The 117,452-nt window shown below is 43.6% G+C and overlaps 3 protein-coding genes, 2 long non-coding RNA genes and 1 other non-coding gene across 8 annotated transcripts; 1 reads left to right on the top strand and 5 right to left on the bottom strand.

Moving 5' to 3' along the window:
• Nucleotides 1-3,231: 3,231 nt before the first annotated feature.
• trnal-uag lies at nucleotides 3,232-3,313 on the top strand. The gene has a single exon. It is a non-coding gene; the product is annotated as a tRNA-Leu (tRNA).
• A 6,220-nt stretch (nucleotides 3,314-9,533) lies between these two features.
• LOC112259273 (putative short-chain dehydrogenase/reductase family 42E member 2) lies at nucleotides 9,534-29,390 on the bottom strand. The gene is made up of 11 exons (XM_042317087.1): nucleotides 28,944-29,390; nucleotides 27,449-27,544; nucleotides 25,347-25,404; nucleotides 24,524-24,642; nucleotides 23,367-23,442; nucleotides 19,935-20,017; nucleotides 19,072-19,209; nucleotides 18,846-18,911; nucleotides 18,688-18,751; nucleotides 18,381-18,454; nucleotides 9,534-9,759 (listed from the first exon to the last, which is right to left on the bottom strand). Exons 1-11 carry the CDS (start codon nucleotides 29,388-29,390, stop codon nucleotides 9,616-9,618), a joined length of 1,365 nt encoding a protein of 454 aa, XP_042173021.1. The 3' UTR covers nucleotides 9,534-9,615.
• Nucleotides 29,391-32,446: 3,056 nt separating this feature from the next.
• Nucleotides 32,447-67,083, bottom strand: vwa3a (von Willebrand factor A domain containing 3A). 3 transcript variants are annotated; one of them, XM_042317099.1, is made up of 33 exons: nucleotides 66,831-67,083; nucleotides 63,856-63,983; nucleotides 63,692-63,715; nucleotides 62,981-63,099; nucleotides 62,562-62,642; nucleotides 62,191-62,245; nucleotides 61,970-62,071; nucleotides 60,911-61,017; nucleotides 56,953-57,084; nucleotides 56,379-56,484; nucleotides 56,186-56,248; nucleotides 55,937-56,071; nucleotides 55,675-55,813; nucleotides 55,291-55,394; nucleotides 54,448-54,528; nucleotides 54,097-54,191; nucleotides 51,909-52,028; nucleotides 49,148-49,222; nucleotides 46,653-46,833; nucleotides 46,044-46,257; nucleotides 41,230-41,300; nucleotides 40,805-40,969; nucleotides 39,857-39,947; nucleotides 35,698-35,799; nucleotides 35,522-35,619; nucleotides 35,060-35,212; nucleotides 34,723-34,831; nucleotides 34,404-34,548; nucleotides 33,937-34,081; nucleotides 33,568-33,719; nucleotides 33,359-33,476; nucleotides 33,075-33,172; nucleotides 32,447-32,994 (listed from the first exon to the last, which is right to left on the bottom strand). In XM_042317099.1, the coding sequence occupies exons 2-33, from the start codon at nucleotides 63,976-63,978 to the stop codon at nucleotides 32,934-32,936; spliced, it is 3,564 nt and encodes a 1,187-aa protein (XP_042173033.1). In that variant the 5' UTR covers nucleotides 63,979-63,983; nucleotides 66,831-67,083; the 3' UTR covers nucleotides 32,447-32,933. The 3 variants fall into 3 exon arrangements, with proteins under 3 accessions (XP_042173033.1, XP_042173034.1, XP_042173035.1); XM_042317100.1 differs by lacking the exon at nucleotides 63,692-63,715; XM_042317101.1 differs by lacking the exon at nucleotides 32,447-32,994 and having other exon boundaries at nucleotides 33,080-33,244.
• A 13,682-nt stretch (nucleotides 67,084-80,765) lies between these two features.
• mosmoa (modulator of smoothened a) lies at nucleotides 80,766-116,012 on the bottom strand. The gene is made up of 3 exons (XM_042317090.1): nucleotides 114,942-116,012; nucleotides 95,883-96,095; nucleotides 80,766-82,562 (listed from the first exon to the last, which is right to left on the bottom strand). The coding sequence occupies exons 1-3, from the start codon at nucleotides 115,045-115,047 to the stop codon at nucleotides 82,378-82,380; spliced, it is 504 nt and encodes a 167-aa protein (XP_042173024.1). The 5' UTR covers nucleotides 115,048-116,012; the 3' UTR covers nucleotides 80,766-82,377.
• LOC121845524 lies at nucleotides 92,944-93,500 on the bottom strand. The gene is made up of 3 exons (XR_006082623.1): nucleotides 93,168-93,500; nucleotides 93,015-93,106; nucleotides 92,944-92,963 (listed from the first exon to the last, which is right to left on the bottom strand). It is a non-coding gene; the product is annotated as an uncharacterized LOC121845524 (long non-coding RNA).
• LOC121845525 lies at nucleotides 93,762-95,875 on the bottom strand. Its single transcript, XR_006082624.1, has 3 exons — nucleotides 94,165-95,875; nucleotides 93,922-94,097; nucleotides 93,762-93,854 (listed from the first exon to the last, which is right to left on the bottom strand). It is a non-coding gene; the product is annotated as an uncharacterized LOC121845525 (long non-coding RNA).
• Nucleotides 116,013-117,452: the final 1,440 nt, after the last annotated feature.

The following is a 117,452-nucleotide window of genomic DNA, read 5'->3' on the forward strand; positions in this document are numbered from 1 at the left end:
GGGGGGGGACATCCCCAGTCGCGCCTCAGCGGCGCGCAGACCAGCTGGGCTGGTGTGTTTACAGACATATTCAATCAATCCCTATCCCAGTCTGTCGTTCCCACATGCTTCAAAGAGGGCCACCATTGTTCCTGTTCCCAAGAAAGCTAAGGTAACTGAGCTAAATGACTACCGCCCGTAGCACTCACTTCCGATCATCATGAAGTGCTTTGAGAGACTAGTCAAGGACCATATCACCTCCACCCACCTGTAACTCTAGACCCTCTCCAATTTGCTTACCAAATAGGTCCACAGACGATGCAATCTCAACCACACTGCACACTGCCCTAACCCATCTGGACAAGAGGAATACCAATGTGAGAATGCTGTTCATCGACTACAGCTCGGCATTCAACACCATAGTGCCCTCAAGCTCGTCATCAAGCTCGAGACACTGGGTCTCGACCCTTGTGCAACTGGGTACTGGACTTCCTGACGGGGCCACCCCAGGTGGTGAGGGTAGGCAACAACATCTCCACCCCGCTGATCCTCAACACTGGGCCCCCCACAAGGGTGCAGTTCTGAGCCCTCTCCCCTGTACTCCCTGTTCACCCACGACTGCGTGGCCACGCACGCCTCCAACTCAATCATCAAGTTTGCTGGACAACAGTGGTAGGCTTGATTACCAACAACAACGAGACGGCCTACAGGGAGGAGGTGAGGGCCCTCGGGATGTGGTGTCAGGAAAATAACCTCACACTCAACGTCAACAAAACTAAGGATATGATTGTGGACTTCATGAAACAGCAGAGGGAACACCCCCCTATCCACATCGATGGAACAGTAGTGGAGAGGGTAGTAAATTTTAAGTTCCTCGGCGTACACATCACAGACAAACTGAATTGGTCCACCCATACAGACAGCATCGTGAAGAAGGCGCAGCAGCGCCTCTTCAACCTCTGGAGGCTGAAGAAATTCGGCTTGTCACCAAAAGCACTCACAAACTTCTACAGATGCACAATCGAGAGCATCCTGGCGGGCTGTATCACCGCCTGGTGCGGCAACTGCTCCGCCCACAACCGTAAGGCTCTCAGAGGATAGTGAGGTCTGCACAACGCATCACCGGGGGCAAAACTACCTGCCCTCCAGGACACCTACACCACCCGATGTCACAGGAAGGCCATAAAGATCATCAAGGACAACAACCACCCGAGCCACTGCCTGTTCACCCCGCTATCATCCAGAAGGCAAGGTCAGTACAGGTGCATCAAAGCTGGGACCGAGAGACTGAAAAACAGCTTCTATCTCAAGGCTATCAGACTGTTAAACAGCCACCACTAACATTGAGTGGCTGCTGCCAACACACTGACTCAACTCCAGCCACTTTAATAATGGGAATTGATGGGAAATGATGTAAAATATATCACTAGCCACTTTAAACAATGCTACCTAATATAATGTTTACATACCCTACATTATTCATCTCATATGTATACGTACATACTGTACTCTATTTCATCTACTGCATCTTTATGTAATACATGTATCACTAGCCACTTTAACTATGCCACTTTGTTTACATACTCATCTCATATGTATATACTGTATTCAATACCATCTACTGTATCTTGCCTATGCCGCTCTGTACCATCACTCATTCATATATCTTTATGTACATATTCTTTATCCCCTTACACTTGTGTCTATAAGGTAGTAGTTTTGGAATTGTTAGCTAGATTACTTGTTGGTTATTACTGCATTGTCGGAACTAGAAGCACAAGCATTTCGCAACACTCGCATTAACATCTGCTAACCATGTGTATGCGACAAATACAATTTGATTTGATTTGATTTGATTTACAATCGTGTTTAAGATTTACAATCTTTCGATTAAAAAGGTGTACTTTTGAGAGCGAAAACCTGGAGAAGCCGGGATAAACGGTCAACCGGGAAATGTAAACGGAGAAGAGGGGGATCTTTGGGGGGTTCAGGCAAAACATTGAAGGGATTTTACAGGGCCCTAATGGACTAAATTAATAAATAAAATAACAGTTGTTCCATCACGAAATGGAACAAGAATATACTATTGGAGCAAAAAGCATTCAGCAACTGATATTTTTCTGCTGTTTTCAGCGATCTATTTTTTTATTTGGAAAAAGTATAAGGAGGACAAGTATAGTGAGAAGTAGCCATGTAACACATACATTTTGCTTACATTTACAGTACATTTAGGCTATTTGCATATTTTCAACTAGTGGGCAATATAAGTACTTGACTTCTCACAAATTCTAATATTTCATAAGGCAGTCAATATTCAACAATTGCCTGGTTATGTATTATAGTATCATATTAGCAATTTTAGCCTTGACATGAGCACAAACAGGAAAATGACACATAAATTACATGAAAGTAGGCTATGAACATCCAAGTTTGAGGTCACTTAGCTCACACGATTATTCTCTTTTGACAACCTTAGGGGGTGCACTGTTCCTGGAGGTACTGCAATACCAGGTCGATGCGTGGAATGCACAGGGCAAGCCCCTATTCCATCTCACCACAGTGCTGTCAGGCCGTGGCCGCCGGGACCTTAGGTGTTGTGGGGTCCTCGACCCCCCTTTGCCTGGGGTCGAGGGCCCCCTTTCTTCTGTACCACCTCAGGGCATCAGTGGCAACCAAAACCACTGCCTGGGTGTTGGTCTCTACCCGTTTTCCTACCAGCAGGTTGCAGGAGGACCTTCAGACGTCATATAGCATGAGCATTAGGGGGCATTCTCTCAACCAGCTTCACCTGGATTGCTTTTCCAAAAGTCTTGAAGGAGTTCCCACATATGCTGAGCACTTGTTGGCTGCTTATCCTTCACTCTGCGGTCTGACTCATCCCAAACTTTCCCAATTGGGTTGAGGTCGGGGGATTGTGCAAGCCAGGTCGTCTGATGCCACACTCCATCACTCTCCTTATTGGTCAAATAGCCCTTACACAGCCTTGAGGTGTGTTGGGGCATTGTGTTGTTGTAAATCAAATGATAGTCTCACTAAGCGCAAACCAGATATAATGACTTATCGCTGCAGAATGCTGTGGTAGCCATCTATGGTCATCACAATTGATGAGATACGTCAATTAATTTGTCGAATATACATTTGAATACATTTGAATATAATTTAATTTTAAATGAAATGTACAAAAGTCCGCTGAACGCGTCATTCGCAAAATTCTACTTTTATATACTATAAAATTGTATTTGTGTTCGTTGAGGTAGCGTGGCCGAGTGGTCTAAGGCGCTGGATTTAGGCTCCAGTCATTTCGATGGCGTGGGTTCGAATCCCACCGCTGCCAGAAACTGTCTTTTTCATTTTGAAAAATCTATGCAAAACGGACATTACAGACTACTTGACCTTGACGTAATTTCAACTGCAACCTTTTATGGTGTTGCTGTATGATTTGTGGATTATGCAATTGCTCCCTCATGTTGTGCATGTATCATAGTACATACAGTCTGGCATTTGAAAAAGGTTAACGCTTCTTGTCTTTTATTGTCATGAGTCTTTTTCTGGAGGCAGAACTGAGCGATGTCACCTGATATAGGCAGTGGTGTAAAGTACTAAAGTATATATACTTGAAATACTTTAAATACTACTTAAGTCGTTTTTTGGGGTATCTGTACTTTACTTTACTATTTATATTTTTGCGAACTTTTACTTTTACTTCACTACATTTCTAAAGAAAATAATGTACTTTTTACTCCATACATTTTCCCTGACACCCAAAAGTACTCGTTACATTTTTACATAAATGGACCAAATCACACACATCAAGAGAACTTCCCTCTTCATCTCTACTGCCTCTGATCTGACTCACTAAACACAAATGCTTTGTTTGTAATTATGTCTGAGGTTGGAGTGTGCCCCTTGTTGTCCGTCAACAATTGTTTTACTTTAGTGCGGAGCCCCTAGTCCCACTGTACATGCCTCAGATACCTCCTTTGTCCCAACTCCCACACATGCAGTGACCACACCCAGTATAACCAGCGTGTCCAGAGATGCAACCTTTCTTATCATCACTCAGTGCCTGGGCTAACCTCCACTGTACCCGCACCTCACCATACGCCTCTCTGCACATTATTCCCTGAATCTATTCTACCACACCCAGAAATCTGGTCCTTTTATTCTCTGTCCCCAAAGCACTAGACTACCAGTTTTGCTAGTCTTTAGCCGTACCCTCATCCTACTCCTCCTCTGTTCCTCGGGTGATGTGGAGGCTAACCCAGGCCCTGCGTGTCCCCAAGCACTGTCATTTGTTGACTTCTGTAATCGAAAAAGCCTTGGTTTCATGCATGTTAACATCAGAAGCCTCCTCCCTAAGTTTTTTTTACTCACTGCTTTAGCACACTCCGCCAACCCTGATGTCCTTGCCGTGTCTGAATCCTGGCTGAGGAAGGCCACCAAAATTTCGGAGATTTCCATACCCAACTACAACGTTTTCCGTCAAGATAGAACTGCCAAAGGGGAGGAGTTGTAATCTACTGCAGAGATAGCTTGCAAAGTTCTGTCATACTCTCCAGGTCTTTGCCCAAACAGTTCGAGCTTCTAAATTAAAACATTAATCTCTCCAGAAATAAGTCTCTCACTGTTGCCGCCTGTTATAGACCCCCCTCAGCTCCCAGCTGTGCCCTGGACACTATATGTGAATTGATTGCCCCCCATCTGTCTTCAGAGTTCGTTCTGTTAGGTGACCTAAACTGGGATATGCTTAACACCCCAGTAGCCCTACAATCTAAGATAGATGCCCTCAATCTCACACAAATTATCAAGGTAACCACCAGGAACAACCCTAAATCCGTAAACATGGGCACCCTCATAGATATTATCCTGACCAACTTGCCCTCCAAATAAACCTCTGCTGTTTTCAATCAGGATCTGAGCGATCACTGCCTCATTGCCTTGCCTGGGTCCGCTGTCAAACAACCACCCCTCATCACTGTCAAATGCTCCCTAAAACACTTCTGCGAGCAGGCCTTTTTAATAGACCTGGCCCGGGTATCCTGGAAGGATATTGACCTCATCCCGTCAGTCGAGGATGCCTGGTAGTTCTTTAAAAGTAATTTCCTCACCATCTTAAATAAGCATGCCCCATTCAAAAATATGTAGAACTAAGAACAGATATAGCCCTTGGTTCACTCCAGACCTGACTGCCCTTGATCAGCAAAAAAACATCCTGTGGCGGACTGCAATAGCATCGAATAGTCCCGCGATATGCAACTGTTCAGGGAAGTCAGGAACCAATACACACAGTCAGTCAGGAAAGCAAAGGCCAGCTTTTTCAAACAGAAATTTGCATCCTGTAGCTCTAACTACAAAACATTTTGAGACACTGTAAAGTCCATGGAGAATAAGAGCACCTCCTCCCAGCTACCCACTGCACTACAGCTATATAACACGGTCACCACTGATAAATCCATGATAATCTAAAATTTCAATAAGCATTTCTCTACGGCTGGCCATGCTTCCCTCCTGGCTACCCCAACCCCGGCCAACAGCTCCGCAGCCCTTGCAGCTACTTGCCCAATCCTCCCCAGCTTCTCCTTCACCCCAATCAAGATAGCAGATGTTCTGAAAGAGCTGCAAAACCTGGACCCGTGCAAATAAGCTGGGCTAGACCATCTGGACCCTCTCTTTCTAAAATTATCCACTGCCATTGTTGCAACCCCTATTATCAGTCTGTTCAAACTCTCTGTCGTATCGTCCGAGATCCCCAAAGATTGGAAAGCTGCAGCGGTCATCCCCCTCTTCAAAGGGGTGACACTCTAGACCTAAACTGTTATAGACCTATATCCATCCCGCTCTGCCTTTCTAATGTCTTGAAAGCCAAGTTAATAAACAGATCACTGACCATTTCGAATCCCAACGTACCTTTTCCACTGTGCAATCTGGTATTCCCGAGCTGGTCATGGGTGCACCTCAGTCATGCTCAAGGTACTAAACGATATCATAACCGCCATCGATAAAAGACAGTACTGTGCAGCTGTCTCCACCGACCTGGCCAAAGCTTTCGACTCTGTCAATCACCGTATTCTTATCAGCAGACTCAATAGCCTTGGTTTCTCAAATGACTGCCTCGCCTGGTTCATCAACTACTTCTCAGAAAGAGTTCAGTGTGTCAAATCGGAGGGCCTGTTGTCCGGACCTCTGGCAGTCTCTATGGGGGTACCGCAGGGTTCAATTCCCGGGCCATCTCTTTTCTCTGTATATATCAACGATGTCGCTCTTGTTGCGGGTGATTCCCTGATCCATCTCTACGCAGAAGACACCATTCTGTATACATCTGGCCTTTCTTTGGACACTGTGTTAACTAACCTCCAAACAAGCTTCAATGCCATACAACACTCCTTCCGTGGCCTCCAACTTCTCTTAAACGCTAGTAAAACCAAATTCATGCTTTCAACCGTTTGCTGCCCACACCCACCCGCCAGCCCGACTAGCATCACTACTCTGGACGGTTCTGACCTAGAATACGTGGACAACTACAAATACCTAGGTGTCTGGCTTCACTGTAAACTCTCCTTCCAGTCTCATATCAAACATCTCCAATCCAAAACCAAATCTAGAATTGGCTTTCTATTTCGTAACTAAGCCTCCTTCACTCACGCCGCCAAACTTACCCTAGTAAAACTGACTATCCTACCGATCCTCGACTTCGGCGATGTCATCTACAAAATAGCTTCCAATACTCTAATTAGCATATTGGATGTAGTCTATCACAGTGCCATCCGTTTTGTTACCAAAGCGCCTTATACCACCAACCACTGCGACCTGTATGCTCTAGTCAGCTGGCCCTCGCTACATATTCGTCTCCAGACCCACTGGCTCCAGGTCATCTATAAGTCTATGGTAGGTAAAGCTCTGCCTTATCTCAGCTCAATGATCACGATAACAACACCCACCCGTAGCACGTGCTCCAGCAGGTATATCTCGCTGGTCATCCCCAAAGCCAACACCTCCTTTGGCCGCCTTTCCTTCCAGTTCTCTGCTGCCAGTGACTGCAACGAATTGCAAAAATCGCTGAAGCTGGAGACTTACATTTCCCTCACTAACTTTAAACTTCAGCTATCTGAGCAGCTAACCGATCGCTGCAGCTGTACACAGTCCATCTGTAAATAGCCCACCCAATACATTTGCACACACTGTATATAGACTTTCTTTTTTTCTATTATGTTATTGACTGTACGCTTGTTTATTCCATGTGTAACTCGGCATTGATGTTTCTGTTGCAGTGCTTTGATTTATCTTGGCCAGGTCACAGTTGTAAATGAGAACTTGTTCTCAACTTAGCTTACCTGGTTAAATAAGGGTGAAAGAAAAAGAAAAGAAAAAAATAAGATTTTTTTTTTTTTAAAGAAAATGGTGCCATCTGCTTTAATTAATGTAAGGAATTAGAAATTGATTTTACTTTTACTTTTGATACTTAAGTATATTTAAAACAAAACCCTTTAAGACTTTTACTCAAGTTGTATTTTACTAGGTGACTTTCACTTTTACTTGAGTCATTTTCTATTAAGGTATCTTTACTTTTACTCAAGTATGACAATTGAGTAATTTTTCCACCACTTGTAAAAAATTCATTCAACAAATATATATTTTTGGTCTTAATTTAAGGTTAGGTTTATGCATTAGGGTTAGCAGTGTGGTCACGGTATGGGTTAAGGTTAGGGTTAGGTTTAAATCAGATTCTATGACTTTCTGTCCCATTGTCACAAAACGACAAACAGTTGTGTTTAGTAAGGCTTTATTCCGTTCATGTCATTCAGCAAAACATATTATTTAATAACTGTTTCATATTGCAATATTTGAATTGAAGAAAAATGGAAGAGCACTGGGAGCAATTAAATATTTCTCAGATACACACCATAAACATAAAAACTATTCTTAATACAAAATAGTAATTGGCATTCAACATAGAAAGGCTTTCTCTTTTTCCCAAAAGCTTATAAAATGACTATGACTGGTTGATTTAATCCTACAGACTAAATGTGAATCACAACAAATCCCTCACCAAAGAAGATGAGGGGGGGGGCATGCATTATTATGAATGACAATCAACATATTTATATATATATACAGCACCAGTCAAAAGTTTGGACACACCTACTCATTCAAGTGTTGTTCTTTTATTTTTTTTTAATAGTGAAGACATCAGAACTATGAAATAACACATGGAATCATGTAGTAACCATAAAAGTGCTAAACAAATCAAAATACATTTTATATTTGAGATTCTTCAAAGTAGCCACCGTTTGCCTTGATGACAGCTTTGCACACTCCTGGCATTCTCTCAATCAGCTTCACCTGGAATGCTTTTCCAACAGCTGAGCACTTGTTGGCTGCTTTTCCTACACTCTGCGGTCCGACTCATCCCAAACCAAACCATCTCAAATTGGTTGAGGTTGGGGGATTGTAGAGGCCAGGTCATCTGATGCCACACTCCATCACTTTCCTTCTTGGTTAAATAGCCCTTACACAGCCTGGAAGTGTGTTAGGTCATTGTCCTGTTGAAAAACAAATGATAGTCCCACTACGCACAAGCCAGATGGGATGGTGTATCACTGCAGAGTGCTGTAGTAGCCATGCTGGTTAAGTGTGCATTAAATTCTAAATTAATCACAGACATTGTCACCAGCAAAGCACCCCCACACCCTCACACCTCCTCCTCCATGCTTCATGGTGGGAACCACACATGCGGAGATCATCCATTCACCTACTCTGCGTTTCACAAAGACACAGCAGTCTTCTCAATTTGGTTGATCTCCATATGTGATATTTCATAGTTTTGATGTCTTCGCTATTATTGTACAATGTAAAAAATAGTAAAAATAAAGAAAAACCCTTGAATGAGTAGGTGTGTCTAAACATTTGACTGGGACTGTATATATATATATATATATATATACAGTATATAAACATCAATGCAAAGAGGAATCCTTTTTACTAAAACTTCAGTTTTCACTTCAGTCCAATAAAATGTTAAATTTCTAAATTTACAGAAAGTCATACCATGTAGTACTTTTTAAGTCTGTACTGTACTGTACTGTATTCACATTATGATTCTCTGGTTCAATATATTAGAACCTCTTTCTCAAGAAAATAAACCCAGATATATGATATACTCCGCCCTATGGAAGGCAATAGGGTTTGAACAAAGCACCATATTATTTCAAATATTCTACATACTATACATTTGATAATCATCCATCTACAGCCTTAGTCAACTGTATGATAACATGATATACCATGATAAACATTATAGAAGGGCGGAGTTGCTAGCATTAGGTCAACAGTATGTGGTATATTCATGTGATCTTCTATGTGTATCTAGATGTACACTATGCATGCTTTTTATCATTGCTTTTAGCTTGATGTAAGGCCAAGACCATAGGTGTCCAGAAAGGCAGCTAACAAATAAAACGTATTAGTGAGTGTATTAGCTGTGTTTGATTTGGGTTGGGTCTTAGTGGGCTGTTACTTAAGTTTTAGCCACAGTAGCTACCTAGTGATCCCAGAGCCAGGAGCAAAGTAGGAGGACAGCCAGGCTGAACCCCAACAGCAGCAGGAGGACCAGGAGCAGGGGAACAGTCCGAGAGGGGCCTAGGGGGAGGGCCTGGAGCGGGATGGTCGGGACCGTATGTACTGGTCCACTGAGTCCCCCAGGCTGTAGCGTCTGGGGCAGTAGCCCAGGTCTCGACGGGCCTTCTCGATCTTGAAGGTGTGGCTCACTGCAATGTTCCTCACCTAGGAGGATGCAGAAAAGATTCAGGGAAATGGTTGTTAGGTTCCTGACTGTCTCTGCATTCAACAAAGTTAACTGTCTTGGTTGTTAAGACTTGACCCGTTGGTTAAAGCAGAAACAGACTGGCACCCAACACCCAGTTAAAGGAAATAGAGTTAAACAAGCTGTTAAGGAGAAGAGTGTTAGTGGTCTGTACTGTGCCCCTGTCTCTCGCCCCCACCTCTTTGCCACGAAGGCAGCTTAACAAACTCAACAGCACTCCTTCACTCTTGCCCAATCAGGGTGCTCTGAGATGGGCATAGCGCTCAGTACAGCCTGGGAGGCAGGTTAGGAGCTCTGGAGCTTCAAGGGAGTTTGACTCCATGCTAATGTCTTTGAATAACCTCAGTTTACCAACATCCTGCCCCCCCGTGTGAAGGATGTCTCGCTGGTCCCTATATCCCCTTACTGCACAGAGGATACGATGTCTGCATGGAAAATACCTGTAGTGACAGAAGCTCTCAGACAAACCCGGTGGCTCAGTGTAACACAGAGATTCAACAAGTTTCCTATTGTCTCGCTGGGGTAAATCCAAACGGTTGAGATTCATATCATTTAAAAGCTCATGAACAGGATTTCAAACTATTGAATAATAATAATAATCATGTTTTTTTATAATATATTTTTTTATTTCTTAACCATTAATGTCATTTGTCTAAATATCTGCATATGTTGCGGCTTAGACCCTATTTACATAATCTGAGATTTTTGTGTTGTGCCCACCATTAAAAACAATACTTTTGAAAGAAATTATGAAATAGTTTGACAACCCTTTTCATAAGCTTTTAAATAATATCAATCTCAACCGTTCATCTTTTCCAGTGATGAAGACATGGATGTCTCATGGTATGGTGGGGTATGCTTAACCTTGAACACTTTTACACTACATATACAAAGGTATGTGGACACCCCTTCAAATTAGTGGATTTGGTTATTTCAGCCACACCTGTTGCTGACAGGTGTATAGAATTCAGCATACAGCCATGCAATCTCCATAGACAAACATTGGCAGTAGAATGGCCTTACTGAAGAGCTCAGTGATTTTCAACGTTGCATCATCATAGGATGCCACCTTTCCAATAAATCAGTTCGTCAAATTTATTCCCTGCAAGAACTGTAAGTGCTGTTATTGTGAAGTGGAAACGTCTAGGAGCAACAACGGCTCAGCCACAAAGTGGTAGGCCACAAAAGCTCACCGAACGGTACCGCCGAGTGCTGAAGTGTGTAGCGCATATAAATCTTCTGTCCTCGGTTGCAACACTCACTACCGAGTTCCAAACTGTCTCTGGAAGCAACATCAGCCCAATAACTATTCGTCTGGAGCTTCATGAAATGGGTTTCCATGGCCCAAGCAGCCGCACACAAGCCTAAGATCACCATGCACAATGCCAAGAGATGGCTGGAGTGGTGTAAAGCTCGCTGCCATTGGACTCTGGAGCAGTTGAAACGTGTTCTCTGGAGTGATGAATCACACTTCACCATCTGACAGTCCAAAGGACAAATCTGTGTTTGATGAATGCCAGGAGAACGCTACCTGCCCCAATGCATAGTGCCAACTGTAAAGTTTGGTGGAGGAGGAATAACGGTCTGGGGCTGTTTTTCGTGGTTTGTGCTAGGCCACTTAGTTCCAGTGAAGGGAAATCTTAAAACTATAGCTTCCAACTTTGTGGCAACGGTTTGGGAAGGCCCTTTCCTGTTTCAGCATGACAATGCCCCCATGCACAAAGCAAGGTCCATAGAGAAATTGTTTGTCAAGATCGGTGTGGAAGAATTTGACTGGCCTGCACAAAGCTCTGACCTCAACCCCATTGAACACCTTTGGAATGTTACTTTTGGTCATGTAGTGGATCTTTTGAATGTTTTGGTATTCATGTCTAAAAAGTCACTTTATGACCACTTCGTCCATGGGCAAACATGTCTGGAAAGTTGTGTTTAAAACAACAGCGATTGAATTCAAATGGATTTACCCTTTAGAGACTTAGCATGTATGTCTCTCTGTACACCTGTCTGTCTCTGACGGACCACTGACTGCTGTCTCTTGTTAGCCCAGCAACAGGACCGTTGAGCAGAGTAGTGATGTTGTCCAGTAATGGTTCAGGTTAGGAGATAACCCTAAAGCAAGGGAACTAGTTGGAGTTGAGCCTGCAATGAGGTCAGTTCCTGTGTCCCCAGTGTTGAACTTCCTGACCCAGTCAATTGGGGTAGATGTTGGCTCTAACCACAGATCTAGGATTACCTTACTGTAAGTCATAGACAATCCTATGAGGAGTAAAATAATGTCTGACCCTGGATCAGTGATTATGGGGCAACTTCTCCCTACTCCATCCCACCCTTCCAGGAGAAATACACACAACAGGCTAATATTTTATTCACAGGACAATTATCGATCTCCCGGTGGCAGCCGCCAGAATGTCTGACTGAAGCAGCTCCTGGACCAGCAGCCCTGTGGGCACGGCTTTGGTTTCTGTCTCATCACACATTCATGAAGTAATACCTTCTTGGGTACGACAGATAGCAGCTCCTACTACAAACAGCTCCTCGGCCCTCCTCAGTGCCAGGGCAGAATGTATGCAATACTACTGCCATCAGTATGGCTGCTTTCCATTCCAAAAACATATTTTTCTACCTCCTTTTACGGACCTTCAAAGGTCGGAGATGTGTGACATCAGACCTGGGTTCAAATACTATTTCAACTATCTTAATTACTTTCACATACATTTGAAGTAAGTGTTCAGATATATTTCATTTGAAAAGACAAGTCATTCAATATTTTAATGCATTTGAAAGTTCACAAGTGTATAAAACAATTATTGCCCTTATGCCCTCAGAACAGCCTCATATCATCGGGGCATGGACTCTACAAGGTGTTGAAAGCGTTCCACAGGAATGCTGGCCTATGTTGACTCCAATGCTTCCCACAGTTGTGTCAAGTTGGCTCGATGTCCTTTGGGTGATGGACCATTCTTGGTACACACATGAAACTGTTGAGCGTGAAAAACCCAACAGTGTTGCAGTTCTTGACACACTTAAATCGGTGCGGCTAGCACCTACTACCATACCCCAAATCTTCTTTTGTCTTGCCCAGTCACCCTCTGAACGGCATACATAAACAATACATGTCTCACCTATCTTAAGGTATAAACATCCTTCTTTAATCTATCTCCTCCCCTTCATCAGCACTGATTGTGACATCAATAAGATTTCATAGCATTCCCCTGGTCAGCCAATGTCAGGTGTTCCTAATGTTTTGTACACTCAGTGTACACTTGGAAAGTATACAAAACATTTAAATACACTGACTCAAATACACTCCCATGCTTTTAACCCAGGTATTTGAAAAATAGTATTTGAAATAAGTTTTTGAAAATCCTTTAAAATAAACTCAGCAAAAAAAGAAACATCCTCTCACTGTCAACTGTGTTTATTTTCAGCAAACTTAACATGTGTAAATATTTGTATGAACATAACAAGATTCAACAACTGAGACATAAACTGAACAAGTTCCACACACATGTGACTAACAGAAATGGAATACTGTGTCCCTGAACAAAGGGGGGGGTCAAAATCTAAAGTAATAGTCCGTTTCTGGTGTGGCCACCAGCTGAATTAAGTACTGCAGTGCATCCCCTCCTCATGGACTGCACCAGATTTGTCAGTTCTTGCTGTGAGATGTTACCCCACTCTTCCACCAAGGCACCTGCAAGTTCCCGGACATTTCTGGGGGGGGAACGGCCCTAGCCGTCACCCTCCGATCCAACAGGTCCCAGACGTGCTCAATGGGATTGAGATCCGGGCTCATTGCTGGCCATGGCAGAACACTGACATTCCGGTCTTGCAGGAAATCACACACAGAATGAGCAGTATGGCTGGTGGCATTGTCATGCTGGAGGGTCATGTCAGGATAATCCTGCAGGAGGGGTACCATATGAGGGAGGAGGATGTCTTCCCTGTAACGCACAGCGGTGAGATTGCCTGCAATGACGACAAGCTCAGTCTGTGTTGTGACATATCGCCCCAGACCATGACTGACCCTCCACCTCCAAATAGATCCGCTTCAGAGTACAGGCCTCGGTGTAACTTGGGATTGTGCGTTCCTGGTGTAACTCGGGCAGTTGTTGTTGCCATCCTGTACCTGTCCCGCAGGTGTGATGTTCGGATGTACAGATCGTGTGCAGGTGTTGTTACACGTGGTCTTCCACTGCGAGGATGATCAGCTGTCCGTCCTGTCTCCCTGTAGCGCTGTACGGACATTGCAATTTATTGCCCAGGCCACATCTGCAGTCCTCATGCCTCCTTGCAGCATGCCTATGCCACATTCCCGCAGATGAGCAGGGACTCTGGGCATCTTTCTTTTGGTGTTTTTCAGAGTCAGTAGAAAGGCCTCTTTAGTGTCCTAAGTTTTCATAACTGTGACCTTAAATACTAAAATACTCAAAAAAAGTATTTTAAATACCAGATATTCAAATACACATGTGTTTGACCCCAGGTCAGTTTGACATAAGCCATTTCCAGTCCAATCATATCCATGAAGGAGAGGGAACATCTACATTTTAGTCACTTAGCAGACACTCTTATCCAGAGCAACTTACAGTAGTGAGTGGATACATTTTCATACTGGTCTCCCGTGGGCATCAAACACACAACTCTGACACTGCAACCACCATGCTCTACCAACTGAGCTACACAGAACAAGGTAAGAAGGAGGGGGCCTATACATTCTGGGTAGTTATTGCTGTTTGCAGTAACAGATCAACTTTTTTCAACTGCATCTAAATGGTCTCATCAGTTCCTCTCCTGACTGCATCTCAGTGATCTCGTAAGTTCCTCTGCTGACTGCATCTCAATGGTCTCATCAGTTCCTCTCCTGACTGCATCTAAATGGTCTCGTCAGTTCCTCTGCTGACTACATCTCAATGGTCTCGTCAGTTCCTCTCCTGACTGCATCTAATTGGTCTCATCAGTTCCTCTCCTGACTGCATCTAAATGGTCTCATCAGTTCCTCTCCTGACTGCATCTCAATGTTCTCATCAGTTCCTCTCCTGACTGCATCTCAATGGTCTCATCAGTTCCTCTCCTGACTGCATCTCAGTGATCTCGTAAGTTCCTCTCCTGACTGCATCCCCATGTTCTTGTCAGTTCCTCTCCTGACTGCATCTCAATGTTCTCGTCAGTTCCTCTCCTGACTGCATCTAATTGGTCTCATCAGTTCCTCTCCTGACTGCATCTAAATGGTCTCGTCAGGTCCTCTCCTGACTGCATCTCAATGGTCTCATCAGTTCCTCTCCTGACTGCATCTAAATGGTCTCATCAGTTCCTCTCCTGACTGCATCTCAATGTTCTCGTCAGTTCCTCTCCTGACTGCATCTCAATGGTCTCATCAGTTCCTCTCCTGACTGCATCTCAATGGCCTCGTCAGTTCTTCTCCTGACTGCATCTCAATGGTCTCATCAGTTCCTCTCCTGACTGCATCTCAATGTTCTCGTCAGTTCCTCTCCTGATTGCATCTAATTGGTCTCATCAGTTCCTCTCCTGACTGCATCTAAATGGTCTCGTCAGGTCCTCTCCTGACTGCATCTCAATGGTCTCATCAGTTCCTCTCCTGACTGCGTCTCAATGGTCTCATCAGTTCCTCTCCTGACTGCTTCTAAATGGGCTCATCAGTACCTCTCCTGGCAAACAGTATAAAGAAGCATTGTTTCTCCATCTTCCAACGAATTCATGAAATCTCTCATTTTTGATTGACCCGGATCCATAATAAACCGTATGTATAAGAGATTGGATCAGGAAGGAAGGGGGTCGGTGAGCCTGGAAAATACTTCCCTAATGAAGCCTCAGTGAGACAAACAAGAATCTAATGAAGCATCTAGTAACCCAAGCTCCCCTTAACCCAAACACGCACGCATGAACACACAGACAGACAGACAGACAGACAGACAGACAGACAGACAGACACAGACAGACAGACAGACAGACAGACAGACAGACAGACAGACAGACAGACAGACAGACAGACAGACAGACAGACAGACAGACAGACAGACAGACAGACAGACAGACTATAGTAAGTGCCTGTTAAGCGCTAAATAAAGTAACTGAAACAGGGTTGACGACTTGTGACAAGGGAAATGGAAGCTTGTTGTGTGGAACAGGGAGGGGAATTGAATGCAAGTTTCACAATTTTTTATTTATTGTTAAATTTCTAGCCTGTCTATCTATGGGTAATAAGGTTGTTAACAATGCAGTTAAGAAAATACCTAAAAAATATTAATTAGCAGCAGTAAATAACAATAGCGGGGCTATATACAGGGGGTACCGGTACAGAGTCAATGTGCGGGGGCACCGGTGTTGAGGTAATTGATGTAATATGTACATGTAGGTAGAGTTATTAAAGTGACTATGCATAGATAATAACAAAGAGTAGCAGCAGCGTATAAGAGGGGGGGCAATGCAAAGAGTCTGGGTGGCCATTTGATTAGCTGTTCAGGAGTATTATGGCTTGGGGGTAGAAGCTCTTTAGAAGCCTCTTGGACCTAGACTTGGCTCTCCAGTACCGCTTGCCGTGTGGTAGCAGAGAGGACAGTCTATGACTAGGGTGGCTGGAGTCTTTAACAATTTTTAGAGCCTTTCTCTGACACCTACTGGTATAGAGGTCCTGGATGGCAGGAAGCTTGGGCCTGGTAATGTACTGGGCCGTATGCACTACCCTCTGTAGTGCCTTGCGGTCAGAGGCCGAGCTGTTGCCATACCAGACAGTGATGCAACCCAACAGGATGCTCTCAATGGTGCAGCTGTAAAACCTTTCGAGGATCTGAGGACCCATGCCAAATTTCTTCAGTCTCCTGAGGGAGAATAGGTTTTGTCGTGCCCTCATCACGACTGTCTTGATGTGTTTGGACCATGTTAGTTTGTTGGTGATGTGGACACCAAGGATATTGAAGCTCTCAACCTGCTCCACTGCAGCCCCGTCGATGAGAATGCAGGCGTACTCGGTACTCCTTTGCCTGTATCCACAATTATCTTCTTTGTCTTGATCACATTGAGGGAGAGGTTGTTGTCCTTGCACCACACGGTCAGGTCTCTGATCTCCTCCCTATAGGCCGTCTCATCGTTGTCAGTGATCAGGCCTACATCTGTTGTGTAGATGTTGCCCATCTTCCCATTATCCCCTGTGTATTTATACCTGTGTTCTCTGTTTGTCTGTTGCCAGTTCATCTTGTCTTGTCAGGTCTTACCAGCCTTCCTGTTTCTCTAGTTATATTTTCTAGATCTTCCCGGTTCTGACCATTCTGCCTGCCCTGACCTCGATTCTGCCTACCGTGATGTACCCGCCGGACTCTGACTTGATCACCAACCTCAGCCTGCCCCCGATCTGCCATTTGCCTGCCCTGTGCTCCTAATAAATGATCTGTACTATCCTCCCCCGTGTCTGCATCTGGGTCATATCCTGTGTCGTCATAAAAAGGGTAGAACCAGCTTACCTGATTTTACACTATGATTTGACTATTAGATGTTCAACGTTTCTTTAAAAAAAGTTTTTGTTTCAATGAATTGTTTCATCATATTAAAATGAGAGTTCAGTTCACGTAACAGGGTTGACCTTAAAATTAGGGCTGGGATTTTTTTTTAACCTTAAAATGGATCAATAATCACATGAATAAATAATAATCTTCAGAAATGACTTTGTCAAACCAACAAAATAACAACGGCTTTACAATGATGGTGAAAACTTGGATAAATGTTGGGACTAATTGCGTTAAAATATTCCTAGAAGTCACAGAGGACGCAAAGAGGGACATGTCCAAATGCAGAATTGTAACACTTTATTCAAAAAAATGAATCTGATTTATTGAATATTTCACGTGGTCTATATTGAAGGGCACTTCAGGGCACTTTTCACATTTGTGCACAATTTCTAGTTAAAATATCAAAGGTACTCATTTTGTGGAACGAACCTGCCACCATGGCCCAGTGGGGTTCTACACTGACTGAGACATGTCATCATGACCCAGAATGCAATAACTTCAGAACTCACACAGAGTGAAAGGTCTAAGTAAATTCAAAATGTTCTCCCTTCTGTGAGTTTGCTCTTTGTATCGAGTATGTGACAGGAAAGAGACTGTTACACTTAATTAATACACTGAATATGTAACACTGGAAAACATGGTATATTTCTCAACAACGTTTTCTTGCAAGTGTGGTGAGGAAGGTTGGTCCTCACATCAGTGCTTGGCTGCAATGTAAAACTGAGAAGGGAGAAAGGAGGAAAGAAGAAGAATGGGTAAAAAGGCAGAGTAAAAATGGGTGAGAAGTGAGAAGAGGGGTTAGGTGTAGGGGTTAGGTGTAGAGGTGTAAAGGTGTTAGGTGTAGAGGTGTTAGGTGTAGAGGTGTTAGGTGTAGGGGTTAGGTGTAGGGGTTAGGTGTAGAGGTGTAAAGGTGTTAGGTGTAGAGGTGTTAGGTGTAGAAAGCGCTATGAAAGCGCTATGAAGGTAGGTAGGTAGGCAGGTAGGCAGCCAGGCAGGCAGGTACATATAGATAGGTATGTAAGTAGTGGATAGGTACTGTAGACACATAGCTGTATGCTTACCTCATTTCTGGTGAAGAGCAGAGGGATCTCCACTATTGGCCTCAGAGCCAGGTGTAAACATTCCATCAGAATGGCTGTGAAATACACACCTCAGATGAGGAGGGAAGACAGCAGCATGGCAGGTCTGAGCTACGAGCAGCGTACTATTACAACAGTTTGGCAAGTATGAAACTGGTGTGTATCCTGACAGATTGTGGCTGGTGTTGGGCATGATCAGCGTCCTGTTACAGCAGTGTGGGTGTTTGTGTGTGTGTGCGTGCGTGCGTATATGTGTGTGTGTGAATGCGTGCCCGTTTGTGTCTCCTACCTGCTGAATAGACGAGTGAGACAGGCAAGTGTATCAACGGTCGGCTGTACCCCAGCTTCTCAAACTAGAGAGGAGGGGAAAGACAGAGGGGATATCAAAGACCAAGACAAGATCAACTATATGTGTTAATCACCCAAAGAATATATAGAGTTACTCACCAGTGGTGTTAACCATTCAAACAGGTTGACAGATTCCCCGTCGTTGATGAAGTAGGCCTGTCCACTCTGATGGAGAAAGGTTGATATTACTATGTATACACCCCCACCCCAAACACACACAGGCCTAAATATGTACAATGTGTACAAATGCCACTTGAAGGTAGAACAAACAAGTGCTGAAACGATCATTGGTATCCATGGAGATGGTGAGTAGTAGTAAACTCACAGCCACACAGTTCCTCTTGGGTGTGAGGCTCTCAGCAGCCAGGATGTGGGCCAACACCAGGTTGTCCACATGGACCCAGTTCATCTTGGCCTGGCGGTTTCCAAAGCTAAAACTGAACAACCGGCGCTCCACATTCACCTGGGGAGAGAGAGAAGAAGAAGTGAAGAAAGAGAGAGAGAGAGATAGAGAGAGAGAGAGAGAGAGCGAGAGAGAGAGCAAGAGAGAGCAAGAGCGAGAGAGAGAGAGCAAGAGAGAGCAAGAGCGAGAGAGAGCAAGAGAGAGCAAGAGAGATACAGATACAGTCTAGGTTAGACTGTATTGTTGTGCTGAGAGTATGTCTGTTCTCATGTGAGTGTGTTTGGGGTTGTGTACGTGTGTCAAGGCATGCATGGGTTCGTGTGTGTACAATGGTTTGATATTGAGTGAGGGGAGAGGTAAACTGTATTAGGGAAGAAAGATTAAAAGGCCTCTAAGCAGCTTTCCCTATAGTGAACCGGGAACTGCAGCATCCGAGCCCTGTTCAACCCAGCCCAGCATAGAGTATTCCTTCCCTTCATTCTCCCCAGGGGAGAGAGAGAGGCGTGAAACAGGATACTTTAAGAGGGTCCATTAATAATATATCCTCACCAGGTACACATTCTGCCAGCCAATCTAAACCCTAAGAGAACCTCTATACCTGATAGAAGGGCAATGAGACTGGGCTGTCATTTTATTGTGCCACCCACACAATTAAACAGTACACAGACATTTATCCCTATGGTGCCGCCGTCTTGGATGGAAAGTGACAAATCAGGTGGAATGTAGAGATGTCTCATTTCTTTTCATTGTGATTCTGTGTGGTAGGTAGGTGTGCGGACACTCACCATAACCCTGTGTAGGTGTCGTCTCTCTTCTGGCCCGTAGATGCCTGAGGGTCTCAGAACACAGGTCCGCAAGAGACCCCCACCTTTAAAGAAGATAATGGCATTGAATAATGAACTGAATCTGGCAACACTGAAAGTTTGTTACAAATGAGTTACTCCACCGTGTAATTACTTATGACTGAGTCTAGAAATGTAAATTCTACTTAACTGCAAGATAGTGTACTATGCAAATGTATGTAGGTTACTGTAATACTGTATGTAAGTAGTAGTAATAGTTCATCAACATATATAATATGCTAACCTTTGCTTCAACCTGAACCCATCTTCCAGTGTTCATATATTTCCTCTACATCCCGTCTTAATAAATGCATGAATGGTCCAGTAATGACATAGCGCCATGCTCCTAGCTTAGTTTAATATATAATGACATAGCGCCATGCTCCTAGCTTCATTTAATATATAAATAAGTGGTCATTGATAGGGGGTTAGGTTTCCCCCAAGGAGGGGCTGAAGGCATCACACCTATTTAACCAAGTACTCACTGGCATCACACTAACGCAGTAAGAGAATTCCTACACACCTTTGAGAGAGATGAACTGTACATGGGTTTATGTTAATGGAAACATTGTGTGTGTATCAATGTCTCCTGTGATTCTGACTGTCAGTTTTACAGTAAGCATGTACCTGACATCTGTCTGTGACGAGAGTCTGTACTGCATGTCTGGTACTACTGCTACTAACTGTGTGTCTCTGTGTGTGTGAGTACATCCCTGTGTGTGTTGCTTGAGGCAAAACGGTGTCGGGTGAACACTGCTCTCCAGTCTCAAGTGGCATTGTGCTTTCCAGCTCTAAATTGAACTGGTGTCAGCAGGTCCAGTTGGATTAGGTTGCACACACATGGAAAGCTTGGTTTCCAAGCCAACCTCACTCACAAATACACACGTGCACACGCCCACACACACACACACACACACACACACAGAGTTTGGCTGTGGAAACATACAGCATACATTCATACACACTGAGAATCATAAGACAATGTCAAGGACCTGAACAGACCATTTCCATTTGAGGATACAACAAGGTGTCTGGTAACATGACTGAATACAAACAGTGCAGCTATTCCCTCCGCAAGGCTATCAAACAAGCTAAGCGCCAGTACAGAGACAAAGTAGAATCTCAATTCAACGGCTCAGACACAAGAGGTATGTGGCAGGGTCTACAGTCAATCACGGACTACAGGAAGAAACCCAGCCCAGTCACGGACCAGGATGTCTTGCTCCCAGGCAGACTAAATAACTTTTTTGCCCGCTTTGAGGACAATACAGTGCCACTGACACGGCCTGCAACGGAAACATGCGGTCTCTCCTTCACTGCAGCCGAAGTGAGTAAGACACTTAAACGTGTTAACCCTCGCAAGGCTGCAGGCCCAGACGGCATCCCCAGCCGCGCCTCAGAGCATGCGCAGACCAGCTGGCCGGTGTGTTTACGGACATATTCAATCAATCCCTATACCAGTCTGCTGTTCCCACATGCTTCAAGAGGGCCACCATTGTTCCTGTTCCCAAGAAAGCTAAGGTAACTGAGCTAAACGACTACCGCCCCGTAGCACTCACATCCGTCATCATGAAGTGCTTTGAGAGACTAGTCAAGGACCATATCACCTCCACCCTACCTGACACCCTTGACCCACTCCAATTTGCTTACCGCCCAAATAGGTCCACAGACGATGCAATCTCAACCACACTGCACACTGCCCTAACCCATCTGGACAAGAGGAATACCTATGTGAGAATGCTGTTCATCGACTACAGCTCGGCATTCAACACCATAGTACCCTCCAAGCTCGTCATCAAGCTCGAGACCCTGGGTCTCGACCCCGCCCTGTGCAACTGGGTACTGGACTTCCTGACGGGCCGCCCCAGGTGGTGAGGGTAGGCAACAACATCTCCTCCCCGCTGATCCTCAACACTGGGGCCCCACAAGGGTGCGTTCTGAGCCCTCTCCTGTACTCCCTGTTCACCCACGACTGCGTGGCCATGCACGCCTCCAACTCAATCATCAAGTTTGCGGACGACACAACAGTGGTAGGCTTGATTACCAACAACGACGAGACGGCCTACAGGGAGGAGGTGAGGGCCCTCGGAGTGTGGTGTCAGGAAAATAACCTCACACTCAACGTCAACAAAACTAAGGAGATGATTGTGGACTTCAGGAAACAGCAGAGGGAACACCCCCATCCACATCGATGGAACAGTAGTGGAGAGGGTAGCAAGTTTTAAGTTCCTCGGCATACACATCACAGACAAACTGAATTGGTCCACTCACACAGACAGCATCGTGAGGAAGGCGCAGCAGCGCCTCTTCAACCTCAGGAGGCTGAAGAAATTCGGCTTGTCACCAAAAGCACTCACAAACTTCTACAGATGCACAATCGAGAGCATCCTGGCAGGCTGTATCACCGCCTGGTATGGCAACTGCACCGCCCTCAACCGTAAGGCTCTCCAGAGGGTAGTGAGGTCTGCACAACGCATCACCGGGGGCAAACTACCTGCCCTCCAGGACACCTACACCACCCGATGCTACAGGAAGGCCATAAAGATCATCAAGGACATCAACCACCCGAGCCACTGCCTGTTCACCCCGCTGCCATCCAGAAGGCGAGGTCAGTACAGGTGCATCAAAGCTGGGACCGAGAGACTGAAAAGCAGCTTCTATCTCAAGGCCATCAGACTGTTAAACAGCCACCACTAACATTGAGTGGCTACTGCCAACACACTGTCAATGACACTGACTCTACTCCAGCCACTTTAATCATGGGAATTGATGGGAAATGATGTAAATATATCACTAGCCACTTTAAACAATGCTACCTTATATAATGTTACTTACCCTACATTGTTCATCTCATATGCATACGTTGATACTGTACTCTATATCATCGACTGCATCCTTATGTAATACATGTATCACTAGCCACTTTAACTATGCCACTTGGTTTACATACTTATCTCATATGTATATACTGTACTCGATATCATCTACTGTATCTTGCCTATGCTGCTCTGTACCATCACTCATTCATATATCCTTATGTACATATTCTTTATCCCCTTACACTGTGTATGACAGTAGTTTTTTTTGGAATTGTTAGTTAGATTACTTGCTCGTTATTACTGCATTGTCGGAACTAGAAGCACAAGCATTTCGCTACACTCGCATTAACATCTGCTAACCATGTGTATGTGACAAATAAAATTTGATTTGATTTGATTTGATTTGATATCATCACTGTCTTGATGCTGTAAGTAGCCCCCATCCTATCACCTCAAGACCATGCCAGACAAAGTCACAGTGTCTCTGCCATGGACACAGAATTAAAATAATAGATCTAATACTGTATATATTCATTCTATTTCTAGGGTCTCTTACCTTTGAGTGAGCGTCCATTGGCTGTTAGGACCATCTGGTCAGAGATAGATTTGGTCCTGGAGTAGTGGTCTATGTGCTGGGACAGCAGAACACATCATATCTATTCATATCAATCCATGTGCTTTATTATTTCCTAAGACATAACCATCAGAGGACCTATTCATTGTTACTGCTGCTGCTGAGGAAAGTACAGGTAACTGCCAGAATGAAGGAAACACTTGAGTAAATGAGGGATACAATGTATATTTAAAGCAGGAGCTTCCACACAGGTGTGGTTCCTGAGTTAATTAAGCTATTAACGTCACATCATGCTTAGGGTCATGTATAAAAATGCAGATCTGTTTTGATGGCAGTCTCAGACTGAAGTATGTAGTGAATGAGAGCAGGGGAAGAATTCAGTTTGAGTCATCAGGCAAGTGTTTTCCACCACCATCAACAAAACACCAAAATGTGGAATTTCTCGTGGAAGAATGGTGTTCCATCCCTCCAATTTAGTTCCAGACACTTGTAGAATCTATTCCAAGGAGCCTTGAAGCTGTTCTGGCGGCTCGGAGTGGCTCAACACTCTATTAATTAATACATTTATGTTGTTGTTTCCTTTATTTGGGCAGTTACCTGTATGTCCTTCAGAAGGGGTTGCAAGATAGATGCATGTCAGAGGTGTGACACCCATACTATACACACCACACACACTCACTCTCTCTTACACACACCCCACCAGTATCAGGTTGACAGGCTTTGAGCCTCCAAGCTATCCTAAGCTGTGTAACTCTACTCATGCGGGACTTATACAGTCATGCACAGCCATGTAAGCTGGAAGGAGTAGCTCTGGGAGAAGATTACATTCATGAGCTTCCTTTATCAGCCTGGTTCTGGATGTCATGTACACCATGTCAGCTTCAATCTCAAGGTAAAACATCACATAGCAAAGGTGCCCAGTCCTTTAACCAAATGTATGTACCACATGAAAAGTAAACTATGAAAAAAGATCAAAAAAGTTGTGTTTCCATCAACCCAGAGCAAACACGTATTCTATATAGACACAGTAAAGCTAGCCTGGGTAAAGCAGACAGTAAGCTGCACTCACTATCATTCAGTCTGGTTTACCCAGGCTACAGTAAAGCTGCTCCTCATTGGGACATCCTGTTCTTACTCACCATGTCCAGGGGCACACAGGGCAATGAGTCCTCGTCGCCCTCCTCTATGGGTTTTCCAGCAAACGTCACGTTGATCGTACTGGTGTAGACCAGCCTGGTGATGCCCTTCTCCACACACACTGAAACAAGCACACATACACACAGACAGGGTTATCATTGCGCCAAGTCATTTAACTGACAACGCATTTTTATTTAGGAGTTTCTTTAATTTTCTAAACCTGGGTCATGACTCAAAAGCCTATTAGCCCACTGAGCTCAAGCGTAGTCACTAGCTCTGGGAGTTAACACAAGTCAGTAGGTCTTGGACAAGGAGACTGTTCTACACCACCTCCAACTACATTTAGCAGGCATTTTATGGCTCCTCATATATGGCTGTACTGTTACAGTGCATCCCATTAGAAGCCCTTCAACAGGTCTCTTTCACTATTTCATCATAGGGGCCAAACGTTTACACATTATTGCGAAGGAGGGCCAAAAATGTCCACCTCCTAGGACCTCTTGTGCCTATTAAAAGGTATTTACATACAGTATGTTGTGCAAAGATAATACTGTATGTAATGTAATGAATGTGTTGTTAATCTAAGAAACGGTCTACCTGTCTGTGGGAGAGGTGAAGCTGATGAGTGTGACAATAGTTGAAGAGTGAGGTGAGGAGGGAGGGAGGGGAAGAGGGAGAGGAGGAGGGAGGGGAGGAAGGAGGGGAGGAGTGAGGGGAGGAAGAAGGAGAGGAGGAAGGAGGAGAGGAGGTAGGGAAGATAGGAGGGGAAGAGGTAGGGAAGGAAGGGGTGGAGGAAGGCGGGGAGGAGGGAGTGGAGCTTGTTACCATTAATGACGTTGTTCGTCCCTCCGACATTGACCGACTCCACCTGCTCTTTCCTCAGCTGTGAGACACAGAACAGAATAACTTTTAACACGGTTTGTGTGGGAACTAATGTGTAATGTGTAACTAATGTGTAACCCTAAATCCGGAACCAGGGGCACCCTCTTAGATATCATCCTGACCAACTTGCCCTCTAAATACACCTTTGCTGTCTTCAACCAGGATCGGAGCAATCACTGCCTCATTCCTGCGTCCGTAATGGGTTTGCAGTCAAACGACCACCCCTCATCACTGTCAAACGCTCCCTAAAACACTTCAGCAAGCAAGCCTTTCTAATCGACCTGGCCCGGGTATCCTGGAAGTATATTGACCTTATCCCGTCTGTAGAGGATGACTGGTTGCTCTTTAAAAGTGCTTTCCTCACCATCTTAAATAAGTATACCCCCTTCAAAAATGTAGAACTAAGAACAGATATAGCCCTTGGTTCACTCCAGATCTGACTGCCCTTGACCAGCACAAAAACATCCTGTGGCGTTCTGCATAAGCATCGAATAGCCCCGGGATATGCAACTTTTCATGGAAGTCAGGAACCAATATACACAGTCAGTTAGTTTCAAACAGAAATTTGCATCCTGTAGCACTAATTCCAAAAGGTTTTGGGACACCGTAAAGTCCATGGAGAATAAGAGCACTTTGCCCAAGCCCCCACCCCCCTCTCCTTCACCCAAATCCAGACAGCTGATGTTCTGAAAGAGCTGCAAAATCTGGATCCCTACAAATCAGCTGGGCTATACAAACTGGATGCCTACAAATCAGCTGGGTTCTGATCCCTACAAATCAGCTGGGCTATACAATCTGGATCCCTACAAATCAGCTGGGCTATACAATCTGGATCCCTACAAATCAGCTGGGCTATACAATCTAGATCCCTACAAATCAGCTGGGCTATACAAACTGGATGCCTACAAATCAGCTGGGCTATACAATCTGGATCCCTACAAATCAGCTGGGCTATACAATCTGGATCCCTACAAATCAGCTGGGCTATACAATCTGGATACAAATCTGGGCTATACAATCAATCTGGATCCCTACAAATCAGCTGGGCTATACAATCTGGATCCCTACAAATCAGCTGGGCTATACAATCTGGATCCCTACAAATCAGCTGGGCTATACAATCTGGATCCCTACAAATCAGCTGGGCTATACAATCTGGATCCCTACAAATCAGCTGGGCTATACAATCTGGATCCCTACAAAATCTATACAAGCTGGACTATACAATCTGGATCCCTACAAATCAGCTGGACTATACAATCTGGATCCCTACAAATCAGCTGGGCTATACAATCTGGATCCCTACAAATCAGCTGGACTATACAATCTGGATCCCTACAAATCAGCTGGGCTATACAATCTGGATCCCTACAAATCAGCTGGGCTATACAATCTGGATCCCTACAAATCAGCTGGGCTATACAATCTGGATCCCTACAAATCAGCTGGACTATACAATCTGGATCCCTACAAATCAGCTGGGCTATACAATCTGGATCCCTACAAATCAGCTGGACTATACAATCTGGATCCCTACAAATCAGCTGGGCTATACAATCTGGACCCTTTATCAAGTCCCTTCAAAAAGTTAGTAAATCTCCTGCTATATGACCACTGCCTTCAGCCTGTCCTTACCCACCAGCCAAACACACAGACAAGCTTTCTAAGTTACATAATCATCTCCTAGCTGACTGTAAATATTTCAGAGTGAGAGAGAGAGACTCAGTATCAGGCAGAGAGGGACTAGAGACACAGGTGATACAATGTGAACAGTTGAGTTTCACTAACAAAGCCTCCATTCAATATGTTATGATTTATCCTACTCTGGAACCCATAGACAGGCATCCATTTCATCTCTGTCACACGCCACTCAGGTCGTTGCATTTAAGACAAAAGATTTACAATGTACTGTATTCTTGGAACAGTGTTACAGGAGACCAGCGACTATGAGTGATGGTCTTTGAATTGTTTACATTCCCAGTCAGCTAAATGAATAAAGAAAGTAGAAGGGTTAAATTCTACCCTCCATCTGTTCAGGAACTCACCTGTTCTGGGCCTGACATCCCATAGGAAGCGGTGTGGAATATACAGTCGACCCCCTCACAGATCTTATACAGAGAATCATAGTCACGGATGTCGCTCTGCAAGGGGACAAAATCAGTATTATGAAAGACAATGATATGATGTGTTTTTTTCCTCTACCCTATGACTGTACTTCACTGTTATACAGTATGTAATATAACAGTACGATAAACCATCGGATTTAACTGTCTCATGTTAGAAATAGTCAAGCCTTTGTTGTATTCATATTAGAAAGAGCGGCTCTGATATTAAAGTGTCAGTAATGTGAGGAAACATTTGACATAATTCATCCAGTTCCTGCTATGGAACTCTCCGGCGTCTTTTCACGGTGAACTATCTTGCTGGGTAAGATGACAGCTTGAACATATAGTACATGGTATGTCCATATATTAGCCAATGATTAGTAAGTACAATTAAGTTAAAGTGCCATGAAGGCTGCACCTGAAACCTGAATCAGAGCCCCGGCCTCCTTCTGTCCTAGTCAACACCTGGCACCCTCAACTAGATCACTTACCTGTGTCTTTATACCTGAGCCATGTATACCCAACCTTATTAGCCCCATCTCTGCCCTGGGGTATATGAGGAGAAATACTACACTAAAGACACTTGAATTTCAATGTATCCCCTGATAACATACAGTGTTCTCCCTCTTTACTTTTTTAATTACGATCTTAACAAACCAAGTGGGGGAATTTCAAACTAGTAATCATTTAGGAACAATGATTAAAAACAAAAGCAGTGGTGTGAAGTACTTAAGTAAAATAACTCCAAAGTACTACTTCAGTTGTTTATTGGGGATCTGTACTTTACTTTACTATTTATATTTTGGCCAATTTTTACTTTTACTTCACTACATTCCTAAAGAAAATAATGTACTTTTTACTCCATACGTTTTCCCTGACACCCAAAAGTACTCATTACATTTTGATAGAAAAATGGTCCCAATTCATACACTGGTCATCCCTACTGCTGCTGATCTGGCGGACTAACTAAACACAAATGCTTCATTTGTCAAATTATGTCTGAGTGTTGGAGTATGACCCTGGCTATCCGTCAATATATATACATTTTTTTAATTGTGCCATCTGGTTTGCTTAATATACGGAATTTGAAATTGTTTATACTTTTACTTTTGAGACCTAAGAACATTTGAGCAGTTCCATTTACTTTTGATACTTAAGTACATTTAAAACCAAATACTTTTAGACTTTTACTCAAGTAGTATTTTACTGAGTGACTTTCACTTTTACTTGAGCCATTTTCTATTAAGGTATCTTTACTTTTACTCAAATATGACAAATTAGTACTTTTTCCACCACTGAGCAAAAGGAAAGCAACGGGGGATGAATCTTAACTTTAACTTTGTCAAGCATTGATGACAGTGAGATACTAAGTAAACATTTGAAAGTTGAAAGTTAGGATTTGCCCTGAAGTGACTAGTGCGTCTACTCTACCTACCTGATGGAAGACAGTACCGTCTGGAGTATCCCACTGTGGCTTGTGAAGATCCAGCAGCACCACAGACACTCCCTGGCTGACCAGAGCTCTCCCCAGCCTCAACCCGAAATACCCTGCTCCCCCGGTCACCAGCACCCTGCCTGTCCCCATCCCTGCCCCTCTCAAGGCCTGATCAGTCACTTCATCCAGGTGGGAGGCTGGACACTCTGGGCTGCTGCACCAGGCACCCACCACCCCATTGGCCCTGTGTCGGGAGGCTGGAGTTGGGGTTGAGGTTAGGTCTGGGGCTGGTCGGCTCACCCAGGACTGGAGCTGATGGTTGAGGTGGTGGTTGTGGAGGTGTCTATTAGCCTGTATACGGCACCCAGCACTTCCTGGGTCAGGCAGGGGGACACAGGGGTAGGGCAGCTGCTCTACCTGGCACAGAGAGCCTCCGTTGTCCTTCATACCGCCACACAACTCCATTCAGACTCCTCTTGGGATAGATGGAATTCGGAACCCTGTAAGTGACAGGGGGTTCAAATAGTAGCTACCTCATCATTACAGCTATTCTCCATAAGATACACAGTAGCCACCTTCATCGGATATAACTAATAACATTTTCTTTGCCAATTAATTTGCATGACCAGACTATAAAAAAATAACAAAGAAATACTAATTCATTTGACGGAGTAATCAATAGAGTAAAGTACAGGACTAAAACAAGTTTGACTGTGAGTCAGTCTGTACAATGACTAATCTCGGAGAGTGCTGCAGATACAGACAGACACCATGTGCCATTGTCTATTCGGATGTCAAACTCTAGTTGTTTTATCTCAAATGTCGCATAAGAATACTAGTTCCATGATACTATTTCCTTCTATATACACAACACTGGTGATTTCCTACGACAAAGTTGAGTCGAAAGTATGGGTTTTAAACATTGATACATAGCCAAAATACGCAGATTCTAAATGTTTTATTTTCTAGTGCAATTATATTGCATATTTTTACAACAGTCTTAAAAGAAACATACAATATCCCATCAACCTTCTGAATAAACCAAAATATAGGCCTACCCAGTGATGCGCGGATCTGGTTGCCACATTAGTTTCCATTGTAAATGATGTCACTAAAACGACTTTGGTAAATAGGCCCACTGTACCTTTCAACGTACTGTCATGTATCTGCTTATGTCCATTGAATACATATCATTAAAAGATCCCCCTTTTTATATTTTGACAACCCTCTCGCAGGTCCCTGCAGTCTACTCTGACAACCCTCTCGCAGGTCCCTGCAGTCTACTCTGACAACCCTCTCGCAGGTCCCTGCAGTCTACTCTGACAACCTTTGCCTGACAATCACTTGCGGCTTCACCTGAGACTCGTTACCGTAGGGTCTGGATGAAACACGCACGCTCTGACTAAGATCATGTTTCACAGGTACAAAATCAGCAAATGTACACAATACCTATTTGTCATTCCTCCTCCACAAACCTCGCCCCTCTCCTAGTCCTGTCTCAACCCTGCACTTCTCAACCGTCAACCCTTCTCCTCAAACCCCTCTGACGCCCACCCAACTCCCCGGCATCCTTCTGCAAGTGCTGGCTCAGCTGCTTGCTTCTTGATGAAACCGTAACACCTTAAAGTGGGAATCAGGCAATCAGCGGTTGAAACAATACCAAATACTTTCCCCACTCATGTTTTGGTAAAAAGCTGAGGGTCAGGATTGGAGAAATATAACCACTCTCAAATTCAGGACTGGCAATTCATGATATCAACATTATAGTTTGATTATGTTTTGAGGCTGTAAAGTGTTTGTTTACATTTACTTTGTTTACAAACACTGGGGTAAAATAAGCTTATAATTTGGGTTCTGATGGGGTATGACAGTTGAACTGAGCACATTGGACATTTCTAAGTTATATTCTTCAAGAATCAGTGCGTACATAAAGTTAATTTACAAGTCCAAAATGGATGTAGCAACTGCACATTACCCCTTAAAATGTCATATTTACTGGGAAAGCTTTCCCAACCCTCATTCTTTCATGTGTGTCGACCCAGTGCTTGGGAAGTGAACAGTATGAAGCCGTGTTGACTTGTCAAAAATGTCCTTTTGACACAAAGATCCTGATGAAATGTGGGATGATTGGGTTTTCAGTGCTGTAAGTAGGTGTCTGATGGTGTCTGATATTATTGCAGCTTTTTGTGCTTCTATGTGTTTATTACCTTAATTACACCTAATAAAGATGTATGACATGTTCATATTAGACATATATATATTTTTTTAACCTTTATTTAACTAGGCAAGTCAGTTAAGAACAAATTCTTATTTTCAATGACAGCCTAGGAACAGTAGGTTAACTGCCTGTTCAAGGGCAGAACGACATATTTGCACCTTGTCAGCTCAGGGGTTTGAACTTGCAACCTTCCAGTTACTAGTCCAACGCTCTAACCACTAGGCTACCCTGCCACCCCAAAAATATTCATATTAGGCATGTTCATATTTATTAGACATGTTTATATTAGACATGTTCATATTAGGCATGTTCATATGAGGCATGTTCATATTAGGCATGTTTATATTAGGCATGTTCATATTAGACATGTTCATATTAGGCATGTTCATATTAGGCATGTTCATATTAGACATGTTCATATTAGGCATGTTCATATTAGACATGTTCATATTAGGCATGTTCATATGAGGCATGTTCATATGAGGCATGTTCATATTAGACATGTTTATATTAGGCATGTTCATATGAGGCATGTTCATATTAGACATGTTTATATTAGGCATGTTCATATTAGACATGTTCATATTAGGCATGTTCATATTAGACATGTTCATATTAGACATGTTCATATGAGGCATGTTCATATGAGGCATGTTCATATTAGACATGTTTATATTAGACATGTTTATATTAGACATGTTCATATTAGGCATGTTCATATGAGGCATGTTCATATTAGACATGTTTATATTAGGCATGTTCATATTAGGCATGTTCATATTAGACATGTTCATATGAGGCATGTTCATATTAGACATGTTTATATTAGACATGTTCATATTAGGCATGTTCATATTTATTAGGCATGTTCATATTAGGCATGTTCATATTAGACCTGTTCATATTAGACATGGTCACATTAGACATGGTCACATTAGACATGTTCATATTAGACCTGTTCATATTAGACATGTTCATATTAGACATGTTCATATGAGGCATGTTCATATTAGACATGTTCATATTAGACATGTTTATATGAGGCATGTTCATATTAGGCATGTTCATATTAGACATGTTCATATTAGACATGTTCATATGAGGCATGTTCATATTAGACATGTTCATATTAGACATGTTCATATTAGACATGCTCATATTAGACATGTTCATATTAGACATGTTCATATTAGACATGCTCATATTATTTATAACAGACATCATGGAATCATTTGTTTTATTCATGTCGATATGTTGATTGGTACATAGAAACAATATAACACAATAAGGTTATTAGCTGTTTTTATTTCAAACTAGAGAAACAATACCAAGCAGTCAGCCCTGCCTCTTTAGGCTGTACAGTGTCTGTTCACATTTACTTTTTTTTTTACAAACATTGGAGTAAAACAAGCTTTCTGATGAGTATGACAGTTGAAGTAAGCTCATGAGGCATTTATACAGTACATTATATTCTTCAAGAATCAATGGGTATATATAGAGAAATCATTTATAAGTAAAAAATGGATGTAGCAACTAAGCATTCTAGTTTTAAATTAAGAAAAGCAGAGGTTTGTCAATCTGAACAAAGCATACTGCACATCCAAATTAGGTCAAATAGAACTGTGTACAGTATATGGTTAATCTGACAAAATTCATGCACACCAGTTTTAATCTCTTTACAACCACTTACTTCATATATTGAGTCATTGAAAATCTAAATTACAAATGTGTATATAAAATCATTGAAGTCAAATTCTTGGGTTTACAGTAATCTAGTCTGTTTGGTTGATTCTTGTTGTTTCCTCTGGATTCTTCTTTTCCAAAAGGATTTCCCTGTCAAAAACAGGTCAAGGTCAGTCATGGACAACAGTTTTTATACCACATTTAACCCATTTGCTCACTGTAAGACAAACCTGAAGACCTGTGCCTGCTTCCGGAAATGTCTCAGTTTGTCAATTTCCTGAGCCAGTCTCCTCAAGTCATCTCCCTCGAGGGCCGGCAGGGTAGGCTCCTGTTGGAATCAGTTCACAATAGTTCCCTCAAACTTCAATATCTGTCTCTACTGTGTCCTCCATACCCCTGACTGGTATGAGACAGGGAAAGCTGGTTCAGTGTTTGACTAATAGCACAGAGGCTATGCCGCTCAGGTGTGTATACATGCGTACGTGTGTTTGTGTGCGTGTGTGTGTCTGCTCACATCTCCATCACTAAGGCCCGATTCCAACAGCCCACTGAGCGCATCCACATTGTCATGACAACGGTGGTACCGACCCCCAGTTTGGTGAGCCAGTTTCTTCAGAAAGTCATTGGCTGAGCTGTCAGAAGTGTAATAGTGGGTCGTAGTGAGCGTTATCGTGTAATAGATTAAATGTACAAATCAATCAATGTACAATCATATAGTCAGACCTGTCTGTGCAGTTGAATGAGACAGTGTGGATAGTAATGTGGTTCCCTGTGGTCAGCCTCTCAGTCTCTTTCAGCACAAGGCTGCAGCTGGAATCTGGCTTCCCATCACTCAGCAGGTACAGGCCCACACTGTCCCCAAACCCACAGCCAGTCTGAGGAGCATACATACAGAGGTTATAACATGACAAGGAGCAGACAAACAGAGGTTATAACATGACATATATAAATATAATTGGTTAACATGACATATGCCATGTACCAAGAACAGCAGGTACAGGCCCACACTATCCTCTAACCCTCAGCCAGTCTGGGCAACATACATACGGAGGTTATAACATGACATAGCCAGTTACTACTTAAACCCGTCACCTGCAGGGCCTCCAGAGTGTTGGTTCCCCCATGGGTGTTGAGCTGATATGCCCACTGCACCGCGTCACGGCATGCCTCCTCTGTAGGCTCCTGCAGTGCCGGACGCCACGCCTTCACCCCCTCGGAGAACGCCAGCAGAGAGAACCTGAGACACAGTCAGAGAGGGTGTCTGGGGTTAGATATGACAATAACCAATGGGTGTCTGTGTAGCAGGGGTGAGATGGTTATATGAACATAATGAACCTAAGTTACAGTAGTAACAATCACAGAACTAGAATAAGATTTTATTTATATTTCTACTGTCACCATTGCCTGTAATTGTCCTCTATGAAACAGACAGGTGGATAGAAAGAGAAACGTGAGCCTGTTGGTCTAGGCCAACACAGAGTTCCTTTTTCATTATTTTTCTGGGATAGTCAACAGTGGAAGTATCCAGGGGTAAGGAAAGCTTTTTAGGTTTAGTTTACCTGACTGTGTTGTGATGCAGCTGTTCCCAGATGAGAGAGGCCAGCTTGGTCTTCAGCTCCCCCAGGCAGGGAGCCATGGAGCCGGACACATCCAGCAGCACACACACCTCCCTCTCCAGCACCGCCCCAAACACACGCCTGCTACCTGGGGAAGAAGTGAGCGGAAGGAGCCAGACACTAGGGTTTCTTCAACCTTCAATCAGGCATTCATAGATATTCCAGTATTTTGGTACCATATAATTAGAATGACTAGAACAGAGAGAGACAGACAAGATACAGAGACAGTGACAGAGACATAGAGCGAGAGAGAGAGGCATACCGGAGAGCAGCCATTGCAGCCTCTGCATGTAGCGCAGCAGGAGTCTCTCAGTCTGAGTAAGGTACTGTTTTAACTCTCCTGGAGTCAGCTGCAGGTGCTTCACCATCCCCTGAAACAACAACCACAGACAGAGAGAGACATGAGGCTCAGACCAGCATGGGAGTGGATAGATAGCTGGTTGGATAAGCTGATATCATTATTATTTATAATCAAATGTAATTATTTTTTCGCCATTTGGCCGCATTGGACATTTGTACTCGTACTTGAACTTAGTTGTTAGCATTTTAATTTGTTTCATGCCAAAAGATGTTATTGAAGCCATTCTCCTCTGACTCACATTGATGTGGACACTGGGGAAGATGGAGCAGTATTTGGCAGACACTGTCTTGAGGACCGAAGGGACCAGCTTCTTATGATGAGTACAGTCAGGTCCAGACACCAGCTTATAGATGTCAAGCTTCTGCCTCTTAATACTGAACCTCTTCAGCCACTACAGGCCAGGGCCAAGAGACATATGAGATTTTTTTTAAATCTTGGCCCCTCCCCCCACACACATTTTTAGCACATTGCCTTATCAGAGCGACTTATAATAAGAGCATTTAAATAAGATGTTAGATGAATAGATCAATCTAGAAGAAAAAGAAACGCACACCTATTAGGCGAGGTGCTGGCTAGCGGAGTGGAAAACTTGAAAATAAAGGAGGGCCGCACACTATGTGCGGCTCTCCTTTATTTTCAAGATGAATAGATCAATCTGATTGGTTGACTTGATGATTGGCATGCATATCTGATACTTCACCCGTTTGGTCGAGCAGATCTCTTCCTGCTTTGGCAGAGTCACTAAGGGGATGGACTTTCGGACACTTTTAGGTTTAGGGTAAGACTTGAACACCACACCTAGGTCAAGACAAGAGGGAAAATACAATCACAACCCAAAAAGTCAACACGCACACACACACACACACACACACTTACCCAAGTTACCATCTTCCAGGTAGAACACAGACTGGGTGACCTGAGAAGGCTTCCTCTGCTTGGCTTTAGTCTCTACTGGACCCCAACCAGTCATGGGCTGTACTGAACGAGACACAAGAAACAAACAAGCTAACTTATAAAAGGCTATATCAATTTTACATCATACAATCATTTAAACTTGAAAAAAACACTCATCCTTTGTATACAAACTATAAAAACATCTGCAGTTTTGTATTATCAAAACACAACAGTTCATCTCATGTGTGTATCCCTGGGAAAACAAACATTTTAAAAATAACAACAACAATAACAACAAGAAAGCTAGTCTGAGGTAAACGGGTAACGTTTTAGTAGAGGTCAAAAATAGAGCCAAGTCATCCTTCATTCATTACACTGAGGGGAGAAACCCTAACCCTGGCTGACTGGGTGATGATGTACCTGAGGGGAGAAACCCTAACCCTGGCTGACTGGGTGATGATGTACCTGAGAAACCCTAACCCTGGCTGATGGGGTGATGATGTACCTGAGGGGAGAAACCCTAACCCTGGCTGATGGGGTGATGATGTACCTGAGGGGAGAAACCCTAACCCTGGCTGACTGGGTGATGATGTACCTGAGGGGAGAAACCCTGACCCTGGCTGATGGGGTGGTGATGTAACCCTGGCTGATGGGGTGGTGATGTACCAGGTGAGAATCCCTAACCCTGGCTGACGGGGTGGTGATGTACCAGGTGAATCCCTAACCCTGGCTGACGGGGTGGTGATATATCAGGTGAGAATCCCTAACCCTGGCCGGGGTGGTGATATATCAGGTGAGAATCCCTAACCCTGGCTGATGGGGTGGTGATGTACCAGGTGAGAATCCCTAACCCTGGCTGACGGGGTGGTGATGTACCAGGTGAGAATCCCTAACCCTGGCTGACGGGTGGTGATATATCAGGTGAGAATCCCTAACCCTGGCTGACGGGGTGGTGATATATCAGGTGAGAATCCCTAACCCTGGCTGATGGGGTGGTGATATATCAGGTGAGAATCCCTAACCCTGGCTGGGGTGGTGATATATCAGGTGAGAATCCCTAACCCTGGCTGATGGGGTGGTGATATATCAGGTGAGAATCCCTAACCCTGGCTGACGGGGTGGTGATGTACCAGGTGAGAATCCCTAACCCTGGCTGACGGGGTGGTGATATATCAGGTGAGAATCCCTAACCCTGGCTGATGGGGTGGTGATATATCAGGTGAGAATCCCTAACCCTGGCTGATGGGGTGGTAATATATCAGGTGAGAATCCCTAACCCTGGCTGACGGGGTGGTGATGTACCAGGTGAGAATCCCTAACCCTGGCTGATGGGGTGGTGATGTACCTGAGGGGAGAAACCCCATTACTGAGAAAAACAAGACCTAAGTGACTGCTAGGTTGTGTCCCAAATGCTACCCTATTTCCTATATAGCCCATAGGGCTCTGGTCAAAAGTAGTGCACAATATACAGTCAGTGGTGGAAAAAGTACACAATTGTCCCGACTTGAGTAAAAGTAAAGATACCTTATTAGGAAATTACTCAAGTAAAAGTGAAAGTCACCCAGTAAAATACTACTTGAGTTAAAGTCGAAAAGTATTTGGTTTTAAATATACTTAAGTATTAAAAGTAAATATAATTGCTCAAATATACTTAAGTTTTCAAAAGTAAAAGTACAAGTATCACTAATTTCAAATTCCTTATATTAAGCAAACTAGACAGCATCATTTTCTTGTTTTTTTATTTACGGAAAGTCAGGGGCACACTCCAACAGTCAGACATCATTACCAAACAAAGCATTTGTGTTTAGTGACTCCGCCAGATCAGAGGCAGTAGAGAAGTGTGTGAATTGGACCATTTTCCTGTCCTGCTAACCATTTAAAATGTAACGAGTACTTTTGGGTGTCAGGGAAAATGTATGGAGTAAAAAGTGCAATATTTTATTTAGGAATGTGGTGAAGTAAAAGTAAAAAATATAAATAGTAAAGTACAGATACCAAAAAACTACTTAAGTAGATCTTTAAAGTATTTTTACTGAAGTACTTTACACCACTGTATACAGTACCAGTCAAATGTTTGGACCCCTATTCATTTTTTAAATATTTTTAAAACTATTTTCTACATTGTAGAAAAGTAGTAAAGACATCAACGCCTTGAAATAACACATATGGAATCATGTAGTAACCAAAAAAGTGTTTTATATATGCATTTTAGATTCTTCAAAGTAGCCACTCTTTGCCTTGATGACAGCTTTGCACACTCTTGGCATTCTCTCAACCAGCTTCATGAGGAATGATTTTCCAACAGTCTTGAAGGAGTTCCCACATATGTTGAGCACTCGTTGGGTCCAACTCATCCCAAACAATCTTAATTGGGTTGAGGCCAGGTGATTGTGGAGGCCAGGTCATCTGATGCAGTACTCCATCCCTCTCCTTCTTGGTCAAGTAGCCCTTACACAGCCTCGAGGTGTGTTAGGTCATTGTCCTGTTGAAAAACAAATGATAGTCCCACTAAGTGCAAACCAGATGGGATGGGGTATCGCTGCAGAATGCTGTGGTAGCCATGCTGGTTAAGTGTGCCTTGAATTCTAAATAAATCACTGACAGTGTCACCAGCAAAGCATCCCCACACCATAACACCTCCTCCTCCATGCTTTACGGTGGGAACCACACACGCGGAGAACATCCTTTCACCTACTCCGCTTCTCACAAAGACACGGCGGTTGGAACCAAAAATCACAAATTTGGACTCATCAGACCAAAGGACAGATTTTCACTGGTCTAATGTCCATTGCTCGTGTTTCTTGGCCCAAGCAAGTCTCTTCTTCTTATTGGTGTCATTTAGTAGTGGTTTCTTTGCAGCAATTCGAACATGAAGGCCTGATTCATGCAGTCTTCTCTGAACAGTTGATTTTGAGATGTGTCTGTTACTTGAACTCTGTGAAGCATTTATTCAGGCTGCATTCTGAGGTGCAGTTAACACTAATGAGCTTACTGCAGCAGAGGTAACTTTGGATGTTCCTTTCCTGTGGCGGTCCTCATGAGAGCCAGTTTCATCATAGTGCTTGATGGATTTTGTGACTGAACTTGAAGAAACTTTCAAAGTTATTTAAGTTTTCCGGATTGACTGGCCTTCATGTCTTAAAGTAATGATGGACTGTCGTTTCTCTTTGCTTATTTGAGTTGTTCTTACCATAATATGGACTTGGTCTTTTATCAAATAGAGCGATCTTCTGTATACCACCCATAACTTGTCACAACACAACTGATTGGCTCAAAGAAGGAAAGAAATTCCACAAATTAACTTGAACAAAGCACACTTGTTAATTGAAATACATTCCAGGTGACTACCTCATGAAGCTGGTTGAGAGAATGCCAAGAGTGTGCAAAGCTGGCATCAAGGCAAAGGATGGCTACTTTGAAGAATCTCAAATATAAAATATATTTTGATTTGATTAACACTTTTTTGGTTACTACATGATTCCATATGTGTTATTTCCTAGTTTTGATGACTTCACTATTATTCTACAATGTAGAAAATAGTAAAAAATAAAGAAAAACCCTTGAATGAGTAGGTGTGTCCAAACTTTTGACTGGTACTGTAGGGAAAAGGGTGCCATTTGGGACAAATGCACTAGTCTACTCTTCACATCTTTAAAAGCATCTTGAAGATACAAAGCATCTGTAGAGAGAAAGTTAAAGTGAAGGTCAACAAACCAGTTGGAAATACGGGTAACTCCTTACCGAACCAACATGGATTTAATTCCTCATGTAAAGGACTTTGATGAACTGGAGCCATTCTCCATTTGTTTAATAGTTTATTAACTTTTAGTCTGGCACTCACTTTGACTGGGGTTGGGACAGGAGCAGCAGTGAACTGGTACTTACTGCACTTGCTGTGGTACAGAAAGGTGACAGTTGCTCTGTCTGGCATTCCATGTTTTCGACTGTTTGTTTCCGTTTGGTGCCTGATGAACTGGGCCCTGCTCTAGCCCCTGCCTGACACTCACCTGAGATAGAACCTTCACTCCACTGAGCTGTCAGTCACCCACGGGGGAAGTTAACCTAGATACCGCTGGTAAACTTCCAGCCTGGCATTAAAACTGATTCAGTCTGGTTTAACCAGGCTAGAATGCTGACTCACCCGGTGGGATAGTAGATGTGGTACTGCTGGGACGCCATGCGAGAGCCTTCTGAGAGGAGGAATGCTCGTTTGTTCGGCCTTCCTTCATTTGCTGTCAGCAGAAAATAAAAACGTATGTAAAACTTCACTTCGAGTGGTGATATGCAGTATAAAGCATCATAAAACCTTGATTTGCATGACATAAAGCGTCATAATGCCCTACATATGTTTATATAATCGTCATAATGCCCTACATATGTTTATATAATCTTCATAATGCCCTACATATGTTTATATAATCTTCATAATGCCCTACATATGTTTATATAATCTTCATAATGCCCTACATATGTTTATATAATCTTCATAATGCCCTACATATGTTTATATAATCTTCATAATGCCCTACATATGTTTATATAATCTTCATAATGCCCTACATATGTTTATATAATCTTCATAATGCCCTACATATGTTTATATAATCTTCATAATGCCCTACATATGTTTATATAATCGTCATAATGCCCTACATATGTTTATATAATCTTCATAATGCCCTACATATGTTTATATAATCTTCATATTGCCCTACATATGTTTATATAATCTTCATATTGCCCTACATATGTTTATATAATCTTCATATTGCCCTACATATGTTTATATAATCTTCATAATGCCCTACATATGTTTATATAATCTTCATAAATGCTTTCATGCGGTCTTATGTAGCATCGACACAAAACATTATAACATCCACTCCATATTTATTAGCATCCTACTCGGCCCAAGATGAGGCATTTCTAAAATAATCTTTCATCTGATATTCTGTTTGTTAGTTGAGAGGAGAAAGAAATGTTGAAAGTGCTGTTTGATGTTGAAATGAGAGAGGACAAAGAAGAGAAAATATTATTGTGTGTGTTTGTGTGTTTGTTCGTACATCCGTGCGTATGTGTGTGCTCTAACCAGCCTGGCGAGGGTGAGTGCTGTGGGTCGCGGTGGGGGCAGTGGTCTGTCTCTGCGTCTCCAGGCCAGGGGGGACTGGGCCGGAGCTTTGTCCCCAGGAGAGAGATCCTCCCCTGGGCACCTACAGTCAGACTTCTGGGTCAAGGAGTCCACCAGCATGGCGCTCTGGAGCCACACACAGAAATACAGGTCATCCTTTAACTAGCAATGGATAGATTTGCAATGACAGTCTTACAATGTTAAAGTGGTTGAATATTTTATTTCTCCATTAAAATAATGTAAACAGAACCTTACAGTATATTGTAAATACATATGACTAGTATCTGAATCTAAATGTTTTGAGTAGTTTAGGACAGATCTGTGTGTAAGCCGTTGTTGTTGCTGCTGTTTAGCACTCTCCCTTCCCCATGCTGTTCCAATCTCACCTTCTGCCAATAATTAGCAGCCCTCTCCATCTCTCCAATCAGAGCAGTTATGTCATCGCTCTCCAGGATGCCTGCAGTGAGAGGACAGGACAGACCAGGGCTCAGGGTTTCCACCCAGCATCACATACACACACACACAACATGCACACAGACAGGCAACATGCATACATACTGTTACGTTCCCCAGATTATGTGTTGTAGTTTGTGTATTTGCATGTGTTTATTTCAGGAAATGGCTTCCTGAAATCCCTCAAGCAGCTGATTGGTCGACTCCAGGGCTAATTGGAAAGCTGACCCCGCCCCCTCGTCAAGACACAGCTGTCTCCAATTACCCATTCCTTCTGACACTATATAAAAGCCAGTGTTCTGTTCAGGTAGAGAGATCTTTTTGGAGGTAGAGATTTTGCTGGAGGTAGGGATTGCTGAGATTGATTGTGATAGAGGTTGATTTTGCTGGAAAGTGGTATGTTCTGTGAGTTTGTTGCTCAGATAGAGCTTATTTGACATCCTTTTGTTTCTTAGTTTGTTTGAAAATTGTTTAATATTCTGTTTCATTTGTTCCCAGGGGGAAGGGGAAGGCACCTAGGGAGTGCTTAGGCAAGAGGCCCGCGGGCATACATATACCCGTAGCATATTCGCTGTCTAGACACACTAGGTAAGACCTGGGCGGACCACCCCTTGTATTTTGGTTAGGGCACCAGGTGGTGCTAAATTAGGTAAGTAGTGGGTAGGCAGGTAAGATAGGAGAGGGGGGGGGCTTTGAGATTTGCTTTCTTTGCTTTGGTTCCGTCCAGCCCCTTTTCCCCATATTACCGTGTAAAGGAATAAAGTCCTTGTAAACGGTACCACATTCTGCCTGTTGTCATTCTTACTTGCACTTACAGTCCATACCTTTTTCGCTTCACAGAGAGTTTAGTTGTAGCAGGGTGTTGCGTTCCCTCTTCATAGAGGCGTGCGTAACATAATGGGGGCTCATCCGGGATCTTTCCATTAAACCCACCGGACCCTGCTGCTCTGAGCTCTCTCTGTGGTTAGTGATTGAGGTGTGATGGTAGGTTGTGAGTTTGGATGACTTGTTTAGTTAGTGTGTTCAGTAGACTGCATTGTATAAGATGGCTGCATCAGCCATCTCCAAGTTTTTTGACGCGCCCTCTATTGATTGTTTGGTGAGGTTTCGTAAAGTAGACCTTATAGCTATAGCTGACCATTATGGATTTGTATTCCCTGAGAAAGCCCTAAAGGCTGAGCTTTTGGTGCTAGTCAGGGAGGGTTTAGTGAGAGAACGGATTCTCTCATTGCAAGGAGAGGAGACTGGTAGACCTTCTGATGCCAAGTCAGAGGACAGGGCGGAGGAAGGGGTTCCTCGTACCCCCTTTACATTGCCCCGATTTGATCCTTTATCTTCTGCTTCGGGTCGTTCAGATGGGACTGCTAGGCTGAAGGTGAGGCTGGCTCGGTTAGAAATGGAGCAAAAAGATAAAGAGACAGATGAATTTTGAACTTGAAATTAGGAAAATAGAAGCTGACAAGGAGGTGAGGATCCGACAACTGGACCTAGATGCTGGCTCCAGTGCGACTCCACAAGCTGCTCATCATCAAGCCCACTTCGATGTGAGTAAAAACATAGCTTTAGTCCCTCCATTCCGAGAGTCGGAAGTTGATTATTATTTCTCTGCGTTTGAGCGTGTGGCCGCTGCGCTGCATTGGCCACTCGAGGTTTGGCCACTTCTGTTACAATGTAAATTGTCTGGGAAAGCCCAGGAAGTAGTAGCTGCTCTCTCCCTGGAAGAGTTTACATTACGATACAGTTAAAACTACCGTGTTGCGGGCTTATGAGTTGGTGCCTGAAGCTTATAGGCAGCGCTTCAGGAACCACAAAAAAACGTCTCACCGTACATTTGTTGAATTTGCTAGGGACAAAGAGTCTCTGTTTAGTCGTTGGTGTTCAGCCAGCAAAGCTAATACCTTTGCTGATATTCGGGAGTTGATGCTGTTGGAGGACTTTAAAAGCAACCTCCCAGATAGACTTGTAGTTCATTTAAATGAACAGAAAGTGGTGACATTGGCCCAAGCAGCAGTGTTGGCAGATGAGTACGCTTTGACACACAAGACTGTCTTTGGTGCACCACGTTTTGAAGGCCGGACGATTACGTCATCAGTTCCTCGTTCAGGTCGCTTTTCCTCTGACAACCCTAAGCCTTTTCAAGAAATCCGTGAATGTTATTACTGTCACCAAAAGGGTCACGTGATTGCGGACTGCCCAGTTTTGAAAAATAAACCGAAACAGTCCCAGTCACCGTCCCCAAAAATGAGAAGTTTGGGTTTAGTCAAGTCTTTGGATCGTCCATTGGATCGAGATATTGACTCAGCATTTGAGAAACCGGATCCTGTCTATGCTCCGTTTATCTCTGCCGGTTATGTTTCCTTAACAGGAGAACCAACTGATCAAAAGCCTATCCAAATCCTACGTGACACCGGGCGGCGCAGTCAGTAATCATTACTGATGCTTTACCCTGGTCTCCTGAAACGTATTGTGGCTCACATGTCATATTACAGGGGATAGAGACAAAAACCGTACCTGTACCATTACACTGGGTCCACTTAGTGTCAGACTTGGTATCAGGACGTTTCCGTGTTGGTGTAGTGTCTACACTGCCAGTATCAGGAGTAAAATTGCTACTAGGGAATGATATTGCTGGTGGTAATGTCACTCCTGTGTTAGAGGTAGTAGACAACCCAGAAATCAGAACTACAGATGAGAAATTGGTTCAAGCATTTCCACATGTTTTTCCTGCTTGTGTGTTAACGAGGGCACAATCTCGCAAGCTAGGAGATGTGGTGGATTTGGCTAGTTCTATTTTTGAGAATGTTGAGGTAGAAGACAATGCACTGAGTATTCCTTCTGCATTGCCGACAGTTTTTACCCCGTAAAAACTAAGGCAGGGGAAAACGAAATCGCGCCCCAATTACATGACATTCTTTTGTCTGTCACCCCTGAGAAGGTGATTGAATGTCAAAAGAAGACACCAGTCTTCGCAAGTGTTTTGCTTCGGTAATTTCCATTGAGGAAGCTAAAACTAGACAGACTGCCTACTTTATGGAAGCAGGAGTTTTGATGCGTAAATGGGCATCTCATGACACCATTAATGACTGGAGTGAAGTGTGTCAAGTGGTTGTTCCTACACCGTTCCGACAGCAGGTGCTGTCACTCGCCCATGACCAGGCGTGGTCTGGACACTTGGGGATCACAAAGACCTATAACCGGGTCCTTCGTCATTTCTTCTGGCCAGGTTTGAAGTCTGACGTGGTCCAATTTTGTAAAACATGTCACATATGTCAACTCACTGGGAAAGTGAATCAAACAGTTCCACGAGCGCCACTCTGCCCGATTCCGTGGTAGGGGAACCGTTTGAAAGAGTGATAATTGATTGTGTAGGTCCATTGCCGAAAACCAGGTCAGGTAACCAGTTCCTATTAACAAATGTACAACCAGAACCGCCGCCTTATGCGGTGGGCTCTGATTGTGCAAAGATATAATGTACAGATAGCTTATGTGAAGGGCTCGGCGAATGTGGTTGCTGACGCTCTATCACGGGTTTACTAACTGGGGATACGTTGGTATTTATTATTGCAAAACTAGGTTTGCAATTTTTGTGGTGGGCGTGTTACGTTCCCCAGATTATGTGTTGTAGTTTGTGTATTTGCATGTGTTTATTTCAGGAAATGGCTTCCTGAAATCCCTCAAGCAGCTGATTGGTCGACTCCAGGGCTAATTGGAGAGCTGACCCCGCCCCCTCGTCAAGACACAGCTGTCTCCAATTACCCATTCCTTCTGACACTATATAAAAGCCAGTGTTCTGTTCAGGTAGAGAGATCTTTTTGGAGGTAGAGATTTTGCTGGAGGTAGGGATTGCTGAGATTGATTGTGATAGAGGTTGATTTTGCTGGAAAGTGGTATGTTCTGTGAGTTTGTTGCTCAGATAGAGCTTATTTGACATCCTTTTGTTTCTTAGTTTGTTTGAAAATTGTTTAATATTCTGTTTCATTTGTTCCCAGGGGGAAGGGGAAGGCACCTAGGGAGTGCTTAGGCAAGAGGCCCGCGGGCATACATATACCCGTAGCATATTCGCTGTCTAGACACACTAGGTAAGACCTGGGCGGACCACCCCTTGTATTTTGGTTAGGGCACCAGGTGGTGCTAAATTAGGTAAGTAGTGGGTAGGCAGGTAAGATAGGAGAGGGGGGGGCTTTGAGATTTACTTTCTTTGCTTTGGTTCCGTCCAGCCCCTTTTCCCCATATTACCGTGTAAAGGAATAAAGTCCTTGTAAACGGTACCACATTCTGCCTGTTGTCATTCTTACTTGCACCTACAGTCCATACCTTTTTCGCTTCACAGAGAGTTTAGTTGTAGCAGGGTGTTGCGTTCCCTCTTCATAGAGGCGTGCGTAACACATACACACAGACAGGCAACATGCATACATACACACAGACAGGCAACATGCATACATACACACAGACAGGCAACATGCATACATACACACAGACAAGCAACATGCACACACACACACACACACTATATAGAAGAAGTATCTGTTGAATAGGCCATTAGCTGGGGGATAAGTGGGTTCACACAGCTGGCTGGTAGCCCCTCCAGGAAGTAATCACCTCTGTGGTGGGTAAGTGTTTCTACTTCTACTGTCATCACTAGTGCTCATTTCTTCAAGGTGCCACTTGATAGTGGAGTAATCTATTTTTCCATGGCACTTTTTGAAGTCTTCATGAAGATTGTGTGTGTGTGTGAATTCTCGCGTACCTGTCTCACTGATCCAGTGGAAGCGTCCGTTGCCAGCTTGTGCCAGTTCCCTCAGTGCCCCCGCAGTCTCCTCCCTGGTGGCATGGCGAGGTGGAGGGCAACCCCCCGTCTGTGCCTCTGTCTGTCCCTCTGTCTCCTCTCCAGTCAACAGACAGATGTGGAGACGTAGAGGCCGGCCACTGCAACACTCTGACACATATGAAGACACCGTTGCCTGGGCACAGAGCAACAAGAGACTTGTTCTGGATTGATTGTCATTCATTTGACTTTTCGAGAGAAGAGTTTTTTTTAAATAAAACATTTATTCACATGTTCATCGAAACGCACAGCTGCCAGACAACAAGCACGGGCATATGAATATGTAGGCACATTATATCAGTGACACCTAGCTAGTGCATTAACTCACTTCCAGCAGCAGAGGGCAATAGAGGGAAGCATGTCTCTATTATAGTGCCCTGTTGGGATGAAGTACGACCAGTGTAACAGTATGGTTACTCTCTGCGGCTAAAGAACTGATTTCAGATCACCTCTTCCTATACCAGTTCTAATGTTCACCATCATGAGTCATCATCACCAATTGATATAACTGTTGCCAGGACAGTGTCATACAATTTCCTGGTCAGGCAATCCGCTGGTGAAGAGGTAGAGGCCCTGGGTGAGAGGAGGGGACGGAGGGAGAAGAGGAGCGGGAGAGAGGGAGGGTGCCCCACTATTGAGGTCCCCCTCCAGAGACAGCCTCAGAGCAGCCATGGTGTTCCTGCTCCCTGAACACTGTAAACCCTGGACCCACCTGGAGGAGAGAAAGAGACACATGGTCAGAGCTATATACATCCGTGTACAGCCACGCAAACACACATGCAAGCATGCTTGTACGCACACTCACAAATACACGCAGATGCACAAAGGCACATGCACACGCAAACGCACACACACACCATCAAACAAGCAAAGCGTCAATACAGGATTAAGATGGAATGCTACTACACCGGCCCTGACGCTTGTCAGACATGGCAGGGCTTGAAAACTTTTACGGACTACAAAGGGAAACCCAGACGCGAGCTGCCCAGTGACACGAGCCTACCAGACGAGCTAAATGCCTTTTATGCTCACTTCGAGGCAAGCAACACTGAAGCATGCACGAGAGCACCAGCTGTTCTGGATGACTGTGTGATAACGCTCTCAGTAGCCGGTGTGAACAAAACCTTTAAACATGTCAACATTCACAAAGCCGCTGGCCAGACTGATTACCAGGACGTGTACTCAAACCATGCACGCACCAACTGTCAAGTGTCTTTACTGACATTTTCAACCTCTCCCTGTCAGAGTCTGTAAAACCTACATGTTTCAAGCAGACCACCATAGTCCCTGTGCCCAAGGAAGGGAAGGCAACCTGCCTAAATGATTACCGCCCCGTAGCACTCACATCGGTAGCCATGAAGTGCTTTGAAAGGCTGGTCATGGCTCATATCAACATCATCCTCCCGGACACCCTAGACCCACTCCAATTCGCATAACGTCCCAACAGATCCAGATGACACAATCTCAATCGCACTCCACACTGCCCTTTCCCACCTGGACAAATGAAACACCTAAGTGAGAATTCTGTTCATTGACTACAGCTCAGCGTTCAACACCATAGTACCCATGAAGCTCATCACTAAGCTAAGGATCCTGGACTTCCTGAAGGGCTGCCCCATGGTGGTAAGAGAAGGCAACAACATGTCTGCCACGCTGATCCTTAACACTGGTGCCCCTCAGGGGTGTGTACTTAGTCCCCTCCTGTATTCCCTGTTCACCCACGACTGCGTGGCTAAACACGACTCCAGCACCATCATTAACTTTGCTGATGACAACAGTGGTAGGCCTGATCACCGACAATGATGAGACAGCCTATAGGGAGGAGGTCAAATTGGCAGTGTGGTGCCAGGACAACAACAACCTCTCCCTCAATGTGAGCAAGACAAAGGAGCGGATCGTGGACTACAGGAAAAGGCGGGCCGAACAGGCCCCCATTAACATAGACGAGGCTGTAGTGGAGCGGGTCGAGACTTTCAAGTTCCTTGATGTCCACATCACCAACAAACTATCATGTTCTAAACACACCAAGACAGTCGTGACGAGGGTACAACCAAACCTATTCCCCCTCAGGAGACTGAAAAGATTTGGCATTGGTCCCCAGATCCTCAAAAGGTTCTACAGCTGCATCATCGAGAGCATCCTGACCGGTTGCATCACTGCCTGGTATGGCAACTGGGGCATCACTGGGGCCAAGCTTCCTGCCACCCGGGACCTATATAATAGGCGTGTCAGAGGAAAGCCCATAAAATTGTCAGAGACTCCAGTCACCCAAGTTATAGACTGTTTACTCTGCTACCGCACTGCAAGCAGTACCAGAGTGCCAAGTCTAGGACAAAAAGGCTCCTCAACAGCTTCTACCCCCAAGCCATAAGACTGCTAAACAATTAATAAAATCGCCACCGGAAAATTTACATTGACACCCCCCTCCCTTTTGTACACTACTGCTACTCGCTGTTTATTGTCTATGCAGAGTCACGTCACCCCCACCAACATGTACAAATTACCTCAACTAGCCTGTACCCCAGTACACTGACTCGGTACCGGTGCCCCCTGTATATAGCCTCGTTATTTATATTCTTATTGTGTTACTTTTTATTTTAGTCTACTTGGTAAATATTTTAACTCTTCTTGAACTGCACTGTTGGTTAAGGGCTTGTAGTAAACATTTCCCGGTAAAGTCTACACTTGTTGTATTCGGCGCATGTGACAAATACAGTTTGATTTGATTTGATACGGATGCACAAATACATGCACGCACACGTGCGCACACACACGCACTTTGAAATCCTTTTGAAAGACGTCCCTGCATAGCATGTGACAAAAGCACTATGTGAAATCTCTCCGGTCTCCATACAGGCAGAGAACTGCCTCTCCTGAAGTAGAGCTAGAGACCAGGCAAAGAGAGAGAGAGAGAGAACAGCAAAGAGCCCTCAAAAGCAGAGACACCATACAGAAACATCAGACCGCCTCACAGCCAGGCTTACACATGCACACACACACACACACACACACTTTGAGGACCTTACTGCCAGGCTTCCTGCAGGTTCTCTGGTGAGGTGAGGGCCAACCTCTCCCTCCAAGCTCTGACAGCTGAGCCGAACCTGACAGAGGACAGAAAGACAAGTAGAACACAGTGGAGTTATTATACTACACACTGTATAGTACTACAGAGAGGAACACAATGGCAACCTTGAAACAACGTCTTGTATGGTAGAAGAAGGAACTCTGTCAAACTTGTACAACTGATCTGAGAGGACAGGATATGTCTTCTTCAGACTGATAGTGGGGAAGAAACAGAGGAGAGAGAGTGATGACAACTTGAAACCGAGGAATGAAGAATGTTAAAGGTGAAGAAGTTCTAGAGATATGGGCGCCACATGCCAACTTGAATCAAAGCAATGTGGAGGACTGATATTAAAAACTATAACACGTAGTAGAGGGGTGAAGACCGGAAACATATCAACCTACTAGCATATTAACATATTATACATTCATCTCAAATGTATGAAAGGAAAGAAAGAGTGAAAATATACAGTACAGGGACTCACACACACATTCATACTGACTCTACACACACACATTCATACTGACTCTACACACACACACATTCATACTGACTCTACACACACACATTCATACTGACTCCACACACACACATTCATACTGACTCTACACACACACATTCATACTGACTCCACACACACACATTCATACTGACTCTACACACACACATTCATACTGACTCGACACACACACATTCATACTGACTCTACACACACACATTCATACTGACTCTACACACACACATTCATACTGACTCTACACACACACATTCATACTGACTCTACACACACACACAATCATACTGACTCTACATGTAACGGATGTGAAATAGCTAGCTAGTTAGCGGTGGTGCGCGCTAAATAGCGTTTCAATCGGTGACGTCACTTGCTCTGAGACCTTGAAGTAGTGGTTCCCCTTGCTCTGCAAGGGCCGTGGCTTTTGTGGAGCGATCGGTAACGATGCTTCGCGGGTGACTGTGATTGTTGATGTGTGCAGAGGGTCCCTGGTTCGCGCCCGGGTATGGGCGAGGGGACAGTCTAAATTTATACTGTTGCATACACACACACAATCATACTTACTCTACACACACACACACACACATTGATACTGACTCTACACACACATTCATACTGACTCTACACACACACACACACACACACACAGTAATACTGACTCTACATACTGACTCTACGCACACACACTCATACTGACTCTACACACACACACACACACAAACACATTCATACTGACCTTACACACACACACACACACACACACACACACACACACACACACCACACACACACACACACACACACACACACACACACTGACTCTACACACACACATATTCATACTGACTCTACACACACACACACACATTCATACTGACTCCACACACACACATTCATACTGACTCCACACACACAAACACACACACATTCATACTGACTCCACACACACACGCTCAAATACAATCCTGATATTTGAGGCTGCTACTCTGTTGATCATGTATCCTGATGCCTCGTCACCTTACCCCTATACGTATCTACCTACATATCTACCTGTACCACTCCAGTATCCCTGCACATTGTAAATATGTTATTGGAACTGACCCTAAACTGACACTGTATATACTGCAGCTTACTTACTTTTTCACGTTCTTCTTATTTCTATTTTCTTGTGTGTTTTTGTTCTACTTTATTTGATAGTACTACTGATAATGATTACTGCGGTGTTGGAAAAGAGCTTGAAAGAAAGGCATTTCACTGTACTTGTACATGTGACTATAAAAAGTGAAAGTGGTGATGGTGATGCCACAAACAACCAACCATACAACTCCATTGTAACCTTGTCAACTGACAGTGAAGGGACAACAACGAGATAGTAGATTAGGGATCACAACATGCAACAATGTACTCTGCAATGTACTGCACATACTACAGAAACATCATCCACATACAGTATATGCACATCAATTCTAGTAACAACTCTATATTTCAATACCACATCCAATCTGCATTATAAATAGATTGAACTCCGACAATTACCTACGACCCCAGGCTTTTTCTATCTCGATGAGAATGAGCAGGGATATAATTTGGATTCTTATTAGAGTGAGTCATTCCACTCTATTAACTCTATTAAACATCCCATCATGCAAATGTCTGTTCAAAACGGATGTGGTGAGGTGAGGTCACGGACTGCGAGGCAGGTAGATGTGCTAATGCACGGAGAGGCTTTGACAACCAAATCAATTAGATCTATTCTCATGCAGAACGTAAGCAAATCACACATGAATAAAGTGGAGATTGGGGGAGTGGAGGTGAGAGAGTGTTGGAGTGTACAGGCTTGTCATGTCAAAGAGTTGTCTGATCAAAGATTAGAACATGCAGCATTGTGATTGGATTCATGTGAGCTCAATGTGCTATCAATTGGTGATTCTACATGTGTGTGTGTTTCTGCATGCGTCTGTGTGTGTGTGTGTTTGTGTGTCAGTGGAGGCTGCTGAGAGTAGGATGGCTCATAATAATGTCTGGAACGGAGCAGATGGAATGGCATAAACACATGGAAACCATGGAAACCATGTGTTTGACGTATTTCATACCATTCCACTTATTCCGCTCCAGCCATTACTACAAACCTGTCCTACCCAATTAAGGTGGCACCAACCTCCTGTGGTGTGTGTGTGTGTGTGTGTGTGTGTGTGTGTGTGTGACCTACGCGATGATGTTGAAGCTGTGTTTGTTGGCCAGCTGCTCCTCCAGTAGCACCCTGAGGGAGTGCTGGATGTGGAGAGAGAAGCCAGGGATCATCATAGACATGTCTACCACAATCACCACCCTACAGAGAGACAGAGAGAGAGAGATCATCATAGACATGTCTACCACAATCACCACCCTACAGAGAGACAGAGAGAGAGAGATCATCATAGACATGTCTACCACAATCACCACCCTACAGAGAGACAGAGAGAGAGAGATCATCATAGACATGTCTACCACAATCACCACCCTACAGAGAGACAGAGACAGAGACAGAGAGACAGAGAGAGAGATCATCATAGACATGTCTACCACAATCACCACCCTACAGAGAGAGACAGAGACAGAGACAGAGATCACCACCCACAGAGAGAGAGATCATCATAGACATGTCTACCACAATCACCACCCTACAGAGAGACAGAGACAGAGAGGCAGAGAGAGACAGAGAGAGAGAGATCATCATAGACATGTCTACCACAATCACCACCCTACAGAGAGACAGAGACAGAGACAGAGAGACAGAGAGAGAGATCATCATAGACATGTCTACCACAATCACCACCCTACAGAGAGACAGAGAGACAGAGAGGCAGAGAGAGACAGAGAGAGAGAGATCATCATAGACATGTCTACCACAATCACCACCCTACAGAGAGAGAGAGAGAGATCATCAGAGAGAGACAGAGATCAGAGAGAGACAGAGAGAGAGAGATCATCATAGACATGTCTACCACAATCACCACCCTACAGAGAGACAGAGAGAGAGATCATCATAGACATGTCTACCACAATCACCACCCTACAGAGAGACAGAGAGAGAGATCATCATAGACATGTCTACCACAATCACCACCCTACAGAGAGACAGAGACAGAGAGGCAGAGAGAGACAGAGAGAGAGAGATCATCATAGACATGTCTACCACAATCACCACCCTACAGAGAGACAGAGACAGAGAGACAGAGAGAGAGACACACAGAGAGAGAGAGAACCTCCTGCCCAATGTATGACCATATTAGAGACACATATTTCCCTCAGATTACACAGATCCACAAAGAATTTTAAAACAAACCCGATTTTGATAAACTCCCATAACTACTAGGTGAAATACCACAGTGTGACATCACAGCAGCAATATTTGTGACCTGTTTCCACAAAAAAAGGTCAACCAGTGAAGAACGAACGCCATTGTAAATGCAACCCATATTTATGTTCATTTATTTTCCCTTTTGTACTTTAACCATTTGTATATCATTACAACACTGTATATATATGTAATATGACATTTGTAATGTCTTATTCTTTTGGAACTTCTGTGAGTGGAATGTTTACTGTTATTTTTATTGTTTATTTGAGTTTTGTATATTATCTACCTCACTTGCTTTGGCAATGTTAACATGTTTACCATGCCAATAAAGCCCTTTGAATTGAATTGAGAGACAGAGACAGAGACAGAGAGAGAGAGAGAGAGAAAGAGACAGAGAGACAGAGACAGAGACAGAGACAGAGACAGAGATAGAGATAGAGAGAGAGAGAGACAGAGACAGAGATAGAGAAAGAGAGAGAGAGACAGAGACAGAGACAGAGACAGAGACAGAGAGAGAGAGAGAGAGAGAGACAGAGACAGAGACAGAGACAGAGACAGAGATAGAGAAGAGAGAGAGAGAGAGAGAGACAGAGACAGAGATAGAGAAAGAGAGAGAGAGAGACAGAGAGAAAGAGAGACAGAGACAGAGAGACAGAGACAGAGAGACAGAGAGACAGAGAGATTGGTGGACCTTTGAAACTGCTTAATTTGAGCCAGTTTGCTACAGCAGGAAAATAATCCTGAAGCAACAGGAAATGTGAATTATTATGTAGATTATAATTAACTGACATTCTGTCTAGGGATTGATACAAATCCAGTCTGTCATTTTAAAGTGGACTTTAGAATCAGTTTTAAACCTCAAATACACTACAAGTTTGCCTTTCCTGCTGTACAGGAACATTACTCAGCAATAAATGAAGATCCTACATCTCTATACTGTGACAGAAAATAACTGCCCCTGACACAGGCTAGAGAGATAATGGACATCATTATTTTGTGAGTGATAGCAGACTGATAGCTGTGTGTGAGAGGAGAGAATCCCAGCGTCCTACAGTACCTCTGTTCACACACTGTCCCCCAGAACTGCCTGCTCCCACTGCTCAGCCACTGCACCCTCCTCTCCAACACAGCCACTGCAGACATCAGCTGTTTCTGTAGGTGACAAAGAGAGGGATGAGAGATAGGGATGGAAGAGAGAAAGACAGGATGGACAGGGGTTATGGGTGAGATGGATACAGACGAAAGGTGAGAGAAAATCATCACTATGAACACACCTAGACTAGTAAGAAGACAACTGTTTTTATTGGTCAGGAAGAGAAGAAAGGTTTAGACTAAGACTAATAATCAAATCAAAAGACAGACAAGACATCATGTGCTTCTGACATCACATCCTGACTGATGAACCCACCTGGTAGTGGTAGATTAAGGGCAAGTCCACATGAACGTTCTTCACCGTTCCATCATGCCACTCAAACTGCACCATGGCCTTCTGGGTAGGATCCAACATGGAAGGAGGAAGTCCAGGACAAAAACATTCATAAACATAATTTTTTGTGACCAAAGGTTTTTTATTTCACAGCTAGAAAGGTACAAGAGACTAGAGACATATCTAGCCTGGTGGAAACAGTCTGATCTGACATGCTGTTTCACTTGAAACGAAACGTGAGCGCAGTGATCAGTCTGTTTGACCAGGCTAAGACATATCAGCCACCTCCCATCCTCCTACTTGAGATAAAAGAAAGGAAAAAGGACAGAACAGTCGTAAATACAAAGCTTACTAATAACCAAGAGTGACCGACGCAATTACTCTAAGTCCTCCCCTGCCCAGACAGAATGAAAGATCACTAAACTAGGAAGAGTAATTGATTTAGTAGCATTGATTAACTGATATAAGTTCATTATGCCCAGTCTAATAAGCATTGGGTTCCACCCCTCTGCACCACCTAAAGAGGTTTGGTCAAGGACCACATTACGATTGACTGGAACATCAAAAGACAGGGAGGTAAGAGAGAGAAGGAAAGAGAAAGAAAGAAAGGGATAGAGGGATTGACAGAGTGGTACATCCTGTACTGTGACCTGGCCACAAAAAGAAGAGCCAGAAGAAAATGAGAGAAAGCACTGAGTGTGCAGAAGATAAAAAGAGGCAGTCAGTGATACCTCATGAACCATCGACTGTTGGGCCATTACAAGAGAAGGAGAAAAGAAAACAGTCTAGAAGGAGAAATAAGAAAGAAGAGACAGACAGTAGTACCTCATGGACTGTTGAGCTGACAGTCTTGTTCAGGATAGGAACAAACCCCTCCAGTAGAGAATAGGCATTGGGAGACAGAACCTGGTACAGCCCCAGTCTCTTAGCTACAGGCAGAGAGAGGATTAGATAATACATCCAACATCAAAGTTTAGGACAGAGGCATCATTCAGTTTCAATCTGAATCTATTATTGTCATGGCCAATGGCTTTGGGCTTTGTCTCAACTTGGTTGCCACAGTTACTGTTAGAGTAGGATGAAGTTGACTTTAACACGGATCTATGGTCCGTTTTGCATTGTTCCTTTTTAATGGTTAAGGTTAGAATGAAAGTGGGTAAGCTGATTCTAGATCTGTGCCTATGTGTAACTTCTAACTAGAGCACTTACCTTTCAGTCCATGGTTCCTCAGCCAATCAGCCGAGGAGCTGGGCGGGACACCTGGGGGCTTGATGTTCAGGGGAACATTGTGAATGGGTGGTCTGGGGAGCGAAGGAGAGAGTGAAAAGCTGTCCAACTCTGTGGAAATCTGGGGGAGTACAGTAACAGGAAAGATTCACTAAAAGGTTTATGTTAGATGTTCAAGAAAAATGCTGTACACACAGACACCAGCACTGACACACACACACACACACACACAGAGTCCATTCACCTGCTGTCCCACCACAGTGACAGTCATGTCCCCCAGCCGTCCCTGACGCAGGGCCTCAGTGTGTCCCAGCAGCTCTCTGGCTGCCTTGATCTCTGTCCACAGCAGCTCCAAATCTGTACTGCTGTCTACTACACCCTGATACACACACAGACACACACCACACACACACAAACAGCAGGGAAAGTTATTTTTTGGCCAGAACACACTAAAACACAAACCCAAATAGCACAGTCAGGACAGACAGATTACCAGGGAAGCTGAGAAGATGTGGTGGCGTCCCTGTGTAACTTCAGCTAGTCTCTTTACAGTTGCCTGTTTGAGGCAGAGACACAGTGAATCATTGAACAAACTTTTTACAGGTTAAAAAGTTTAGTAAATCTGTCCCTCTATTAATAAAAACACATGATTGTTGGTGACCTGAAGGTCCAGCAGTTTGACTCACAATGGTCAGAGGGCTAATGCTACAGTAGGACACCACATGGATCAACGTCCTTCCCAAAATGCTGTGTCCTACGTAATCAAAGAGGGCATCTGCGGTCTGGTCAGGGCTAGAGAGAGGAAAGGAGAGAAGTTAGAGGAGGAGGTACTATCATCAAACACAGGGGACTTGTTAATTGTTATGTAGAAGAATAACCCTGCTTTCTGATCGGTCTCTTTATAATGACATCGTCATAACCCCACTCTCTGATTGGTCTCTTCAAAAAGACATAATCATAATCCTCCTCTCTGATTGGTACCTTCACAATGACATCATAACCCCGCTATCTGATTGGTCCTTTCATCATAAGATCGTCATAACCCTGCCCTCTGATTTGTCCCTTAAAAATTACATGATAATAATAATTACATTGTTATACACCTGCTCTCTGATTGGTCATCCTAGCCCTGCTCTCTGATTAGTCCATTCATAATACATAATACAAATCAATGTGTAGATAGTGTACAACCCAATGTAGCTATTGCTGTACTTTCATCATCAGTCCCACTACATCACTGTCCTGTTGAAGTTGATTCACCTGGAGCCCAGGACGATGACCAGGGAGTCAAGCTGAGTGCAGCCCAGGCCAAGGCCTGTCTTCAGGGCCTGGAGGAGGTTACATCCCCCCCTGCCTCCCAGCTCATCCACCCAGCCACAAGCCTCCTGCAGTCTGGAGAGAGAACAGGCCACAGAGACACAATCTACTGTAGAAGGCAGCCTAAATAGATCCACTGACAATGAGTCAGCCTACAGAAACTAGCAGTTTAGGTCTAGTTCAAGTTCATGTTCAATTACACCCACACAGCAGTCAATACAAACTGAAATGCATGAGCACACAGATGGTATGGCTCTATCTAAAACATATTGATAAATGGATAAAAGGATGGAAAGACATATACTTGAAGTCAGAAGTTTACATACACTTAGGTTGGGGTCATTAAAACTTGTTTTTCAAACACTCCAAAAATGTCTTGTTAACAAACTATAGTATTGGCAAGTCGGTTAGGACATCTACTTTGTGCATGACACAAGTCATTTTTCCAACAATTGTTTACAGACAGATTATTTCACTTATAATTTACTGTATCACAATTTCAGTGGGTCAGAAGTTTACATACACTAAGTTGACTGTGCCATTAAACAGCTTGGAAAATTCCAGAAAATGATCTCATGGCTTTAGAAGCTTCTGATAGTCAATTGGAGGTGTACCTGTGAGTCAATTGGAGGTGTACCTGTGAGTCAATTGGAGGTGTACCTGTGAGTCAATTGGAGGTGTACCTGTGAGTCAATTGGAGGGGTACCTGTGAGTCAATTGGAGATGTACCTGTGAGTCAATTGGAGGTGTACCTGTGAGTCAATTGGAGGTGTACCTGTGAGTCAATTGGAGGTGTACCTGTGAGTCAATTGGAGGTGTACCTGTGAGTCAATTGAAGGTGTACCTGTGAGTCAATTGAAGGTGTACCTGTGAGTCAATTGAAGGTGTACCTGTGAGTCAATTGAAGGTGTACCTGTGAGTCAATTGGAGGTGTACCTGTGAGTCAATTTGAGGTGTACCTGTGAGTCAATTGGAGGTGTACAAGTGAGTCAATTGGAGGTGTACCTGTGAGTCAATTGGAGGTGTACCTGTGAGTCAAGGTGTACCTGTGAGAAGGTGTACCTGTGAGTCAATTGAAGGTGACCTGTGAGTCAATTGGAGGTGTACCTGTGAGTCAATTGAAGGTGTACCTGTGAGTCAATTGAAGGTGTACCTGTGAGTCAATTGAAGGTGTACCTGTGAGTCAATTGAAGGTGTACCTGTGAGTCAATTGGAGGTGTACCTGTGAGTCAATTGGAGGTGTACCTGTGAGTCAATTGGAGGTGTACCTGTGGACGTATTTCAAGGCCTACCTTCAAACTCACTGCCTCTTTGCTTGACATCATGGGAAAATCAAGACATCAGCCAAAACTTTAGAAACAAAATTGTAGACCTCCACAAGTCTGGTTCCCAAGGAGCAATTTCCAAACGCCTGAAGGTACCACGTTCATCTGTACAAACAATAGTACGCAAGTATAAACACCATGGGACCACGCAGCCGTCATACCGCTCAGGAAGGAGACGCATTCTGTCTCATAGAGATAAACGTACTTTGGTGCGAAAAGTGCGAATCAGTCCCAGAACAACAGCAAAGGACCTTGTGAAGTTGCTGGAGGAAACAGGTACAAACGTATCTATATCCACAGTAAAACGAGTCCTATATCGACATAACCTGAAAGGCCACCCAGCAAGGAGGAAGCCACTGCTCCAAAACCACCATAAAAAAAGCCAGATTATGGTTTGCAACTGCACATGGGGACAAAGATTGTACTTTTTGGAGAAATGTCCTCTGGTCTGATAAAACAAAAATAGAACTGTTTGGCCATAATGACCATCATTTTATGTTTGGAGGAAAAAGGGGGAGGCTTGCAAGCTGAAGAACACCATCCCAACCGTGAAGCACGGGGGTGGCAGCATCATGTTGTGGGGGTGCTTTGCTGCAGGAGGGACTGGTGCACTTCACAAAATAGATGGCATCACGAGGAAAGAACATTTTGTGGATATATTGAAGCAACATCTCAAGAGATCAGTCAGGAAGTTAAAGCATGGTCACAAATGGGTCTTCCAAACAGACAATGACCCCAAGCATACTTCCAAAGTTGAATGGCTTAAGGACAACAAAGTCCAGGTATTAAAGTGGCCATCGCAAAGCCCTGACCTCAAGCCTATAGAACATTTGTGGGCAGAACTGAAAAAGCTTTTGCGAGCAAGGAGGCCTGCAACCTGACTCAGTTACACCAGCTCTGTCAGGAGGAATGGGCCAAAATTCACCCAACTTATTGTGGGAAGCTTGTGGAAGGCTACCCGAAACGTTTGACCCAAGTTAAACCATTTAAAGGCAATGCTACCAAATACTAATTGAGTGTATGTAAACTTCTGACCCACTGGGAATGTGATGAAAGAAATACAAGCTGAAATAAATCACTCTACTATTATTCTGACATTTCACATTCTTAATATAAAGTGGTGATCCTAACTGACCTAAGACAGGGAATTTCTACTAGGACTAAATGTCAGGAATTGTGAAAAACTGAATTTTAATGTATTTTGCTAAGGTGTATGTAAACTTCCGACTTCAACTGTATATACTTACAACAATAAGAACAACAAAAACAAAATAGTGTGTGTACGGACGTTTCACACAGAACTTGTTTGTATTTGATCTATATGTATTCTAACCCAACACTGTAGCTATATTACCTCCTACAGTACTAGATTAACTGTATGTTGTGCTATTTCATCGAGGAAACATTAGTGTATGACTCTACCTGAAAATATGGGCGTCCCCCAAACTATTCACAGTTTATGTTTTCACAAACCAGTGTAGGAATGGACTGTTTCTTTTAAGCACAGATACACTTAACCGTTAGGAATGAGTGATGATCTATGAGGGTATTAAAAGATGGAACGCTTAACATTTATTTACACTAATAGATACTAAAATGTTCAGTATGAAAACACATTCTGTTTGTATTCTTTGGCATTGGTGTTGAATACAGCCAGTCAGTTACCACAGAACAGTGCACAGTAGCTCTCACTGTCCCTCACTCTTCCCTGTGTGTGTGTGTGTGTGTCTTCCTTTACTAATACAGGCACAAACTGTTCTCGCATGTACACACGCATTCCCAAATGACTCATATAAAATAACACAAGAGGCATAAGAAGCATATTAAAATAGACATTATACCCTAATGAAAATAAACGCAGGAGCGAGGTGAAATAAACAGTGGGCGCTGTGCTGGGTTAGGTCCGTGAGACTGCAGGGACACACACACAAAGGCCGTGAGACAGTCCAGCAGGCCTCTCCCCTCCAGCGCCATGCTGTTACATCAACATCCAGAGTCCTCTGGTATCATCATGGAACTTGAGCTAAAGTGACTGGGCAGCTTTTTAAGGATACTATAGCAACATCTGAAAAATAATAGTATTTTATCCCACCAAAACACTTGAGGGATACATGTCAGTTATTATATCCTCTCAATGGTGAACAACTGGGTCAAAGGTGCAATCTGTAGTTTCCTTTCTGGTTAAAGAAAACTACTTGGCAGGTTGACAGGGTACCTAAATGCATAGCCACGGGAAGTCGTTTGGGGGAGGGGCTGGAAAAACGTTTTGCTGATATATCGGTCTGCTAATACAGGACTATTAAAGGCCCAGGGCAGTACTTTTCTGATTTTTCTCAATTATATTTTTTATAATTTATATTTTCAACAACAAAAAATATTTCAATTTTGCAGGGGGTTCCGCAGCACCCTCAGCACCCTACTTCCCACGGCTATGCCTAAATGGTGTGTGTATGTGTGTGTTTGAGCATGGATTATTTCAGCATTTAGTCTGATGGCCACAGGGGACAAAAAGGTTATGGGATACACCTTTAAAGCACAATGTTATGACCTCGATGACCTCTCTTAGGACTTCTCACCTGAAGGTGTCGACGTCTCTGGGGCCATCCCAAAGGCTGCTGGTCTCAGTACCACAGGACATCAGGTACAGCTGACGCTTACAGCTGAGCTGCTCTTCTATCAGAGACTGACACACACACACACAAACATACACACATAAACACACACACATTCAATGCTTGCTGAGAGACAAAGTAAATGAAGGAAATGATGAGGTGAAACTAGAGGTTTAAATGAAGGTATATTACCAGTAAATGATGAGGTGAAACCAGGGGTGAAACTGAGAGGTGAAACCAGGGGTTTAAAAATGTATCTTCTGAGGTGAAACCAGGGGTTTAAATATCTATGTATCTTACCAGTAAATGATGAGGTGAAACCAGGGGTTTAAATATCTATGTATCTTACCAGTAAATGATGAGGTGAAACCAGGGGTTTAAATATCTATGTATCTTACCAGTAAATGATGAGGTGAAACCAGGGGTTTAAATATCTATGTATATTACCAGTAAATGATGAGGTGAAACCAATGATGTATACAAACTCTGGATTGCTGATGCAATATATTGGCCATTGAGAGGCTTTGAAGCCACTGGTCGGCCATTTTAGCACTACTTTGTAGGAGCAGTCCTCCATAGGAATGAATGGAATTCTACAGTATTTCAATTAAATGTTTCAAGGACAAAATTACATGTATTTAAGAATGTTTAAGTTGTAGTGAGGACACTAATATTAGTATTCTCTAAAGAAATACTTTAAGGCCATTTTTTAAATATAATTTTTACTTTGTATGTTTAGCTCACATGATATCATTTAAAAGTATGCATCAAAGTGTCTGTAATAGAATAAACATGTCAACAACTAATCTAGACATGAATTATTAAATTTTTATAGCTTCCAAAATCTTTTTTTCAAGGGAGGAGGAGTACCAAGATTCTGCATGGTAGCTTTATTACACCGGTCCCTGTCAGTCATCCAGGGTTTATAAACATCACTGGGCGAAACCAGGGGTCTAAATGTATATCTATCTCACCAGTAAATGATAAGGTGAAACCAGTGGTTTAAATGTCTATCTATCTTACCAGGAGGTTGCTCTGTAGATCTGGCAGTCTGTCCTTGGTGCAGTTAACATCTGAGGTGTCAACTATGACCCCTACTCTGGACCCCTTCACCAGCCCAAACACCTGCCACACACACAGGGGAATGACACAGTTAAACTGTCACTCTGGACACTTTAGGTTGTATAGCAATAGTTATATAGTGTATATGATGATGATGAAGAAAAAGATCTACTATGCCATGCCTTCATACTTCCTTGGTTCAGCCATCTTATTCTGCCATGGTACAGCTCAATGGCCCTGTAGAGTCCAAACAACATGTTCATTATCACAAACAGTGGCAGTCACGGTTGCAGCTGTGTGTGTGTGTGGGTGACAGCACTTGTTTTGTGTGTGTGTGTGTGTGGGTGACAGCACTTGTTTTGTGTGTGTGTGTGTGTGTGCTTGCATGCCCGTGTGGGTGCATGCCAGTGTGTGTATGTGTGCCTGTGTGTGCGTGGCACCACATGCCAGTGTGTGTATGTGTGCCTGTGCGTGCGTGGCACCACATGCCAGTGTGTGTGTGTGTGTGAGTTTGCACGCATGTGTGTGTGTGTGTTAAGAGAGGAGTACTCACTGGTACAGCTGGAAGTCAAAGTGAATGAGTGCTGCAGCAGTGATCTCCAGCTGTCTGCTGAGGCCTCTGTCCTCCTCAGCACTGTCACCAACACAGAGAGGTCAGAGCAGGGGACAAGGGCAACTGCTATTAGGTCATAGTTCATACGTGGCCGTTCAGGCAGCCTTGCTCAGGCAATAACTGCCCAGATGGGATAAGTTGGATGCATAGGGCATTTGTAACATGGAACGAGCTAGGCGTGCTAGGGACCTTGGCACGTATTAACAAAGCGTCTCAGTGTAAAAGATCTAGTATCAGGTCCATGCTCTTTTTCATTATGATTTAAGTCAAAACTGATCCTAGATCAGCAGTTCTACTCTGATACTCTTTGTGAATATGGGCCCAGATATGTAAAGCTGGCCCCTGTCACACACACTTGCCTGATCTTGGTGGTCCCGTGTGAGAGGAGTGTTGATAGGGAGAGGCCGGAGCTGTAGAGACTGTGGGTCAGGAGCCAATCAGAGGAGCTCTTCCACTCCACAGCCTGTCCCTGTGACCTCTGGGTTACAGAGAGGAGCACAGACAGTAAGGTAGAGGACAGATATACTCTTGAGGCTCACAACTACAGATAGGAGCCCAGAAAGTAAGGTAGAGTACAGATATACTTTGAGGCTCAGTACTACAGACAAAGTAAGCCTTAGTACTATATACTGTATATAGAAACATTTAGAGGGATACAGACTAAGACATAAGGAAGTCTATTGCACAGACAGCATTACAGAGAGACAGGGGCAATACGGACTAAAACACAGACAGCATTACAGACAGACAGGGGCAATACGGACTAAAACACAGACAGCATTACAGACAGACAGGGGCAATACGGACTAAAAAACAGCATTACAGACAAACATTAAAACAACACAGACAGCATTACAGACAGACGGACTAAAACACAGACAGCATTACAGACAGACAGGGGCAATACGGACTAAAACACAGACAGCATTACAGACAGACAGGGGCAATACGGACTAAAACACAGACAGCATTACAGACAGACAGGGGCAATACGGACTAAAAAACAGACAGCGATGACACAGGCAGTAATAACATGGAGAAAGAACTATAAAGACACAAACAAGATTTACCCCATTACACTGTGGATTCAGCATCTGAATGATTATAGATTAGACACAAACAAACTACAAATCAATTCAATTCAATGCTTTCAAGGGAAGTCTAAACACTATTTATCCAGGTTAGTCTCATGGAGATAAAATGTATTTTTCAAGAGAGAACTTGACCAGCTCACCAGTAAGTCCTGTGTTTGGTTGACATGGGTGACCAGTAGACCATCGTCTCTGTGAGGGGCAGACAGAGACACATCTTCCCAGGGAGGGCAGTCATCTCTGAGGGAAGTACTGGCCGCTTCCATCACACCTGTTCACCAATGAACACCCAATAAAAACACACTATAACACCCAATAAAAACACACTATAAAACACACTGTATCTCCAACCTTCATTCAGAATGGCAATATTGTGCATCATGCAACCCTTGGTAACAGTGTGCAACCTGCTGCAACACCTTTGGAGTGTGCAACATCCTCATAGGCCGGTGGATTATTAACATGGATAATTGGGCATCACCTCTGATCTAATGACAGACAACACAATATGACACTCTTGACTTCTTCTAAAAGAGTTCCTCAAAGGCATCTGTAAGACCTGCCAAAGTACAGTAACTAGCATCCTCTTTGCACACCCAGGCTGCATCACATCTGGCCGTGATTGGGAGTCCCATAGGGCAGCGCACAGTTTGCTCAACGGTGTCCGTTTTTAGCCCGTGTAGGCCATCATTGTAAATAAGAATTTGTTCTTAACTGACTTGCCTAGTTAAATGTATGTAAAAATAGTGCAGAACAGTTGGAGACATCCAGTGTAGTTAGAAGAGTTTGTAGTGAGACACAGTTCAGACAGAGGCAGTAACCCTGTGAGCTCTGTGGCCACCGGGGAATAACAAAACAGCAGCACAGCACTGTCACAGACTGACTGGGGCTTCAGTGTAATCAATACCCATTGATTCTGTTCATGAAGGATCTTAGCCATGCAGCCATCTGTCAGACACCTGTCCACCAGAGGAGGTGGGAGGAGCTATAAAAGGATGGGCTCATTGTAATGACTGGAATGGAACAAATGGACCGGAAGAAGAAATACGGTTTCCATGTGTTCGATACTGTTCCATTAACTCCATTCCTGTAATTACAATGAGCCCATCCTCCTATAGCTCAGCCAACCAGCCTCCTCTGCTGTGCACAGACTTCCCAGGAGAGGATAAGAAGGGAGGGAGGGTAGGGCCTTCAGATATCTATCACCTGAAGCATGCGCACAACATACAAATACATGCACTAGACGAATGCATACCTGCCAATAGTGCTGAGCGATTAAACATTTTTAAACAACTAATTGACCGACATAAATTATTTGATTTCAATTTTGTTCTTTTTTTCTGTGAGCTCAGTGAGTTTTTCCAGAGATAAATCAAATCCAGTCTGAACTGTGCGATGTAGTAGTAGTTTCCAACAGGCCAATATTCCAAATAGTTTAACCCATAAAATGTGGTAATTAACTACAATGCCTTATTTACATCGAAGAACTACTAAAATAGAGATTTTGCCAGACAGCATAGACAGCAGCTCTATAGAGATGATGATGACTTGGAATGAAATACTGAAGAAATTAAAGAAAACAAATGTAATATACACAAAAACTGAAATATTTTATTAAAGTTGAATAAATGATGGTTAATAAGTAATAAGCAGTAAAGGGCAGTCACTACCATCATGGAACTTTAATTCATTATTTTATTCTGTTTTGTTACAGCATTCAACCCACATAATGCAAACTGCATTTAACGTAAAAATAAAAAAATCTAAACCGAAATCAAAACAGTGATTATTTTTTAGTAATCGAACCGAAACAGAACTAACCTCAAATAACACTAATCATAAAGCACTAATCCCTGAGCAGTACTTGCCGATTTTGTGGATGTGTTTACATGGTTCTGCGCATGCTTCGGGTGATATAAATCTCAAGGCACTAGCAGCTCTTTGAAAAATGTATGTATACTGAACAAAAATATAAACACAACATGTAAAGTGTTGGTCCCATGTTTCATGAGCTGAAATAAAAGATCCCAAAAATAGTCCAAATGCACAAAAAGCTTATTTCTCTAAAATGTTGTGCATAAATTTGTTTACATCCCTGTTAGTGAGCAATTCTTCTTTGCCAAGATAATCCATCCACCTGACAGATGTGGCCTATCAAGAAGTTGATTAAACAGTTGACAGTGCATGACAGAGCAAAAACCAAGCCATGAGGTCGAAGGAATTGTCATAGAGCTCTGATACAGGATTGTGTCGAGGCACAGATCCGGGAAGAGTACCAAAACATTTCTGCAACATTGAAGGTCCCCAAGAACACAGTGGCCTCCATCAATCTTAAATGGAAAAAGTTTGGAACCACCAACACTCTTTCTAGAGCTGGTTGCCTGGCCAAACTGAGCAATCGGGAGAGAAGGGCCTTGGTCAGGGAGGTGACCAAGGACCTGATGGTCACTCTGAAAGAGTTGCTCTGTGGAGATGGGAGAACCTTCCAGAAGGACAACCATCTCTGCAGCACTTCACCAATCAGGTGTTTATGGTAGAGTGGCCCGACAGAAGTCACTCCTCAGTAAACAGCCTGCTTGGAGTTTGCCAAAAATACATCGTTTTTGATTTGTCATTATTGGGTATTGTGTGTAGATTGATGAAGGGAAAAAAATATACATTTTAGAATAAGGCTGTAAAGTAACAAAATGTGGAAAAAGTTAAGGGGGTCTGAATACTTCCAGGGTGCACTGTATTTTGGGGGGTATATTGTCTCACATTCCTACCGCCAAAAACGACCAACTGCAAAAGACAACCGGTAAAGTACTGTACGTTAAAATGTAACGTTATTAAACATTCTGGCTTGTAGATGTGAGCGGAAACTTTGGTGTAAATTCTCATTTATGCCCAACTTCGGGTTTCCAGGCAAATCATTATCATATTCCCAGGATGGCCCTTTTTTAACCACATTGGTTTAAGGCATCATATTCTTAGACTACTCCTTATATTTCAAGAAAAATACTATAGAGTTTTTGAAAACATGCGATTAAATTAGATCATAGCTGAATTAGATAGGATGCAGCAGAGTTTCAGAATCTTGTCATTTGTAAATTGATACAATTTCACCGGCGCGTTCTACCTTTGCTTGCAGGGTCGACCAGTGGACAATCAGAGCGTCTTTCTCAAGACATTCTGAAGACGCAAAACATGGATGTGTCCGACAGGTGCCTCGCGACAGTTTATGCAATCATCGGTTTTGTCTCAAAGCTTCTTAAATCGTATATAAAGTTGTACAGATATATTGAGGGTGCTTCGCTGAGAGTTTTCGTGTGGAAAGTCGAGGCTGAGACAGTCGTAACCTACCCTCTTCAATGTTTCTCATCTCCAAGGTGACCGACAATTTCCGATCTGTGCGCGTGAGTGCGCATTTTTGAAAGAGAGCGCATAAAGATGTAGAGGCAGGTAAAGGCATGGAACATAAAATACCTGTAACTGTATTGAAAAGAAAATGTTATATAGATTTAACATCTGAATCAAAAACGTTAATATTTTACCTGTAGGGTAGGCCTAGGCAGGCCTAATAACACTGTTCTCAGCCTGGTCTCATAGACTAGACGTAAAATAGTAAATATCAATCCGGGACACCAGCATTAGAATGATATGTTACGTTTAGTAGTGTTGATAAGAGAAATGGTTACTTAAGGCAAAAACAAAAGTAGGATGGTTAGTCAGGGTGGGTGTATAACTCGAACCTCTAACAACCCAAAGATTCCAAGTTCGAATCTCATCAGGAGAACTTTACCTTTTTAGCTAAACCTAACCTTAATTAACCCTTTAACCTAACTCCTAAACTTAACCCTAACCCCCAGCCCTAAATCAAATCAAATCAAATCCAATTTTATTTGTCACATACACATGGTTAGCAGATGTTAATGCGAGTGTAGCGAAATGCTTGTGCTTCTAGTTCCAACAATGCAGTAATAACGAACAAGTAATCTAACTAACAATTCCAAAAAAACTACTGTCTTATACACAGTGTAAGGGGATAAAGAATATGTACATAAGGATATATGAATGAGTGATGGTACAGAGCAGCATAGGCAAGATACAGTAGATGATATCGAGTACAGTATATACATATGAGATGAGTATGTAAACCAAGTGGCATAGTTAAAGTGGCTAGTGATACATGTATTACATAAGGATGCAGTCGATGATATAGAGTACAGTATCTACGTATGCATATGAGATGAATAATGTAGGGTAAGTAACATTATATAAGGTAGCATTGTTTAAAGTGGCTAGTGATATATTTACATCATTTCCCATCAATTCCCATTATTAAAGTGGCTGGAGTAGAGTCAGTGTCATTGACAGTGTGTTGGCAGTAGCCACTCAATGTTAGTGGTGGCTGTTTAACAGTCCGATGGCCTTGAGATAGAAGCTGTTTTTCAGTCTCTCGGTCCCAGCTTTGATGCACCTGTACTGACCTCGCCTTCTGGATGACAGCGGGGTGAACAGGCAGTGGCTCGGGTGGTTGATGTTCTTGATGATCTTTATGGCCTTCCTGTAGCATCGGGTGGTGTAGGTGTCCTGGAGGGCAGGTAGTTTGCCCCCGGTGATGCGTTGTGCAGACCTCACTACCCTCTGGAGAGCCTTATGGTTGAGGGCGGTGCAGTTGCCATACCAGGCGGTGATACAGCCCGCCAGGATGCTCTCGATTGTGCATCTGTAGAAGTTTATGAGTGCTTTTGGTGACAAGCCGAATTTCTTCAGCCTCCTGAGGTTGAAGAGTCGCTGCTGCGCCTTCCTCACGATGCTGTCTGTGTGAGTGGACCAATTCAGTTTGTCTGTGATGTGTATGCCGAGGAACTTAAAACTTGCTACCCTCTCCACTACTGTTCCATCGATGTGGATGGGGGTGTTCCCTCTGCTGTTTCCTGAAGTCCACAATCATCTCCTTAGTTTTGTTGACGTTGAGTGTGAGGTTATTTTCCTGACACCACACTCCGAGGGCCCTCACCTCCTCCCTGTAGGCCGTCTCGTCGTTGTTGGTAATCAAGCCTACCACTGTTGTGTCGTCCGCAAACTTGATGATTGAGTTGGAGGCGTGCGTGGCCACGCAGTCGTGGGTGAACAGGGAGTACAGGAGAGGGCTCAGAACGCACCCTTGTGGGGCCCCAGTGTTGAGGATCAGCGGGGAGGAGATGTTGTTGCCTACCCTCACCACCTGGGGGCGGCCCGTCAGGAAGTCCAGTACCCAGTTGCACAGGGCGGGGTCGAGACCCAGGGTCTCGAGCTTGATGACGAGCTTGGAGGGTACTATGGTGTTGAATGCCGAGCTGTAGTCGATGAACAGCATTCTCACATAGGTATTCCTCTTGTCCAGATGGGTTAGGGCAGTGTGCAGTGTGGTTGAGATTGCATCGTCTGTGGACCTATTTGGGCAGTAAGCAAATTGGAGTGGGTCTAGGGTGTCAGGTAGGGTGGAGGTGATATGGTTCTTGACTAGTCTCTCAAAGCACTTCATGATGACGGATGTGAGTGCTACGGGCGGTAGTCGTTTAGCTCAGTTACCTTAGCTTTCTTGGGAACAGGAACAATGGTGGCCCTCTTGAAGCATGTGGGAACAGCAGACTGGTATAGGGATTGATTGAATATGTCCGTAAACACACCGGCCAGCTGGTCTGCGCATGCTCTGAGGGCGCGGCTGGGGATGCCGTCTGGGCCTGCAGCCTTGCGAGGGTTAACACGTTTAAATGTCTTACTCACTTCGGCTGCAGTGAAGGAGAGACAGCATGTTTTCGTTGCAGGCCGTGTCAGTGGCACTGTATTGTCCTCAAAGCGGGCAAAAAGTTATTTAGTCTGCCTGGGAGCAAGACATCCTGGTCCGTGACTGGGCTGGGTTTCTTCCTGTAGTCCGTGATTGACTGTAGACCCTGCCACATGCCTCTTGTGTCTGAGCCGTTGAATTGAGATTCTACTTTGTCTCTGTACTGGCGCTTAGCTTGTTTGATAGCCTTGCGGAGGGAATAGCTGCACTGTTTGTATTCAGTCATGTTACCAGACACCTTGCCCTGATTAAAAGCAGTGGTTCGCGCCTTCAGTTTCACACGAATGCTGCCATCAATCCACGGTTTCTGGTTAGGGAATGTTTTAATCGTTGCTATGGGAACGACATCTTCAACGCACGTTCTAATGAACTCGCACACCGAATCAGCGTATTCGTCAATGTTGTTGTCTGACGCAATACGAAACATCTCCCAGTCCACGTGATGGAAGCAGTCTTGGAGTGTGGAGTCGCGTTGAACAGACCTCAGCGTGGGAGCTTCTTGTTTTAGTTTCTGTCTGTAGGCAGGGATCAACAAAATGGAGTCGTGGTCAGCTTTTCCGAAAGGGGGGCGGGGCAGGGCCTTATATGCGTCGCGGAAGTTAGAGTAACAATGATCCAGGGTCTTTCCACCCCTGGTTGCGCAATCGATATGCTGATAAAATTTAGGGAGTCTTGTTTTCAGATTAGCCTTGTTAAAATCCCCAGCTACAATGAATGCAGCCTCCGGATAAATCGTTTCCAGTTTGCAGAGAGTTAAATAAAGTTCGTTCAGAGCCATCGATGTGTCTGCTTGGGGGGATATATACGGCTGTGATTATAATCGAAGAGAATTCTCTTGGTAGATAATGCGGTCTACATTTGATTGTGAGGAATTCTAAATCAGGTGAACAGAAGGATTTGAGTTCCTGTATGTTTCTTTCATCACACCATGTCACGTTAGTCATAAGGCATACGCCCCCGCCCCTCTTCTTACCAGAAAGATGTTTGTTTCTGTCGGCGCGATGCGTGGAGAAAACCGCTGGCTGCACCGCTTCGGATAGCTAACATTAGCCAGCTAGCTAACGTTAGCACCTAGCTAGAAATTGTAACATATCACACGTTTAGCACGTTTAGCATATTGTACATTTTGGAAAATTTGTAACATATAATACGAATTGTAATTCATAACATATCATACGAAATGAGTGATGGACACCCACAAATTAATACATACCATACATATCATAGATATGGGGCAGCAGGTTAGCCTAGTGGTTAGAGTGTTGGACTAGTAACCGGAAGGTTGCAAGTTCAAACCCCTGAGCTGACAAGGTACAAATCTATCGTTCTGCCCCTGAACAGGCAGTTAACCCACTGTTCCCAGGCCGTCATTGAAAATAAGAATGACGTTTATAAGAATGTGTTCTTAACTGACTTGCCTGGTTAAATAAAAAGAATGGGGTGTCTCCACGTACAGAATAATATGAATGACTCAGAGACCAGGTTGCTGTTCTTGGCAGGCATGATCTATTCTGTTTGGCTTCCACTAAAAGTGTAAAGTCTTTAAAAGGGTTCTTATTATTAATAATACGCATAACAATAACACAATATTTTAGTTGTCTGTGTTTATTATGATTTTAGTGGCAAAGCAGCATAAAGAAATCTAAATATGAGGTAAACTCCCAGCAGAGCCCCAAGTCCAATGGGTTTATCCTCTGGCCTGTTGATGTTAATGTGTTGATGTTCTCTGTTTCCATAGGCAGAATGATTTTGCAGTTCATGGTGATTGAACAGGTTTCCTGTTAGATTCATCAGAGGTGTGGGGAGGGATATTACAGATATACAGATATTTAACAAAACATGCACACAACAGTATTCATACCTTGGTTTTTGTGTTAAATGTGAATTTAAAAAACTGTTTTGATGATGGTTTTCATACACATACCTTGTCCGTATTGTAGAGGCCTATTGGATTTTCATTGAAGAGGTAAGAGAAGAGGACATGTGATTTGCATAACATACCAATTGACATACCTTTGTATGCCTCCTCGTCTGTATACCTACAGACACAAAAGTGAGCAGTTCAGTCATCTGCACCCAATACAGCCAGCCTTCAACATATTATAGCCTACAAATTCTTACCTTTTTGTTGATTGATATCCATTGAATTGTGTCCATTTTCTGTTTTAGAAAGATTTTCACAAATATGAAAAGAGAGATGGTGTCATTACAAAACAATATCCATTTAGATCATATAAGGGACCAACCTTAAATTGAGGAGATCTTTACATTTCATAGTTAAGTGCCTGCACCTGCTCTCCTTTCAAATTCAAATTGTCACGTTCTGACCTTTATTTCCTTTGTTTTGTCTTTATTTAGTATGGTCAGGGCGTGAGTTGGGGTGGGCAGTCTATGTTTATGTTTCTATGTTTTTTCTATTTCTGTGTTTGGCCTGATATGGTTCTCAATCAGAGGCAGCTGTTTATCGTTGTCCCTGATTGAGAACCATATTTAGGTAGCCTGGGTTTCAATGTTGGTTGGTGGGTGTTTGTTTCCGTGTGAGTGTTTGTCGCCACACGGAACTGTTTCGGTTTGGTTATTTCACGTATTCGTTTATTGTTTTTCATAGTGTTCAGTGCTTTTCTTATTAAATTTGTCATGAACACTTACCACGCTGCATCTTGGTCCGATCCTTACTCCTCTTCAGACGAAGAGGAGAAAATCTGCCGTTACACAAATCATGTTTCAGTTGGGCAGTTAGGTTCCTGCAAGAACCCCCACCAACTAAGCAGGTTCCTCGATGAACCCCACCCCTATGGGGTTTTAGGAATAACCTTTTGGGGGCAATTTTCAGTGCCATGAACACTAAGGTTCTTCAAAGAACTTTGAGGATCTTAGAAGAACCCTTGTTGAACCCCTAATTTTTAGAGTGTAGGCTACAGCTTCCTGCCAAATTCACTACAATGACCTCTCTCCTCACTGCTGCTTGGAGAAGGAGAGACTGCTGCAGCCTAGCTGGTATTATCTGCTCAGGTGAACTAAATCGAGTTGGAAGGCCATCAAATGAGCAGATGGGCACCACGTTTCCATCTAAGTGCACTTGGCAGCACTGACACAGTAATATATCACAGTCAACAAACGTGAAAGCCATAACGCATAAAAAGCATGCATTTAGCAAGAAAAAACATTGTTGCCTTCTATTCGAAAATCCTTCGAAAATCAAATGTTTCCATACGTATAATAATTTCTGTGAGATTATGTTCCTACACTTACCACCCACGTAACATAGGCCCCTATACATCAGCTCCTGTCAGTGTCTAGGCTATAACATCTACAGAGATGACATCAGCACCTGTCAGTGTCTAGGCTATAACATCTACAGAGATGACATCAACACCTGTCAGTGTCTAGGCTATAACATCTACAGAGATGACATCAACACCTGTCAGTGTGTGACTACAACACCTACAGAGATGATATCAGCACCTGTCAGTGTGTAGACTACAACACCTACAGAGTTGATATCAGCACCTGTCAGTGTGTAGACTACAACACCTACAGAGATTATATCAACACCTGTCAGTGTGTGACTACAACACCTACAGAGATGATATCAGCACCTGTCAGTGTGTAGACTACAACACCTACAGAGATTATATCAGCATCTGTCAGTGTATAGACTACAACACCTACAGAGTTGATATCAGCACCTGTCAGTGTGTAGACTACAACACCTACAGAGATTATATCAGCACCTGTCAGTGTGTAGACTACAACACCTACAGAGTTGATATCAGCACCTGTCAGTGTGTAGGCTACAACACCTACAGAGATGATATCAACACCTATCAGTGTGTAGACTACAACACCTACAGAGTTGATATCAGCACCTGTCAGTGTGTAGGCTACAACACCTACAGAGATTATATCAGCACCTGTCAGTGTGTAGACTACAACACCTACAGAGTTGATATCAGCACCTGTCAGTGTGTAGACTACAACACCTACAGAGTTGATATCAGCACCTGTCAGTGTGTAGACTACAACACCTACAGAGATTATATCAGCACCTGTCAGTGTGTAGACTACAACACCTACAGAGTTGATATCAGCACCTGTCAGTGTGTAGACTACAACACCTACAGAGTTGATATCAGCACCTGTCAGTGTGTAGACTATAACATCTACAGAGATGACATCAGCACCTGTCAGTGTCTAGGCTACAACACCTAAAGAGTAGTATGGAGCAATTAACCAACATTTAGGTCACTAATATATGCCATTTAGCAGACACTTTTATCCAAAGCAACTTAGTCATGCATACATACATTTTACATATGGCAGGCCACAGCAGGAATTAAACCCACAGCACTTGGTTTTGCATGCACCATGCTCTACCAACTGAGCTACACAGGACCACAGGATATTGGGAAAACAAAGGGAATACCTAGGCAGTTATACAACTGAATGTGTTCAACTGAAAGGTGTCTTCCACATTTAACTCAACCCCTCTGAATCAGAGAGGTGCGGAGGGCTGCCTTAATCGACATCTTCGGCACCCAGGGAACAGTGGGTTAACTGCCTTGCTCAGGGGCAGAATGACAGATTTTTACCTTGTCAGCTCGGGGATTTGATCCAGCAACCTTTTCGGTTGCTGGCCCAACGCTACTACCCGCCAGTCTATGCATGTATCAATGTACCTACATTCATTAAACTCTATCGAAATATATAATGTCATATTAATGATGTGCTTAGGCTATAAATGTGTTAGGAATAATGTAAAAATGTTACCTTTATGAAGACAAATGTAGAGTATGCAGGAATTGAAACAGTCAGTTCATGAAATCCTTAAGCAGTGGATTTTATTTTGGTACATTTGCTCAATAACATAAGTACAGGTGATAAAAAGGGGTTCCTTGTTCATAAACCCCAAATCAACAGAAGAATACAAATAAAAACACATTCTGAAAAGTTAAAATCCCCAAATATATGAACAATTAAAACCTGTGATATTTCCCAGACATACACCACAAAAACATACATTGGTGATTATTACGGCAGAGAAATACCAAATAATGTTCAAAATCGACATCGACTTTAGTGTGCTTCATCGCTAAAGACTCTTCATTTTACTCCCATTGAGGAGTCAGTTGTTTGTACAGTCTCTCCTTGATAACCTCAATGTGGTCTGCTAATCTATACAGACAAGATGTAGGTTGCTTCCATCATCAAAGCAATGTACCATTTTGACTGATATAGGCCTATAGTGTGTGTGTGTGTGTGTGTGTGTGTTGGTATAAGTAAAGACAACAGAAACTATATAGGGACTGTGTACTTGATATGGCCCTATGAACATTTCATCAGTAGAATGAATAATCATTCATCAAGTCAGCTATTCTTCCACAGTTCTCTTAGCTCTCTATAAATTATACAGATTTATAATAATAATTTGATGGGTGCTTATATTTGTCCTATTTCACACCAATACCAGCGTGTATTAATACGCATGTGTGAAATGGAAATGTGTATTTAGTATCTACCACTCTCCCTGAGACACTCAGAGAGTGGGGTCACGGCCAGATTTTGAAAATAGTTCCAAAACGGGTTCTTGGTGATTAGGTATCCTAATATGATCACAGGTTGTGCTCCTACTTAAAATGTAACATCATGTGGAGAAAAATAGGCTTTATATTCATCAATATAAAAAAGGACCCATCATTATTATGTCTGCATGGTGTTGCTTCAGGCCAATCTGATTGCAGGGTTTCAATTTGATTATGTTCTGAGCTCTCAATTAATCAAGCTTAATTAATTGAGCTCTTAATTGCGATTGAGTGGTCAATTTGAGATTAGCTCTTTGTTTTAATTCATCACCACACGACCGTGATGCTTTTAGTCAAGTTCGCAACTGATTCATCTTAATTAACGTTAACTACAAACAAATATTCTTAATTGATAACTAATTTGCATTTGAGTATGGTCTCAAACACTCTATACATTTCTCCCATGGGCTTTAATCATATAAAACTGTGTTAAAATGGTTTCAGTGTGACTATAGATCTCCTCTTCAAACTGTTTTACCAATGACTCATTCCAAGCACGAGAATGTGGCAAACATAGAAATATCATTCCTAGAAGAGAAAATGGCATTCTATTTTTATGGTGGCAAATGGATGGATTGGTTAGTCACAGACAAGCTGAGGGACCAGAGAGAGTCTCTGACCGTTTGAATCCAGCCAGCACACCCACACTGCTCTCAGATCTGTCAGGGCTCATCAGCCTGGGCTCATCAGCCAGGGCCCTGAGGGAAGCCCATGTAATTCTAGGCTGGGAGACTCATCCTCAAACCTCATAACCTGTCACTCAAACATACACACACACCCACACATAGACATACATAAGGTACCCACACATGCGCAGATGCATGCATGTGCACACACATACACTGTGGCTCTGTGAAGGCTTTCAGCTGTCATTTAGCTCAAGCTACTGAGAAAAACAACAACATTGTATTAACAGAGCAGAGTAGAACACAAAGAGAGGGGAAGAACCTCAGATGGTGAGGGAATGGGTGGAAAGAGTGTGTGCTCAGACAGAGCAGATAAACAGATTAGACACATAGTGTATGTAGATGAGTCACCATTGAGGAGGAAGAGATGTAGCTGCTGTTCTCTATGCATGTAAAGCAGTTCTGCAACAAATTCATGGTCTAGTCTGAAGGCAACCATATCAGATCACTCCATAACAGAATCAGGGTCTGGAATTTTGGGGGGGATCACGTGATGTCACCTGGAAAACATTTGAACCTAAGTTATATACTAGGCTATACACTCTTAGAAAAAAAGGTGCTATCTAGAACCTAAAAGGGTTCTTTGGCTGTTCCCATAGAAGAACCCTTTGAATAACCATTTTTGGTTCCAGGTAGAACCCATTATGTTACAGGTAGAACCCTTTTGGGTTTCATGTAGAACCCTTTCCACAGAGGGTTCTACATGGAACCCAAAAAGATTCTACCTGGAACCAAAAAAGGGTTATCTTATGTTGACAGACAAAGAACCCTTTTTGCTAAGAGTGTAGACTAGGCCCAGAGTTGTTACTGGTCAGGTCACATGGCCAAGAAATGCTTCCTGTCTCTGGTTGACTGAACTTAATCCTTAAGAGTCTAAGCCCATATTTAACCTTTTTGGGGCGCACTAAACTTTTACCTGGTACCGGGCTACCCATCAGATGCGTCTTGTGAGGATCATAGAGTAAATCAGCCGACATCTTTATGAGATTCTCACCTTTCTGTGTTCGTGAGAGTCTCACCTTTCCATAGAGGGGTCATGTTAGTGTGTAGCCAAAACTGTTTGGACGCTACAGACAGTTAGCAGATCGGCTGTAATGACTTCTGAGGAGTCCCGTGACAATTTTGGGGATCGTAGAGAACACAAAACGGAGAACACCATCGTGAGAGTCTCATCTTTCCATAGAGTGGTCATATTGTGACGACCCTCCCACTCTGTCTGCCGTATTATGTCTTTGTTCTTGTTTCCTTATTAGGATGCCGGTGGGCGGAGTTGGGAAGGTCGTCAGCTTCATGGGAAACACCTGGGCCAGGTGTCTCCCAGGATAAATAGACCTCTTCCACATTCATGGGGGAGACTCTCTCCATGCAGACACCTTTATGGATTTTGTTGTGTTTCTTGGTGGTTTTTGAGTTGTTTGCGACAACATCTTTCAACACCCTGCATTATCACATTCATGCATAACACTCACTTACACTACTGATTACACACACCATTGTATATTTTCCTTAGTTGCTTTAGTTAATAAATGTATATTTTGTTACTCCTTATCTCCACGTTGTCTCCCTTTGTTACGGGCTTTGAGCCGGTTCGTGACAATATAGAGCACCACAGTATGAGTCATAATACCCATAAAACCTAGCAGTCAAACAAGGAAAAGGTTGTAATTGTTTATCCACCATTCATTTTTCCCCATAGGAGATTTTATAAACACTTCAAATAAGGGCTGTTTTGTATAGGCTTACCCTGGCGTGACATTTTGATAACCGTGTAAATCTCTCTAGGACAAGGTGACTTTTATCAATATATTCGCCTGTATTTCCCCCCCCCCACTCCCACAAATATGAAAGACTAATTAGCTGCTAATATGGTGGTCAAATAACTACATGCCATGATGATCTGGACAAAACTGCCAAATTAAGGAAAAGGTAAGAATCTCTGGATTAACTATCTAATGTTAGATCAATTTAGTAATGAATAAATTGGTTACATTTCTTTGACTGTATACCGGTTAGCAAAGGTGTCAGCTAAAGATGACGTGCAGGAGTTTGCAGGGATTTGTAGTCTTGTATGGTGTCTACTTTGATGCTAATTAGCATTTTCGAATCTGAGAGTAAATATATTGATAAAAGTGACCTTGTCCGAGAGAGATTTACGCGGTTATCAAAATGTCACGCCAGGGTAAGCCTACACGAAACCCAGCCCTTATTTTAAGTGTTTCTAACATTCCCTATAGGAAAAATAAATGTTGGAAAAATGATTGGAACCATTTCCTTGTTTGAATGCTAGGTTTTATGGGAATTATGACACCTCCACTGTGGGGCTCTGTTAGTTTGGAGGCCAAACGGTTTGGACACTACAGACATTTTCGTGAGAAGACCGGGATGTGTCATTGTCTGACAAACACTGCTGTAGCTCGGCCAACTTCCACCGCAAATGCTCCATTTTAAACAGACAGATTTTGATGGGGATTTGTTTATTATGCTAATTACATTTCCATAGGGGCACGGACATAGACTCTAGGGGGTCAATCTAGCTGGTAAATTAATTTGAATGGCAAAATTGCAGACTTCACCTAATACCCAAACAAGAACCAGCTCTCTTTAGCCAAACAACCAGATTTGGGACATTCTCATTATAAAATGGCACGCTATTCACTATATACCAATAGATCAGGGAAGAAGGTGCCATTTGATAGGGAATAGGTTGCCACTTGATAGGGGATAGGGTGCCATTTGATAGGGAATAGGGTGCCATTTGATAGGGAATAGGGTGCCATTTGATAGGGAATAGGTTGCCACTTGGGATGCAACCTAAATGTTTTGCTCTGGTGTGAAGTTTGCTCCATCTGTTGTTATCCAAGGGGAGTGAAGCAGGTGTTACTAAAGACACTTTCATGGTTTAACTTCATTTTAAAATACTAATTTCTTTTTCTCAGAACATAACAGGTGCAAACTTTGGACTGGTGGAAGTGATTGGTAAATGTGGCCGTTTATTTTATTAATTGATAGTATGGATCACATCACAGGCATTGATTAGTTTCAAGATGGTTGACAGACAAGATGCTGTAATTAGATGGAAGAGGAGCCTTGACTCTTATACCTGTAGAGCTCATGTCTTTATTTGCATAGTTGGTGCCTTTTATTCTATACAGTCAGATGATGTTAGTGACTAGTGTCTTGCTAATAACTTACCCAAACAGTGAATGTGCACCTCCATATAATCAGATGATGTTAGTGACTAGTGTCTTGCTAATAACTTACCCAAACAGTGAATGTGCACCTCCATATAATCAGATGATGTTAGTGACTAGTGTCTTGCTAATAACTTACCCAAACAGTTAATGTGCACCTCCATATAATCAGATGATGTTAGTGACTAGTGTCTTGCTAATAACTTACCCAAACAGTGAATGTGCACCTCCATATAATCAGATGATGTTAGTGACTAGTGTCTTGCTAATAACTTACCCAAACAGTGAATGTGCACCTCCATATAATCAGATGATGTTAGTGACTAGTGTCTTGCTAATAACTTACCCAAACAGTGAATGTGCACCTCCATATAATCAGATGATGTTAGTGACTAGTGTCTTGCTAATAACTTACCCAAACTTACCCAAACAGTTAATGTGCACCTCCATATAATCAGATGATGTTAGTGACTAGTGTCTTGCTAATAACTTACCCAAACAGTAATGTGCACCTCCATATAATCAGATGATGTTAGTGACTAGTGAATGTGCACCTCCATATAATCAGATGATGTTAGTGACTAGTGTCTTGCTAATAACTTACCCAAACAGTGAATGTGCACCTCCATATAATCAGATGATGTTAGTGACTAGTGTCTTGCTAATAACTTACCCAAACAGTGAATGTGCACCTCCACATAATCAGATGATGTTAGTGACTAGTGTCTTGCTAATAACTTACCCAAACAGTGAATGTGCACCTCCATATAATCAGATGATGTTAGTGACTAGTGTCTTGCTAATAACTTACCCAAACAGTGAATGTGCACCTCCATATAATCAGATGATGTTAGTGACTAGTGTCTTGCTAATAACTTACCCAAACAGTGAATGTGCACCTCCATATAATCAGATGATCATTTTGCTGTGGATACATCATTCCTTTTTGTAATGTAAATCATTAGTGTTTGTAAATGATGGAAGGAACATTTTAATCAGTTGCATTATGTAAATCTTTGTCCATTCTTGGCTGGACACTGAGCACACAGACTTCTGAACAAAATCCACATTTAACAGAAACATGAATGCAGTATGAACACGAATGAAAAGTCACTCATAAGTTTGACTGTAAAACTTAACTGGAGATTAAGTCAATTCAAAGGTGAATATGGCAAACTGTTAAAGTCTTGAAAAAGAAACAACTTGAATCAATAGTCACGGGGTTGGGATGGTACTGTACGTTTTGTTCTTCACTAACTTCACTGGTGCTCATTTCCAGATGAACAATAAGCACTTTGCAGGCTGACTGAAAACATATAGCCCTTCAACTGAGATGCACCTTGGTTGCCTCTGTCTTCTACATAGGTTTGTGTTGACAAAAGTGCAATGTCTTAAAACGCTCACATGGGAAGGCCATTTGGAGATGGCACATTCTTCTACAGATTATTCCAGAAGAAACTGAAAAATATATAACTGAACCCCCACACACACACAAATTAAACAATTTTTGTAAGTTTTTTAAAGTTTGACATAACTTTTGAAACAGGGAGGTTTTCTCCTACTGAACATCACTCTGGTTTTTGTCATTGCCTTTTATTAGAGACCGGTGTGATTGGCTACTCCTTACCAGTCAAAGACACTAGTTGATAAATGACAAACCAGGCAACACATAAACCAGCTGACATGGTGGCCCTCGAGGCCTGGAGCTGAACACTAACATGTTGAAACAGAGTAAACATTATACAGTATGTAGAGTGATCGTGTCAGACTCAAACACAGACGTCTTTTTTCTCTTTTTATTCAGTGAAAGATAAATAATTTGCGTTGACCACAAGCTTTATGCCTAGCCGCCTGATCAAGACAATACAATTTCTAGGGAACTCATCGCCATGGTTTGGAAAACATAATAGTAGTAGTTTGAATAAGAAAAAAGTATGAGGTAAGAAGTTATTTTTTTATACATTTGTGGTGCCTCTTCTGCTATTAGCTATACCCTTGAATGCACAGTGCTTCCTAAAACAGAAATTCTGATCATGGCACAACAACAAATCAAACTAGGAACCAGAAAGGGCTTCTTCATTATCCATATTATACAGACCAACATAAAGAAAAGCTGAGCAGGAATGGAAATGGACAACAAATACTTCACCATGACTTGGAGATTGAGCCCGAAACACGTGTGTGTGTTTGCGTGCGAGTCTTTTGTGCATCTGTTAGTGTGTGTGTGCGTGTGTGTTTCACAGGCATCGGGCACAGCACAGTAGTGAGGCACAGCCCCACACAACGACCTGACCTGCAGTCCCTGATGCCTTTTATTACTATTTTACAAAGCAAAAACAAAACATCCCTCCTGCCTGATCCCATCCATGTTTCATAATAATCCAGCTGCTCTCAGTCTTCATTCCCTTTTTCCTTTCCTGTAGAGCAGCTGGTAGGTGCTTGACTTACTGTGTGGTGCCTGGTTAATTAGGGAACCTTGGTGGTCAGGGCCTGGGGTCCTACCCTCCCCTCTCTGGAACAGCGCACCTGTCTAAATCCCATGGATTATATGGGTCATGGTGCTGGGGTTAAGGTTAGGGTGAAGATGGAAAGGCCAATGTAGCAGTCCACCCTCCCCCTTCCAAAGGGGACTTGCTCATATCCAGCAAACTAGAATGTCATCTCAACCAACCTTCCCCCTCTACTCCAAATAACCCCCTCCCTAGTTACTGCCTAACCATGGCTGAAGTGACTCTTGTCCCAGCCCACACATGGGGAGGCAGAGAGACAATGACCCCACCAGCAGCCTCTTAATATACCTTTACAGCTCCTCCAGAGGTTCGTTGGCCCAAACTTCACCTCAGTGAAAAAGGGGGAGAGGAGAAGGCAACAACCCCAAAAAACACTAAATGGAAGAAACTAAAACAACTGAAATAGTGTAAGAAGCCAAAAATAGCAACAGGAACAGTTGAGATGACAATGGTTTGTTTTCTCGCTGGGCAGGAAGGGTGAAGTGGAGATCCTCCGAAAGGTGTGATGTCATAGTTACTGTCGCCGTGGCAACGGCAGGGGGTTTGGGGAAAGGACGGCGGTCGCCCCCCCCCCATGGAGTGGACGTGTGTCTCCCACATCGCTCTCCAAAGTGCAACAACAACAATGTAAAAATAACATGTTTTAAATAAGCAAAGGCAGAGAAAAAAAAAAGCCTGAGTCAGTTCGACAGCGTCCATATTCGTCCATGTCTATTCATCTCAGTTAGTTTGTTATTCAGCTGCATATCGTCACACCGTCCGTCAGAGACATCCCATCCCTGCTTCCTGGCCAGTGTTTTTCTTTTCCTCCATTTGGTTGATCTCCTTTGTATGTTTCTCCTCGGCCCCAGCTTAAAGTCCAGGTGGCAGAGTGGTAGCCGCAGTCAGCCAGGCAGGCACACCTTGCCTGCGAACAGCAGTCCCACTATGGTGAAGAAGATGGAGAGGACAAAGAGGACGTAGGAGGAGCCCACCACCGTGTTGTTGGGCAGCTTGTATGGCTGGCCACCCACCTCGTTGATGTAGAAGCCGATGGGGAAGATGAGCGCCGCCATACAGAACAGGATCACTGAGGGGGAGAGAGAGAGATAATGTTAGACATGTTGGAATTGTTTACTATTTCCTGTGGTGTTGCTACACTGGAGACAGCTCCGCTTTCAATTAGGATGAAACCTGGGATGGACTGGATGCTTGTCAACCAAATCTCCCTCTGGTATAATAAAGATTGACTTGATTTGTTAATTGATGAATTTAATGACTGAATCATCACTCGTCCTCAGTAGGCCTACATACTACCTACCGCACAAGGTCACACACACTACAGAACCAAAACACTCGTCCAAGGCCCCAGACACCATCACGCCTCAACCCTTTTACATAAATAGACCTTAGCTGTGAAGGAGACACACTCCAGTCTCACCACCGTGAATGTACCAAGGGCGAGTGTAGCGAAATGCTTGTGCTTCTAGTTCCGACAACGCAGTAATAACGAGCAAGTAATCTAACTAACAATTCCAAAAAAAACATGTACATGTATTACATAAGGATGCAGTCGATGATATAGAGTACAGTATCAACGTATGCATATGAGATGAACAATGTAGGGTAAGTAACATTATATAAGGTAGCATTGTTTAAAGTGGCTAGTGATATATTTACATCATTTCCCATCAATTCCCATGATTAAAGTGGCTGGAGTAGAGTCAGTGTCATTGACAGTGTGTTGGCAGTAGCCACTCAATGTTAGTGGTGGCTGTTTAACAGTCTGATGGCCTTGAGATAGAAGCTGTTTTTCAGTCTCTCGGTCCCAGCTTTGATGCACCTGTACTGACCTCGCCTTCTGGATGGCAGCGGGGTGAACAGGCAGTGGCTCGGGTGGTTGATGTCCTTGATGATCTTTATGGCCTTCCTGCATCGGGTGGTGTAGGTGTCCTGGAGGGCAGGTAGTTTGCCCCGGTGATGCGTTGTGCAGACCTCACTACCCTCTGAGAGCCTTACGGTTGAGGGCGGTGCAGTTGCCATACCAGGCGGTGATACAGCCCGCCAGGATGCTCTCGATTGTGCATCTGTAGAAGTTTGTGAGTGCTTTTGGTGACAAGCCGAATTTCTTCAGCCTCCTGAGGTTGAAGAGGCGCTGCTGCGCCTTCCTCACGATGCTGTCTGTGTGAGTGGACCAATTCAGTTTGTCTGTGATGTGTATGCCGAGGAACTTAAAACTTGCTACCCTCTCCACTACTGTTCCATCGATGTGGATGGGGGTGTTCCCTCTGCTGTTTCCTGAAGTCCACAATCATCTCCTTAGTTTTGTTGACGTTGAGTGTGAGGTTATTTTCCTGACACCACACTCCGAGGGCCCTCACCTCCTCCCTGTAGGCCGTCTCGTCGTTGTTGGTAATCAAGCCTACCACTTGTGTCGTCCGCAAACTTGATGATTGAGTTGAGGCGTGCATGGCCACGCAGTCGTGGGTGAACAGGGAGTACAGGAGAGGGCTCAGAACGCACACCCTTGTGGGGCCCCAGTGTTGAGGATCAGCGGGGAGGAGATGTTGTTGCCTACCCTCACCACCTGGGGGCGGCCCGTCAGGAAGTCCAGTACCCAGTTGCACAGGGCGGGGTCGAGACCCAGGGTCTCGAGCTTGATGACGAGCTTGGAGGGTACTATGGTGTTGAATGCCGAGCTGTAGTCGATGAACAGCATTCTCACATAGGTATTCCTCTTGTCCAGATGGGTTAGGCAGTGTGCAGTGTGGTTGAGATTGCATCGTCTGTGGACCTATTTGGGCGGTAAGCAAATTGGAGTGGGTCAAGGGTGTCAGGTAGGGTGGAGGTGATATGGTCCTTGACTAGTCTCTCAAAGCACTTCATGATGACGGATGTGAGTGCTACGGGGCGGTAGTCGTTTAGCTCAGTTACCTTAGCTTTCTTGGGAACAATGGTGGCCCTCTTGAAGCATGTGGGAACAGCAGACTGGTATAGGGATTGATTGAATATGTCCGTAAACACACCGGCCAGCTGGTCTGCGCATGCTCTGAGGGCGCGGCTGGGGATGCCGTCTGGGCCTGCAGCCTTGCGAGGGTTAACACGTTTAAATGTCTTACTCACTTCGGCTGCAGTGAAGGAGAGACCGCATGTTTCCGTTGCAGGCCGTGTCAGTGGCACTGTATTGTCCTCAAAGCGGGCAAAAAGTTATTTAGTCTGCCTGGGAGCAAGACATCCTGGTCCGTGACTGGGCTGGGTTTCTTCCTGTAGTCCGTGATTGACTGTAGACCCTGCCACATACCTCTTGTGTCTGAGCCGTTGAATTGAGATTCTACTTTGTCTCTGTACTGGCGCTTAGCTTGTTTGATAGCCTTGCGGAGGGAATAGCTGCACTGTTTGTATTCAGTCATGTTACCAGACACCTTGCCCTGATTAAAAGCAGTGGTTCGTGCCTTCAGTTTCACCGAATGCTGCCATCAATCCACGGTTTCTGGTTAGGGAATGTTTTAATCGTTGCTATGGGAACGACATCTTCAACGCACGTTCTAATGAACTCGCACACCGTATCAGCGTATTCGTCAATGTTGTTGTCTGACGCAATACGAAACATCTCCCAGTCCACGTGATGGAAGCAGTCTTGGAGTGTGGAGTCAGCTTGGTCGGACCAGCGTTGGACAGACCTCAGCGTGGGAGCTTCTTGTTTTAGTTTCTGTCTGTAGGCAGGGATCAACAAAATGGAGTCGTGGTCAGCTTTTCCGAAAGGGGGCGGGGCAGGGCCTTATATGCGTCGCGGAAGTTAGAGTAACAATGATCCAGGGTCTTTCCACCCCTGGTTGCGCAATCGATATGCTGATAAAATTTAGGAGTCTTGTTTTCAGATTAGCCTTGTTAAAATCCCCAGCTACAATGAATGCAGCCTCCGGATAAATCGTTTCCAGTTTGCAGAGAGTTAAATAAAGTTCGTTCAGAGCCATCGATGTGTCTGCTTGGGGGATATATACGGCTGTGATTATAATCGAAGAGAATTCTCTTGGTAGATAATGCGGTCTACATTTGATTGTGAGGAATTCTAAATCAGGTGAACAGAAGGATTTGAGTTCCTGTATGTTTCTTTCATCACACCATGTCACGTTGGCCATAAGGCATACGCCCCCCCCGTCTTCTTACCAGAAAGATGTTTGTTTCTGTCGGCGCGATGCGTGGAGAAACCCGCTGGCTGCACCGCTCGGATTGCGTCTCTCCAGTTAGCCATGTTTCCGTGAAGCAGAGAACGTTACAGTCTCTGATGTCCTCTGGAATGCTACCCTTGCTCGGATTTCATCAACCTTGTTGTCAAGAGACTGGACATTGGCAAGAAGAATGCTAGGGAGTGGTGCACGATGTGCCCGTCTCCGGAGTCTGACCAGAAGACCGCTTCGTTTCCCTTTTTCTGAGTCGTTTTTTTTTTTTTTTTGGTCGCTGCATGTGATCCACTCGGTTACACTGGTTGTAAGGCAGAACACAGGATCCGCATCGCGAAAAACATATTCTTGGTCGTACTGATGGTGAGTTGACGCTGATCTTATATTCAGTAGTTCTTCTCGGCTGTATGTAAAGAAACCTAAGATGACCTGGGGTACTAGTGTAAGAAATAACACGTAAAAAACAAAAACTGCATAACACATGTACGCACAACATAGATTCTGTGGGCTTTGAGTGAATCTGTCCATCTGAAGCAGTGTTACTAATCTGAAACGGCAAAGCCAAGGACTTACACATACTCTTTAAAAGATTACTTTAAAAGCTAATTCGATATACTGTAACTTAATCACTTAGGCTAACGCTAATTCAGTGGACATGCGGTGTTCTGCAGTGAAATAACTTTTGCTCTCCTCGATGGTAGAGTATCCGTGTTCTCTCAGCAGCAATAGAAGGGCCACCCCATCACAAACGCTGTCACATCATGACGTGGCCGTTTGAGACATACCAGGAGCTATAGGAGAGAGACTGCAGACATGTTCCCCAGGCATTCTACTCTGTGTCGAAAAAAGCAACAAATATCATTAGATTAAAAAAAACAAGTAAAAATAAATAAATATATACAGTACCAGTCAAAAGTTTGGACACCTCCTCATTCAAGGGTTTTTCTTTATTTTTTAAACTATTTTCTACATTGTAGACTAATAGTGAAGACATCAAATCTGTGAAATAACACATATGGAATCATGTAGTAACCAAAAAAGTGTTAATGAAATCAAAATATTTAAGATTGCCACGTTGTATAAATGATTGGAGACAGGCGCAGGAATACGTAATAGGGGGGTTTTAATACTCCACCCCAAAATACAATGCCATGAAAAGGCACGGGGAAGAAGCCCAAATCAAAACATGTATACAAAAACACAGGGATGTAACCCAAACAAAAGAGTGAGGTTAAACCTCTCATAAATACACAGGACGAGACCCGTAATAACAAGTGCACAATACACGCAGCACGCAAGTCGAAACAACAAAGCACAGGTACTCACAAGACCGACGGACATGGGAACAGTAACCGACCAAGACAATGGTGAACAGAGGGCACACATATACAATTACTAATCAGGGGGAATGGGAACCAGGTGTCCATAATGAGACAGTTTAGTGACGCCTAGAGGACAGTGACATAGACTTCCGGAACTGGTGCACGGAATGAGCAGCAGTACCGGGGGGATCCGTGACAAAGATTTTAGATTCTTCGAAGTTGCCACCCTTTGCCTTGATGACAGCTTTGCAACTTTTGCATTCTCTCAACCAGCTTCACCTGGAATGCTTTTCCAACAGTCTTGAAGGAGTTCCCACATATGTTGGCTGCTTTTCCTTCACTTTGCGGTCAAACTCATCCCGAACAATCTCAATTGGGTTGAGGTTGGGTGATTGTGGAGGCCAGGTCTTCTGATGCAGCACTCCATCACTTTCCTTCTTGGTCAAATAGCCCTTACACACCCTGGAGGTGTGTTGGATCATTGTACTGTTAAAAACAAATGATAGTCCCACTAAGCGCAAACCAGATGGGATGGCATATCGTTGTAGAATGCTGTGGTAGCCATGCTGCTTAAGTGTATCTCGAATTATAAATAAATCACTGACAGTGTCACCAGCAAAGCACCCCCACACCATCACACCTCCTCCATGCTTCACGGTGGGAGCCACACAAAGACACAGCGATTGGAACCAAAAATCTCAAATGTGGACTCATCAGACCAAAAGGACAGATTTCCACCGGTCTAATGTCCATTGCTCGTGTTTCTTGGCCCAAGCAGGTTTCTTCTTCTTATTGGTGTCCATTAGTAGTGGTTTCTTTGCAGCAATTTGACAATGAAGACCTGATTCACCCAGTCTCCTCTGAACATGGATGTTGAGATGTGTCTGTTACTTGAACTCTGTGAAGCATTTATTTGGGCTGCAATCTGAGGTGCAGTTAAATCTAACGAATGTATCCTCTGCAACAGAGGTAACTCCTTTCCTGTGGCCGTCCTCATCAGTTTCATCATAGCGCTTGATGGTTTTTGCGACTGCACTTGAAGAAACTTTCAAAGTTCTTTAAATTTCCCGGATTGACTGACCTTCATGTTTCTCTTTGGTTATTTGAGCTGTTCTTGCCATAATATGGACTTGGTCTTTTACCAAATAGGGCTCTCTGTGTACCATGCCTACCTTGTCACAACACAATGGATTGGCTCAAACGCATTAAGAAAGAAAGAAATTCCACAAATCAACTTTTTACAAGGCACACCTGTTAATTGAAATGCATTCCAGGTGACTACTTCATGAAGCTGGTTGAGAGAATGCCAAGAGTGTGCAAGGCTGTCATCAAGGCAAAGGGTGGCTACTTTGAAGAATCTCAAAAAATATATATTTAAATTTGTTTAACACTTTTTGGGTTACTACATGATTCCATATGCGTTATTTCATAGTTTTGATGTCTTCGCTATTATTCTATAATGTAGAAAATAGTAAAAATTCTGGAAAATTCTTGAATGAGTAGGTGTGTCCAAACCTTTGCCACCTTTTTCTCCCCAATTTTGTGATTACGATCTTGTCTCATCGCTGCAACTCCCCAACGGGCTCGGGAGAGTCACCCGTCCTTCTAAACATGACCTGCCAAACTGCGCTCCTTAACACCCGCTCGCTTAACCAATGTGCCGCACCAATGTTTCGGAGGAAACACCATTCGACTGACGAAGTCAGCCTGCAGGCGCCCAGGCCGCCACAAGAAGTCGCTAGAGCGCGATGAGCCAAGTAAAGCCCCCCTGGCCAAACCCTCCCCAAACCCGGACGATGCTGGGCCAATTGGTGTCCCTATGGGACTCCCGGTCACAGCCGGTTGTGACACAGCCTGGGAATCGAACCAAAGGCTGTAGTGACACCTCAAAACACTGCGATGCAGTGCATTAGACCGCTGCGCCACTCGGGAGGCCATAAATATATATTTCTGAAGAGACAAGCACTTGGCGTCCATTTCAAGACACCAATTAGTGTGTTAGACTTCCTGCTGAGAGAAGTGATATAACAGTGTAATAAGTCACTGCTCTGGCTCTGGCACCCCACAAAGTGGAGTGACACACCAGTCCTGATGGGGCACAATACGGTGTGTGTGTTCAGTGTGTATGTGTAAGCAGTGACTGGGCACAGGGACAACGTCAGGAGTAAAATCATTAGGGTAGTTATCGGTCTTAATCCAAGTGATTAGCCTCTTGGTAGGACCAGTTAATTAAAAAAGTCATTGTTAATTAGCATCATGAAACTCCTCATGTTTGGTTTTATTTTGGGGCTTTCAGAATATTTATTTGAAGATATTGCAGCCTCCCCAGCTACCAAATGTTAGTTCCCAGGACGATCTGCACAAAACACTCTAATGTCAGTGGGGAAAAAATCTAACAATTGGAAAAAATTCTGGAAAAATAAAACACCAATATATCTTGATTAGATAAGTATTCAACCACCTGAATCAATACATATTATAATCACCTTTAGCAGCGATTACAGCTGTGAGTCTTTCTGGGTAAGTATCTAAGAGATTATCACATGGATTGAGCAACATTTTCCCCAAATTCTTCAAGCTCTGTAAAATTGGTTGTTGATCATTGATAGACAACCATTTTCAGGTCTTGCCATAGATTTTCAAGCAGATGAGTCAAAACTGTAACTCGGCCACTCAGGAACATTCACTGTCTTCTTGGTAAGTAACTCCAGTGTAGATTTGGCCTTGTATTTTAGGTTATTGTCCTGCTGAAAGGTGAATTAATCTCCCAGTGTCTGGTGGAAAGCAGACTGAACCAGGTTTTCGTCTAGGATTTTGCCTGTGCTTAGCTCTCTTTAGTTATTTTTTTTATCCTGAAAAACTCCTCAGTCCTTACAAGCACACCCATAACATGATGCAGCCATGACTATGCTTGAAAATATGGGGAGTAATACTCAGTGAAGTGTTGTTTTGGATTTGCCCCAAACATAACACTTTGTATTTAGGACAATAAGAGAATTGCTTTGCCACATTTTTTGCAGTTTTACTTTATTACCTTGTTGCAAAGAGGATGCATGTATTCTGTACAGGCTTCCCTTTTTTCACTCTATAAATTAGGTTAGTATTGTGGAGTAACTACAATGTTGTTGATCCATCCTCAGAGTGTGATAGGAGAAAACAAACTGTTTAAAAATCACCATTGCCCTCATGGTGAAATCCCTGAGTGGTTTCCCTCCTCTCCGGCAACAGAGTTAGGAAGGACGCCTGTATCTTTGTAGTGGCTGGGTGTGTTGATACACCATCCAAAGTGTATTTAATAACTTCACCATGCTCAAAGGGATATTCAATGTCTGCTTTTTTTATTTTGACCAATCTACCAATAGATGCCCTTCTTTGCGAGGCCTTGGAAAATCACACTGGTTGAATCTGTGTTAGAAACACACTGCTTGTCCAGAGGTACAGAGATGAGGGAGTCATTCAAAAACCATGTTAAGCACTATTATTGCACACAGAGTGAGTCCATGCAACATATTATGTGACTTGTTAAGCAAATGTTTACTACTGAACTTATTTAGGCTTGCCATAACAAAAGGGGTTGAATACTTACTGACTCAAGACATTTCAGATGTAATTAAAAATAATAATAACAATGATTAAAAAAAGAGAACTCTACTTTGACATTATGAGGTACAAAAAAAAGTGACAAAAAAAATCTCCATTTAATCCATTTTAAAGTCAGGCAGTAATACAACAAAATCTGTGAAATGTCAAAGGGTGTGAATACTTTCTGAAGGCCCTGTATGTCAAATAACCAAAGGAGAACGATTAGGGAAGTGTTAGCTGGGTCTTGTCTATAAGTGCAACTGTCAATCGAAAGTCAAACAAGATCATTCTCTGATTCCTGTGAATTACCACTGAACAGATGAACTGGAAACGGACTAAATCAAATCATGTTGCTTTGCCAAAACACACAATCAAAGGCTTACAGATGAAACTGTCTTCCATTCACACTGAGTGCACTAACTAAAGCTTCAATCATAGGGCTGATTTTCCAAACGCACGTAGATGGAAATCAAAAGAGGCCTGGGGCAATAACTCCTCATATGCTTCCACAACACTACAGCTACACATCATGTCCTCCAGCCCAAACCCACACAGGCTATTTTCCCCCTCAGAAAGGGACTGATTTAGCCTAGCTAAAATGGCTCAGATGATTCAGCTGGCTCTCTATGGCTCTCTCTACACTAGCAGGCAGGCTGGCTGGCTGGCTGAATGTGCCCTGTCTGTGCTGCCAGCTAGCGAGGAGAGTGTTGTCTGGCTAACCCCCCCCGGACTGGGCAGACATGGCTAATATTTACGTCTGTCCTCACTGCCGCGGCCATGTGTTTACCCACCGCAAGCCAGAACCTCAGTGTTTTTCAAACTACCTTAGCTGATATGTTACTGATCCTTAGTCTGTCAGAATACTGTACCTCACTGTACCTGGGGTGTAGTGTACAGCAAAGTCAGACAGTGGGGTTTGCGAGGACATAGTAGTGTCTGGCTAGGGCCTAGTGTTAAGAGTGTAGTGTACAGGGGACAGAAGGGGGCCTGGCTAGGGCCTAGTGTAAAGACTGTAGTGCACAGGGGACAGAAGGGGGCCTGGCTAGGGCCTAGTATAAAGACTGTAGTGTACAGGGACAGAAGGGGGCCTGGCTAGGGCCTAGTGTAAAGACTGTAGTGTACAGGGGACAGAAGGGGGCCTGGCTAGGGCCTAGTGTAAAGACTGTAGTGCACAGGGGACAGAAGGGGGCCTGGCTAGGGCCTAGTATAAAGACTGTAGTGTACAGGGGACAGAAGGGGGCCTGGCTAGGGCCTAGTATAAAGACTGTAGTGTACAGGGGACAGAAGGGGGCCTGGCTAGGGCCTAGTGTAAAGACTGTAGTGTACAGGGGACAGAAGGGGGCCTGGCTAGGGCCTAGTGTACAGACTGTAGTGCACAGGGGACAGAAGGAGGCCTGGCTAGGGCCTAGTGTACAGACTGTAGTGCACAGGGGACAGAAGGAGGCCTGGCTAGGGCCTAGTGTAAAGACGGTAGTGTACAGGGGACAGAAGGAGGCCTGTGCTGGCTGTACAAAAGGGTCCTTTCAGGTGGCAGTGGCCCTGGGCCAGCTACGCCTACTGGTAGCTTCCTTTCCCCAGCCAGCAATCATCACCTGTTAGCCCCCTATTAGCTACCCCCTCTCCCTGCACCTTTCATTCTGTAACAGAGCACCAATCACAGATGCCCCTTATCCCAACTCCCAGCCCCCTCACTCTCTCACATACTCAATCTCTCCCTCTCTTTTAATCCCCTTTTAGTCTACCACTTCTCCTCACTCTACCTCTCCCTCTTTCCTGAAAGGAGAAAGCCCAGCCTGCCCATTACACAGCAGCAGCAGCAACCCTGTGAGGTGCAGTGCTCAGCACTGTCAGGGAAATACTCAAGGCCCTCTTACTTTCTACCCCCTTTAGAACCCCTCTCTCCTCCTCCACCCTTTCCTTCTCCCATAGCTGGCTCTCAGGTTACAAGTGATGCTTTTCTACCTCTCCAGTCTCTCAATCCCACTCTCATTTTCTCTTCATCTCCCTCTCTCCCTCTTCCTGGTCCAGCGTAGCTCAGTGTCATTCTGTAGTCTCCTCTTCACGCATCTCAATCTCTACCCCCTACCTACAAACATTCTCCCATTCCTTCTCTCTCAATCTCTACCCCCTACCTACAAACATTCTCCTGTTCCTTCTCTCTCAATCTCTACCCCCTACCTACAAACATTCTCCTGTTCCTTCTCCTGTTCCTTCTCTCTCAATCTCTACCCCTACCTCAAACATTCTCCTGTTCCCCTCTCAATCCTACAAACATTCTCCTGTTCCTTCTCTCTCAATCTCTACCCCCTACCTACAAACATTCTCCTGTTCCTTCTCTCTCAATCTCTACCCCCTACCTACAAACATTCTCCTGTTCCATTCTGTTCCTCAATCTCTACCCCCTACCTACAAACATTCTCCTGTTCCTTCTCTCTCAATCTCTCCTGTTCCCCCTACCTACAAACATTCTCCTGTTCCTTCTCTCTCAATCTCTACCCCCTACCTACAAACATTCTCCTGTTCCTTCTCTCTCAATCTCTACCCCCTACCTACAAACATTCTCCTGTTCCTTCTCTCCAATCTCCCCTACCCCTATCTCTACCCCCCTACCTACAAACATTCTCCTGTTCCTTCTCTCTCAATCTCTACCCCCTACCTACAAACATTCTCCTGTTCCTTCTCTCTCAATCTCTACCCCCTACCTACAAACATTCTCCTGTTCCTTCTCTCTCAATCTCTACCCCTACCTACAAACATTCTCCTGTTCCTTCTCTCTCAATCTCTACCCCCTACCTACAAACATTCTCCTGTTCCTTCTCTCTCAATCTCTACCCCCTACCTACAAACATTCTCCTGTTCCTTCTCTCTCAATCTCTACCCCCTACCTACAAACATTCTCCTGTTCCTTCTCTCTCAATCTCTACCCCCCTCTACAAACATTCTCCTGTTCCCCCTCAATCTCTATCTCCCCCTACCTACAAACATTCTCCTGTTCCTTCTCTCTCAATCTCTACCCCCTACCTACAAACATTCTCCTGTTCCTTCTCTCTCAATCTCTACCCCTACCTACAAACATTCTCCTGTTCCTTCTCTCTCAATCTCTACCCCTACCTACAAACATTCTCCTGTTCCTTCTCTCTCAATCTCTACCCCCTACCTACAAACATTCTCCTGTTCCTTCTCTCTCATTCTCTGTTCCCCCTACCTACAAACATTCTCCTGTTCCTTCTCTCTCAATCTCTACCCCCTACCTACAAACATTCTCCTGTTCCTTCTCTCTCAATCTCTACCCCCTACCTACAAACACATCTCTACCCCCTACCTACAAACATTCTCCTGTTCCTCTCTCAATCTCTACCCCTACCTACAAACATTCTCCTGTTCCTTCTCTCTCAATCTCTACCCCCTACCTACAAACATTCTCCTGTTCCTTCTCTCTCAATCTCTACCCCCTACCTACAAACATTCTCCTGTTCCTTCTCTCTCAATCTCTACCCCCTACCTACAAACATTCTCCTGTTCCTTCTCTCTCAATCTCTACTGTTCCCCTACCTACAAACATTCTCCTGTTCCTTCTCTCTCAATCTCTACCCCTACCTATCTCTACCCCCTACCTACAAACATTCTCCTGTTCCTTCTCTCTCATTCTCTACCCCCTACCTACAAACATTCTCCTGTTCCTTCTCTCTCATTCTCTACCCCCTACCTACAAACATTCTCCTGTTCCTTCTCTCTCAATCTCTTTCTTTCGGGCGGCAGGGAGCCTAGCGGTTAAGAGCATTGGGACAGTAACCGAAAGGTTGATGGTTCGAATCCTCGAGCCGGCAAGGTGGAAAAATCTGCCGTTCTGCCCTTGAGCGAGGCAGTTAACCCCCGCAACACCACCTGCTCCCCGGGTGCCGATGACATGGACGTCGATTAAGGCAGGCCCCCTCACCTCTCTGATTCAGAGGGGTTGGGTTAAATACGGAAGACACATTTGGGTTGAATGTATTCACTTGGTTTCCCCTTTCCCTGTTCCTTTAAAATGCATCTCTTTGTCTGAAAGAGCCATCAATGGTAGTCTTCACTGCAGTGGGAGAGAAAGCGATAGAATGTGAAAGCACAAGAGGGAGAGAAAGAGAAAGAGAGATTATCACTGAGAACCTGATACAGCCAACGGAACCCTGGATGATTGTGACTATATCCTCCCTGTTGCCAGGGCAACCTCATCACTTGGCTCAGAGCGATGTGTGATTGTCAAAAAATGACTCAATAAAATCACATTTAGCACGTGACACAGATTTGCAATGAACACATTGACAACGCCTCTTTTTAGACGGGCTGGAGGGAAATGTATTATTGGGTGATTCTTAGGTAAATACACCATAGAAATATAATCCTTCTTGTTCTCTAAATACGACTAACATATAATGACTGTGATGCACCAATTCAATCAAATGTGTCTGTGTGCTAGTAAAACTCTCTACGTGTGTGAGTGAGAGAGGGGGGGCGTCTCTTCTCTTTGCTAAACAACCAATCAGAATATGAACACCTACACAGCCTTACGAAACAGCCCAGCTCAGCAGGGCTGCTGAATGTTGGGTTGGTATTGAGTTAAGAAGTGTCTCCTCTGAATTCCTGTCTAAAAGAGGGGGATGAGTGTTGAAAGACAAAAAGAAGCGATTGAGTGGTACTCTATGACGCCCACACAGGTACCATAGAATGCACTTCTCAGTCGAAGAGCTGCAGGGAATGGATGATCTGGAGGCATGGAGGATAGGGAAGACGCATACAGCATACAAGTACACACACACACACACACACACACACACACACAAAAGACGCAAACATCAGACACATTGGTTCCATTGGTTTACCTGAAATCAGCTTCACCACTGAAATTCTGGGCATGAATGCAAAGCTAAACCAATATTTTCACAGCCCCCTCTCCCTCGCCCTTTCCGCTTCTCTCCCTCAACTTACTCTCTCTCTACCCCTACCCCTCCTCTGTGTAGGAGGGTATATCTGCTCGTAGACGGATGCACTGGTGTTGAGGGGAGTGTTATTCCAAGGAAATTATGTCACGAAAGAGGGGAGTGAGATTGGAGAGAGGAGTAAGAGAGGAGTGAGAGAGAGACCTCTGTACTTAGGCCTACAGCTTGTTTGGTCAAGCTACTTAACAGGGTGATAGAGAGGGTGAATTTTTTTATTTAGTGGTCAAGTGTAGTATGTCTCTGAGTAACGTCTATCAGTAAAGAGAAGAGACACAGTTGGTTGAGCTTGGCTTTGATTGGTCAATGTACACTCGACCGTCATTAAGGTAGGGTCGTTTCGGTCACTTACTCCCGGTGAAGGCAATCCAGCGGGCGTATTTGGTGGCCTCGCGGCGCCAATGGGATGCCACCAGCAGGCCACAGGTCACCGTGAGGGAGATGATACCCAGGATGATGAAGAAGAGCGTGGTGACCCACTCGGGGGGAAGCCGCGGGGGGATACAGGTGCGGTCCCGACCGTGGATGGTCTGGCACTGCCGCACCAGGCCTACCGTCAGGGCACCTATATATATATAAATGAGAGAGAGAGAATAGGTGTTAGATCATACACACATTTAAATACTCACACCAGCCACACTGTTAGGGCACATCCTTGTAGGGCTGGGCAGTAAACCGTATTTTACTATATACAGGTATTGATGCACAGTGCGGTTTGTATTTTTACTTTACTTTACCTTAACTTAAATAATGGTATTTGGTATGTTAAATGTAATTGAAATGTAATAACTGAGTGATGTAACTAAAAAAAATATGGCAATCGCCCGTTCTTACCGTCAGTAAGAGACTGCGAACAGCTGAGAACTGCTCATTTCCTAGCAAGAGCTTCTGGTGTGCATTTGTGCTTTTTTTGCCATGAATAGTGCCTGTGAGGCAGCACTGGAGACAAAGATGTGCAAATGTACTTTTTTGCCACAAATCTTGCCTGTGAGGCAGTGCGGGTAACAAAAGCACTCTAGAAATCGGCACAATGCCCCTTGTGGCAAAAGGAACTGACATTGAATCCATTTAATATACAGTATATGGTACTTGGAAAGAAAAAGTGACTTTCACAAAATAGAGGCATACAAAGAAAACAAATGTGGTAAAGTGTGGAAATAACAAGCATGCACTGCGCCCGGCCCGCCACAGGAGTCGCTAGTGCACGATGAGACAAGGACATCCCTGCTGGCCAAACACTCCCTAACCCGGACGACGCTGGGCCAATTGTGCGCTGCCCCATGGGCCTCCCGGGCACGGCCGGCTGCGACAGAGCCTGGACTCGAACCCAGAATCTCTAGTGGTACAGCTAGACCACTGCACCACTTGGGAGGATGATGTGTTTTTATTCGAATTCCGGTGCTGCTCTGCACACACAAACATGTTAGCTAGCTAGAAGGTCCAACGTTAAGTCAACTATGACGTTCAAAGACATTCAAAGTTCCTTTATAGAAGCCGCTCCTCCATAGGTATAATTCTGTGGGCCTAATTCAGGTAATGCATGTCATAAGATTCCCAGCGCTTCAAGCCAAGCCTCCTGTCCAGTGCATGTAAATATTTTGCCCGCTCCACCACAAGCTGCTCTATCCGCACTGATTTCAGAAGTTTAAAAAGAAACAGAACGGCACCATATAAACCGTTACTTTTTTTTGGTTCGAACCGGTTCAGAACTTTATTTTGCTGGTCGGAACAGTGGAACGGAATGAAAACAATACGATTGTAAAATAATTTCGGTTCCAACCTCTGGTACTGAGTACAGTACAGCACAGTGAGTAGAGTATAGTATAGTACAGTCCAATACAATAGTACAGTACAATACAGTAGAGGACAATAAATAAAAGAAGTGTTTAGTACAGTATATTGTCCTGTACTGAACTATACTGTATTCTACTGCGCTGTACAGAACTACACTCATCTGTGCTGCGATGCCCAAACTTGTAAAACATGAAGACAATGATATTCATATCCATAATGACTCATTTCTGTGTAGTATAGATCAGGGACCCGTGATGTATTTCCGTTACCGTAATTCCACTTCACTTACTGTAGTTCAATATCCAATAGAGATTTTTGTTAAACTCAACATGCCATAGGTGACACCCCATTCTTTCTGCAGTCATCTTTGAATCTTATTGCTGCAATATGTAACTTTTTGGGCGACCCAACCAAATTCACATAGAGTTATAGATCGGCCATTCACATTGAAAGCAAGTCTAAGAAGCGGTATATTTGTTCTATGAGAGCTATGTCTATGCTTCTACTTGTGCGTTTTACTTTTGGGTTTGTACACCAGCTTTAAACAGATGAAAATACTATATTTTCTGTTATGGAAAATAGAGTATTTCACAGTGATTTAGATGGCACAATGATTCTCTACACTATACTTGCTTGTTTTGTCACAAACTGAAATTAGGCGAACTATTCAAATTTTTGCAACCAGGAAATGGTGTTCTGCATAGTGTATCTTTAATTCTGAGCGTATATTTAACCGTTTTGGAAAACGTGGTCACATAAAAACCTGAGGGAGATTTTACAGTAATTCCGTTACCAAAGTTTCCATCTGCACAGTTCTTACATTAAATTTGTTTTTGTAAAAATAAAAAAAGAGACATTTTTAGAAGTAGTCCTTGTGCATAGAGCTCTATTGTTTGTTAAACTTTGAAAATAAATGTTTTTTGTTTGGCATACAGTCTAAAGTGAAAAGACTGAGACAAAGTTTAATTCCGTTACTGTGGAATTCCCCCCCTTTAATCTGTCTGTGAACCAATGGTTCTTCTCACACACAGGTGCACGTACACACAGCAACAGACATAAATCATTATCCACTCACAGGCACGCACACACACTGCATCCGGATGTTTGTCTCGACACCTCAGCATTCCCTGTATAATGTGTCAGTTCATTAAGAAGCAGAGGCTTTGAAAAAGTCTAAAATTCTGCTAGCTAACGTGACAGCAGTTTGCATCGCTACTATATATTTCATCTCACTTCTCCCATCAGACATAGTACAGTATTTCTCCCTTTGATTTATCCAGCAAACACACACACCTTCCTGTCCTCTCTCTTCCTCTCTTCCTACTTCACTTTCTCTCACTTCAAACTGAAGAAGCTTCTTTCTCTCCAGGAGAGTTTCTTCCCTGATCTTGAAGTCAGTCAGTAAGTATGCACATCTGTTGGTCTGGAACACGGAGGAGAGGAGATAATATCTAGCCTATGGCGGAGAGCCTACTGGAGCCATCTATCACTGATCAGACACACACAGAGGATTTATAGCCTCTGGACTGAGCCATGATGACGTCTGCCAGAGATAGACTAGATCATGAGCACACACACTTGTACAGTTATGTAGGCAGCCACACGTAGGTCACTCTCTCTCTCTCACACACACACACACACATCAGGCCACTGAGAACCATAGGAGACACTAAATCAGTGTGTGTTCGTCTTCATGGAGATTTCTACCTGAGGAAGCAAAACGGTATCATATTATGCATGAAAGGTTTAGGTGGTAGGAACCTGTAGTCTTTTTCATGAAAGGTTTAGGTGGAAGGAACCTGTAGTCCTATTCATAAAAGGTTTAGGTGGTAGAAACCTGTAGTCCTTTTCATGAAAGGTTTAGGTGGTAGGAACCTGTAGTCTTTTTCATGAAAGGTTTAGGTGGTAGGAACCTGTAGTCCTTTTCATGAAAGGTTTAGGTGGTAGGAACCTGTAGTCCTTTTCATGAAAGGTTTAGGTGGTAGGAACCTGTAGTCCTTTTCATGAAAGGTTTAGGTGGTAGGATCCTGTAGTCCTTTTCATGAACAGTTTAGGTGGTAGGAACCTGTAGTCCTTTTCATGAAAGGTTTAGGTGGTAGGAACCTGTAGTCCTTTTCATGAAAAGGTTTAGGTGGTAGGAACCTGTAGTCTTTTTCATGAAAGGTTTAGGTGGTAGGAACCTGTAGTCCTTTTCATGAAAGGTTTAGGTGGTAGGAACCTGTAGTCCTTTTCATGAAAGGTTTAGGTGGTAGGAACCTGTAGTCCTTTTCATGAAAGGTTTAGGTGGTAGGATCCTGTAGTCCTTTTCATGAAAGGTTTAGGTGGTAGGAACCTGTAGTCCTTTTCATGAAAGGTTTAGGTGGTAGGAACCTGTAGTCCTTTTCATGAAAGGTTTAGGTGGTAGGAACCTGTAGTCCTTTTCATGAAAGGTTTAGGTGGTAGGAACCTGTAGTCCTTTTCATTGAAAGGTGGGCTCGGATATGAAGAGTGGGTTTTACTACCACCTTCACCATAATCTTACCAGGTAGGCTATCGACAATAATTGAATTTTACAACAACCTGGAAAGACATGGTGGAAAAGATGATACAATACATATTGGTGGTCCAATGGTGGAGATGCTGAAAGACAGATTGGCCTGGGAATCTCCTCTTGCACTGGGGCAGGGCGGGTCTCCTCTCCTCTGGTATCCCACAGCGAGCCAAACAGTCCACTGGCCATTAGTCCAGAGGAAATCCTGTCCCCTTTATAACAGCTAGCAGGCCAGCACAACGCCTCTACAATAACAAGCAAACACCGCCTCAACCCTTCCCTAACCACACGTACAAACACTATGAAGGCCTAATGCTCCTCTGCTGGAGAATGCTTTCATGTGCTAGAACAATAGAGAACATTTTAGAGATTATATAATCAACATAATCTAGAATTCGAGCCATGGATATTGTAAAATAGGCTACATCCAGGAATACCAACATTCTAGAAGGCCATTATTGCCTTGCCTTGTGCAGTCTGCACTGGGGTCAATGTGTTCTGCTGTCAACCGGAAGAACTACTCAGCCTTTAGACTAAAGAAAGAAGGAGGTCAGAGCGAGGCAGACTAAAATGGCACCTGGAACGCCCACCAGAGCACTAGAGCTTACCCAAGAGCCTATTTCTGAAGTGAAGTAGGCCATATATTCCTGCCTGGGTACTGTAACCTTGAACCTGTCTGAGGACGGGAAGTGTGTGTGTGTGGAACATCAGCAGGCTCTGATAGCACTAATAGTCTTGTTTTATGGCCATTTCCCCCCGGATCCTCCAGCCTCCTGCTGATTCACTAGCTCTCAGTGGAATTCCTGCCTTACAACAGGCAGGCACGGCATGGCACACACACCACTGGACACACACACGGCATGGCACACACACCACATGGCACACACACCACTGGACACACACACGGCATGGCACACACACCACTGGACACACACACGGCATGGCACACACACCACTGGACACACACACACTGGTCGGAACACACACACCACTGGACACGACACACACACGGCATACAAAAAAATGGTACTCTGACATAAATTACACAAACGTACACACACACACATACGTACACGACACACACACATACACACTCCGTGAGACTACACATCTGGATAAATAAACCTGGAATCTAAAATGAAAAGTGTGAGCAATGGAGCGACGCCTCATTTCCCCCCAGCCCACCGCAGAGCAGAGATGGTGAAGGGTACAGCAAGACCCACCACTGCTGCTGTGTACAGAGACAGACATCCAGATATACACAGAGCACAACAACCAGTAACACACAAACACTCATACACTGTCCCACACAATAATACAGCCTCTTCACAAAGATACTGACAGTCCCCATAAAAACATTATTAACAGTTCTAATCTCCATGGATCCCCGTGTCTCTAGCTAACCGTCTCCCATGTGCCTCCCCTCTATTCTCTCTGTATTCACACAGCTCATATCTGTTTCTCTTCTCCGGTGTTCCCTCCCATGTGCCTCCCCTCTATTCTCTCTGTATTCACACAGCTCATATCTGTTTCTCTTCTCCCCATCCCCATCCCCTCCCTCCTGATTCTCACTGTTTATCACAGCTTCTCTCTCTCTATGTTCCTTCCTTCTTTCCCTCCATCCATATTCACTCTTCTTTGAGTGAGATCACTGTTTCTCACCCCCTCTCTCTATCTCCATTAGATTACTGCTTTTCGCCCAGTCTGTGTCTAAATGAGAGGAAATGAGGGCTGTGTGAGTTGGTCCTGAGCATGGGAGAGCATGGCGATGCTGTCATTAGTGTTCCTTCCTTCTTTGCCTCCAGGTATTCACTCTTCTTTGAGTGCCAGATCAGCTGTTTCAGCTCTCTACTGGATTAGATGAGTGGAGCAGGAGGCCTCTAAACTCTGCTGGGTGGAAGTATGGAGGTGGAGGCAGCACTGGAGGGATGAGTGGAGCAGGAGGCCTCTAAACTCTGCTGGGTGGAAGCATGGAGGTGGAGGCAGCACTTAGCCAGGAGCAGGCAGCACTGGAGGGATGAGTGGAGCAGGAGGCCTCTAAACTCTGCTGGGTGGAAGTATGGAGGTGGAGGCAGCACTGGAGGGATGAGTGGAGCAGGAGGCCTCTAAACTCTGCTGGGTGGAAGTATGGAGGTGGAGGCAGCACTGGAGGGATGAGTGGAGCAGGAGGCCTCTAAACTCTGCTGGGTGGAAGTATGGAGGTGGAGGCAGCACTGGAGGGATGAGTGGAGCAGGAGGCCTCTAAACTCTGCTGGGTGGAAGTATGGAGGTGGAGGCAGCACTAAACTCTGCTGGGTGGAAGTATGGAGGTGGAGGGAGGATGAGAGGAGCAGGAGGCCTCTAAACTCTGCTGGGTGGAAGTATGGAGGTGGAGGCAGCACTGGAGGGATGAGTGGAGCAGGAGGCCTCTAAACTCTGCTGGGTGTAAGTATGGAGGTGGAAGGCAGCCACTGCAGGTTTTAACAGCCCGGCCGTTCTTGTACTTACATCACAGGGCTGCAGGGGAAGGTAGACTGTAATGTTGACTGTCCCCAGACAGAAGGCAGCCACACAGCACACACACACATCACAGGGCACAGGGGAAGGTAGACATGTTGACTGTCCCCACACACACACACACACACACACACACACACACACACACACACACACACACACACACAAATTCAGACTACATAGCCACACGCACAGGTAAAGACACGCATACATACACACATTCATTCCAGAGACGTATACAAACAACACACACACAAGCTGGCTGCATATTCAATATCCGTACACAAACAAACACTACATACAGTCTTCAAAGGTGGACTTCAAAGGTAGGAAAACGCATAGCCACGGTCTGAAGTTAGTTACCACTGCATAAGTTTTCCAAATGTTTCCAGAAGACAAGTTTCTTCATATTCGTTCCATGACAAAAGGACAGACGCTTACACACACAGTTTTACTTAACACAACAACATAAAAGCACTTGTTAAGGGAGAGGGCAGGAAGCTGGTAGTATACTTTTCAACAGCGAAGCACTTCTTTCTCCCCCTAGTCCCTCATGCCCTGACCACGTACTACAACAGGATGCTGCCCAGTCAGTGCAGACAAAGATGGTGGAGGAGGATTCTGCTCTCTGGTACCAGCTGGTACAGGGAAACAGGTGATGTTATTGTGGCTGTGTCCCAACTTGGCTGTTGATACTAGCATGGCCACCTCCAACTGGCTCATTCAATCTCTCTACACTCCACTGTAACTCTTCCCTGGCCAGGGTGTTGAAAATGTGTTCAGTTAACGTATCTGGTAAAGTAAGGGTTAATGATCAAATATTAACTTGCTACATTCACACATACAGCCTACTGTAACTGTGCTTGCTATACTAAAACAAGGCTAACCAAGACAGTTATCCAAACCTTATGCCCCAATAGCACGCAAGGAAGCAACAGGGATGCTTTGGCTGTACAAGGACGAGGCCAAATTAAGAGCTATTTCCAGATGTACACTTTTAAATATAAAATTTTCAATGGCACGGCTTTGTTTAAACAACAAAAACAATTTCCTCAATTGTACCTCAGCGCAAAGGTTGTTTCGTCAGAACAGAGCGATCAGAACAGAACATTTTCACAGCAGTGGGAGGGCTTGGCACCGCTTGCTGGCTTTGCCATTTAGAAGTAGACCAGAAATCACTCTAAAAACAGCCACCGACACGACCTATCACTGAGAGAGACAATCAGCCGTCCATGTCAACACACCGATGAATAGAACAGAAGAGTGTGAGAGACAGAGCGGGAGAGAGACAAGAGAGGTACATCATTTTCTCCCTTCGCAGCTGTAACACACATACACACACTCCAACACAGAATTTATACACGCCATGACGGCCTTGCTGGCTGTTCTCTTTTCTGAACTTGTCACGACTATCCCCTTGTGGTCTTCTTCTATGGTGGACTTTGTTCTCTCTCACAGCTCATGTCAAACCTTCCCCTCCACTGTGTTTTCAGGGTGATGTTGTACCCCTCGGTTATGGGCATGGATTTGTGGAACGGCGGCGTTAATCCAATGTCTTTATGCCTCTTAGATTCTCGGAGCAGTGTGAAAATACAGAGAGAATCTGAAAAATGTTCAAATCTGTTGTCTTATCAATATGTGTTGTGTGTGTTCGGATCACCAAAAGTAGCAATCAAATCTTGCCATGAAAAAAGGACTTGGACAGGAGTATAGAGTAAACTGTTTCACTTAAGTGTCACTAATATCCCTTTCACATAGGATTTACAGTTTGTTGCATGCAATTGTTTTGCAATGTTAACATGACCCCCTTTCAAACAGGTCCATCTTCACCACATTCTTGCCGGCATAAGACTTTCACATGTATATCTCCCCAGCGCATGCCGGCACAGGAGACGAGTGAGGGTAGGGGTGTGCAGATGTGTGTGGACAGCTATTTTAATAAAATAGCTGTCATCTAACAAAACATTTTTTATTGCACATGAGAGTTTGTAGGTGCCTGTACAGTGCCTTTAGATAGTATTCATACCCCTTGACTTATTCTAGTCGTGGGCAAAAGTTTTGAGAATGACACGAATATTAATTGTCACAATGTTTGCTGCTTCAGTGTCTTTAGATACAGTGCCTCTGAGACTATCACAGTGCAGGTGCATTTATACGGAGACTTGATTACACACAGGTGGATTGTATTTATCATCATTAGTCATTTAGGTCAACATTGGATCATTCAGAGATCCTCACTGAACTTCTGGAGAGAGTTTGCTGCACTGAAAGTAAAGGGGCTGAATAATTTTGCATGCCCAATTTTTCAGTTTTTGATTTGTTAAAAAAAAGTTTGAAATATCCAATAAATGTCGTTCCACTTCATGATTGTGTCCCACTTGTTGTTGAGGGGGCTGAATAAACGCCCAATTTTCAGTTTTTGATTTTTGTTTGAAATTAAAAATGTTTCACTTCATGATTGTGTCCCACTTGTTGTTGATTCTTCACAAAAAAATACAGTTTTATATCTTTATGTTTGAAGCCTGAAATGTGGCAAAAGGTCGCAAAGTTCAAGGGGGCCGAATACTTTCGCAAGGCACTGTATTTTTGTCAGATGTTACTATGGAATACTGAAGTATAATTACAAGCATTTCTTAAGTGTCAAGGGCTTTTATTGACAATTACATGAAGTTGATGCAAAGAGTCAATATTTGCAGTGTTGACCCTTCTTTTTCAAGACCTCTGCAATCCGCCCTGGCATGCTGTCAATTAACTTCTGGGCCACATCCTGACTGATGGAAGCCCATTCATGCATGATCCATGCTGGGAGTTTGTCAGAATTTGTGGGGTTTTGTTTGTCCACCTGCATCTTGAGGATTGACCACAAGTTGTCAATGGGATTAAGGTCTGGGGAGTTTCCTGGCCATGGACCCAAAATATCGATGTTTTGTTCCCCGAGCCACTTATGGGAAGGTGCTCCATCATGCTGGAAAAGGCATTGTTCGTCACCAAACTGTTCCTGGATGGTTAGGAGAAGTTGCTCTTGGAGGATGTGTTGGTACCATTCTTTATTCATGGCTGTGTTCTTAGGCAAAATTGTGAGTAAAGCCCACTCCCTTGGCTGAGAAGCAACCCCACACATGAATGGTCTCAGGATGCTTTACTGTTGGCATAACACAGGACTGAGGATAGCGCTCACCTTGTCTCCGAACAAGCTTTTTTCTAGATGCCCCACACAATTGGAAAGGGGATTCATCAGAGAAAATGACTTTACCCCAGTCCTCAGCAGTCCAATCCCTGTACCTTTTGCAGAATATCAGTCTGTCCCTGATGTTTTCACTGGAGAGAAGTGGCTTCTTTGCTGCCCTTCTTGACACCAGGCCATCCTCCAAAAGTCTTTGCCTCACTCTGCGTGCAGATGCACTCACACCTGCCTGCTGCCATTCCTGAGCAAGCTCTGTACTGGTGGTGCCCCGATCCCGCAGCTGAATCAACTTTAGGAGACAGTCCTGGCGCTTGCTGGACTTTCTTGGGTGCCCTGAAGCCTTCTTCACAACATTTTAACCGCTCTCCTTGAAGTTCTTGATTATCTGATAAATGGTTGATTTAAGTGCAATCTAACTGGCAGCAATATCCTTGCCTGTGAAGCCCTTTTTGTGCAAAGCAATGATGACGGCACATGTTTCCTTGCAGGTAACCATGATTGACAGAGGAAGAAAAATTATTTCAAGCACCATCCTCCTTTTGAAGCTTCCAGTCTGTTATTCAAACTCAATCAGCATGACAGAGTGATCTCCAGCCTTGTCCTCGTCAACTGTGTTAACAAGAGAATTACTGACATAATGTCAGCTGGTCCTTTTGTGGCAGGGCTGAAATGCAGTGGAAATATTTTTGGGGGATTCAGTTCATTTGCATGGCAAAGAGGGACTTTGCAATTAGTTGCAAATCATCTGATCACTCTTCTTATCATAACATTCTGGGATATATGCAAATTGCCATCATACAAACTAAGGCAGCAGACTTTGTGAAAATGTATATTTGTGTCATTCTCAAACCTTTTGGCCACGACTGTAAATTGTTGTGTTAGAGCCTGAATTCAAAATGGATTTAAAAAAAATCTCACCCATCTACACACAATACCCCATAATGTCAAAGTGAAAACATGTTTTTAGACATTTCTGCAAATGTATTGAAAATGAAATACAAAAATATCTAATTTAGGTAAGTATTCAACCCCTGAGTAAATACATCATAGAATTAACTTTGGCAGCGATTACAGCTGTGAGTCTTTCTGAGTAAGTCTATAAGACCTTTGCACACCTGGATTGTACAATATTTGCACATTCTTTTTCAAATTCATCAAACTCTGTCAAGTTGGTTGTTGATCATTGCTAGACAGCCATTTTCAAGTCTTGCCATAGATTTAAGCCGATTTAAGTCAAAACTGTAAACTAGGCCACTCAGGAACATTAAATGTCATCTTGGTAAGCAACTTGTGTATATTTGGCCATGTGTTTTAAGTTACTGTCCTACTGAAAGATATATTTGTCTCCTAGTGTCTGTTGGAAAGCAGACAACCAGGTTTTACTCTAGGATTTTGCCTGTGCTTAGCTCTATTCCATTTCTTTTTATCCCAAAAAAATCCCTAGTTTTTGACGATGACAAGCATACACATAACATGATGCAGCCACCACCATGCTTGAAAATATGAAGAGTGGTACTCAGTGATATGTTGTGTTAAGATTTGCCCCAAACATAACACTTTGTATTCAGGACAAAGTTCATTTCTTTGCCACCTTTTTGGCAGTTTTACTTTAGTGCCTTATCGCAAACAGGATGCATATTTTGGAATATTTGTATTCTGTACAGGCTTCCTTCTTTTCAATCTGTCATTTAGGTCAGTATTGTGGCGTAACTACAATGTTGTTGATCCATCCTCAGTTTTCTCCTATCACAGCCCCTTAAAAACATCTGTAACTGTTTTAAAGTCACCATTGGCCAGGTAAATTCCCTCAGGTTTCCTTCCTCTCTGGCACCAGAGTTAGGAAGGACGTGTGTATCTTTGTAGTAACTGGGTGTATTGATACACCATCCAAAGTGTATTTCATAATATCACCATGCTCAAAGGGATATTCAATGTCTTTTTCTATTTATACTTATCTACCAATCGGTGCCCTTCTTTGCAAGGCACTGGAAACCCTCACTGGTCTTTATGGTTGAATCTATGTTTAACATTCATTGTTCGACTGAGGGATCTTACAGATAATTGTACATGTAGGGTACAGAGATGAGGTCATTTAAAAATCCTGTTAATCACTGTTATTGCACACAGAGTGAGTCCATGCAACTTGTGACTTAAGTGTTACTCGTGAACTTATTTAGGCTTGCCATAACAAAGGGGTTGAATACTTATATTGTCAATTTCTAAAAACATAATTCCACTTTGACATTATGGAGTATTGTGTGTAGGCCACTGACACAAAATATAAGTTGAATGAATTTCAAATTCAGGCTGTAACACAACAAAATGTGGAAAAAGTCAACGGGTGTGAACACTTCCTGAAGGCCCTGTATGTGCTTTAGAAAACATTAGAATCTGCTCTTTCCGATCATGTAAAGAAATCTCAAATTTGACCTGGATGAACCTCTGCACCCTTTCTCTTTTTTTCCTACCCTGGCTCAGCTTTGTTAGGGAGCAGGCGTAGGCTGTTACAGGCGTAGGCTGTTACAGGCGTAGGCTGTTACAGGCGTAGGCTGTTACAGGCGTAGGCTGTTACAGGCGTAGGCTGTTACAGGCGTAGGCTGTTACAGGCGTAGGCTGTTACAGGCGTAGGCTGTTACAGGCGTAGGCTGTTACAGGCGTAGGCTGTTACAGGCGTAGGCTGTTACAGGCGTAGGCTGTTACAGGCGTAGGCTGTTACAGGCGTAGGCTGTTACAGTATCTTCCTCATGATACAGATTAGAAAATATAGATTGATATTATTTTTCAAACAGATATTCAGATAATGCCCCCATGCTTGTTTCAAAGCAGCGCAATGGTGCTGTCCCAATCAAAACAGTGCTGAAATGATCATCAAGTTGACCACGCTTTTTGTCTTGGAAAGAAATGTATAGAAGACACAATATGCTTCCTGCATGAAATGATAGTGCTACATATGTCTGACAGCTGGAAGGTGAAGAGAGGAACTCATCATCAAGTCTACTTGTAGGATAGCATTGTGAGAGATGGCATATCGCATTTCAGTCAAGAAAACAAAATAACACTAAATACTGAACGGTGACCCTTTTTAATCCCACTGTCTCTCTCTGTGTGTGGGTCTATTTTCATTCAGATGGTGACAGAGACATTCTGAAGACAACAGGATCTACAGGAGGGCAGAGGGCTGCGGGCAGATTCACAGTTGTCTCCGTGACACTGACACTGCCAGTAATAATGGGATTTGTGTAGAAGCCCAGGCAGGAAATGAAGTTTACTGTGATTGCCTGGGAACGTCACACAGAGGTGAGGACAGGGTCTTTTCAGCTGGAGAGCCAACATTTCTCCTCCTTTTGTGCCAGTGGTTGTCGTGGTTCGCAAACGTCTCTGTGTTGCCCTGGGCCAGGAGTTGTTCCTAGCCAGGTTACGTAGTCAGGATTGGAGAAACTCCAGACTCTACTTATGACTTACTCACTTGCAGGCTTTTCAATTGGTCTTGTTTAACTACAAATCAATAATGTTATCTCCTTCATTAGAATTATCTTTAGCCGTGACCAAAGACAGGTGTAGAGTAACCCATTTAGGAAACACAGCTGTGGCATTGTGTTGAGTGAGGAGACTCAACCCTTCTTCTGTATATTATAAACACAAGGTATCTGACTCAAGGTTCCAATTACAGGGGTGTTTCGAGCTGCCGAGCTCTCCTGTAGGAAATCAAGGCACCGTAATAAGGGCACCACCCTAAGAGTCAATGAGTAGCTCAAAATCAAAATCCTGGTTCCATTAACGCTAATCCAGATAACTGATGTAGGTACAGCTAACTTAATTAGGAGGTTACAAAAATCTGACCTATGATCAGTGTCTGTGGGCAACATCTTCATGCATCCCTACTAATTGGCCTGTTCTGTTTCTCTACACTTTGACCTTAGAGAGACACCATGATGAGGTACTCCGCCACTGATCCCAAATCAGGTTTGCTTTTTGTTTTTATAGTAATGGTTTAGGTTTAATGCTGGGGTATGGTCATCTGATCCTAGATCTGAGCATAGGGGCAAATTCCACTAGGATTGTGTTCGGGTGACATTTCACCCCGGTCCATAATGCTCCGCAATGAGGAATGTGTGTGGGTAACACACAAAGGATGCAATTCAATAGCCTAAAGTGACCACCTCTGCTGGTCTCCTCTACTCATATTTACTGAGTGCACTGGCTAGGTCAGGGTTTCCCAAACTAGGGGTTGCGACCCCATGAGGGGTCGCGAGAGAAAATGGGGTCGCGAGAGAAAATGTGCGCTTGCTTCATAGAACCAGGGTTACATCATTAACCTAGATGAGGTTTTAATAAAAAAGAGTGGTTTATCTAGGGCCCTAAGATTTCCGAGATGCTGAAAACGCAGACGGAATTTGGTAATAAAAATGGAATCAACTGTAAAACATGGAAGATTGCAGAATTTTCCATAATTTGGCTGAAATTGAAAATGATTTCATAATTGTAAAATTAGACGAGTAGGCCTAGATAAATAATTCAGTTTTCGATTGGGGTGTTTTGAGGGGGGAAGTTGTGCGTGGGACCCTTACGTCACCTCACAACTTGGCTGTCACTTTGAGAAACATGTCGAAGAGGCTGTCTAGGACGGCCAAGTCATCAAAAACACGAAAAACTTTGACCCTAACCCCTAAATTCAGTGCAGAGCAATACCCAAAGGACTATTATGAGTCAGGCGATAAGCTGTTCTGCAAATTATGTCAACATACTATTGATTGGACCCGTAAAAATACATGTGATGACCACTTAAAGTCTAAAGCCCATGTGAAAAACAAGGAAAAGCACCGTATTAGCCAGAGCATACCTCTTCAAACAACCATTTCTAGTGCAAGCTCATCAGCAGATTCAAGACGAGAATTTATTCAGGACTTTGCGGCTGTGTGCACGCCGAGTCAGACATCCCCTTAGAAAAGCTAAGAAAGCTATGGTCGCTTTAAGTGTGAAGCACTGCAAACAGGAAGGAGCGTTCCTCGAAAATGAGAGCAGCCTCTGTCAAACTCACCCGCCCCGTGTGTTCGACCAACATATGACTGTCGTTCTACTGAAGATCCGTGGGAAGAAGTTTGTGGTGGTTGTTGACGAGACAACAGATCCAAGGGATTGCAGCGTTCTAAACATTGTCATTGGTGAGTTAACTTAACAGCCTATTAATAAAGCGTTGCAACTGCAGAATGTAAATGTAGGCTATGTGAATTGTCCGCATGCAAATTGTGATATTCCAAACGACAAGCTTTCGTGGTGAAATATAGCGATGCATAATGTCAGCAGCTGTCTGCCTCTCCATCTAGCTAACTATCGCTGTATCTATATTCTGTTTACACTTGAAATGTAAATAACACTTATTTTGTCACAATATTATTTTAGATTAAAACATAATTCAAGTTTGTCCTTATCTTTCATTGCAGGTGTTGAAAACCAGTACTTTCTGGTAGATGTCATTTTCATGGACAGATGCAACTACTCCACGTTTTCCCAAGCTATACTAGCCTCCCTCCACAGCAACCATCTGAACCTGAATGATGCCTGGGCAGTGGTCACAGACAATGCCTCCTACTGTCTGAAGGCATACAAGGAGGTTATGAAAGGAGAGATGCCCAACAGTGTCCATGTACCCTATCTCTATCAAGTCATCAATCTGGAGGGTGAAACCTGGCAGCACTACAAATACTTCTCTGAAGTTGCATCACTTGGGACATGGATGAGATCTATCTTCTTCAAGAAGCCTGTCAGAAATAGAAGATGGGTGAGCTTCCTCATTATGAAGGGAGTTTGTGCAGGCCAAGGCTCCTGCTGAAGCAGTGAGCTCCAGATGCAATAGTTCATTTGAGGCAGTGAAGTACCATGCAGAGCATGTTCATCTGTACAGAGAGTTTTTGTTGGCAGAAAAGTCATCATCCCAGGCAGTCAGAAACCTCCTCAGCCAGCTGGAAACAGAGGAGAAGGTTGCTGCATTGTTGCCTAGATTCTTGCATTATTATTTATTTATTTATAATGAAACACTTTGTAGAACTCTGTATTGAAGCACTTGCAATGATAAAAAATTGTGAAATGTTGTGTTGCATCATTACAAATGTACTGTTTCCCTGTACTATGCCCAAAAGCAGTTAGAACCGAGTGGACAAGACTAGTGGGACTGTGATGATGTTCTTTTCTACACAGAAGATCATCCAACATTATTGCCATACCTTTGATGCACTTCAGTCACTTCATACTGTCATAGTCCAAACTAAAAAAGTAAACAATTGCAGTTGATTACATAACTTCTTTTAATTTAATTTTTTACATCGTGGGGTCGCAATTATTATTTTTATATCAAAATGGGGTCAGGAGCCAAAGAACCTCACAAGGTTAAAGCCATGTGGATAGACAGCTATCCAGGAATTCACCTGTTCAGTACAGGTGGAGGATAGGAGATGAGGAAGCCACTTTAGACTATTGAGATACACCCACTGTATTTTTTATTTTATTTAACCTTTATTTAACTAGGCAAGTCAGTTAAGAACAAATTCTTATTTACAATGACAGCCTACTCCGGCCAAACCCAGACGATGCTGGGCCAATTGGGCGCCGCTCTATGGGACTCCTAATCACGCCTGGGTGTGATGCAGCCTGGATTCGAACTAGGGACCAGGGTGACACCTCCAGCACTGAGATGCAGTTCCTTCGACCGCTGCGGATAGTAGATGATTTAATGCTTTGCTAAATGCCATGTCTGCATCTTTGTGCTATTGAGATACACCCACTGTATTTTTTATTTTATTTAACCTTTATTTAACTAGGCAAGTCAGTTAAGAACAAATTCTTATTTACAATGACGGCGGCCAAAAAGACGATGCTGGGCCAATTGGGCGCCGCCCTACGCTAATGATTTAATGCTTTGCTAAATGCCATGTCTGCATCTTTGTGCTACGCTAAGAGAAACTAAGAGGAACTGAAACTGACAGATGAAGATTAAAGCAATATTCACATTGGTCACACAATGTCTTTACAACCAATCATACATTCAGTCTCATAAATTACATTCAGATGACTTAATCAAAAGCAGAGGCTGAAGACTGATGATAGAGTTCTTTGCTTGTTTCTGTTTTTTATGTTAAAATCTTTCTACTATAGCAATGTTGTTTGGGGGCAAATAGAGCATAGCCTATTTGTTACTTGTACAGGCATTAAAGAAGTTAGGCCAATTATGCCAATATAAATTGAGAACAGAAGAAGAAAAAACATTACAAAACAAACTGCATTTGGATGCTTGCTTTCCCTTCATCCAAAAATAAATCAGCCCAACAAATAAAATTATCACTTCCATTAATGTGCTTGTTGAGAGTGTAAGATCTACAATTATCTCCCAAATTGTGGTGAGCAATTAGGCTAACCACTATGTCCACAAACACATCACAATCAAACCATGATGACAGAGGGAAATTCTTATGATGTGTCACACAGGCCAACCCTGAGCAAATTACTTTTTCTGCCATCCATTAAAAGGCTGCCAATGTGCTGGAAATGTTATTCTCTATATTGAGTTACTTCTATAATGAATTGGACCGATAACACCTAATACCCACAGCCTGTCACAAAACCAGGAGGGTATGATGAGAAGCACAGGACACCAAACACAGGCTTTGTGACTAAATCCCTGGGTGAGAAAAGCCTGGTGCCTTCAGAGACAGGATGTTAAAGAAGGGTCTTTCCATCTCATAAACAGCCCAACAAAAGACCCACCATCATCATCAAAGAAACCGCAGGGGAGACTGTGGAGGGGAAGTGAGAACAGTGGGAGATATGAGAGGATGGTCGTTTGCACCGCTCTACTAAAACTAGCAGCCAAACCAAAACAAACCCTTTTGGCCAATTGCAGCCTGAGTTGCGCCTTGGAAAGTTTTTTTTGTCGAGAATTAAAACATTATATAATTGGAATCGGTTATGACATTGTTTTCCCTGTATTCATTTAGCAGGGGTGGCCCACCACTGTTAATTGTTGCCACCACTGCAAAAAAAATGGTTGTTTATAATCAATATCGGCTGAGACTCGCTTAAATGGATAGTCGTTGGCTCAATGACTGGAAGTCTATGGGAACAGCTTGCATGTCATTGCCCTAACGCTACCCCTGCCACCACTGCTGAACAAAAATCCAAGGGGAAACACTAAGATGTGTGGTTTGCAATGCATGCAACCCTACACTTACCAGCACTTTTGCTGTGGTAGGCTAATTGCAGGTGTGACCATTATCAACAAAGCAGGAGTGAGGCAGATGGCACAGCCAAGCAGGACTAGGTTACTGAGGCCATTGCTGAGTAGGCATACTGAAGCAACTCAGCATGCTTTCTAATTACATGTAATTACAATGTTATTTACTGTCGAACATGAGTTAGCTACTCTTCATTTCCAGTAAGGGTGTCAATATTGTCAAGTCGTTTTTAAAGACAAAACATGAATGTTATTGTCATAGAAGGCTTATTTGAGTTGATGTGTGAGAGTGTGTGTGGACACAGTCCAATTGAAAGATAAAGACAGTGAGCACACATCAGAAACAGTGTTTTGAAAACATCCATCCCTTTTCTTCTTAGAAAATAGGGCAATGAAAACAAATAGCTTCTGCTGCAGCAGCTGACAGGCTACATTGGTTTCACATTGGTGCATGAACCCTTCCTGACCCAGTTCCTACTATAAGCCGTCATCATCGTGGGTGGGGGTGGGTACAAAGAAGAGCATCAGCCTATTAATGGCATGTGGATATGTTTTGAGGCTTGTCAACAGAAAAAGACCAACTGGCATTCGGGAGGCCAGCAGGAAGCCTGTATTCAACACTTGTTACAGTTGATCAAGTCTGTCGATTGACCCATAGGATTGACCTTGAAGTGGTCATTGACATGGCCAATTGCTCTGATGACAGATCTATCTACTAAATAAACAACCGCCGCCAAGAAATGACTGAGTAGTGCTTCTTGGTCTTGCTAATATGAAATCATTACAACACTACCCTTACGTAATACATGGGAAAGAGAGTAGTAGAGAATACAACATATATTCAAATTATTTCTGTGTGTCCCCAATATATCAGCAATAACTTATTATATAGGCCTAAAATAATATCTACATGTGATATATACATTATATATTTATTATGCATCCCTATTTTGGATTAGTAGCCAAGTGTTTCAAATCACAGAGGAACATAGAACAAACGACTGAGTTGCAGAGAGGACAAGATACCCCTGCTGATATGTAAACATTGCTAGAGGGTGAATGCAGCAGCAGGTAAAGGCTTCAATGAATCTGCAAAGGGGAATCATTCCATCAGTGATGCTGTAACATTAAAAAAATACAGTGGTCAATGTCAAAGATAAGAGTTCAATAATTCCCCAATTACCTGCAGATTCGCCTGTGTTGATCCAGTCGGGGTTTGCAATGCTTGCGATTGCAAAGATATCCGCTGCCAGAAACAGACATCCTGATATAATTGTTAATTTATCCATATTTGCAGCTCAAGTCTGTGTACTTTAAATGAGCAGATATGAAAGACGTGGCTTAGAGTTCCAGGTAAGACCAAGGAGTGTAAACCTCAGAGATACAGTTTTTAGATATATGTTTCCGTTAGATAGTTATCAGTCCACCTCACCCCCTTCAAAAGAGATTCAACTGGTTTGGAGGTTCAGCCTGTCATTATTCATTTGGACATGGCAGCAACAGCAAATCAACACACCTTCATTCCGCTTACATATGGCTAAAAACGGAGGAAAAAAATCACATCTCAAACGACCATCTTTTCGACCCGAATCTTCCTCCGATAAAGCAAAAGGAGCTGGCGCAACGTCAGGGCCCAAGTCTCCAGTCGCTGGTGTTCTCGCTCGGATCTGCACGGTAGCAGCAGCATTTGGTTATTGAGACTAGCAGGATAGCTAGCCACCTAGCTAGCTATTTCCCACATTCGAACTCCGTGTGCCGAACAACAACCCAGAGAGGGTGCTTGACGGCCGAACCCCCATTTGAAGAAGTAATTTAAACCATTTCACGAACAAAACTCCGTCAGACAGAGGTACTAAATAATCGAATAATGCTGTGCCTTCAGTATGTCCTTGTTTTCAGCAAAGCTCTAAGGCTAGCTAGCCGTCAGGAAAACGAGAACCCATCCTCCCTCTTGCTTATTCATGCCCCCTTCTCCGCTGCTGGAATAGCATCTGTAGTGTAAATAGACCGCTAGCTAGCTAGCTCTGGTGCGGACATAGCGAAGTAGGAACCAAGGCAGCTCGAGCAGACTCGGCGGCTTTCGCATAATCTTTATAAGGAAATACGATATTATTAAAGCCGCTAGGAGACGTGGTGATTATGCTTTCCCCGATTAGCCCACAAGCTTGGCCCCCTATCAACCGAACACCGTGCCTCACGCAGTGCGTTCCACAGACACAACAGCTCTCTCTCTCTCTCTCTCTCTCTCTCTCTCTCTCTCTCTCACACACACACACACACACACACACACACACACACACACACACACAGGGGCATTCGCTATCGTCTCGCGAGATCGTTGGCGTGAGAGACGTTTCAGACAGATGGGACCATGCAGAGGGGGTAGATGAGACCACTCATTTAGAAGGACATGACATTCATCAAACCGTTTATTATTCTCATCAGAGGAAGAAGTAGCGCTTTTCCTTTTAACACTCAAAGGCTCCTTATCCCATTGTTGAATAAGTGTCCATTCTACCAGATAAAAGTGGTCCCCAAGATAGGAGTGATGGGGGAAAAACGACAATCTGAAATGTTTGTATGATTACCTTTTTGTGACACATTTCTGCCAACAAAAGCATGTGTAGATGCTTTAGTTTATTCTCACTGACACCTGCTGTAGTTAAGGTCAAAGCAAATCCTCTGATCTATCAAGGGAGTGTGCCAGATAGCAGTACTTTGCTGGTCAGCGCTTTCCACTATTCCATTAGAGCAGCAAAGCAATCAGCAGAAAGTAACCTCCCACCCACTCAACACAGCAGTCTCAGCAATGTGAGTCTTCACACTGGGCACAGATGTCAGTTTAACATCTTGTTTTGATGCACATTTTGTTGAGTTGTTAACTAACGTGAATTCAATGTGAAATCAACCAAACATGTCACCCTGTCATTTAATTTAGGTTAAAATTAGGGTGTAAAATACAAAATACCTTTAAGTTGATGACTATTTGCAAATCCAATCAGTTTTCCACAACATCATTACATTTTTTGGTTAAAATAATGTGGAAACAACTTTGATTCAACCAGTTTTTACCCAATGTGTTTCTGCTTTGGAGAGAATATATAGATCACCCAGTTCTCATAAACTCAGCAAAAAAAGAAACGTCCTCTCACTGTCAACTGCGTTTATTTTCAGCAAACTTAACATGTGTAAATATTTGTATGAACATAAGATTCAACAACTGAGACATAAACTGAACACAAGTTCCACAGACATGTGACTAACAGAAATGGAATGTGTCCCTGAACAAAGGGGGGGTCAAAAGTAACAGTCCAGTATCTGGTGTGGCCATCAGCTGCATTAAGTACTGCAGTGCATCTCCTCCTCATGGACTGCACCAGATTTGCCAGTTCTTGCTGTGAAATGTTACCCCACTCTTCCACCAAGGCACCTGCAAGTTCCCGGACATTTCTGGGGGGAATGGCCCTAGCCCTCACCCTCCGATCCAACAGGTCCCAGATGTGCTCAATGGGATTGAGATCTGGGCTCTTCGCTGGCCATGACAGAACACTGACATTCCTGTCCTGCAGGAAATCATGCACAGAACGAGCAGTATGGCTGATGGCATTGTCATGCTGGGGGGTCATGTCAGGATGAGCCTGCAGGAGGGGTACCACATGAGGGAGGAGGATGTCTTCCCAATAACGCACAGCGT

This window comes from Oncorhynchus tshawytscha, unplaced genomic scaffold (assembly GCF_018296145.1).
Source record: "Oncorhynchus tshawytscha isolate Ot180627B unplaced genomic scaffold, Otsh_v2.0 Un_contig_11560_pilon_pilon, whole genome shotgun sequence".
Lineage (NCBI taxonomy): Eukaryota > Metazoa > Chordata > Actinopteri > Salmoniformes > Salmonidae > Oncorhynchus > Oncorhynchus tshawytscha.

Coding starts and splice junctions, on each gene's coding strand:
- LOC112259273 (XM_042317087.1), bottom strand. CDS start 29,390: ATGAAGGACAACGGAGGCTCTCTGTGCCAGGTAGAGCAGCTGCCCTAC. Junction 23,443..24,523: donor CCTGTGTGCCCCTGGACATG/GTGAGTAAGAAC, acceptor CTGCTGTCCCAG/CACATAGACCACTACTCCAG. Junction 18,752..18,845: donor TTGAATGGTTAACACCACTG/GTGAGTAACTCT, acceptor CCTCCTCTCTAG/TTTGAGAAGCTGGGGTACAG.
- vwa3a (XM_042317099.1), bottom strand. CDS start 63,978: ATGGAAGCGGCCAGTACTTCCCTCAGAGATGACTGCCCTCCCTGGGAA. Junction 40,970..41,229: donor CTGCTAATTATTGGCAGAAG/GTGAGATTGGAA, acceptor GTGTGGCTCCAG/AGCGCCATGCTGGTGGACTC. Junction 32,995..33,074: donor AAGCAGGCACAGGTCTTCAG/GTTTGTCTTACA, acceptor TGTTTTTGACAG/GGAAATCCTTTTGGAAAAGA.
- mosmoa (XM_042317090.1), bottom strand. CDS start 115,047: ATGGATAAATTAACAATTATATCAGGATGTCTGTTTCTGGCAGCGGAT. Junction 96,096..114,941: donor CAACACAGGCGAATCTGCAG/GTAATTGGGGAA, acceptor ATATATATATAG/GTGCCCTGACGGTAGGCCTG. Junction 82,563..95,882: donor CTGGATTGCCTTCACCGGGA/GTAAGTGACCGA, acceptor TCTCCCCCTCAG/TGATCCTGTTCTGTATGGCG.